This window comes from Colossoma macropomum, unplaced genomic scaffold (assembly GCF_904425465.1).
Source record: "Colossoma macropomum unplaced genomic scaffold, Colossoma_macropomum, whole genome shotgun sequence".
Taxonomy (NCBI): Eukaryota; Metazoa; Chordata; class Actinopteri; order Characiformes; family Serrasalmidae; genus Colossoma; species Colossoma macropomum.
The window spans coordinates 29,845,880-29,967,775 of NW_023494793.1; the positions used below are offsets into that span (position 1 = coordinate 29,845,880).

Here is a 121,896-nt window from a genome sequence, read left to right on the forward strand (position 1 = left end):
CACTGCGTGTGAACTGCTCACACTAAAACCAACATTACAATCAGACGAAGCGTTAGAGGAACCTGAATAACTTTACTGAAAACCAGCATAGAGCTGTAAATCTATTAGACTAATGATGCATACCAATCACACTGCTCTGTTGGCCCTGGGTGAAGCAATATATATTTTGTCCAGATTGAATGTATTGATGCTACTTCAAATCTGTCGAGTTATTACACAGAACTGCCTCATATAAACCTTATATGGTGTGTTTATTTTCAATCCCCGAAACCGAACAAAAGGCAATTTAAATGTGTTAAGTCTACGATGAGTCTGGAATTACGGATTGACCATAACTAGGTGTTCTTTTTTCCTGTTTTGTGATTTCCGTGAAAAATGGCAAACAAGACCCTCAGATGAGCCTGTGATAGTTTTACACTTTTTTGAACATTCATTTTTTTGTTTTTGATACTGGACTGAAGTCGTTGCACCCCTACTAGGCACTTCCCATGGGTATGTCATGCAAGGATTCCCCTCATGGGCTTACAGATTGAAAGAAAAGAGATTTTAATACTGCTGTAGTTTGGTCAAAGTTGAAACCAGTTGGTCTCTATAATAGATTATCACAGTAGTGATCTCTGCTGAACTGCATTCGCAGAAGCCGACAATTAAAGCCATTTTGTTTGTCACTCTTGATTATGACTGCACTTCTTAGCAAATGAACAATGTAGCAAAAAACAGTTTTCCATGTAGTGGTGTGTAGTGGTTTCTTTCGCTCATAAGTAAAAGCCTCTTAGGTGGGATAACTCTAACCCACTTGCTGAAAATAAAAGACGAAACTAAATAGCCAATTAAATGAATGTGGCGGGCATCCTGCCATCAGCCTTTGTGGTATAACAATCAATCGGATTGACTGGTTTGTTTCCAGTACTGTTGTGCAGTAAAGTTACTAGTATTCATAGAAGGTGGCCTGGAGTGGATTCTTCTGTAATTACACACCATGTGTTTCTACCCATGTCTATATTCTCCTTGTTTACTGGGAGCACAGAACCAAAAGTTCTGTAATTGCTTAAGGCATCCACTGCTGTCAGAATCCCCAGACACGTTCTGCGGAGATGTATCCAGGATAGAAAGAGATGATTTCATATGGATAGCTTGACACAAGAAAACAGAGAGAAACTGTAAAATAAGGAGAATTGATGTAAGCTTATTAAGACTGTGAAACTGTGCATAATCTAATTGACAGAACAAGATTAATGTGCTACCATGAAAATAGATTACCTACTACAAAATGATCTTTGCTTCATTGTCATCTGATTTTAGAAAATACCATTAAAGATCATCTCAAAATGAAACAGTCCTTGAAATAAAATTGATTAGGTTCACTTTTCTAAACAGTGGCAGTGTTTCAGTCCAGTTTGCAACATATGAAATGCAATGTTACAAAATGTTTTGTAAAGCCTTAATTAGGTTAAGTGTTGCATCACCATGTAAGTATGTAGTAGAATAGCTGATTTAGTATTTGCAGTGGTTTTCTGACCTATAAAAACAGCTAAATTAACTTCAACCTTGAGCACTTTCATTGTCAGGGTTAAAGCTGAATAAGGCCGAATTCTCCAAAGCATGCATTATTACCTCTCAATATAATGGGGCTGCCATGTTTTCAAGAAATGCACCAGCAGTTTTTTGTTACCATAGAGACACTAGGACCTGTCGCCAAAGCATACGTACTTCAAGTGTATGCAAACTACGGGGTGCCGGACGACACTTGTCGTCTATTGCTTTTCACCCAAAGTATAAATTAGACTTAATAGCATGGTAAGTTTTTCCATGACCATAAAATTACAGCACAGAATGAAAGGTACGTCCAGTATCAGTCCTTGTAGTCTCCTCTTGTGATGTTTGGGTATGTTAAACGAATTTTTGGCAACAATTTATAATTAAAAGATTACATATTTTTTTTACTTTTATGTAATTGTAAATCTTTTTGAAGCATGATTTCATTAGACTGACCCTTGGACAGCATTATTTCTGTCCCTCTTATCATACTGTCGTAAACCAATACCATGACACCTCCTAAAAGAGAGTATTAAGATAAAAGGACTGATGGAACAAGAGAGGGATTGTTGTCACAAGTGGGCAAATCTCTTAATCGTATTGCATCAAGTTGTGTAATATTCTAATATGTGCCTGAATGGATTATGCCTCAGCTCTTTTTTCTGTGCTGCTTTCACCCTTTTACAGTTTGTTGTTGAAGTCGCATTAGCACTTTGGTCAGTGTATTCAGAGAAAATATTTCACTTTAACTGGAGAAAGTGGTGCTGTTGATAATTCACAGAAGTTATCTTCTTTAGAGACTGCTAAGATAACAACTGCATCGTAGGCTGAAATGGCAAAGTTTAACACCAAAATGTACACGTGTACATACAAACCTAAACATCAGCATGAGAATAACATAATTTGAATACTTGAGTATTTGTTTGTGCTGGCGTTAGCTTCTCTATTTAGGATTCAGAAGCTAGACTTAACGACAGTACATTTAATCAGTAAAGGCCGTTAAGCCCATTTCACACCAGATGTGACACGGCACGCGTAGTAATTCGGAACCACTCTGCAACGCTTGTCATTTCAGACCAGACCAAACGAGACACAAACGCGCCGCGAGTTCAAAGCGGTTGCTGTTTGTCTTGCGTTTTAATGTATTACGAATGTATTGCCCATTTATTGCTTAAATAAATGTTATATAGCTCTTTAAAGAGGTCAGCAATAAAAACTTGCTGCTGGAGCTGTTGCTAACTTCCTCACCATGAGATGTGTGAAGAGGGAAAGATGCATTAACCTACTCAAGGGATTATCACCTTGTCAAAGAGTTAAAACTACATTTGTTGGATTGTTTATTAGCCTAGATTGTATGTTATAGCAAAAAAACTGCACTCCTTTACTGTGTCTGCCTAGAAATTTCTAGCATGCTGCTGTGTATTTTTGTGCTTCACGTGCTTTACCACTGTGGTGTCACATGATGCACAACTGGTGTAAAATATTAAAATAAATAATTTACAGCAGGTTTAGATGGATGTAGTCATAAATTCATGGCAGGCATCCACGTCACCTTGTCTCCGAGTGTTCTGAACACCGCAGCCTTTGAAGCTTGGAAAATGCTGTTCTAGCCAGCTCTAGTTATCCTTGTGTTTTATGTGAATCATTGAGTCTAAAATTTGTGTGGAGGGAACTGATCAAAAATGAGCTAGATCACACAGACCAATATAATTGCTAAGTCTGGGAAGCTCCACCTCCAAAGTAGTTGTCTCTCAGAGGTAAGGATGCTGCCGGGGAAGCCTGCATTTCTCAGCTCTTACGTTGCTGAAAGCCGTCCCATTTTGCAGGATCTTCTAAATGCAGCCTAGAAATGTGTCCTTCATTTGTGAGAAATTGAAGGATGCAGCCGGTGTATCCTTTGAGACCTTCAGTCACCCACAATCCTTCACACATTAGTTTGAAAAATGGCAGAAACAGCCACGAGTGGCAGGGTGCTGCAGCACCAGAGTTTGTAATGAAATGTATCGAAGTGTACATTTTAGTGTTAAAATTTGTAAATTTAGATTTCAATATGTGGCATTGCTTATGTCAGGAAGCCATGACATATCTCAGGCCGTCTCGTTTGTGCTTGAGTGAGCACTGAAGCAAAGCCTTCATATACCAGTGCTAGGAAGGTCTCTCCTACCTTGTCTGCAGGCTTCACTGTGAGACATGTCCAGCGTTTTAGGACTATGTTGGTTTCTGAAGTTTGAGTTTAAGAAATTTGATCATTCAGAATTGTCATTTGACTATTTTGAGTTGACAGTGGACAGTCTTATCAGCCCATAAAACAGAAATTAAACAAAATTATCTGAGTCTTTTTAATTTTTTGGCCATATAAAATTACATCAGCTTTATGATCAATTTTTTGGTGCTGAGATTTTTGTAGTATTTTCAGACCCTAGATTCAAGGGAATACCTTCCAGCTGCCAGCACAGGTTTAGTCAGAGTGCTATAGAAATGTGTGATATAAGCATTACACATCGTGGCTTACAAATTAGATTTCATACAGCAATGTGGATTTCCCTTGTGGGCAATAGGCAAGGAGAAAAGTGGAAGACTTTTAATTTGTCTGGATTGGGACCAGGCCCAGCAGGGTTAAGTGAGATAAATTCATGTCTGTGTTATTCTTTGAGTCTAGATCTGAGAAATGAGTTATCAGACTAATGCAAGCTAACACACAAGCTATAATACAACAATGCAATTTCAGGCATGGGCATTTCAGGCAAATGTGATATTAGGCTTGGGCGGTATCTATTTTTTCATGTCATCCTACTTACCTGTCTTTTGACCTGGGTTTATGGTATATGATAGGATTTATGGGAGAAAAAAAAACATAAAAGCTGAGCTGCTGGTGATAAAAGACACTTATGACACTTTTTGCCATCTCGTCTAACATTATTTCAATGAAAAAAAGTAGTTTACTTTACATGGTTACCAAATAAGTGAACACACTAATGCACGATTTTAAAGCCATCATTCAGTAAATGTCAAAGCATCTAACATTGGATGAACAGTGCTGCTAACTAGGAGAGATGAGCTGGTTAGCATTAGCTTCAATCACATGCTAACTGCTCTGCCCACCACAGAACGTGTTTGTTTCTGGCTAAATAAAAGAACAGACATAAGTTTAGATGATAAAAGATGTTGATTAAAATCTGGGAGAGTGAAGTCAAGTGACTGTTGAAGGGACAGAAAGTGGTGTTTGAATCTGTAGCGTGCCACCCACCACAATACAGGTTTGATCCTGAAAACTGGTTCTCTGTTGACAACACAAATTCAGATGATAAAAATGAAATCGAACCTTTTCTATGGAGTTTGGGAGTATGTAACACCTATATAGAGGATTGCGCGAAGTTGAGTGACTAGTGTTGGAGAGAAGGCTGAAATCGAATGTGTTCTGTGGTGTGTGCAGAGAGTATATGGTTCTGATATGTGTAGCTCTTTGCTGTGGCTAAGCTGCTGTCATGCTCCTCAGTTTTCCTGAGGTTTTTCCTTTTTCTGTTAGCACCGCCTGTCAGTGAGCTCCCACACCACCAATCAGTGAGCCCTCTAAAATATAAATGTGTAGAATGTGTTCGTTTATCTGTTCAGTGATGTAGTAGAAATTTGATACATAATAATTTTACAATTTCATTAATTTTTAAATATAGTCATCATTTTTACATACTGTGGTATGCCATCATACAGCCCAACTCTGTGATATTCAGACTTTTAAGCCATTGTTAAAAAAAAATAAGCATGTCCTCTCTAAAAGAAGTATACATAAGTAAAAAAAAGATCCACATAGGACGCTTACCACAAACAGGATGTGTCACGCAGATGACACTCAGTATAATACTTTTACTGCACTGTAGAAAACTCACACCACATATCCATAGTAGATGGATATGTGGTTTGAAATTAAAGCCGGAAAAAGGCTAAGGTAAGCAGACAAATGCTAATTGTCTGTTTTCACTTCAGCTAATGTTAATAACCTGGTGACGTTGTATTTTACCTTTTAACTCAAACAGTGAATTTATAAAAAGGAAGGTAACTGATACGAAACATGATAAATTCACATGATGAGTAGACTGTCAGAGTAAAGTTAGTTGCCAGACTAATGATCATAGGTAACCTTTTGCATAGTGACATATGCACTGGAGGGTGGTCAGTCTGCAATCTGTTATTTTGTTTTTTGCCATCATTGTTAGAAAATGCTGCCTGGAGAGATACACATGAAGTAAAAGTGTGTGTCTCTCAGATGAAACTTTTTTTATCACTGTTTCCTTGAAGTATCTAGAAACAGTAATAAAAACTGTAGTTACAGTGAAGCTGTGCGTCATCTGTACCTTGTACCTTCTCCACCATCCGCATCATACATTCCTATGGATTGCTGTTGGGTAATAATCATTATGGTGACTATATTTACTAAAGAAGCACTTAAGAAGGGCCTAAAGACAGAAACATCTGTTATTCCTTAGTTTGATTTCTTTTCTCACCATGAACCGAGCGCTAGTTTTATGTTTGTAACATCAGTAGTTTACCCCAACAAAAGCCTTGGGTTTTTTCATGTACATTATGGAACTGGAATCAATAATTTGGAGTGGGTTGCTTTGGGTTTAGAATATTTATTTATGTGAGTTCCAGTTAATGTAGCCATAATTTGTTTAATTTGTTTAGAATAGACTTAATTAAACTGGGATTGACCTCATTATTCAGGCTTACAGGTGAAATGTAGAATGATAGGGAAAAAAATACTAAGAAGATGTGTAACAGTGGCCCTGCTGTACTTTGTTTTTTCCTAAGAAATGCACTTTGGTGCTCTTGACCTTGTAGACAGAAGCAGTTTGAAGATTGTAGAAGTATGCAGTGCATTTTTAAAGCAAGACTTTGACAACAGAAAAATGTCAAGGACTTTAAAGTAGTGTTTTATGTCTCTGAGTATGAAGTACAGTTTGACCCGTGTTTCTGATAATCACAATGGACATACTTTACGTTGTAGTGAACTTCACAGCAAGAAAGTGAAGTTTACCACTTTTGGGGTTAATGCTTGTTAAAGCATTCAACCTGAACCTTTCAGTGTAGAAATATAGTCGTACGTCCATATAGTCATGTGTCCTTAATCATATTAATACTAATGCATATTAAATGGTTCTGCTTTGGATGGATGTGTTGTATAGCAGCTGTTATTTTATGGACTAGATACCTTCTTTGGAATTCTAAACTGGTCCTGTATTTGCTGTGTGTGCATGCATGCATGCATGTGAGTGTACCGTAAGTGTTTTCAGGGAAAAGTGTGTGCTTACATAAAGGGCACATAGAGTCTTTGTTTGTGAGTAAAGAAGTTAAGTGTTGCAGTAGTCTGCTGTAGTTCCTGTGTGTGCAGCTATTTGTTTTTAGAGTCTAATTTTGAGTGAAACGTCTCAGGTTGCCGTTGGCCCTGCAGTTAGAAATGCCTCAAATGCTGAGTCAATCATGCCCTGTTTATGCTAATGCTTCTGAGAGCCTTGTTCTGGTATTCCTGACCTATGTGAGTGAGAACATAGTATTGAAACAAACCTGTTAGGGTGCTGTGATCGCTGAATAGATACCAAATGAAATGGGCAAATTGTGGCTTCCGTGAGTACCAGTGGGCAGCTGTCTGTTGCCTGTGTTTATCTGTGTTTGTTTGTGTTTATGTGATGCTGGCCCTGTGTGCTGAACAGATGTAAAGTCATGGGTCATAACCTTTAATCAGTCCAGTATGGCTCTGCACTGCATGCTTTCCAGGGAAAAGAATCTGAATTGCATTTAGGTAAACGTATAATGAAGCTGTAATTAAATTATTCTTACCCTCCCTTCATATGGCTTCATTCTAGTTCAGATAAAATATCTTAAAGCCTCCTCCTCTTGTTCCAGATCACAGGGATTGTTTTATCTTGAGTTCATGAGGAGTGGGGAAGAAAAGCATTGTATTTTATCAGAGTGGTGCCTTAAGTGCAAACTTTGATGTGTACATCTTTATTAACGTCATAATTAGGGGTGGGCAGTATAGCGGTATTTAATATTATATTGATAAATTATATTACATCACTATGCTTTTCTGAAAATAACATGGATGTCATTATGTACTTAAAGAACACTGACAAACTGCATGTTTCATTACAAGGAGTGCATAATTAGTCAACTGGTTTTAAATATTTCTCAGTAATGCCAATCCATGTAAATGTAGATCCAATTTCTACATATTGTAAGTCCTTATGTATCAGCGTCTGCATTATAAAATGTTGATTTCCAGCATTGACCACAATTCTGTGATATTTTGTGGTGATTGTTAGCCTATCGCCCGCCCTTTTGTATAAACACTGAATGTCAAACAGCCTCTACTTAGCCCTGATTGGGCAACATTGGGCTATTGTCTAAAACATTTTGTTTGTTTATTGGTTTGTCATAATTATTTGTATATGTTGTATATGTATAATTATATATTGTATATGAGCGTGCAGTTTTAGGATTGTTGTAGCAACACACGTTTGTATGGACACTAAATAATGTCCCAGTAATATGATATGAAATCATATAGAGACATAAATTGTATTACACTTTTTTTTTCCTTCAGAATTGGTGGTCCAGATAGTGGAAGATTGTGGTAATGCAGAATTCATCATCAGGTTTGATGCGATACTGTGGTGTTGTGATTCATTACATTTTTGATACGGCATTTTTTTTATTTGAAAACGTGCTTCATTAATACATTAATGAAAAAAAGAGCTGATGGTAAATAAAGAGTTTACATAAAATAAACTTACAAAAATTATTACAGGACATTGGCTGATGGAGAACAGTTGGTCTTCCAAGCCAGTGAATTTCATTATATTTAGTCATGCTTTGCATTGTCGCGCGCTGCGTTTTTTTTGTTTTGTTTGTTTGTTTTGTTTTAATTCCAGATAGCGTCAGCATGGTGGCAGGTACTTCGCTTTCTACATCTGTTGTTTTGCTTGCTCTGCATATCAAGCATGATGTTTTAAGTTATATCAAACCTATAGTGGAGAAGCTGAAGAAAGATTAAAAAATCACTTGTCTAATTTTCTTCGTAGAAACTGTGAAATACAACTGACATTTTAACTGTGAATTTGAACTGAGTTTCACTGCTTTTGAACATGCCTGTGATTAGTTACCATTTAATCTTTGTTTTTGTTTTGTTTTTTTTAGGACAATGTTTTACCATTTTTCTCTTTTAAATGAAGACCATTTTTGACCATTTTTGGACAAATATTTGGTGGGCAGAACTTTGATGCACCTCTAGTTTCATTTTTTGAGTTTATTGAGCCCATTAACATTATAGAGTCTCGTTTTTTGAGACTTTAGAGTGGCACAGTGAATCCAATGAGACTTGTTTCTTAGCAGCATATAAACATTTAACAAAAGCTGTGCTGTGTAGTGCCCCAGCCTAACACTTTAGCCCTGAGATGCGTCAGCCCCAAGCTAACACACTATTCTGAGCTAGCACGCAAGTCACACTACAGTGATACAGTACAATATTTTATGTTACAGAACAATACGTTGTTTTGTTACACCCCTAGAAATTTGGCACATAGAAATTAACATATATGGTCCTGGAATAATACAGTTTTGGGTGGAGCTATAATGCACAGCAAGAAAAACAACATATTTGAAGTGTCTGAACTTGCAGTGCTTGGAAAGCGAGTAACTGGTTTGTATTGCTGTCCAGAGAAGATGACGGAGTATCGTGATGGTTTGTGTAAGTGTGTGTTAGTTAAGACCCATGGTTACTCTTTTGTCAGGTCAGGATAACAATCTGGACTTTGATACTTCCTCATTGTCTGTCTGTAACAACGGCAGAATGAGGAAGAGAAGACAAACTCATCCTTCATTGTTTGTCTTTCTCACACTCTTTCATTTTTTTTCCAGTGCCCCTATCCTGGCGGCTCAGGTAGCACGGAGTGATCCTAGTTGGCGTCTACTAAAAAACAAGACATTGAAAGAGATGATGCCAATATAAGATAATGTGCCAATATAAGATGTATGTGAGAGTACAAGTTTTTAGCAAAGCTGTTCTCTCTATTTTTAACAGTTTAAAGAGTTTTTTGCTTAAGAATGTTGAGCTGTTTTCAAAAAAGACTTCAAATGAATGAATGTCTGTGAGAAGAATGTAAAGGATGTGGGCACCAGCTAAGAGTTAATACTAGGTCAAGCTAAAATAAACCTTTGTTCAGGGTTGTCTATTCAGAAAGCCTAGTGGGTAAAGGTCACTGCTTAGACAGGATATGAAAAAGCTGCTACATTTATACTCCATTGTTGTTTAGACTATATAAATCCACATGGGGTTTGACATAATAGCCAGAGGCAACTGTCCAAATGTGTAGTTTTAAAAAAAATCTCAATAGTTAAATGGACATCGAACGTAAATAAGACATAAATAGTAAAGTAATAACTGATGTTATTGCAGCTAAAATTACGCATGTAAACTCACTAAAACAACTCGTCCTGTACGTGAAAAGCAACTGTGAATGAACCTTCGTTGGAAGGTTGATCCGACGATGCTCAGATCAGGAATGTTGACGAGTGCTGTTATCATAAGAGTTTTTCCAAAGTTAACTTTCTTTTGTAACTCTGGTGATCATATGCAGCAAACATTACATTTACAACATGAATGAGTGATAAAGTAGAGATAGGAATAAGTAATAAAGTAGAGAGAGGCATAAGTAATCAACTAACAGAGTTCTTCTTGCATAACCACAAACTGCTTAAAATACTACTCCAGATCTGCAAATTGATTTGTGTTCTGGTGTCGTTAGAGATTGCTTGGCTACTTTTCGTTTCAGCCTAAATTCTCTTAGGTTTTGTCACCTAATATGATTAAGAACTAGCAGTGACTGTGCCATGAGACTGACATGCAAACCAGAGAAAAATGACACAACATTAGTTATGTTGAAGTGTAGATTGTATATCTTCAAGCTAGTTATCCCTAGTTGTGCATTTGTATCTGAATTCCACAGGCACTGGAAAGGCAATGGAAGTGACTTTTTGTGTGTGTGTCAGTCCCTGACACAATTAGTTTAGTCAGTTTATTGCCTTTGCTCTTCAGGTTTCTATCCTTCTCATTATAAAACACTTTACCCGTTAACAACATACTTACACACACATTTTCAGTTTGTTTCTGACATGCTGAACAGTCTGATTAGTGCAGAGGGACATTGGGACAGGAGGTGGGTGACTGGTGGTCTGGAGTAAGAGGACAGTCTAAGCCTTCAGCAAAGGCACTTTTAGCCCGTTTTGTGAGAAAAGCTGTGGTTCCATCTCACAGAACTGAAAACATTTCTCTTTCTGAGAGCACCAGGCATCACACCATCTACTTTGATCATTTACTTTGAACAAATCAGCTAATTGCTAGAAGATGGTGAAACCATGTTTACTGTTGTTGGTCAAGCCTTTGTCTCACAGTCATGGCAGACATCATGAATCAGATAAACTCCCTTCCATTCCACAATGACATCGTGGTGGATCCAGGTGTCCTTGTGACGTTTAGGCTGGAAACGTGGCTGTGCAGATACAGAGATGGGCAGTAACCTTGCCCAAGCAGAGAGCAGATAAAGTAGACAAATGGTGGCCTTGTTTAATCGCACAGAAGATACCGTTCAGATGAAATGACCTTGCCCTACACACATCACAAACGCACAGGCATGAAGCATAATTCCCTGATAAATTTATTCAGTTTAGATGTCTACACTCCTTCCAAAGGTTTCCAGCGTGGCACAGAGTTAGTTAGCCAAGATTTTAGATAGATAGGTACAGGCACAATAGATAGGCAGTAAGAAAGAACCTTTAATAATTTAAAAAGAAATTTCAGACTTTGAGTAGCAGCAGTACATGACTGTACAACATGTACAGTCTTCAGAAAGTATAACAGCAAGGCCAGTTCTTATGTTTGTTACATGCTAAAAACATTTGGGTTTTAGGTCAAAAGATAAATTTGGATAATAATAGATCAGATGTCCAGTTTTTCTTTCCTGGTATTTGCATCTAGAAGTGTTAAACAACTTGGCACCTTATGATTGAACCCACCCATGTTTCAAGTGAGCAAAAATACATTGACTGACAGATGCTTCTTGTTTCTTGTCTCTCTGTTAGATTGAGTATTTAAACGATTAATAGCTCTGAATGTCTACTCTTGGTTTAAGCCCTGGGTTTGCCTGTGAAGACTGCATTTGTAGTAAAAAGGATAAACATGAAGACCAGAGAGCTGTCTATGGAAAAAAGTAAGCTGTGTTAAAGCTGAGAAAAGAGGGAAAATCGATCAGAACTATTACAGATCAGAGCCATACAACAATTTGAAATGTCATGAAAATGACATTTCAACAGCTGCTGTACTAACAACCAGACATCAAACCGGTCGGCCAAGTAAAACAGAGGTTGATGACGTAGCGTGAGAGCTGTGAAAAAAAAAAAACCAAAAAAAAACAATAACAGTCAGTGACATCACCTACAGTCTTAACAGGACGTGAATGTAATCCACCGTTGAAAGAAGACTTCAAGGGCAGAAATATAGAGGCCATACCACAAAATGATAATTACTCATCAGCACCAAGAATCAGAAGCCAGATTGGAATTTCCCAAAGAAATACGGAGATGAGCCACAGAAGTTCTGTGGAGTTTTATGGACTGATGAGGCCAAGATGATCCTCTGCCACAGTGATGGAAAGGCTTAAGTGTGGAGAAAGAAAGCATCTGCTTGTGATCCAAAACATACAAGCTTATCATTCAAACACAGTGGAGGTCGTGTCATGGTTTGGTTTTGCATGGCTGCTTCTGCAATGGGCTTACTAGTCTTTATTGACGATGTAGTTTATGATTGTAGAAGCAAATGAATTCAGAAGTCTGCAGAAATGTTCTGTCTGCCACTTTTTACAGAAAAATGCTTCAAATCTAATCAGGGTGATCTTCGTCATGCATGACCCGAAACACACTGCCAACACAACAAAGGTCATCATCGGGGGAAAAATTGGAAGGTTTTAGACTGGCTGAGTTAGTCATCTGACTTGAACTTGACTGAGCATGCATTTTGCCTCCTGAACAGGAAACTGAAGAGAGAATCCCCCGACCACCCCTGACCCCAATACAAACAACAACAGAAAGAAGCTGCTGTAAAAGCCTAGAAAAACATCGGAAAAGAAGACTGCAACAGCTTGGTGGTCAGTGGGTCACTGGTTTGATGCAATATTGTAAGCAAGGGACATGAAACCAAATATAATGTTATCGACTTTACAACTATCTGTTCCTGTATTTTTGCTAACCTGAGAATTTGGGGGTCGGCCACCAAAGATGCCATGGTCTTAGTTGAACACATCTAGATGTAAATATCAGGAAAATAAAAGCTGAAATTCTGAAAAGGAAATAGACGCAAAAAAAATGCAAATCAAAAAGACATAGCTGGTGTTTTCAGACCAATGCACTGGTCACCCCAGAGTCCAGACCTCAACATTGTTGGATGTGTTTGGGATTACTTGGATCACGAGAATCAGAACTTTGAAGATGTAAAAGCAAGTCTTTAGACAAGTATGGAAGCTGTAATAAAGGCAAAATGTGGACACACTAAATACTGAAAAATGTGATATGTGTAGTTGTTGAGGCGTCTGTGTAATTTTCTGTTAAACTTTTGTTTTCTGCTTATTTTTTTCCTGACACTGAAAAATAAACAATTCGTACTTAATGGCAATTGTTGACTGGAAAATAAATTAATGAAGGGTTGCCTCTGACTTTTGCACAATGCTGTATGTTATGTTCTAAGTTAGATAATACACAGTAACACTATTGTAACTAAAACAGTACTACTTAGGCCTTGACTGGATTTATTATCAGCAGAATTCCTACAGATTCTGCAGAATATCGCCCAAATTCATAATTTATTTCCGTAACATTTTAATAAAACGCACTTATCTAACATGAAAAGCACCATTCATTAGAAAAACAAGGGCTAATTGACAAACAAAAAAAAAAGACTGCTGGGAATCTGCTTAATTAAAACTATTTGATGCTATTTCTTTTTCGACAGTCTAAGAATATTAGCCAATATTATCGACTATTGGAATTTTCAGCTGCTTATAGTCAGTATTGGTATCTGTGTGACTAAGTTTTCATATTGGTTGAGTGAAGTTGTTAACCAGATTGCCTGTGTAATACAGCTCAGCACTATTCAGTCTGAAAGAGGTCAGAATTTGCAGCTCGGCCACTTTATGAACACTCTATCTTGCTGCTCTTAAATGGCCTTGTTTTTGTTTTTCTCCAATCTCTGTACTTGCCCACCCCTCTTTGACTTAAGTTAATCTTGTCTCTTAGTTAGTTAAGGGTTAAACCCACTGGCACACTACAGGGCAGGGCCACAATGCCTTTTATGGGTCTCAGAAGCCATAGAGAGAGATAAAGTGGGGAGGAAAGCTGGAGAGGGAACAGCAGCATGTGACAGAGTGGTGAGGAGAGTCTGAGAGAGGGAGAGAAAGGGAGGATGTGGGGACATTAGGATTGATTGCTTGTAACAGGAAAAGAAGGAGTATGAGAAAAACAGAGGGAATGTAGTGGAAAAGTAGAGATCTGGTTTTTATAACCAAAAAATTTGTCCCGAAGGAGACCTTGTTTAACCACATAAGATGTTCTTTTAAATGTTTGTTAAACAGCTTTTATTTTTGTAGTACTAAGATCACTGGGAACATTTAGAAAATTTGTTTATTTTGGGGTTTTGAGAAAATACAAAAGTCTGTTTCACTGTTTGTAAGTGGCTCACACCAAGACACGCCATAAAATAATGTATGAGCAGAGAGTGGCCGTAAAAGTGTGTGCAGTTCATTATTGTTGAGCTGCAGCAGTTTGAAGTGTGGCGTGTAATTAATCATGCCTGCAGCCTTGCACTCAGTGTGCTTGTGTGTTTTTGTGTGTGTTGGAGAGAGAGTTTGAATGTGTGTGTGTGTGTGTGTGTGTGTGTGTGTGTGTGTGTGTGTGTGTGTGTGTGTGTGTGAGTGAGAGAGAGAAAGAAAACGAGGCTGTGGTCCCCAATTGTGGTTTCCTTGCTGACGCTTGCATGACGTGTGCACTTGTCTATTTCTCTTTGTTTCTTCCAGTCTTTCTCTCACTCATGTGCGACCTAGCAACATCAGAAATAACTGGGGCCCTCATATTCAGCATTTCTGACCATTAAAACATGAGTACCGTGACAAAAGATGTCAGCAAAATTACATCTCAGATATTTTTTTCTGCCAGCTGTCCATTGCATTGTGTAAACATATAATACAAATTGTTCAAAATTACTTAAAATTAATTTCCACATAAAATATTTGTTTGGCCTTGTGCAGCCAAAACAGTCATCATTCATTTTTGTTCTGAAACACTTTTTATAACTTCAGTGTGAACTGGCGGGGTTAAACTGTCATAAGCAGATACTTATTATTGCGCTGTTTTAAATTAACTTGCAAAAACAGTTATTGAGTTATTCAAAATGCACTGTTTTTTATACTTTAACAATTTTAACATACAATATAATACTGTTTTATTTTTAGAAAGACACTTTTACGTGTCCTACATCATTTTACATTAAATAGGTAATATTGATGATGTTTTTACCTTCTTTTTTGGAGATGTGAAATGTTGTTCTGACAGTATGTAAAGTTTCAATCATGCAGGGCAAAAATGGCCCTTTAAAGAAATTACTTCTTGCCCTGACGCAAAGAAATGCGCACAACCCATCAGACCCTTGTTCACCACATCCCTTTTGTCCAATCGTAGCCACAGTATTACTGAGCAGTGCATTGTGGGTGATAGAGGAGTGAGTTCAAGATGACCTATTCTGCAACAAAGATAAACACGCACACATAGAGGCCCTTTTTAATCTCTACTTGCACACTCCCAGTGCACTTTGTGCTGTCGACAGTGCACTCAAAGCATTTAAGTACAAACGTTGAGAGACTGACACACAGAGAAAGAGAGTGAGTGAATATCAGTTTTGTAATCCTCTACTCACCATTGTCAGTGTTTATTTTAACTACTTCATTCCTGTCTAGCTATGAGACACACATGCACGCGCTAACGCGGTTTTCCAGATGCACAGTGAGGTTAGGCTTTGACTGAACTGCACTACCAATGGGGATTTCCAGTTTGAAATCTGGGTTAGGGTTAGCAAATAAAATCTTAAAAGTGCAATAAAAATCAAACACCATATGATTTTTGCTTGTTCTCTCATACCTCTCATAATTTCAGCACTATCAGAAAAAAGAAAGTTTCAGTTTATTGAGATTGGCAGCAGCAAATTGGTATAACTTAAGGATGCACCAATTTGGGAATTGCAGTGTGATGCCTATTTCTGTTGGTCTTCATTTAAATTTCTGCCAATTTTGAAATGTAATTTATTTGTGGAGGGTTTACAAATGCAGTAAAATTAATAGAATGCATATGTGTGTGTGTGTGTGTGTGTGTGTGTGTGTGTGTGTGTATGTATGTATATACACATACATATATACATACATAAAATGTCTTTTAAATACGTTGTCAAATATCGGTTCTGATATCATGCATCCCTCGTTCTTTTACTTGATTATCATTATTCATGTCGATGATAATATAAGCGTTATAGATTATATTTGCTGACTGTTTGTATGTATGACTGCTGTATATACGTTATGTTCATACATTGACTGTCTTAGTGTCTTCAACTGCAATTCCTTGCATACCCAAGTTATGATTACATGGCAGCAGCACACCTCAGTTATTTATTACAGACACTCATAACAAGGCAGCTGGCTACTTCAGCAAGCTCTAAAAGGGAAAAATGCTTTTAAATCTTATTCACGTTGATATGAAACCAGTGTTTGTTCTCCAGGGCTTTCAGTGAAGGCCTTAAAGGCCAGGATTGTACATGACTCGTGCTACAAGAGAGGCTATGACAGAACAGTAGCTCCTTGACTGAAATATAGCAACAAGTATATTTGGCTTCTTTGTATTATAAATTTGTCCAGCCCTAGCTGGGTTTTTTCTACTTGGACTGTTCCTGTCATTTAAAGGGCATGTGGTTTACATTTTTCTTGTATTTTAATTTTCCTTGATGTCCACTGTATGGTTTTATATGACCATTTCCAACCTTTTTATCACTCAGAAATAAACAGGCTACTATTGTTAAAGTGCCTTTAAGGTATATGTTGCCTGATATATGTAAACAGTCTCCAACGGGCTGCCTAATACTGTGCTGAAAGCTGAAACACTACTTATAGGTTCAGCATGGATTGACTGGGCTAAACTGTTGTAGGCTGAATTGGCTGATATAAATTAATTGGTTTTCGTGACATCACAAAAACAAGGCCTTCCAAATGAGCTGTTTTTGCAGCTTAGTTTCTATATATGGACTGTGCCAACTTGTAGAGTGAATGTTATGTTTAAAAGCATTAACAGTGTTTACACACTGTCAATCTATTATTTAAAAAAGAAAAGAAAAGAAAAAAGGAAAACTCCATGATATGAGCCTTTATAGAGGAATTGCTATATATGCCTTAATTCTCACTGGTTTACTAAGAGAAAAGTCTTCTGAACAGCTTTTATGATGGAGAGTGCTCCTGTACACAGTGCCTGCGTTCATGAGACAAATCAATTTGTACAATTCTTTCCTGCAGAATGCTGATCTTTGCTGACTTATAATCTGTAGCAGTTTGAAAATGCCTTTCTCTCACCATCTCAGTCACAGATGATGGAAAAGAATGTGGGAAAATATCATTTTGGATAGTGTTCACTTGCTTATTTGCACCTTGGAATTCCCCCCTTACCGGATTTGTAGTCGTCCATCAGCAGTTTTAGTAATGTGCTAAGAGATGTGCATGAAATTATGATATGCATGACTGCTGTACAGTTATTATTCTTGTTTTTCCTGCTTTTATTTCTCTTATCTCTTATGTATGTTCCTCCCTTTCTGTCACTCTCTCTCTTGTTCTTGCTTGCTCTTCTTTCAGGCTGGCTCTCTCCCTCCTTTCTCCTTATGGGCATACCTCTTCACCCCATATCAATGTCCCCCACACCCCCTCTATTTCTTTTCACTGTTTTCTCTCGCTGTCTCAGTCACTTCACCCTGGTCGTTATAAGAGTGGGTGGAGGGTTGGTGGGGTTGTTATGGCGATGAGGAGGTCTTCCTTGTATTTTGTTGTCATGGCAACTTCAGGCACTTGATATCCCTCACACGTGAGGCTGAAGCACCTCATCTACGATATCCATGTGCACACTCGTGCAGCGAGAGAATCTCTCATGTACACATTAGTGTTTATTTCATAGATCCAAAAATCTACACCTCACCCAAATAAGACTTATGACTTCCTTACCTTAGCCTAGCATCACCCCGACTAATGAAGAAAAAAAATCATATTTGAACTAAAGGCAGTCAAGTTCTGAATAGTCTGAAACGTCTTCACTCTCTAAATTTCCCTAGAGGATTCATTCCTACCTTTCACTAAATTGCCTGGGCTACTGAGGTGAGAGAATAGGGACCGTTAGGATTGTGCATGTGAATGCACACACACGCGCGCACACACACACACAGTGGTGGATTATATGGTAATCCCAAGGGATGCATCGATATGGCAATGGTGGGCCAATGCTGATATCTGATTTTCTTAAAGTACGTATGTGTCTATGCAGATGCATAAATATCTACAAAATATAGAAATTGGGTGTACATCTACTAGGATTAGCACTACAGAGAAATACAACACATTTCTGTAGGGTAACAAATTCAGTAAAATTAATAAAATGCATATATTTTAGCAATGTAGCCCAGCATTGCCTAAACAGCAGCTCTTCCAGACTACAAGAAATACATTGTTCAAATATTCGTTTGATGTATCGGTCAAATCTAAACATCTGTCCCAGTTTTTAAAGGAATTAATACCAATCCAAATAGCAGTGTGATTCCATTATCATTATGCATTACGAAAAAAAAAGGTTGGTAGGTTTCAAATCAAGATTTTAAAAATATATTTTATAACATGGCTCTCTATTTTCTTGCTAAAATACTTCAGAAAACACATCTTAAGGCAAAATGAATGAGGAGTAGGTTTTGGGTACTTCCTGGCAAGCCTGAACATTCCACGGGACAAATTTTTGGCAGTATGTGTAGTATAGTAGTATAGTACTATGTGGTTTTTGGTATCATGAAAGTCAAGTTATGCTATATTTGCAGTGTCACCCACCCATACTGATGTACATACAAAAATCATACATGCAACTTGTCCATTTTTGGCAGAATTCTCTGTTGTGTTGAATGTGTCATTCGCATGAATTGTGTCGATTTGAAGAGTTTTTCCATTTTGGGAAAGTGGGGTTGTCTGCCTCCAGCAGATTATTTTAAGGGAGAATCCCTCAGCTCCTCCAACACAGAACAACAGTAGTGCACGATTGTTATTCAGCAAATCCCAGATATGGTATTTTATTTTTATGGGCCAATCAGAACTAAGATAACAGTTAAAAAGATCCTTAAAAGGTGAGCCATTTTTTGCACAGGTTTTGGTTTCGTCGAATGGGGGACAAAAAAAAATCGTATGTGAAAATTATCATTATTGGCAACTAGAACAACCAACTTCTTTAGATTTCGTCTGAAATTGACTTTGGTGATTTCTGTGGACTGTTGTAAGCGCTATGACATGGGATCGGCGCATGACGCACCACGCACCAGAATTTCCTTATATGACTACATTTTTTTCCTAGGAGCGATGCTGCCGGACCCTGCTATAGGGGGTTTCTGAACTTGTCACCTTTTTCACTGCTCACGAGGTTTCATGTCTTATAATATAGATACATGCCACTTCATGTGTTCACTCACTTGAAGTAGGAAGTGCTCTCTCGTTTTTTTTTGTTTGTTTTTTCCAGCGTTTTTGTTCTTTTTGTGATTTTTAGGTTACTGATCTCATTCTTGTTTTTTATCAAACTGATGAAAAGGTTTAATGCACGATGTAAGATCTTAGTTGTTCATTACCACAATTCTCCCACAAGATCAGCAGCACTTTGCGTGAGTGTGTGCGCTGTTGGTTAAATGTGCACTGCTGAAGTCCACTTTCACACCATGGAGTTAATGGGTTCTTACAGCATGGTGAGAAAGAGAATTTAATGAAAGGAGGAATGGACAGAGAGAGAACCCCAAGGCAGTGATTCTACCACAGTCATGTCAATGCGTCTAACTCTGTGTGTGTGTTTGAGAGAGAGAGAGAGAGAGAATGCTCTGTCTCTTACACGCACACACACACACGCACACACACACACACACACACACACTTAAAGCTGCTGCAGTCTCTGGGTTAGACCTTTTGACTGACCTCAGAGGCAGTACACCCACATAGTAACCACAGGGACAAGGGGAAGATAGTTTGTTTACATTTACATGTACCAAGAAGAGAATGTGAACCTTGATTAACTAACTGTGTCTCTCTCTCTCTCTCTCTCTCTCTCTCTCTCTCTCTCTCTCTCTCTCTCTCTCTCTCCAGCCCCTCCCCCCAGCAGATTTAACCGGAGAGTGTCGGGTGAGCTGTTTTTGACGTCATTGCACTAATCATGTGGTTTAGAAAGTGTGTGTGAGACGGAGAGATGCGGTCTGCCTCTCTGTCTGTCATTTCCCCCCCTAGGGTGTGTATCTCAGTAATTATGCACCCCCTTCCTGTGTGCTCGCTAATTCGGACCCCCTAATGTGTGTTACACTAAAAGTATTTTCTTAATTTGACACTTCAATTGTCTTTCCCAGCATGGGGAAGTTTTAATGTTCTGTTTTGTAAAGTTACTTAATAATGGCTTCCTATGAGGAACGATAATTTCCATGTTTGAAAGCTTTGTTAAATGAGATAAGAATCATAATCTGATTTAACAAATGACTGTAAATGATGCATTAATAAATAGCCTACATGTATGTTTATGGTCTGTGATAGTGCATTCCATTATACTAACCCAGACCTCAAAATGTGTGCTATAAAGAGCAAATCTACTCCACCCACTGCTAATGGTCCAGCAGGGACAAACCCACCCCCCTACATTCTGAGACATGTGCCAAGGCGTCATGGGAATGAGCGAATTGAGGCGGGGTGGTTAGGCCAAGGGCTCAGGAGAGCTGAGATGCAGTCATGAACTCCTTTAGAGCTGTCAGTTACTCAGTTAGCCTAAACCCAATTAGTCAATTAAAATTTATCTACTTGATGAAACAGTAGTTTGCGTTATGATAATGCATATAATGTTGCATAACCGTATGTTTTACAGTTTATATGCTTTTTTTTACGTCCAAAATGTAAGTTAATTTGGACTTTTTGAAAGGGAAGTGCATAGGAATGTAAGCAATTTACAGATTAACGAACAAATAAACAATTGTTTGATCAATGCTATCAGTTAGAAAAAGTAAATTTAATTTTATTTCATTTCCAGTAAACTGAGGATAAGTTGAGGAATGTTTGTAGAGGAAAGTCTATGCATGAGGGCGCAATATGCAGTTGGTTCCGCTAAGTAGGCTTACTAAAAAATAAATAAAAATAGTTTTCGAGAGGTCGATTGTTACAAACTACAACAATGTACCACATTGAAAACAATCATCCGAAGCCTGACAACTGTTTCGTCGATGTTCTCTGTCTGAGAAATTCATGGCAGTGTGAGTCCATTTTAATTGCTTTTTTTTCTTTTTAAAACTCCTTTATAATTGAGTTATTACAATAATCAGAACTGCACAGTTACTTAGCGGTAGTGACAGCTCTAAAGTCCTTTTTTACTATGTCTTCCTCAGATAAACTCTGCTGACAGTGTCTTAACTTTTAATGGTAGTATTCATCTCCCAGTTTGTGCAGAGCCTTTAAATCCTGATGATGATGAGGAAGACTCTGAGCCAAGAGTCGTTCATCCAAAAACAGACGAACAGAGATGCAGGTTACAGGAGGCCTGCAAAGACATACTACTGTTTAAAGCTCTTGACCAGGTACACACACATTCTCTCGCTTCCTCTCTCTCTCTCGCACACAGACACTCACACACACTCTCTGATCCTCATAGTCTCTCTCACCCTGTGGTTTTAACAGGAGCAGTTTTCACAAGTGCTGGACGCCATGTTTGAAGTGATTGTGCAGCCCCAAGAACACGTAATCAAGCAGGGAGATGACGGGGATAATTTCTACGTCATTGAGAGGTAAGTGTGTGTGTGTGTGTGTGTGTTTGCATACATGTGGGGCTGTCCCCAGAAATGCCATTTGAATTTTTTAAATAATATTTGAGTAAGATTAACATAGCCTTTGCAAACATCTCTTATTACATCTCATCATCTATTACATCTCTGCCACAAATGAAAACATAAACTTTGTTCCCAGCACTTACCGCTTGTGAACAAATCTGCTGGAAGCTTACACCATAGGTGGAGTTAATGGTAGCAGATGAAAGGGCTAGTTGTAACAGTAGTCCTGCAGATGTGATCTTGTAACTAGAACACTCATCTGGGGACAACTTGTAAAACCTTTGATGCAGGATTGCAGCAAAATCTGCCACAAACAGGGGTTCTGCCCTTCTAAAAACCCACTCCTAAATTCTTCCAGGTTGCGCTCTTTTACTGTACAAAACAATAACACTACCAAAACAATCTAACAAGCCAAAGAGACTAGCTAGCAAAACGCTATCATTAGCTAACAGAACTAGTTTTCACTCACAAGAGGTAATGTTTATATATATTTTTAAGTGCATGTGATGTGTTCTCCAAACACACATCTTGCTTAATTGGAGACTTGCCAGATATTCAGGATGTTCTGTTGCTATTGGAGACTTTTCAGCCTTACATCCAGGCTTGTTGTATGTTGGACAGTGTTGACAAGTGCTCTGTTGCCTTCACAAGGCATTGTATTGGTTTCGAAATTTCACACTCAGTTTGTTCCCTCCCTAATAAGTCTACATTCACACGTCCACATTAGGCTATATTTTTCATGATTGCCCCCAGACGTTCTCACTTAGATCATTTCTGGCCCCGCTGAGACTAGTGACAGTCACTAAAAAGTCTAGTACGTCAACCAACACAATTAATTCTGTGTTAACTGAGGAGCTTTAAATGTTTTTAGTGTACATATTTGTAGTGTATATGATGTAGGTCTATATATAATATATTTTGTGATAAAAAACACCCAGGATGGAGAAAAGTTATTTTCATGGTATGTAAAGTCTTTAAGTGAATCCTGAGAAATCTACCCAATATCAGACCACAGATGAGGTTGCTATGGGGATATGAGATGGCCAACGGCATATTCTACTTGAACCTGTTTAACTACATTAAAAAAGGTTATATCCCCTGCTCTCTCCTTGTTAGTTTGGTTTGGTTCTGTTTAAAATCGACCTGAAATCAAAATTGACCTTTTTTTTTCTTTTCTTTTTTTTTAAACCTCTTCAGTTCATGCCCCTAGTCATGTTAAGCGAAAACCATGATATAGCATTTAAACGGCAAAACTCTTAATTTAATACAGTCCATATATGTTTTTATTTTGCCCATCTTTGAAACGTTTTCTGATTTTTGGCTGTTTCCACGGGACAAACTGGCAGGGGATAAATATTAACCAGTGAGATGTTTCACCTCCCCCTTCACCACCCCCCATGTATCTTCAAGCAAAAACGCTCAGCCAGCTCAGAGACCCTCCCTGATGCCGTATTTTACTTCAACGTGCGCCACGTTAGTCAAGGAAAATGCATTATGATTTCCAGTTCATATTGGAACATTCAAGCTCCATTCGTATGTTCAAATGGAGCTTGAATGTTGGATCATTTGAAAAATATGCGGTAGCCTGGAGTTCTTAAGTCTATGCAGTTTAATTCATTAAGATGTATCTGTGAGCTTCTGCCAGCTGGCAGTGTGTGGGAGCAGTTTGTTCAGGCACCAACATGCAGCGAAATGCTAATTAACACACCTCCAACAATACAAGCAAACGTCTTTCACCTGTACCTTCCATTGAATTTCTAGAGCAGAACCCATCTGTGTTGAACTGGTGCTTGTCAGATGTTCAGGATGTTCTGTTGCTACTGACAAGTTTGTCATATGTGTAAACAAACTTCAGTTGGACAAAATGTGTTGTGACAGCGCTATTGTTTGTGTTGCAGGGGAGTGTATGATATTGTGGTGCAGAAGGACGGCGTAGGCTGCTGTGTTGGTCAATATGATAATAAGGGCAGCTTTGGAGAACTGGCGCTCATGTACAACACACCCCGTGCTGCTACCATCATCGCTAAGCAGGAGGGAGCTCTGTGGGGACTGGTGAGTGTCTGTATGTACATGCGTGAGTATTTATTAATGCACACTTCATTTAGTCATGCTTTTTGTGTGTGAGTGAGAGAACCCTGCTTGCTGTTTTAAGCTACAGCACCACCAAGTGGCTAGTAAAACTCTGACTACTACATAGAAACTCCATTCATGAGTGTATCCTAGAATAGCAGACTGAACACAGGCACTGTTAATGAGCTTAGCTGGCGAACAGGCTCAAAGCCACAGGGGAGATAAAAAGAGTTTTTTCTGAAAAAATCCTTCACACAAATATCTAACAATGGAAGAAAGCTAGTGAAGCAGGTCATTTGTAGGTTAGCTTGAACAGAACCATGTTCAGCACCTATCACATTTTTGAGTGACTTGTTTAAAATCTTCAGTTTCTTCAGCATCCCAGATAATCTAATGATAAATCAAAGCTGCAAGGCCAAATTAAATTAATAAAACAGTGTATAATATGTGTATAATAAATGGCTTGTGTGTGTGTCTTGCAGGACCGAGCAACATTCCGTAGGCTCATAGTGAAGAACAACGCGAAGAAGAGGAGGATGTACGAGAGCTTCATCGAGTCTGTTCCACTGCTCAAATCTCTGGAGGTGAGAGAGGGAGAGAATTGGAGTGCATATTGGTTTGGATGAAAAGCACATTAGTAAGTGCTGTGCCTCATGAAAATGAGTTTGATCATTTGTGCTTGGTTTGAACATTCTTTATTGTCCTCTGAGACAATGCTTGCTTTCACAGTCTTATTTCTTTAATTTCCAGTCAAAATGGCCATTAAGTACAAGGTATTCATTTTTCCAAAGATCTTGCTGATGAAGTTAGGTGCAGGATAATCCATTTGCATAAGAAATGGGAAAGTGAAAGGAAATAAAAGAAAAAAAAAACAGGAGTTTTCAAATGAGTTCAAGAATGGTTAAAAGATAGCTTCTAAGCTTCTAAGGCTGAACTTTTGGGGTATGGAAAATATTTCTTTGAAAAACTGAAAGCAAGTCTCCAGGAAAGAATGGAAGCTGTAATAAAGGCAAAGGGTGGATACACTAAATACTGAAAAAATATTATGTTTGTGTTGAGGCAGACGTTCTGATAAATATGTTTTATACTTTTTTCCCTGATGCAGAAAAATGAATAACTTGTGCTTAATAGCTGTTTTGACTGGAAATTAAATAAATGAAGGGTGGTCTCTGACTTTTGCACCATATTATAAGAAATTACATATCCATATAAACGTCCCATATATAGAGCAGGCGAGACTGCAAGTGTCCCCCACCTACAAACACTCACATGTACAGCTGTGTAGATAAATGCAGTACATTTAAAAGTAATTAGCTAGATTAGAATGGGTTTATCCTGTACATGCTATGCTGCATGTGTTTGATATGACCTTTCTTATGGGACCACCGGTGGTTCCAAAATGCACTTCGTCTTGACTTCTATCCAGTCAAATAGGTGGGTAATGTAATTTTAAACCCTTATAATAAAAGAAGTTGAACTCTATAAACTGGATCCTAGATGGTGTCTCTTCAGTGATCTGCTCTGTAAAAATTCTTTTTATAAAAAAAAATACAAAGAGCGTCTAAGATTTTTGGCTTTCAGCAGTAAATTGTAAGCATATAGCAATATGTGTATGATCATAAAACACATGTTCTGTTAATTTGAGGGGAGCATTTACCAAAAATAAATAAATAAATAAATAAAAATTAAATAAAAGTACATTCATTTTATGCAGTTACTGAATAATTTGCCTTACGATTTGGGCATGTACATTCAGATGGAAAAAACAAAATATACCCTGGAGAATAAGAGGTTAAAGGCTACAGCTGTACATGATGATAACTAAAAACAATAGGCCTCATTCAACAGCCGTTCTTAAGAAGAAAATTCTTCTTAAGCCACTTACGCAGTTTTCGTGAAGATTCTGACATTCACCAATGTTTACTTATTTGGGATTTGTTCTTAGGTAAGAACAGAATTTACACACCCTCAAAAGCACAAAGGTGTAAACAATTCTGCGATTTAAGAACACATCATGAATCTGACGCAGACTTTTTCTTAGGGTCTTTCTCAAGAACAAATTTAAGAAAAAAGATATTGGTGAATGAGGCCCAATGTTTGCTAAGTTTCCTACCATATATGGCAAGGTTTGCTTCAGCCTGTTCTGCTGGTGACCCTCTTGTGTAACCTAGGCTGAAGTTAATTACTTACTGCCACTAGTTAATCTACACCAGTCTGTCTTAAGAGGCTTGAAGCCATTTGACCATATGGCACCACTGACTAGGCACATTCGACTTTGAAAGTCACGTAACCATAACCAAAAAAACTAATAGAAAATAATAATGACTCATACAGATGGCAGGTAACACCTATGATCTAATGTAATTAATGTATAATCATATAAATGGTTTAATCAATTCTGTCTGATCAGGCATTGTTTATTACTGTATGTGTTCTACACACAGACATTATACTGAATGTGCTATATTTGCTAGTATCCTGCTGTGTCTCTTACTCTTTTCCCTCCACTGTCTTTTCCTTATTAGCTGTCTGAAAGGATGAAGATTGTTGATGTTTTGGGAGTTAAGACTTTCCAGGATGGAGAGAGAATCATCATGCAGGTGAGATAAGAGCATGAATATGCATGCAAGCTTCAGCACAAACAAGCAACTGTGATAACCTTAGAAGAGCTTTGTGTATTGATATATTGCTTAGAGAACACGATAATATAACTTACTGATATTGTATTGTAGGGACTGTATAATAGAACAATAAATTTAAGGGTTTTTTAAATAAGAGTTGGATATACTATATAGACACTGTCAAGGTTTCAGAATGTAGCATTAACTTGTGCATGTGTATGGAAACTGAACTTCAAAAACATCCTGTTTAAAATTCATGGTGGTTGTGGATCAGAACAGAGGTCATTTACACTGATCTGTCTTAAAAGCAGAGCAACAAAAACAGCCTTCTTAATTCTAAGGGCTGAAGAGAGGTTGGAAAATGATAATGTTAAAAAAGAATTATGACTTTTTGGTACATAAAACCACACAAATGTTATGAGTGGACTTTGAGGAAAGAACCAAAGTACAAGTAAACTGCAAACTGTGGCCCCTTGAAGTGTTAGTAGTGGTGGATGTAGTCTTGTTATAAGAGTTTTATAGAGGAAAGTTCTGAGTTATGATGTGTTACTAATGAGGATGATCATGTTGCCAGGGCGATATGGCAGACTGCTTTTACGTCGTGGAGTCTGGGGAGGTGAAGATCATGATGAAGAGCAAAGTGAGTTCCTTTTTATCTTTTTTCATTTTTTTTTTCTCTTCATTATTAAGGAAGCGTAAATGTAACACCTTAAAGCCCCCAAACAACTTAATGATATTTTATTTGCCGAACCTTTAATGATCATTGAGGTTTTAATGAGATGGAACAGAGGAATAGTGTGTGTAAATATAGAATAATGTTGACACACGTTCCACTTCCTCTGTCTTTCTCTCTCTCGCTCTCTCTCTCTCTCTCTCTCAGACGAAAGCAGACAGGCAGGATAATGCAGAGGTAGAAATCACTCGCTGCACCAGAGGACAGTACTTTGGAGAGCTCGCTCTTGTCACCAATAAACCACGGGCTGCCTCAGCTTACGCCATCGGGGATGTCAAGTGCTTGGGTATGTGTGTGCGCGCTTCGTAGCGCTTTAATCGACCAGAAATGTTCTGAACCCGAATATAGGCAGAAAACTTCTGACCCAACCCACAAAAACAACCTGTAACCCAATAAAAGACTGTCTGAACCGACTATAGCAGGGGTGTCAAACTCAGTCACTAAAAGGGCCATATTAAAAATCACAACAAATCAGTGGGCCAGAGAACCCTATTTTTTATTTCATTGTTAATTACCATTTTGCTGTAAACCGAACTGACCATTGTTTATTTAAAAATACGCAAAAACTTTTGCAGTAAAATATAGGCACTTGTAGTAGACCTTGAAATATTATATGACTACTTGATATATTCAAAATTTAAATGTCCTCAGTAGCTTGGTTTTTTAAGCGTGCCTGTTTGCTTGAAATGGACACCTGGCATATTTTCTTTGCTGCAAGTTTATTAATATTTTAATTTCTAAGCTGCTGAGCAAACGTTAAGTGTTTATATAGGCTGAACTTCAGCTGGTGTGTTTGGTGATACGACTGGCATGGAACTGTGTAGAATTGTGTAGAACTGAGGTGTTACGCTGAATATACGCTGTCCCTTAGATTGTTGTTGGGGTAGGAGAGTCAGAGTGCACACTATATTGCAGTGCATGCTGGGGACTGTAGTGCAGTGCACTGTGAAACGAGCCAATATTTACAGAAAATTAAAATACTTTTGCAGGCTGGATAGGATTGTGTTGTGGGCTTGATCTGGCCTGTGGGCCTTAGGTATGACACATGAGGACTATAGCCTGAAAAAAAATTGTCTTACACTGACTGTCATCTGACAAAAGTTCTGTTTGAACCTGACTGTAGTATGGTAAATTTTTATTTTTTTACTTTCAAACCATATCAAAAACTTTAGTCTGCATAAACTTTACATTCACATGCTGGCCTCTTTGGCCTCTGTGGCAAATCACCGTGACTCGAGCGAGCTGAAATAAAATTGTTGACTAAAAGTAGAGAGGAAGAATTAAGTAAGGAAAGAAAAAAAAATGACAATATTAATATGACATGGTTGTGTTTGTTTTACAGTGATTGATGTGCAGGCGTTTGAGCGGTTGCTGGGCCCGTGTAAAGAGATCATGAAGAGGAACATCGCTCACTATGAGGAGCAGCTAGTGGCTCTGTTTGGCTCCAGCATGGATCTGAGAGACTGAGAGAGAGACTGGTCGTGCCTTACACACAAATACGAACACACACAAGAACACACAGAAAAACACATAATCAAACACACACTTTATATACACACACAACATTTTGTAGGCACACACTCCTTTTTATGCTCAACTTATTCCAGAAGAGAGAATTTTCTTTTTTCTCTCTGTTCTCACTCCATCTCTTTCTGTCTGACACACACACACACACACACACACATGCACACATATACACACACACACACACACACACACACACACACACACTCAGATATGCACGCCCGCAGTCAAAACATCAGCTTTTCGGTATGAAATAGAAGCATTACCCTTTTTACGGCTCTGACCCTGAACCAGTCTGACAAGGACGGACAGATACACATACACACGCTTACTCACACACAACATATACACAAAACAACAAATAAACCCAGCCAAGGACCCATCCCTTCCCATGGACACAAAAAAAAAGAGGATTTCGGTGGACTAAAAAAAAAGAGAAAGGTTGGGGAAAACAAAAAGCCTAAAGTAAAATCTAAAATTAAAATGCAAAAAAAAGAAGAAAAAGTTTTAGAAGCATTTTATGACAGTGCAGAGCTTTGATTAACACTTATTTAATGAAATAAGACTTGTTTCCTTTCCTGCTGTTGGTGCATTGAGTTAGTGCTGGTGGTATCCACGGTGACCGATGTTGGGTCCTCGTTTTGCTCACACAAACTCCACATGTTGTATTGATTAATGTATTATTATTATTACTATTATTACTATATATGGATTATTTTTGTTTTACTTTGACTCCATTGGAAGTCTCTCTATTGGAGGATGTGAGAAAGAATCTAGTGCTTATTTCTTCTCTTGGTCATTCTGGATGAGTTGTCCCGAAGATTAAATAAAGCAAACATTTTGGTAACGTTCTGATTCTTAACTTGGTCTGCATCTCTTATATTTGAAGAGGATGAAGTGAAACAGAGGGTCCATTACATAGTATTTTCATACAGAATTGCTTCTTACTCCATCACATTGTACCAATTGAGCTGAGAGGGCATGTAATGCACAGTCTTTTACACCTGTGACTAGTCAGATTGTAATGCCGACTCATGCATTTTATAAAAGGTTTTCGGAACAGACGTTCACTGTATGTACTCACATGTATTGAAGTAGTGTTCATTTTGGATTTGAAATGAGTTCATTGATGGTTTAACTTAAGACTTCATTGGAATTACCTAGTTTTCTGTATTAATTGGTCATAAAAATATCTTCATTTAAGTCACAAATATAGACAAATGCAAAGTGCTAAAGCTAATAACACACAAACAGTTTCTTTCATGTCTTTATCGTGCACACCAAATATTCAAAGTGCTGGTGGGAAAAGTAAGTAAACCCTTGAATTTAATAACTGGGCGAAACTCTTTTGGCAGTAATAATCTCAAGCCTTACAGAATTGTTCTTTGGATATCTGGTGTAGATGGCTCTTGAGGTAATTCCACATTGGTATAAGGTGATTTATTTATTTAGTATTCTGTAGTAGATTGACTGTGATGTTTAGGGTCATTGTCCTGCTGCATCATCCTACTGAGCTTCAGCTGGCAGGCAGCCACTTTGACATAATCCTGTAGGATATCTTGATAAACTTGGGAATTAATTTTTGGATTATGGCAATCTGTCCAGACCCAAAAACAGCAAAGAAGCTCCAAATCATGATGCTCCCTCCACCATCCTTCACTGCTGGGATGATATCATGTTGTTATGCAGTGCCCTTTTTTGTGTTATTAGTTTAAACAGATTGTGTTTGTTCTTTATTGTAACTTGAAGACCAGATTATATTTTAAGATCACTTCATACATTCTAAACAGTTTGCATACTTTCCTTGCCACTAAATATGGAAACTAAGCTGCAAAAGTCTTATGAATTCCTTGTTTTTGTGATGTCACAAAACTCCTATAGCAGTTTAGCCTGTTTAGGTAGCATACAGTTGCTCTCAAAATGAATCAACCCCCTCTGAGACCATAAGGATTTACCAATTCAAGCTTTTTTGAAGACCCAAAACATTTTAAATGATCTGTGTCAGCTGAATGACCTACTTAAATTGATAGTGAAAATGTGCAGTCATATTTTTGAGTAAAAGGACTTGTTTTTTTTCTTAATACAGCCATGTCATAATTATTCAACCCCTATTCACTATTGCTGTTTTAAATCACTGCTGGTTTGTAGGCTACAAAACTGTGCTACAACACAATTAAGCCTTTAATTTGCTTCAGCTGTGATGCATATATAACTCCCACCTATGCATGTGTTCAAGCTCAGCAGCAAACATGGACAAAAGCTGGAAAAAAAAGTTCTCATTGCACCAAAAAGGCAATAGCTACAACACGACATCCCCGACATTTATGGTTCCAAGAGACGTAATTGGAAGTATCATACATAAGTGTAGAACTCATGGTACAGCAAACCTACCTGGGTGTGAAAGAAACAGCAAAATTTCACCTAAAGGACATTTGAACAACTGAGGGGAAAAAAAACATTCTACTGCTGGAGATTTGCAGTATGACCTGATGAATACAGGTACAAAAGTATCAGTGTACTCGATAAGAAGTGCACAACAAAAGCAAGGACTTCACGCCCGGAAACCTCGCTGGATTCCACTCTTGACTAAAAAGCACATAAAAAGTCGACTTGAGTAAGAAGGAATTTGGACAGGCCTGTGGAATTCTGGGAGACAGCTTTATGGAGTGATGAAGCTAAATTAGAACTGTTTGGATCCATGGATCAGTGGCACTTGTTAAAAAAAGATTTTGAAAGATATAACACATTGTCCATCAACTGGAAGAACCATTTCTCCATGCAAAGTACGCTTTAAGCATGCAAATAGTTCTTTGAGTGTTTATGGTTCAATATAGAACCATTGTCTTTAATACAGAACCATCTTTAAGAGTGCATGTCTCATGTAAAAACAGCAGGGCTTATGACAGAAAGAACACCATGCAAATTTGCGAACATTTTTATTTGTAAGGTGACTGCAGAGAAGGAAAAGACTTGCATAATTACCTACATGATTACATGTGTGATGTCATGGTGGTCCTGGATGCTCTTTGGAATTCTGTGGAAGGTGGGCCTACACTCTTAAAAAAGATGGTTCCTCAATGGTTCTTCAGTCCTATATGGAACCATGAACAGTCAAAGAACCCTTTGAATGACTGAAGGGTTCTTTAGATTGATGGAGTATGTACTGTATCTTTTTGAAATGTGTTCTTCTATTGTTATGATGTCAGGCGTGTCACAATAGAAGAACCCTTTTCAAAAGGTTTTTTTTTCTTTACTAAAGAACCCTTGTAGAACCATCTTTTTAAAGAATGTACATTATATTTCTTCTTTATTTTCTCTTCTGAGATTATACCGACACCTTCAAGCTCAGCTGGTAGCAAAGCTTCGAAAGAGTTGAAAAATGCATCTTGTATAAATGCAGAACTATTTCCTTAAAACAGTGATTTCATGTTTGGTTTCACTTACTGGTTTTTAAATTAGCATTGTGCATTGTAAAAAAAAATCATTCATACTAGTAAAAAAAATCGTTCTATTGAAATGAATTGGGACAAGACATGAATTTTCACTAGTGTGAACTGAAATCGTACATGCCAGATTATTATTCCAACTAATAAAAGTTCATTTTTGAGTTCTTTTTATAGCATTAATGTCATTTTAATTTGAATTTCTGATATCAAGAAAATATGAAAATTATGAAATTAAAATCTAGAACGCCTGTCCCTAAATATACACAGTGCTGGAATAATTTGATTCTTATCCGTGAAAATTTCATTGAGAAAATTCAGCCGTTCCTCTGTGAACCGAAGGATGAATCGCCTCCCGTCCGCTAGAGGGCGACCTACGGAAGCGAGACTGCTGGGTAAAGACCGAAGGCGACGGCTGCTGTTCATTCATTGAAAGCTGTCAATGGGACTGTGGAGGCTGATAAACACTGAAAACTGAAGTGAAATTATGCATTTAAGTCATATTCAGGATTTATGCAACATATATTTGTTTTGGCTGCACTCTGTGACTGTTTTCCGCCGCTGAGAGGAAGAAAATAAGGATGAAAATGTGGGTAAACAGAATCACATACAGACAAAGTTAGTAAGTCACAGACCGAATACCCGACCTGTGCACAGTGAGGCTGATGGAGTAACGCTGATCTTAATGTTATGCTAAACTGTGATTAATTCCTCAGCTGTTCAGCTGGTTGATGTGTTGAGTTTTGATTATGAGAAGCTGTAACTGCCTGACAAATTCGCATGACTGCTAGCTAACTAGCTAACCTGCAGCTCTCGTTTTGAAACGAGGCTGAAGTCAGATGACTGGAATTTTTCCGTTCCACCTTAAATGGTGCAGCAGTTACATTCTGGCGCCTCACAATTTAAGGTGGAACGGGAAAATTCGAACAGGAACCGCTATCAGCCTCCTCCTTTAGAGTGAATTCGCCGAGAACAGAAGCGTTGAGTCCAGTATTACCGTGTATACCTCAGTGTAGTAGCCAGTGCACTGATGGTGAGAGAGGTTTAAAGCTAAATGTTACTGCTTGCGTTAGCAGAGTCCATAATTACCTTATTAGGAAATGGAGAGTAAAACCTCCACCCAGGCTGTTTGCAGACAGCGCCGTCTGGCGGTCATGTTTCCAAATTGCTGAGACCGTTAGTTCATCCCTAACGAAGAGTTAAAGCAACAAACAGTCAAAAGGTTGGACACCTGATTCGTTGTATGTTTCTCCTAAAAACATTCTGATCTACTGTCTTCTGCGAAAGTGCTTGAAAAGTTGTTTATTAATATTTTTATGAAAGATAATTCCTTACAATAATTATCAGCATTGGACTGGTGTTTAGAATTGGCTGATATTCCAAGCCGTATTTGATCACATATTTATTGTACTCCAGAAGAGCACAATGTTTAGGTGACGCAGGGCTGCTGCATTAAAACATCTGCATTTTATTTGTTATATTTCTTTGTAGTGCTTATCCGAGTAGTTGTAGTCTTAATATCGGATCATTTGTGCCAGTAAATGTTCTTGGCCTATTTCCCAAACCAACATTAAGGCTAAGCATAGACTTAAAAGAATGCTAATTCACCATTGTCACTGCAGTTTAGTCCAAGACTAGGCTTAAACCACATCAGAGAAACCGGTCCTAAGCTTAAATGTCTTCACTCTTGCCCAGCTCAGTTTGTTCATACTAGAGGCTGCTCGTGTGCATGTCACCGATGTTCTTATTGGTGTGGTGGATGAAGCTTCACCCCTCTAATACTTTCTCACCACACTCTTCACCACTTGTGAGATCATTTGCTGCTAAAAAAAAGTCTTAAGTGAGAACTGCAGATCCCGTACCAGACTATCATTGTTTTAATCTAAGCTATTTTAGGAAATTAGAAATGCTTGATCTGATCTCAGATCAGTAGGGAAGTAAGATTTACACCATCTCTTAGTGCTCATATCTCGTTTCCTGATTCTCTTCTGGGTGTGAGAGTGGAACACGTTCAGTACTGTTGGTGTCTGTCTGTGTGTGTCCGCGCATCACAGTAGGTAAGACCAGGTGTTTATTCTCTGTTTAATGGTTGCACTCAATTTTAATGCTTTTACATTTTTGTGAGATTCATCTTTAATTGATGAATTTGGCTTGTTACAAAATGTAACATGGCACTGGAACAGACTGTATGTATTCCACGTTCAAACACATACAATGGGCTGATTATCATTGCACCACACAAAACCAGTCTGGACTTTAAAACAGAAGTGGAACGTGTGTGTTGTGAAGTTTTAGTCATGTTATTTTTTATTTTCTTGATTAACTGTGTTAATCTAGGAGTGATACAATGATCAGCTGCTTTGTCATTTAATTACATGCAACTATTTAAAGGGGAGGTCTGCTTTCCGTTTTCAAAATTAGAGCAGCAGGATGTAAACAAAGTTATTCAGAGTGTTTTGATGTGAAATATTCTAGAGAAATTTTCAGAGTCAGAACTGTTTGCAGTGGTGGTGATAGGAACCAGACGTCTGAAGAGCTCTAAAAGCTACGTAACAGAAAGCTGGTACGTGAAATGGTTATGAACACGCTGCCTGATGGCTGACACATTGCTTTATGATAGTTTTGAGAAGATTTTGGCCTAAAACCTATGTTTAAAATACATACATAGTGGAGTGGTACATGTAGGTGTTCTAAAGCAAAGTAGCTCCCAAAGAAAACTTATTTTTTCAGATTTATGACTATTTTACCATTATAAGCATGACGTAAAAACTCAGAAATCATGTGAAGGTTCACGGGTTGTATAGTTAAATTTCCCTTGCAGATGTCATGACCCCTGGTTTGTGTCATATATAAAAAAGTAAGAAGACACACGTAGGTTAACTGGCCATTTTATATAGTAAATAAAGCTATAGCGCTATATTTATGTTGTAGACATTGCGACTCCTGGGGTCTGTCTCACAACAAATTCTTGCTGTTCTGTTTTACTGTCATAAATGCACTACACATGACGCATTTAGATAGTATGAATTATAAAAAAAGAAAAGAAAGCTGCTCATATTTCAGTTGGGCTCATTGTCATAAATGTGCCTAAGGATTAATCGTAGCTAGAGTATCTCACTTCGCTGGGCTGACCCATGAGGTTACGAAAACATTTAGGAGCATAATGTTTGCAAGATTTCTTATTCTTAAGAAGTTATTTGAAGAATAACAGTTTTTATAACTTCGTTCTTAAGAATGAAGTTAAAAAACAATTCGCATTTAAGAAGTTTTTCTTTCTTAAGACACTTTGTGAATCCGGCCTCAGGTTCCTATTACTACTGTTCACTCGTTTTCTCTACAGAGTACCAGTTAACGTACAATTTTGAAAAAATGGTGGAATTCCCCTTAATTACAAATGTCTTTACACTTTTTAAAATTGTTTTCCACTTAAAATATATATATATAAAAAAAAAAGATTCTATGGAAATTTGATGGGATTTCAGACACCATTATCATGCAGCTCTCCGCGTATCATCCAGTGTGCTGCAAGTGCTCAGCTGGGAAAGTTTTTTATTGACTTTTATGGTCATTTTGGTGGTGAAAAAAAAGAAATTCAGTCCGGGTCAGAAAAGCAAGAGATACTGTGAGCTACATGCATTAAACAAGTATTCAGTTTTGGACGTGTAGCCTAGCCACACTGCACAACAGCAGCAAACTTCACAGTGACATGGCTGATCTTTCAAATACTGGTCTGTGTGCTGTGTCGTCAGCTCTGTGGTCAGGAGCTGTTAAACTGTGTAAGAAGCGCCTCGAACTATCAGAAGAAGACTTGCTTCATACCCTGACCTTCTGTGGTCTCCATGATCATGAAAAAGGAACACAAAGTTACAGCAGATCAGTTTACAAAAGCAGGTCATGCAAAAAGGTGTTTTCCTCAGTACTTCAGAAGATGTTATTGTAGTTATTTAATAGATGTTTTCACTTCACATTTAGTCATATGCAGAATTTGGTTGCTCCTGGTCAAATTACATGTATTGTTGTTTTTCTAGGGGAACATATGTACACATCCCCTACAGAGAACACACTTCTGCACACATTTGCTGTTTTTATTTATATATTTTTTGTGGCTTGCACAAAATGTATCACACACTTAATGTTTTTTTTTGTCAGTGTCTTAAGTTCAGCAGATAAATAGAAATTGTGCAATAAAATGTGCAGAAAAGTGTCATATTTAAGTGTGTTCTCTGTAGAGGATGTTTATTTATTTTCACTTAGAAAATCAACAAAACATAATTTGACCAAGGTGTCCAAACTTTTGCATACGACTGTACGTTGATAGGATATTCTGTTGTTGTATGTTGGTGTTGGAGCAGTCCAGTAGTGTTACAGCATGAGGTTCAGTCTGTCCTGCATTACTGCATGTCTTATGCAACACTTTTCCAAAGCATGGTTGCCTCACTCACCTGCTCAGAATGAGTCTTGATTTGAGAAAGCTGCAGAGTGCCTTGTGACACTCGCTGTTGAGACGAATAGCATTTCTAACAGAACTCTGGCAGCAATGTTTCCTAACAGTGTGGAACCCCACCAGTGCAGTCCAACACTGTAGTCTCCTAATCACTAAGAGGTGTACCTTACAGGTGTAATGAGTCATTCTTTTTCTCAAAGTATGATTTAGAATAGCATTGATCGTAAAAGAGCGGAACATTTGAATTTCTGCATTGGTTAAAAGTCAGTGCTCACAGTTTCACAGTTCTGAAAAGCCTGCGCTCCGTATATGAACGATCTGTACATAACACTGATACACAAGGTTGTGAAGTTGGCTAAAAGTGCCGCTGTTCAACTGTGCCAGATAGATGTCTTGCTTTCATTTAGATTGCATGAATTTGCAGAGGTGACGATGAAGAATGGAGCAGGATGTGCTGCACTGAACCCAAACGAAGCTCTCTATTTGGAAAAACACACGGAGCGCAGGCTATACTGAACTTGAACTCAGAAAACACAGCAGCTCAGGGCCTCAGTGCCTCTGTAGCACAGCCACAGTATCATTACTGTGAGAGACTGTAAATATTTTCCATTCTCTGAAATATGTAGGCCTTTTTTTTTATTTTTTTTACACAACCCGCCATATTATCTCACGGGCCCCAGGTTGAGAATCATAGTAGACACTGCAGATGTTTTCTATGTTTTTTTGATCATCTCATATTTTTATACCCGATATTTTTACTTTCAGTGCGTTATAATATTTCTTAAAGAAGCTTGAATCTCTGAATCAAATTGCTAAATCTAATCGCAGTTTAGTGTATCAAATTGAATTAAATCATTCTTTATTTTCATTTTCAAAAAATGCTTTTGAATCGAGTCGAAAATCAAACAATTTTGTATCAGATCTTTTTACTGTCAGTTCAATATTTACACTCCTCCTATTTCCTATGTTGGAAAATCCGGGGTACTATGCAAAACATTATTATAGTGATGAAAGTTTCTCATCGTGTAAACTAAGGTAACCCGTTACTGCTGCCCATCACTCTGAACTAGCAGTAACGTCCCATGAATGCATTATGGGTATTCCGTGAGTGCTGTCGCTTGTACATTACCTGTTGTGGGCATTGTGGGATTGTAAGAGTTCACTAATAGTGTGCTGTGTAGTAGACTTGGGCATTTTCATGCTATTTTCATTACAGTGTCAACAATCTTGACCAGCTGTATTATTTTAGCATTATTAATATGTTATTGAACTGTTAAACAGCAGCTTTGCCATTTAATTGATATTATAATTGAATAGAGTCCAGATTCAGACAGGCGCTCTCAAGCAGATATACTCTCAGCCCCAGTGATGTCATGTGCATGTGCACTCTCTGCCACAGTGGCAGAAGTGGCCCAGAGGCATATTAACATCTGGCTGCTTCTGCTCAGCAAGTTGAAAGGAATCTTAAAACAGTATCATAATCTTAGTTTTCTTTTTCTGTCTCAGTAATCATACCACTTAATCCATTTACCATACAGAACATGGCTAGAGAATTCCATTTTATGTTTTGTTCATTAGTTTCAACTGTAGCCTGTTTACTTTTTCTGCTAATAAACCCGACATAATGTCTTATTATCGTGGTAGGTTTTGTTTTGTACGTTACCATATTATTTAATTCCATTATTATCAGTGTGATGAAGGTAAAATCTGTTCAGTGTACGCGGTTCGCTGTTTGCGTGCATTGACGTCATCAATAGGCTGGCGGTGCATGTCAAGCTGAAAGTGCATGTCTACAGCCAGACACAAGCATGTTTAACAGTGTGAAAGGAAGCTGTCTACAAGTCAATCAGCCATTATCAGTGTTCACTAAAAACAGCAAATACAGATGTGAGTGTTTAAGATGGGACGTGTTTACATAGTAATACTAACGTGTCATGTTAGGCTTTAACAGCAGTCACTGATTCTCATGGTCTTAATTTTCACTTTCACTCCGATAGGCCTCTAACAGTGGTCATCAGTTATTATTGATTAATTAAAATACAGCTGTCCAGTGACAGGCTCATTTTCTTTATTCATTATTCACTATTGTATATTCATTGTCCTTCTTTATTCTGTATTCATATTGCTATTGCTGTGTTATTGGTTTGCTATCTGGTGTTGGCCAGAGGACGGTGGGTTCAGCTTTTGAGTCTTGGTTCAGCTCAAGATTTCTTACTTTTGTTCTTAGGGAGTTTTTTCCTGCCAATGTAGCCCTTGTCTTGCTTATGTGGGGCCTGGACCCGCATTTTCTGCAAAGCTGTTCTGTGACAACACTTTTCATAAAAAGCACTATCCAAATAAATTTAAATTTAATTGAATTGAAAGAAGTGGTTCTCAGGCAGTGGAGAAAGTTTCTTTGAAAAATATACGAAAAGTATGCTCAAAGCATTTGATTGCAGTGACCGCTGTACTTTGTATGTCTTGCTGAAGTGACAATTATGATGATTAGCATTCATTATATTTATATTATGAAACATAATACCATCTACCAGGACATAGCCTAAGTTTCATTGAACTTTGACCCCTGTGTTGACTCCTGCCCGTGGCGTGTGTGCAGGTGTGACAGTGACACAAGTGCTCCAACCATCCGTATCGTCCCTCTCCACGAGCGCTGGGACCTGTTGGAAGCTTGCGCGGAGCTCCTGAACACACAGTGGCAGCGCAGCATGGGAGCAAGGCTGCACAGCCTCCGCCAGTCGAGTAACAACTACCCTGTGAATCTCCTCCTGCTAGAGGACGAGAAGCTGATTGGTCAAGCCCGCGTGTCGCGAGTGCTGGGCAGCAGGAGTCTGTTTGTGGAGTCTGTGGTGGTACAACCACAGTTGAGGGGGAAGGGGTACGGGCGGGCTCTGATGGAGGGTGTAGAACGTTACGCTCAAGGCAGGGGCTGCACCCGCCTCTGCCTCACCACCCATGACAAGCAGCACTTCTATGCCCACATGGGCTTCGTCCCGTCTCGGCCCGTCCAAAACGTGGGCACACTTGCCTCCTTAATGCCCGTGGAGCTACTGCACAAGTTCTGCAGGACACCCGAGAACGAGGGAGCTGGACAGAGGGAGAAAAAAAGGAGAGATGAGGCTGGCACAACACCTAAAGTTCCTCCTCCACCTCCTGCCCCTCCTCTTCCACCTCCTCCTCCACTCGTCCCACCTCTTCTGTCAAAATCTCCCTCGTTTCCTGCCTCAAGTCCCCACCTGTCCTCTTCTCTTTCTCCTTCCCTTTTTTCACCTCCTCCACCTCCTCTCTCTTGTCCTCTCCCTCTCTCCTCTCCTCCTTCTGTTTCCCCACCTGTTCTGCCTCCTGCTCCTCCTCCCCCCACCTCCTCATGGACCCCCGTTGATCAGACGTTGGAGCAGACACCATACACGGATATCCGAGGACTGCCCGTCTTCTGGATGCACAAGGACATCTGATACGGTCATTACCCCAGCCCAAAGATTAAACGTCTCTCAAGTTTTGAACTCTTTCATGTCTCAGGGTATTTTTTCATAGGAGCCAAAATGGACTTCTTTAATTTATCTGTACAGATTCAATCAGAACACTGAAACAACCTGAATGTGCCTTAAAAACAAACAAAAAATATTTTCAGATATTTTATTCAAACACTTTGGATTTACTGTAATCATGTTGACTCTGAATCACATATCACTGCGGCTGTTTGCCTAATTTTTGTTTTAATTAAAATAGTACTAACTGTTCTCGTGTGTCTTGTCGTAGAGTCTTCGTTTCTTTTCACTTCCTATCTGTTTAAAGGGATGAGGGGGTGGAAAATGGCATGTGAAAAAAAAAAAAAACATACATAAACGTACATAAAACCTCAACAGTGTTAAAAGTGGACCTAATGGGGGAAAAATAAAATTTAAGATAAATGTAAGATATGGCCACCCCTTCCAGAAAAAACACAGAAATAAACATGAATAAACACATGGTTTTTGCAAACTTCATATGTTAGAAAATGTGATCCCATGTGAAAACATTCATATGGAAAACACGTGATCACTTGTTTTTGCACACTTCACATGTGAATTATATGTGACTTTTCTGTAAGGGTTTAAAGGATGAGGCTGGAATCCTGGGTGCTCCCTAAACACAGACTGTTTTTGTTACTGTACTTTTAAGGCTGATATATGTAAATGACCTCTTCTGATTGGCTGCCATGTATTGTGCCTCATTCCAAAGCAGTCCAGTCTAAAACACTCCTTATAATTTTAGTGTGAACAGGCGGGGCTAAATTACTGTAGAATTAAAAGGTAAATGTATCAGTATGTAATGAATTGGTTCTCATGACATCATAAAAAGTTCAAAAAACGGCTGATGATCAGTTTAGTTTCAATATGTGGCCTGAATGGACTGTGGAGTGAACTTTTCACTCACACTATATGTCACAGTATGTTGTTTTTTTTTTTGTTTGTTTTTTTTTCAGACATCTGATCATTTGGAAGAGACAAAAAAGAACCAGTAGTGCTACATTTAAAAAAAATACCATCAAAAAATGTTTTTATTCAATATTTTGATGCACTAAATCCAGTTAAATAGGACAGTAATAATTGCTGTCTTTATAATGAAATATGTAGTTTGTCAGTGTTCTAAAAGTAAAGTATATAAACAAAAATAAACGTTTTTAGAAATAAATTAAGTCAGTGGTACTGATCCTCACATAGAGACAAATCACTGTATCATTTTACACTGATATTAATTTGGTTGGATGTTTAAATAAAGCCCTGTCCAGGGTGTTTCCTGCTTTCTGCCCGATGACCTCTGGGATAGGCTCCAGCAGCCCCTGTGACCAAGAGAGATAAGCAGCTTAGATAATGTGTGTGTGTGTGTGTGCGTGCGTGCGTGCGTGCGTGCGTGTGTGTGTTTTAATAAAAACATTAAATTCAAATGCACAGTAATCAACTGACTTGCAAGAGAAAAATCGTGTAGCCTTTGTTGAGCACTTTAAAGGTTTAAATTGAGTAAAAGTACAAATATTTCACTTCACTAATACTTGAGCAAAGTACAAATCCTCCAATAATACCTAAATATAGATATAAATACAATTACTCAAGTGATTGTGCCCTGACTTCCAGCTAGATCACGCATTTTACTTTGAATTCAAAGCTGATTTCTTATCTGAGACTATATTAATGCTTTTTCTAGTAATATTATATTACAGTGATGCTGTAATGACTCATGTTCTGAACATTACATTCTGAAATATTTTGAATGAATTTCAACACAGTGAATATTAAACTTTGTCATATTTTAATTAAGTGGCTACTTACTGAGTGCTTTCAATTCAGAAGTAATCATGTCCATACTTTACTCCCTGTGAAGGCTCTGCCCTCCTCACTGAAAACTTGGAAGTGTTACAAGGCACTGATTTACTATGTGCCCCATTTATTTTCTGTTGTTGCAGAATTGATGACACCTTTAAGTAAACAATTGTTTACTTAATTATCATGTTAATGTGATTTGTACTATAAGAGTAATTTATATATATGAGTTATTAACTCAGTAGAAAAGTTAATAAATTCCTAGGTGAACTCACAATGTTTTTCCTGTGGGTAATAAAACTGCAAAGAATTGAAAAAAGTAAAGAAAAAAGTGTTCTTTGATTGGTTCATCAGTGATGTCTGTTTAGGACTGCCCTCATAACAAGCCTTTGGAAAGGTGCTACAAGATTCCTACAGTAAGAAACCCATTAAAGATGTTTCATTTATGGCATTTGGACTAGTGTGTAGTTCTCCTGTAAAGTTGTCATTGCAGAGATACAAAGTTTTCTTCCGACAGCAGCGATATGATGAATATCTAAAAAACTACTTTAAACGTGCATTTTGTCTGTACTTTTTGCTATAAGACATGAAATTGAAACTTTGCTTGTCCTGCAGGAGGAGCCATCATGTTTTTGGGGTCAATCACCCTCCTGACCTTCAGCATGTTTCTCAGCAGCCCTGTTGCAGGGCTGGGGTCAGTTGGGGGGCAGGGTTTCTCAGTGGTGTGGAACATGCCTACTGCAAGATGCGAGCGGCGTTTTGGCGTCTCACTGCCCCTACAGCAGTACGGCATCATGCACAACCCGGGACAGAGGTTTTTGGGTGAGAACATCAGCCTGTTTTATGAACGGCGTCTCGGCCTGTACCCCTACATCAACCGGCAGGGCGAGCAAGTGAATGGTGGAATCCCTCAGCTGGGCTTTTTGGAGGCTCACTTGTTGGTCAGTAAAGGACAGCTACAGGTCCTTATGAGGAGGAACTTCAGTGGACTGGCTGTGTTAGACTGGGAGGCGTGGCGACCTATGTGGAGCAGAAACTTTGGACACAAACGGGTCTATCGCAGGCTGTCTAAAGAGTTGGTGTGGCTAAAATATCCAGAGATGTCAGAGAGGAAAGTGACTTCAGTGGCCCGCATGGAATTTGAGCAAGCAGCAAAAGATTTTATGGAGGAAACGCTGCGGCTTGGCCTCCGTGAGTGCCCCAAGGGATTATGGGGGTTCTACGGTTTCCCCAGTTGCTATAACGATCATGGGGCAAAGCATGAGGGGTACACAGGGCAGTGCAAACCTGGAACTGAGTCGAAGAATGACAGACTGAAGTTTCTATGGCAATATTCCACTGCCTTGTACCCGAGTGTGTATGTGCGGCGCGTGTTGGCAGGAAACCCCAACACACGCCTGATGGTGAGACACCGCATACTTGAGGCACTACGAGTGGCATCCCAGCATGCACCTGGTTCTCCGCCACCTCCTGTTATGCCCTACGCAAGAGTGGCCTTCATACGAACTCTGAAGTTTCTAAAAAAGGTAACCACTCACGCTGTTCTGCACACAGTCTTGAAGAAATGTGATCCAATATGTTTATTTAATTCTAGTCAAAACAGCTGTTAAGTATAAGTAAGTTCTTAATTTTTCTGGAGATATTTCTGAGAAGATATAGGATATATTTCCATAAGAAATGGAAAGTCAAGCCAGTGCTGGTATCAAACGGAAAAGAAAAAGTGGCATCGTACCATTTCTAATTTTAGACCAAAAGGATCCAAGAAGACAATAGCTGTACTTTAGGAATTCAGAAACCCTTGAGAAGTGCTTTAGGAGATTTTGGACTACCTCAAGTTGGTGCTTTTGCTTCTCTTGGGGTCATTATGTAACTGAAGTGTGTGTTTTTTTGTGTGTGTCACTGCAGACGGACCTGGATTTCACAATTGGAGAAAGTGCTGCTTTAGGTGCTGCTGGAGTGGTGCTGTGGGGCAATCTGGCTTTCGCCAAATCCAAGGTAAGAGAGAGACCCCTCTACCAAATTCATTCAAAGTCAGAGTAAAAACACATTTCATACTTTTCACTGACTTTAGACTAAAGTTCTTTTGCCTTGACCCTGTAACTTAATTATGTTTATTTTGCTAAAAGAAATGATTGAGCATTCTATTTCGTCACTACCCAAACAATCATAACACAACCGAAACTTAACCAAATGCTTGAGTATTGATTGTTTCTGTAATGATAATTTTAACTAATTTTTTCTTCTGCATTCTGTTTTTTTTATTTTGTAATGTTCAACAATGGCAACATAGTACAGTATAAACTAATATAAAACAGTTTGGTTTCTTACACCCTTTTCCTTAAAGACCCGTGCTTGTCTCTCTACTCCACTCAGAGCAATATAATAAAACAGTGATAATAAACATAAGTACAAAAACAGATGGTAGATAAATAAGGTACCTTGGTGGATAGAAAATAAAATTGACAAAACTTGCAAAATTACATACACATATATATATATATATATACATACATACATACACATACATACACAGTACCAAACCCTATTAATAATAATGTTAGTAATTAACTCCATTATAGTATCATTAATACACCATTTGTACATCAGTCACATTATTTTTATTATTATTCTTTTATTTATCTGTTCATTCATCTTCTTTTTTTAAATAGTCATCCTGAAGGGACCTAAGTCAATCTTGCCTCAACCCTCAAATTATATCCCTGACACCAGGGCGGTAGCTGGAGCATCGCATAGGAATCATATGATGTATTATAAAGAAAGAGGTCAGATGTCTCTCACTCAAATGTTTGTAAACCTTCAAAGTATGTTATAAAAGGTAACCAAGTGTCAAAAAACTTATCTTTTGAGCCTCTTATTGTGAACTTAATCTTTTCCATTTGAATGTGAGCCATAACTTCATTGATCCATCTGTTATGTGTGGGAGGGGTAGACCCCTTCCAGTTCAAAAGAATTAGGCGTCTCGCTAGCAGGGTGGAGAAGGCAATAACATGACACTTGTCTTTAGTTAGAGATGATCCTTCAGGTCGTGTGCCAAATAAAGCCAGTAGGGGATGTGGTTTAATTACGACATTGTAGATGTCATTAAAAGACTTAAATATACTCCTCCAGAACTCCTCCAGTCTAGGGCACGACCAAAACATATGGGCTAAGGTGGCTGGCGTATGTTTCCATCTATTACATGCCGAGCTGATATTAGGAAATATTTTAGCCAATTTGAAATTAGTGAAATGGAGCCTGTGGAGTATTTTAAATTGTATCAACCCGTGTCTTGCACAAGGGGATGATGAATGCACCTGGTGAAGAATGCCCTCCCATTCAGCATCTGAAAAATCTATAGCCAAATCCTGCTGCCACGCAACCCTAAGATGCTCTAACATCTGAGGATTTATAGAGCTAAGAGTAAAATATATATGGGAGATAGTGCCACGTTTATTTGGATTTAAGCTCAACAATGTATCAACTATTGACAATGGAGGTAAACTAGGGAAGGAGCTAAATGCTTTTTGAGTAAAGCTCCTTATTTGAAGATACCTGAAAAAGTGGCTTCTCGGTAGCTTAAATCTTTGCGAAAGTTCGGCGAAAGATAGGAATAAGTTATCTGAAAACAAATCTTTTAAGCTTCTAATTCCATTCTTGTACCACATGCGAAAAGCTGAGTCAGAATAGGAAGGTAGGAACAAGTAGTTTGACACAATAGGACTCAAAACTGAAACCGATTGTAACCCAAAGTGTTTCCGGAATTGGGACCAAATTTTTAAGGTATGGGTGACTACAGGATTAAGGAAACGAAGAGAAGTACCTCCAGTTGTGGGGAGAGAAGAGCATACCAGAGAGCTTAAAGAAAATTGGCTGCAAGACCTCTCTGCCCGCACCCACATTGGAATATAAGGGGAGACATCCAAAAAGCTATCTTTTGAATATTGCATGACCAGTAGTGAAATAAGAAATTTGGCAGTGCCATCCCACCCTGCCGCCTTGGCCTCTGTAAAAAGGTTTTCTTAATACGGCAACCTTTATTCCCCCACAGGAATGCAGTAACCAATTTATCTACATTGTTAAAGAAACTTTTTCTAATAAAAACAGGGATATTGGAAAATAAGTATAGAAAACGGGGTAGAATTGTCATTTTAACTAAATTAACTCGCCCTACTAAAGAGAGTGGTAGTGCGGACCATCTAATAAAATCTTTCTTGGTACGATCATAGAGGGGGACAAAGTTAGAGTCAAAGAGAGCATCGAGGGAGCGTGCGACTGTTATGCCCAGATATTTAAATCCTCTGTACTTTAGCTTAAAAGGCACGATAGAAGAGGGTAATACATTAGTTAGTGAGTTGATAGGGAAATACTCGCTTTTTTGTAAGTTTAGTTTGTAGCCAGAGAATTTCCCAAAGTTCTCCAAGATAGAGAGAATATGGGGGACTGATGACAGGGGATTTGAGACATAAAGAAGGAGGTCGTCAGCGTACAGCGAGACCTTGTACTCAATATCCTTACGGCGAATACCTTTGAAGTCAGAACATTGTCGCAGAGCCACGGCCAATGGTTCTATAGCTATAGTGAACAACAAAGCAGATAGGGGGCATCCTTGCCTCATGCCTCGTTCTAAGTGGATATACTGCGAACAGAAGTTGTTAGTACATACAGATGCTACCGGGGACGTATATAACAATTTGATCCAAGAAATAAACTTAGGAGGGAAACCAAACTTTTCAAGAGTAAGGAAGAGATAAGGCCATTCCACTCTATCAAAAGCCTTTTCCGCGTCTAAAGAAACTATTATTTCTTGCGCTTCCAAAGGAGATTCTGTATAAATTACATTAAATAAGCGCCTCAAATTACTGAAAGAGTTGCGTCCCCGTATAAAGCCCGTTTGATCCATCCAGATAATTGAGGGTAAAACGATTTCAAGTCTCAATGCAATAATTTTAACTAATTTTGAGCGGAACTCAGAAACACTAGCCAATACATGAGTAGAAAACGTGGCTTTGAACAGTTGTTGAGATGTAAAATCATACTTTTTTTCATGGAAACACAGAAAAGTTTTCTTAATTGCAGAAAATATGTGTTCCAGTAGTGACAGTTCTTAATGTTACAGACTGATTTTCAGACTTTGGGACACATTCACTGCGAAATAATGGAATCTAACTGCTCACCATGTGGCCATGAGGGACAGGGATGCAGTCTCACGTCCTGCTCTAAAATGCAGGGGTGTGGCTAAAATAAGGCTCTGCCTATGGACTAAAACATTTCAGTAGTGACATGAAAATGTGGGACAGCATTTTTCAGTAACGTTTTTTTTATTTAAAAATTAAACTCATGATAAATGTAAATCTTTCAACTTCAGTTTAAAAGAAATTTTAAAAATCTTTTGTTAAACAACATTGAAAAACAAAAAAAGGTAAATAATTATTTTTACAAGTTGAAATTGGGGGATTAGGGTTTTGGACAGACACCTCCCAACACAACATATCCTATAAATTATTATTTTGTATATATTTAGCTTATTACCATCTCAACTAATGTATTTAAAGTAGATCATAACATAACATAAGCCTTGTAAATATCTGAAGTTTAAATACTTAATTTACTTAACTAACTTATTAATATGTATTTAATACTTTATTTAATACTTAAAGTCTTAATAATTGTTATTTTAAATAGTTTTTTCTGCAGGACTACAGTTTGAATGAATTCGGTAGAGCTCTCTGTATGTGTCCGAAAATACCAAACGTTTTTGATTTTGCAGGTTTTTTTTTCTGGGAGGCAGTTTAGGATGAAATACATTGAAACACACACAGCACTTATGAACCTTTTACTATATAGGTCATACACAGGTATTCACACTCATCATTTTATATACAAAACGGTGGACAAATTAAAGTCCTGAATAAAGTATCATGGGCCACCACAAACCACTAGAACAGCTTCAGTGTTCCTTGGTACTGTCTCTGGAACTGAGGGATGAAATAACCGGAGGTCCAAACTCTCCTATAGATGTTCAGCTGGATTGAGATTAGTGACTGTGAAGGCCACAGCATATGATTTGCATCATTTACATACTCACCATTCAGTGACCCCTAATGCTCTGTAAATGGGGGTACTGTCATCCTGAAAGAGACCACTGCCATCAGCATAAAAATGTGTCATGGGATAAAGGTGATCTGTCAGAAAACTTTGTATTGATTTGCAGTGACCTCTAATGGCGCTTTTCCACCGATGGTGTGGCTTAACTCAACTCAACTCGACTCAACTCTGCTCGACTCTACTTACTTTTGGTACCAGCTACTTCATTTTTCACTGCACTTTACCCTCTCAGTGTAGCTGGTCATCATAGTGACGCCACATGAAACTGCCATGACGAGAAGAGAAAAACAGGAGGGTTTAAAAAATACTACATCAGAATTCAGACGACAAGACGATTCTGGTTCCTCAAAGGTGATGCAAGAGGGCACACTAACCTGGTAGCTAATGTTAGCATATGTGTTTAGGGTGATAGTGATGATTCTCTCCGACCAATCAGCAGTCTGCATTTTTTTCAAGTCACCTTTTGGTATCAGCTTAGCTCACTTAGAACCTCAATAGAGATGATACCAAAATTGGTACCAGGGGAAACCAAAAAAAGGCAAGTAGAGCTGAGTCGAGCTGAGGCGGTACCATGCGTCAGAAAAAGTGGCCTAAGTGGAAAAGTTGACACCCTTCTCTCAATTGAAGTTGCTATTGAGTTCATTAATACCAAGCACCAAACCACAAACCACTAGAACAGCTTCAGTGTTCCTTGGCACTGTCTCTGGTCTCTGGAACCGAGGGATGAAATAACTAAGGGGAAAAGTTGACACCCTTCACTCAGTTGAAGTTGCTATTGAGTTCATTAATACCAAAACCAAATAAATAACGCAGCAGCGCAACAGCCTCTGCAGTGACCTGACTGTTATCTACCATCACAACAAACAGTGAAGTCTGCACACCATCAGTGCTACTTTCGGTTCCAATGAAATGATGTCCAGCCGCACTGAACAGTGTTTTGCTCACTCACCCACACTAATTACTGTAAAGCCTATGCATAGTTATTCACACAATGTGTATGTGCATATGTGCAAATGTCACAATGTGTTTCACCCTAAATGGCCCCCCATATCTCTCTCTCTCTGTCTGTTACTCTCTTATTCTCTCTGTCTCTCTCTCTTCAGCGTCAATGTCTTCTTCTCAGGGACTATATAAACTCGGTTTTAGGGAAGTACGTGGATGCTCTGCGTCGGGGTGTGTCGCGCTGCAGTGAGAATGTGTGCCAAGCTAACGGTCGATGCGTTAGACGCGACCCTCACTCCGATCACCTGATCCCACAGCTGGACACCACGAGTGAATTTGACCCTGACTTAAGGTCAGCATTCAAATGTGTGTGTTATGAAGGGTGGAGCGGAGAGCACTGCGAGAAGACCACCACACACCTGAGTGAGGAGCAAGAAACAGCTGACCGGAATCACCAACAAACTCCAGCTGTTACTGTGATATAATATGATTGTTCATGATATTATACAGTGGCATGCAAAAGTTTGGGCACCCCGTTCAAAGTTTCTGTTACTGTGAAAAGCTAAGTGAGAAAAAGATGACCTGACTTCCAAAAGACATGAAGTTAAAGACACATTTCTTCAACATTTTAAGCAAGATTACTTTTTTATTTCCATCTTATACAGTTTCAAAATAACAAAAAAGAAAAAGGGCACAAAGCAAAAGTTTGGGCACAATGCATGGTCAGTACTTAAGTAACACCCTCTTCGGCAAGTATCACAGCTTGTAAATGCTTTTTGTACCCAGCTGAGAGTCTTTCAGTTCTTGTTTGGGGGATTTTCAGCAATTCTTCCTTGCAAAAGTCTTATAGTTCTGTGAGATTCTTGGGCTGTCTTGCATGCGCGGCTCTTTTTGAAATCTGTCAACATATTTTCGATGATGTTTAGGTCGGGTGGACTGTGAGGGCCATAGCAAAACCTTCAGCTTGAGGTAGTCTATTGTGGATGTTGAGGTGTGTTTAGGATCATTATCCTGTTGCCATCCTTTTTTCACCTTCAGCTTATTTACAGATGGTGTGATGTTTGCTTCCAGAATTTGCTAGTATTTTCCCCGTGCCACTGACTGATCCACCCCCGTAGAGAAGTGCTCCCTTAATGTAATTCTGCACCTTTTTTCTCCAAACATACCTTTGCTCATGGCAGCCAAAACGTTCATCTTAACTTCATCAGTCGGCAGGACTTGTTTCGAAATGCATAAGGCTTTTTTAGATAGTTCCTTTGCAAAGTTCTAATGCTGAATTTGGTGGTAAAGACACAGAAAAGATTTTCTTCTGATGACTCTTCCATGAGGGTCATATTTGTGCAGGTGTCTCTGCACAGTAGAACAGTGCACCACCACTCCAGAGTCTGCTAAATCTTCATTTTCATTTGAATTTCTCTGTGATCACACAAGCAGTTCTCTCGGAAAGTTTTCTTGGACTTCCAGACCTCAACTTGACCTCCACCATTCACGTTATTTGTCATTTCTTAATTACATTATGAACTGAGGAAACAGCTACCTAAAAATGATTTGCTATCCTCTTATAGCCTTCTCCTGCCTTGTGGGCATCAGTCTTTTTAATTTTAAGAGTGTTGGGCAGCTGCTGAGAAGAGCCCATGGCTGCTGATTGTTGGGACAAGGTTTGAGGAGTCACCTGGCCTTTCCTAACAATGATTGTGAATAAGCTATAGCCCTAGCAAGCTAATGAAATGGTAAAAGTTCTCAAAAGTATCAAATCTCATAAAGTGCCCAAACTTTTCCTGGTGCTCCTTTCCTTTTCAGTCTAAAATTGTACAAAACAAAAGTTAATGCACTAATCTTGCGTAAAAGGTTAAAAAGAATGTTTTATCTTTATGCCATTTGGAGATCAGTTCATCTTCTACTCACTTACCTATTCACAGTAACAGAAATTTTGACCAGGGAGACCCAAATTTTTGTTTGTCGCTGGACGTTATTATTAATCAAACTGATCACCTTTTAATAAATCATTTAGAGCATGAATATTTGTTTATCATTCTTTATTTATGCAAATCACTGGTTCGGTTCAAACACAGCATGGTCCTTATGTACATGTTTCATAAAATGTAGTCATTGAATAGGCAGTTAAGACCCCCCAGATGTATTTTACTCCACCTGCAGTGGGGTTCAAAAGTCTGAGACCACACTGAAAACCTGGGAATAAGCAAATAAACATTTTACTGGATACAAATTCTGAAATTCCTGTTAAAGTTTCAGAACATATAATAACTTTTTACTCAGATTGTTTTGCTAATTAGAAATGAATGTAAAATAGAGGCATTTTCACTAGTGGTCTCAGACTTTTGGACCCCATTGTATTTTTTACTGATATTAAAAACCTCTAATTTTCATCAGCTACCCTGCTCAGATTTTAAGAGGCACCTTAAAATTGCTTGCAGTTGAAAGTACAAGTTAACATGGCCAAAAAACATACCAAACAGCATAAACAATAGTAAAAATGCAAATGTAATATAAACAGACTAGCATATATAGGATAAAATGGTATATATACACTCACAGGGCACTTTATTAGGAACGCCTCTACACCTACTCATGCAACTATTAAATCAGCCAATCATGTGGCAGCAGTGCAGTGTATAAAACCATGCAGATACAGGCCAGCAGCTTCTGGTAACATTCACATTAGCCATCAGAATGGGGAAAATGTGATCTCAGTGATTTTGACCGTGGTGTGATTGTTGGCGCCGGACAGGCTGGTCTGAGTATTTCTATAACCGCTGATCACCTGGGATTTTCATGCACAACAGTCTTTAGAATTTCCTCAGTATGGGGCACTAAAGAAATAAACATCCAGTGGGCAGCAATTCTGTGGATGCCTTGTTGATGAGAGAGGTCAAAGGAGATTGGCTAAACTGGTTCAAGCTGACAGAAAATCTATGGTAAGTCAGATAACCACTCTATACAATTGTGGTGAGCCGAAAAGCATCTCAGAATGCACAACGTGTGAAGCCTTGAGGCATACGGGCTACAACAGCAGAAGAGCATGTTGGGTTCCACTCCTGTCAGCCAGGAACAGAAAGCTGAGGCTGTAGTGGGCACTGGCTCACCCAAACTGGAACAACAGCCTGGTCTGATGAATCTCAATTTCTGCTGAGGCAACCCAGATGGCAGGGTCAGAATTTGGTGCCAACAGCATGAATCCATGGACCCAACCTGCCTTGTGTCAACAGTCCAGGCTGGTGGAGGTGGTGTAATGGTGTAATACCAATCTATCATCGCCTGAATGCACAGCCTATTTGAGTATTGTAGCTGACCATGTGCAGCCCTTCATGACCACAATTAGACTTTCTTCTAATGGCTACTTCCAGCATGATAATGCACCATGTCACAAAGCAGAAGTCGTCTCAAACTGGTTTAATGAACGTGACAATGAGTTCAGTGTTCATCAGTGGCCAGTCACCATTCTGAACCCAACAGAACACCTTTGGCATGTGGTAAAACAGAAGATTCGCAGCATGAAAGTACACCTGAAAAATCTGAAAAATTAGGAATTGCATGATGCTGTCATGTCAACATAGACCAGAATCCCAATGAACGTTTCCAAAGGAAAGGAATGTTTCCAACATCTTGTGGAACACATGCTACAAAGGACGGAGGCTGTTTTGAGAGCAAATGGAGGCCCTACCCTGTATGAGTGTATTGATCCTAATAAAGGGCTCAGTGAGTGTAGCTGTATCATTCAAGGCCTGAGGAAATGCACAAATATCAGGCTTTATAAGCAAACCATACAGTTCATAGAAAGTGTTGCTGGTTTTATTTGATGAATTCCACAGATTTTTCAAAGTGTCTGTATAATTGGATCATTGAGGTGAAAATAAAGTCATTCAGAGTGGTTTGGTGTGAAATGGCTCATTGTAGAGAAATGTATCATCTCTAGATTTCTTTACAGTGGTGGTCATAGGGAACCAGGGGTCACAGTGCCTACCACGCAAACATAGACATTTTATTTACTACCCAAACTCACCAGTGAACACAAGTCTTCTGGGTTTTTATATGTAAAGTTGATAATGGCAAAACAGTTATAAATCTGGATATTGTTTTGTCTTGCATGTACCTCATGAATGTCATGAAGACATTTTTGGCCAAAATCTCTCAAATTCGAAAAAAACACCATTATAAAGTGATGTCTCAGGCATCAGGCAACACTGACCATTTTGTGTAAAAACAAGAAAGAACAATTCTGACTCTATATTTTCCAAGAATGAAGCATCTCACATCAAACCACTCTGAATGACTCTGTTTACATCTTAATGATTTAATAATGCAGAATTTAAAAAAGAAAAATCAGGGGAATTCTCCTTTAAAAGAATATAGTCATAGTCATAGCTCACTAATAGGTATTAGTGGAGCAAGTAAAACTAACCCTGCTCTAGCCCATCAGTGTAACTCATGGGCTAGAGCAGGGTTAGTTTTACTTGCTCCACTAATACCTCCTGCCTGGCATCTATAAAGCTCAGTTTTGCTGCATAGAGGTCAGTTGTTCCACATCACATAACAGTGGCCCTCAATACATCAATTTTTGTGACAGAGGCAAAGTTTTCTAAATAAGAAGGACCCTTTTATATGAGATAATAAGCTCAAACTTGGTAACGTTAGTCCACATTCTAAACCAAAAACCGAAATCAGGTCAGCAAAATTCATCTCTTAATTCCAGCTGCTTGATAAAAAACGGATCTTTTTGGCCAGATTTTAATTGAGGATATGTAACACATATGTAAACATGCATTTCATTACTAATGCATCGGTAAGCTTGATTTATAGTGTCACATTATTTTATGTTATAGAATATAAGTAATTCTATTTTTGAATTACCCTGTCACCGTTGTGAATCTGGCCACCTGTAGTCCGTCAACTTCTGCTTTAAAGACACAAAATCACATCTTTTCTCCAGTATGATTAAGTAATTCTACACGCAACAGTGTAGTCAGTGGGCATTCCTTGTTGCAGACATGTTTCTGCGCAGAGCCTGGAGCTCCTGAAGGAGGAGCGAGAGTTCCTCAGCTGTTTCCTCCCTGTGCCGCACCACCTCTGATAGGCTGGTTAGGGCTCTGCTCTGCTGAACTAGAAGAGTCACACAAACAAACATACAGATATTATTAACTTGCACTGGACTCAACTGTTAAACCACATCAGCTATTGAGTTACTCTGACAGCTTATATCCAACTACAACCACTAGAGTTGCTCATCTGTTAGGGCTGTGAGTGTTTGAATCCAATCTGACAGTATTTTCTGTTATATCCAGCTGTAGTGATAGTGTAGGGTGTATATAGTTGTATACTAAAGTTTGGGTGTCCCTGGTCAAATTACATGTCTTGTTGAAGTGAAAATAAGTCAAAACATCATTGACAAAGAAAACACATTTCAATACACAATTGCTGTTTATTTGCTGAATTTAACATTGAAAAAAAAAAACACAAAATGTAGCCTGTGTAAAAGTGAGGGCACATTTTATATTTTAGGTTTTATTTTTTTCCAAGAAGTTAAATAGAGCAAATAAATAGAATTTTCCATATTTAAGTTTGTTCCCAGTACAGGATGTGTTAATTTATTTTCAATTAGAAAATAGGTGGTGAGTGGTCACAGTGTTTAAAAACTCCAGCAGCACTGCTGCATCTGGTCCACTCTTACCAGCAGAACACATACTAACACACCACCACCATGTCACTTGCTCTGTGGTGGTTCTGTGGGGATCCTGACCATTGAAGAACAGTGAAAGGGGTGTAATAAAGTATGCAGATGGACTACAGTCTGTAATTGGAGAATAACAAAGTGAACCATATATATATATATATGTTAATTGGAGCTGATAAAATGGACAATGAGTGTAGAAATAAGTAGGTGTACTTAATGAAGTGTCTGGTTGATGCATGTGTGTGTGTGTGTGTGTGTGTGTGTATATATATATATATATATATATGATTATGATGAATGGACCAATAGAAGTGCTGACCTCTTTAAATTAACTTGCATTAAAAGTTAGTAACATGTTTGCCTTCTCCTGTAAAGTTACCATTTAGTGCCAGATAGTTCTTGTATCCATATAGAAAGACTGAATGGAATTAATTCTTAGGCCTAATTCTTAATTATGTGTGTAATATGGATTAATATTGTAAGTGAATTAATATGTAACACAGGTGTAAAAATGTAGTAAAGCAAAGAAAGCTCATCATTACAGGGCTGTAAACAGATTAAATTAAAGAATAAACAACGAGGAAGAAAAACGATGACGATTATAAAATGGGACATTATCTCACCTAAGAAGCTGAAGATGAGGATAAGAGTGAGGAGGATGAGAATTACAGTTGCACACACCATAGAGTAGCGCCGCCTAGAGGGCGCACACACACTGCTGAGCTGATTCCAATGAGATCTTTTTTTTTGATGCCCTGTTTGAAAGACAACCGGTCTCTCCAGCATCTGAAGAGTTCCATTAGTGGATGGAGGTCGTGGACGGGGTGGTCTGACACCTGAAATAAGATAAACCATAAACAATATATTGTGATTTGTTGTGTGTGAGAGTGTTAGATTTACCATTTCCAGAGGTCTCCTGCTTGAGCTAATCAGTCCTTTATTAAATTAAACCAGGTGTGTTTTTTTTTTTGTTTTTTTTTCATCACTGAGTCAGGAGAAAAAACGCACAAAAATGTGATGTGTGTATGTTGCTGTGAGTCACCCTGTAAAGCACCCTGTAAAGCATGAAATAATAATTTAAAAGTTAGAGGTGTCAGGTCAGATTTTGTTGGAGTTTTTTATAATGCACGTCATATGTCTTTGCATATTAATGTCACACATAAAGAAGAATTAGGATCATTAGGATCTCGATCCCAAGCATTACTAAGTTGTGTCCACGACCTAATTATCTTGTTTCCGTGCCTTACTAAGTCGTGGACACGCATTATTTTATTTATATGCAGAGTCATCAGGAGGGTTCCATAGAATTCTCTTTCAACACACTAGCAAACATACTCGCATCTGCTTGTTGGGGATAACAGACAAAATGTTCTTTTGCACACTGTGTGTAGTTACACATTTCCACCAGAGAGGTCTCCAAATCCCTAAATCACACATAGTGCAGCTTTAACAAACCCATGCAATGACTGGAGTACACCAAGACCAGGAATCAAACCTATGTTCTTCTAACTGTATTCTTCTAAGATATGAATAACATTTTTAAAAACAAAACGTTTATTAAGTTTTACTGTATTTACATCTATTTAAGTTTATTCCATAGTGTTTTGTACTGGCAAAACATTTGCTGCCAAGATGAACACTTTCCTCATCTGCACAGTTCTGTATAAATAACATGCCATATGAAAACCTCATTACTCAAAAAAAATATATATATCATGTGAAAACACCAGCTATTCTTCCCACTACATTGTATGAATATGTCATTATATAGATAGATAGATAATTCAGTAGTTGATTGTTGATCATTGTGATCACTGATACACTTACACACGCACATGCTGTCCAGTACCTTTGCTGTGCTGCTCTGTGTGTGTGCGGTGCAGGTCACTGATAGAGTCCACAGAGTGCAGTTCAATCTCAGTCAGGTCTTTATCACTGATGTGCACAAACGCTGGAGAAGGAGACGGAGACGACTTCACCATCACTCCTGTTCAGAGTGAGAATGAGTGTATGTGAGCACATTAGAACAAAAGAGAGAAGCTTGACATTTAACCTCCATTAATATGAGGAATAACCAGCTATAATCCAGATGTGAATTTTTTTTTAGATAAAATCCCTCTACTTTTTTGTTACAACATCAAATGATTGCTCTCTCTTGTGTCCACTGAGTGAAGAACAAAGAGCTAAATATATAAATTAACTCTTATCATTCAGCCTTTCCAACTTTAGCTAGAGTGTGGCATTACCCAAGAGAAAAAAAAAAAAACTTTTTCATATCACATTAAAAAAATCATTGCACCCCTTATTTTTCAGATTTTTTGCTGGTGCATTTTGGTGGTTCCAATTTGCTCATAAACCTAAGAAAAAGAAAATCACAATACATAGTATGTATCATAAAAAATATTAAAGTATCATGGTGTTATTTTGTTGCCATATCACCCACTCTTACTTTACAAAGTGACATTTCATGACATTTTATTTGTCGTCCAACAAATAGACACTTTAGAGCTGTCATACATCGTGAGTCATTCAAGTTCTCAACTTCTCTATGAAGTACAGAGGTAAAACTGAGCCAGACACAGCATGTCTGTTCTGAAATGCTTCATGAATATGGATCCATATATCATCCATATAACACTCAGTATACTGTGAGAAGCTCTGGGCCTGTTTGTCCTGCAGGAACTTCACATACAATAGGCCTACCACTCAAAGGTGGTACTACTCACCCACTTTTGGCAAAAATATAATATCAAGAAATTCACAATACACGTCACAATATTTATTTTTTGAGAGATCTAATCAGTCGGAGCTGAGAGAAAAAGAACCAGTAGTGCTACATTAAAAAAAAATAAAAAAACTGAATCCAATGATTTTTATTCAATATTTGGCTCACTGTGTTGCACTAAATCCAGTTAAACAGGATTCATTTTGCTCTCTTTATAATGAAACATGCAGGTGGTTAGTGTTCTACAAGTACTGATGATATACTCAGGCCTATTTGGAATGAATGAAAAACATGCTTTTCATTTAATGTTAGTACTGTAGTAATTTAGAATACTTTATTTTTAGAAAAAAAAAGGATCATAACATAAAGGCAGATACTCTAATGAGAAAGTACTAGATAATAATTACAATACTTTACCATTGCTAAAATACGGTAATGAATTTTTTTCAACTTCTTTTTAAATATAGTACTAGAAATACTGAACAGAACCTCTAAAGTGGCTGTTGGTTTCTGGGTTAAAATATGTAAATATATATTGTGTAAGTCACTGAACAAAGTGTTGTGATCAATTCAGGTATTAATGACTTAATCGATTCTATTAAACTCTATCAAACCATATTTTATCTCACCTTGGGAGTGCATCTTCATCAGTCTGTTGGACTGGTGGAGAGGTGGGGCATTTAATCCTGTTCAGAAAACTCCATAAAAACCCCCAAAGAAATGAACATTTTCTAGGAAAGCTTCAAGCTACCGTCAGGATGGTAGCCACATTAAAACTCAGCGAGTACAGAGGTTTTTGTGTTGTATCTACAGTAGAGAAAACAGTATAGGCTGTAATACGTTTGTAGTGTAGAGCATGAAGCAGTTTAGCCCTGTTTGCTTGGCCCCAGCCTGTACAGCCCAAAATTCCCGGACCCAAAATAGCTCCAGCCAAGTGGAGGCAGAGACGGATATTAATAGATTCTGGGCCAAACGGTGATTCAATTAGAATGGACAACCAACAGATACCCAATAGTTTAGTGGTGTCTGGACAGTAGGGTACAATGTGCTTTTTAAGGGATTTACAACTCAACATACTAATCTAAGTCTAAAACTGTGTAAAAAAACAATAATATAAACTCACTTAAACACACCCCAGCATGAAGTCTCTGCTTCAAGCAGTCATGGTTAAAATGAAGCACACAATCACAAAACCAAATGCTTCTTGTTGGTGGCTTTACAGTAAATCAGTGATTTAAGATCCTTATGTTAACTGAGTGGCATTACTTTTACTTGAAGATGATTTACTATAATAAGCCTGTGTGCATTTGTGAAGTCCTGTTGGTTTTCATGGAGGTCATGTCAGTTTCTTTTCTTTCAATGACACCCACAAAATCTACTTGAGTGATTACGGCTCCCCCTTGTGGAGAATACTCACTGTGCTTCAGTCCACACCTGGCTATTTCTACACAAACACACTGGCCTGCTGTACAATATTCTCCACTAATAAAAATACCCAACCACCTTTTACATCACTGCAATCGAATATGTAATTTCAGTAACACTTTATTTTGATGGTCCACTACAGATGTTCTGTAGATGCTCAGTCTGTCTTTAACTAACATTCAACTAAATATCTCGTAATGCAGCTGAACCTGAAGTTGAGTGTGATAGATTCCATTAAATCTAACCCTAAACCTAACCTTAACTTCAAGCCTAAAACCACACCTACTCCTAAACCTAATTGTTGATAATCAATAAGTAGCACCTGAAAGTTAATCCTTTGGACAATCAATCAATCAATTAAGAATCTGTAGATCATCTGTGGGGGACCATCAAAATAAAGTGAGCCATAATTTCATAATTATAAAAATATCAGGTATTGAGCCGAGCCTATATGCTGTGAGTCTAACTCAATCCAAAATACCATTTTAGTCTCACACATTAACATGCATTACTGTATGAAGAGACTGCAAAGCCACTCTGATTAAACAAATAAAACACTTTATTTTCAGTAAATAATAAAGAAGTAATGTTATATTATATTAGACAGTCTGATTCAACAATTACATACTTTATTTTGTACTAAAGTTGGCTTGATAAAGCAGTTGTAGATCGCTGTTAACTGAGATCCTAGGACTGGTTGAAGGTAATGAGTTGACTTTACTTAAAATAAAGTACTTAAAGTTAAAGGGGATATTTTAGTTTGGCTGTCTAAACTTTAATGTTGAAAATGCTATAAATGATTAAATTGTTTAAATTAAGATGTTATACATTATTAAACTGACTGGAGGAATGTTGATGGCTGTGATGGCTATGCTCCGTTAAGGGCTACTGTGCTGTGTTAGAGGCTGTTTTGCTCTGAGAGCAGTAATAATTAAGGTTATTAGGCTGTGGAGTATTAATAATTAAGGATCATATAATGTGTGGTATTAATGGTTAAGGATTATTTGGCTAAGGGGGTTGTAATGGTTAATTAGGGTCAATTAGCTGTGGTTAAAGGTTATTTGGCTGTGGCTATGAATGCTGTTTAAAGTTTAAAATGCTGTTTAAAGTTTAGAGTTGTAGATGATGGTTAAACTGATGTGGGGTGATGCTGTAGTGTGTAAAAGCTGTTTTTAGAGCTGCAGATATTTGTTAAAGTATAATAAAAAGAAGCCCATTAAGTCACCATAATAGCACATATAAAAGCATAGTGAGACCATCATTGTGTTGCTTGTTGTCACACCCTCTGAAACAAATCAAGAAAAAGGAAAAAAACAGATAAACGGCAATACATTATTTATTGTTTTATTTTGTGTTGGGTCGTGGGGTTAGTTAGAGTGGGTTTGTGACTAGAGATGACACTTCCTGCTGTCCTGCTATTTATCATTTGCTTTTTCTGTTGGTTTTAATGATGAACATTTCTTGTAGCAGAAATCATGGACTTTCCAGTTTCTGCTTCTTTTCCAAGATGCTATGTTTGGTGTCAGAAGTGGGATAGTTCCCCAGCGGAAAGTGGAATGGCACTTTGAAGAACTTCAAGGTGGACAGGGAACAGTGTGGCGAGGCTCAGCAAAAGAAAAGCCATAGAAGCAACACGGCAACCAGAACGGCATCACGCGGTGGAGGAATATGCGTGCCACGCAGTCCCTGAGCCAGTGGCTGGCGGCATCCAGCTAGAGCAAGGATGGAGCAGAGCTCAACCTCAGCATATAAGTGTTGCAGTGAGCAGCACAGTGTTGCGTGGTAGAGGAGCGTGTACCCCTTAAATGAGGGCCAGCAGCCAAGCAACTGGTATGCTGGTGCTGGAGGAAGAGGGGACACCACACCAGACCTAAGCTGGTGGAGTCCTGCCACACTCGGGAGGAGCTGCGGCGGCAAGGACAGGGCCCTGAGTGAGGATGGTGCTTGTGCTGGCTGGGACTCCAATCATCCCAGGGTCTTGGGTTGGTGTGTAGGCCGAGACAGCGGCGGCCTGTGGCTCTGGTTTTGGGAGAGGAGCTTTAGGGGCACAAAATGCAAAGTGTGTTCAACTGTGTTGAATTATCTCATGTTAGAAGTGACTTATACTAGTAAAACCTGCCATCCTGCCATTAAAATGAACTGAGAAAAAACATCATTTTGCTTATAATAACTGAATTCTTACAATTCAGTCAGTTGATTTCCATTTACTCGTTTAAACTGAATTTCTGAACCGATTTAAGAAATCATGGTAAAAAAGTATCTATTGTATTATTCTCATTCTAATGAAACACACAGGGGAGTAGGTTTATCATGTCTTCCGTTGATTGGACGAATACTGTGTGCAGAGCCCCGTACGTTAAGAAGCAAAGTGACTACATTTCCCAAGATTCCGCGCATTTCACGCTCCTCTTGTTGGCTTGTTTTGCAGCGGCAGCAGAATTATGGGAGCGGAGTCCAAACAGGCTCAGACTGGAGCAGCGAGTGAGTTTTAGCGGAGCTGCAGGATCTGAAAGTGAACCGAGGCTGAAATGCTGGCTCGAGTTTTCGTTAACGGCCGCTACGGGCTCAGTAACCGAGTCTCGAGTGGAGCTGCACGGCTTGGTGTAGCGGGACAGCCGGAGCGGAGCTCCACCACGGAGGCAAGTTACAGAACTGGGAGTGTGACCAAAAACGTGGTTCACAAATTTCTCAAGACTTTTTTGCAGCATGAAAATAATAATTAAAGCTGAAGTCTTAAAGATAATTATAATGCGGCGCTTTGGTGCTTGTTAGTTACAGCGGCAGTGTTGATTGAGGACAGTTGCTGCTTCGGGCTGGGACGGTTCATTTACTCCGTATTCCAGCAGCAGCAGCGGGGTGTGTGTGTGTGTGTGCGCGGCGAGCTCGTCATGCTATCCTTGTGAGGACTACATGTCCTTACAATGATAAGACAAGGTGAATGTTTGTTTAAGTGAGGACGTTTTGCTGGTCCGCGTGTTGTTTACACCACAAATAACATTGTTTGGAAAAAACTAACAAAGCAAAAAACTGCCTTTTGGACACTGAGGTTAGGTTCAGGTGTAGGTGTGGTATTATTTAGATATACAGTAAAGAAAAATCAATAATCAGTGCAACTCCTCGCCAGTGATGCAAGACAAACGTGTGTGGAGTTTCTCATTCAAACCCATTTGACTCGCGCGCTCCATCTGCTTCCCAGGGGACAGTTAATTAAGAGCACGAGAGCGACCATGCGGACAGTACACGGTCTCTCCCTCCCTCTCTCTCTCTATCCCACTCTTTTTCTCTCTCTCTCTGCCTGCTTGCCTCTCTCTCTCTCTCTCTCTCTCTCTCTCTCTCTCTCTCTCTCTCTCTCTCTCTCTGCCTGCTTGCTTCTCTCTCTCTCTCTCTTTCTCTCTCTCTCTCCCTCCCTCCCTCTCTCTCTCTGCCTGCGTGCTCATGTTACTCTGTCTACCTCTTTTTTTCTCTCTCCTCTCCTTCTCTCTTCTCTGTCTGTCTTTCCCTCTTGCACACACATACACACTCTCTCCCTCACTGTCCCTCACATACTTACAGGTGTGTAGTTAGGGATGCATGACAATGCCAGAATCATATTGGTAAATGCTTAAAAAAAATTCAGCATGATTTTTCACATTTTGATTTCATAGATATCTCAGACCAATATTTGATTATGTTTATTGTTCTCCAGAAGAGCAGAATATTTAGGCGATACTGGTCTACTGCGCTGAAATTGCTGCATTTTATTTATTTTGCTGCATTTATGGCTCTATAAGTAAATGTTATATTTCCATAATTCTATCCCAGGTGGGTTTAGTCCCAATTGCTTCTTTTTTTAAAGGCTTATGTGTCCACAGTTGTGAAAGACATTGTGACATTGAGATATCACAAAGCAAAACCGTGAGTGTGCATCGCAAAGATGTGAAAATACATTCTGTTAATTATGCTGTCTAATGTAATGGCATTGTTTGAATGAATTTAGCAATCAGCACCAGTTAACACCAGTCAGCACCTCACTCCAGCACTCCTTCTGCCTCCCAGTTTTAGTGTTGTTGAGAGTAAATTGTGCAACGACATGATTATAGAAATTTTTTCATTAGAATTTTATTCAGAGTATTGCAGGAATACAGAATCGCGCCGAACATATTGTCATATTTATACACGCACACCATGCATAGGCACACTATGTATAAACCTTGATCATTTAGCTAAATTGTGCAAAATTATCAGTTGTTCCAGGAACAAGGCTGGTAAGACATGCCTCAGGGCAGTGAAGCGCAGTTGTCCTGTACTCTGCTTTTGTGTGCGTGTGTTATGTAATGATTGTAGCTTTCTCTCCAATGACTTCTGTAAGCTCAGCCTGACCGCTTGCATGGCTTTCATGTTGTTCTGTAAAGAGTAAACCTGGGGTAAAGAGTTAATAACCTAACAGGGTTGTTGAGATTGAGGTGACTGTACACAGGCTGATAAACCAGTAAGAGCCAGGTCCAGAGCCCAAAGGTCAGTTTCCAATTTGCAGAGCACAGTAAGCTGCTTCAGTGGCTCCTCATAATGGGAAAGAAAGTCCCAGAGAACATAGTGTAAAATGTCTGCTACTAAAATTCAGTTTTATATTAAATATCCAGCAAAATTTGAATAAAAATAAATAAATAAATAAATATCTTACTTAAAACTGCTAATCAGACCTATCTGAGAACTGTCTGGTTGTGGTCCTAATATTCTGTTGAGTGTGGTTAATTGATATCATGCAGTCTGACTTCCAGCCTGCTACGCCACTGAAGTTGAACTAAGCACAGTTGCATGAGCAAAGAGAATGAGCGAACCGTGCTAGTTGATCTGATTGTGTGTATCTGTATGAGGCTTAGTGTGTAGCATTAGCCTGAGTGTTAACATTTTTATTGATGCAACTTAATGAATTACTTACTGCCACATAAAAGTGGAAAGAAATGCCACCAATAGACCTTTTGAAGTTGTGTCAGAGTTTAAGCTGGTGTTCTCTATGGCCTTGTTTTACACCGGACATTAAAATGTGTCCTGTAGCTGAATGTTGTCCATGTACGTGTTTAAAAGACGTCTTTTTGATCAGAATCTGTTCAGGTCTAGCTGTCCTGATCCTTTATATATTTATATATTTATTATATATTAATACATTTTTGTCATTTTTCAGTTTTTGGCATAATTTGAAAATTCTTGTTGGCCTTTATATTGTGTGCAAACTTCATAATGAATGGACCAAAATAACTTGGAAAGTGGTTCTATTGATATCTATTATATATACAGTTTTCTCATTCATTTTAGAATCACCTATATATATATATTATGTGTATACATACATACATACATACGTGTGTGTGTGTGTGTGTGTGTGTGGAGAGAGAGAGAGAGAGATTTCTAGCTTTCTGCTCACTATTTGACTAGCATGTTAATGATTATATATATTTATCTGCCAGATTGGTTTTATATGGAGTCCATACTTGGGAAGCATATTCTTACATTTTACCATTATTATAGATTATTAAATATGAGGAGTGATATGTTGTATCTCTGTTTTTCTCTGTACAGGCGTCTCTGAAGCGGACCCCTCTCTATGACTTCCACAGAGCTCAGGGGGGGAAGATGGTGGAGTTTGCTGGATGGAGCATGCCTGTTCAGTACAAGGACAGCCACATCACCTCCCACCTGCACACTCGCCAGCACTGCTCTATCTTCGATGTCAGCCACATGCTGCAGGTGCATGTGTATGACTGGATGACTTTGTGTTGGTTTTAGTGATTTTTAGAGTTAGAGGTCTGCGCAGGTATGAAATTGAAGCCTGAACCCGACCCATGCCCATGGATTTCTCTCATCATCCATGGCTGTGACCGTGACTGTGACTGATGTTTTCTTGAACTTCATTCACGATTTCATTCAGGGGTGCATCATCCAACTCTAAAACTCCTTAGCTGTTTTAAATGCAGTTGGCATTACAAGAGAGAGAGCATGAGAGAGAGTGAGACTACACAAAAAAATCACTCATTAGGAAACAAACCTGAGCCCATTCCAATCCTGATGTTGTGAGTGAAAAATAGGACATTATATTTTGTCAGATCCCTGACCTCTACTACACGTTCTGGAAAACCTGGAAAATTATAGACTTTTCCAGTCATGGAAAACACTTTGAAATTTGAAATGATGAAAATATTAGGGAAGTCCTGGAAACTTGGGTCCTCTAATTCTCCAGGGTATATTTTAGTTTGTCCTTCTGAATTTATATAACCAAATCGTAATGCAAATTATTCAGTAACTTGTACATTTTTTATTTTATATATTTTTTTTTTGTAAAAGTTCCCCTCAAATTAACAGAAAATGTGTTTTATGATCATACACATATTGCAATTTACTGCTGAAAGCCAAAAATCCTAGATGACCTTTGTATTATTTTATAAAAATAATTTGTACAGAGCAGATCACTGAAGAGAGGCCATCTGTTTATAGTTTATAGCCCAGATTTGTGGAAAAATGGGTTGACTTTCAGTAGACAAAAAAAATTGTGAGTTCAGCTTCTTCTATTATAAGGGTTTAAAATTACATTACCAATCTATTTGACTGGAAAGAAGACAGTTACAGCTCTCATATGACACCCACCTTTTGAATGTAGCTTATGAAATATGAAAGTTATGAAGAATATGACGAAGTGCGTTTTGGAACCACCAGTGGTCTCAAGGAGTTGAAGAGGTTAAGACATGGCATGTTTTAGCATATTCTGGAAAATGTTGATGTGTGTGTTTATTAAATGTCTTATTGTTTCCAGACCAAAGTCTATGGAAAGGACAGAGTAAAATTTATTGAATCTTTAATTGTTGGAGACGTCGCAGAACTGAAGGACAACCAGGTGACTCACGCTCTCTTTTATTTTGATTAAAGAATTATCCATATTTAAACAAAAAAAAATGTCAGAAATAAAATTAATGTAATCATTATGAAGTTTGAAAACATTTCAGTTTTTTTAGCTCCCAGAAAACATAAGTGCAGGTTCAGTCAATGCATTTTTAATTAATGGGTTTACCTGGGTTTACATTTTCATTGAAAATCAAATCAAATTGTAACTGTCAACATTTGTTTGTGTGTGTGTGTGTGTGTGTGTGTGTGTGTGTGTGTGTGTTTGTGTGTGTGTGTGTGTGTAGGGCACTCTCTCACTGTTCACCAACACTAAAGGCGGAATCATGGATGACCTGATTGTGACTAAAACAGATCAGGAGTATCTGTACGTGGTGTCCAACGCTGGCTGTGCAGACAAAGACTCCGCCCACATGCAGGTGAGGGACACATAAGTAGAGTTTCCTCAAACACTTACAAACATACATCAACAGAGGAATGGACAAATCCTACTCTGCAGTTTGTTCTTTTAAGGGTAAATTACATGTAAATTACCTGTTACCCACAGCCAGTTCATATATATCTCTGATATCTGCCATGATATCAAAATCATTGTTGGATGAGTATTAGTTGTAATCTAGCCATCATCTAATTTATGGAAAACTTAAAAAATATACTCATCAGTTGTACTAGGTTTTTGATGCTCTGGTTGGTTAGTTTTCTGGCTCGCTAGCTAGTTGTGACTTGTGATAGCATCCTATTTAATATCGGTAAAGGATGTCTTCAGAAAATTCATTGTGATGTTATATTTTGCCATATTGGACAAACCCTACCTTAATGTACATTGAACACGATTTTATTCCAAGTCATTTTTGAATGATTTCTGCTTGTTTAGGCATCATGAAATGTTCACACAATGTAAATGGCAGATTTCACATGTTGGATAACTTAATTTCCTTTGCTTTTTTAAATAAATAGTTTGAAGCAATATGTAAACATAGTTAAAGTTTCAAAATGTTAGTTAACATTCAATACCCAGTCAACACAGTCCATATGTGAAAAATAAGCTACGAAAACAGACCGTTTTGAATAAATTGTTTCTGTGATGTCACAAGAACCAACTCATTTACATATATTCACCTATTCAGCCTACAGCTGTTTAGTCCTGCCCATATTCACACACACACACACACACACCATCTAAACCGCTTATCCTTCTGGGTCACGGTGGGGTGCTGGAGCCTATCCCAGCTTCTAGCCCATTCCATCGGGCGGAAGGCAGGATACACCCTGGACAGGTCGCCAGTCCATCGCAGGGCAGACAGACAGACAGACATACACATTCACACCTAGGGGCAATTTAGCATGTCCAGTTGGCCTGACTGCACGTTTTTGGACTGTGGGAGGAAACTGGAGTACCCGAAGGAAACCTACGCAGACACAGGGAGAACATGCAAACTCCACACACAGGGGACCCTGGTGGCCCAGCCGGGAATCGAACCCAGGCCCTTCTTGCTGTGAGGCGACAGCGCTACCCACCATACAGGACAGCCAATCAAAATGGAGGTCATTTATCTCGTATCCGTCTTAAACAAAAACCGCCTATTTAATTTACAGGGATAAAATGAGGTTGAGAAATAGTCAGGTAAAAATAAATTATGACCATTTTTGGAATATAAAACCAAGCAAATGTTATAAATGGACCTTAAGGAAAAATATAAGAAAAATGCATGATATGGGCTATTTAAAACATTTTAATATGACCGTATGTACAGCATACATTACATTATGATGACAACACCGTGGTTAATGTTGACATTGAATTGACAATCAAATTTAGTAGATTTAGGATCAACAGATTATACATATACATTATTATAATAAGTTGTTGTATAACACCTTTCTCAAACCAAAGTCATTTTACAACAGCAGCGGACACACAAGAAAAAAAAAAACGCTTGGTCAGTAGGGGCAGACTCCTCGGTCAGCAGGGGAACGTTCCAAAAGCATGCTCACAAACAATACAAAACAGGTAGGCCAATGTGAAGTGGCAGCCAGGTGTGCACAGCGCACTCCCACCAGAAGCGCAGATCACACTTTTCACTCAAATCCTCTTTTACTTCCAGCCAAAATTTGATCATAAACTGGTGGGCTTGACAGTTGATAGTCTGTCTGCTTTGTTGGGTAGTTGACTTTGTTTGCTTGTTTGTTTGTTTGAAGGCCAAGCTGCAGGAGTTTAAAGCTGCAGGTCATGATGTTGATTTGGAGTATATGGAGGAGAGTTTGATTGCTCTGCAGGGTAAGGCTAACTGTTGCCTATGCATGTGGGGGACTTTGGGTTAACATAAGAAAAATAGAGACAGAGAATAGTACGGAAACCTGTGTGAAGTCATGTTTGTATTAAATTAGAGAGATTGCATTACCTGTGTGAAAGTGTGCTGCCTCTGTTCATATCTTTTGCTATGTTTTCTAACTCTTCTGTGTTTGTTCTTGTCTATATTTGGCATGTTTGTGCATGTTTCACTCACATCTGTGTGTACGCGAGTAGGTCCGTCGATGGCTCAAGTGCTGCAGGAGGGAGTGTGTGATGATCTCAGTAAGCTGACGTTTATGACCAGTGTTTTGACCCCAGTGTTTGGCGTCCAGGGCTGTAGGGTCACTCGCTGTGGATACACTGGCGAGGATGGTGTTGAGGTGTGTTGGTGCAAAATTACATACAATTTTAGGATAAGAGGATGGTGTTTTTGAAAGAAACCATCCTAAATGTCAAAAACATGATAGATTCAGTCTGGCATTGTATAGCAACTCGGTAATAAATGATTTGTGTCTATGGGTATAACACATGAGTCAAAACACGCATGACATTTGGCTTTGTATGTTGACTGTTTCTATTTATTGATAGAACTACTATGTATGTAGTCATATTGGACATAAAAAATCTGCCCCTGTATGTATTTTTGTACTCAAATAAATAACATTACATGGCCCTGTAAAATAACATTTATATAGTTTGCCCCTTACCCCAAATGTACTTGATCAGCTAACATGATCGAGTATATTGTCTGATGTTTGCTTCTTTGGTTTTGCACTGGGGCTATGAGGCTAACATAGCTAACAAGTAATAGATGCTTATACCCCACCAGTTAGCATTGTGCAAACTGCATTTCTGAATCATCATACACTTATTTCAAACCACATGAAATTAAGTAATCATAAACAAACTTGCTTATGTCGTTTCTAACCTTATGACAGTATATCATACAGTGTCAGGAACATGTGCAAGTCTTATTTAAAATTAATTAACAACTTGACATGGTTTGGACTTGAGGGCGTAGCTGTAGTGAAGACTTAGAAGCTAGGCCCCTCCAGAATGTTGATCATTAATCATTAAAATATTACAAAAAAAATAAGGTGACTTTGAGTTCTTGCATCTTCATGCATGCTGACAAAGCTTGATCTTAGATCATCACAAATTTTTAGCAGATGCTTCACCATGGAAACATTTACACTGATGCATGCTGCTATCGGTTAAGCAAAAAAGAACAGGGCAACATTTTTTTAACACCAGTTTGTAAACACAACATTATCTTCCCTTACTGTTTCTCCTGATGGTGACAGTTTAGCTGTGCTAGTTTCTACAGCAGTGGTCAACAACCTCATTCTGGAGATCTCCTTTTCTTGCAGTTTAGTTCCTGCATCTAACATGCTTAGAACTAGATTCTGCAGGAGGGCAGATCTCTAGGACCAGGGTTGGTCACCACTGTTCTACAGGCTGCTTACCTAGCTAGTGAGTGGTTGTAGTTGGCCTTGGTAAAATAAACAGTTTAATACTGTGAAAAAATGCCAAGAACACTGCAGTCTTCTACCATGCACGCTGGACATCTACTGTCAGTTGTTAAAGTAGCCTAACTAGGCAGCTAAATGTGAGATAACCGTGTGTTGTGTTTAATACTCACCTTTTCCCCTGCAGTTATGGTAATTGGTGGGTAATTTTATCTCTAATGAAGTAGTCATACTTGCTTGCTAGCTGCCCCTCAACTTGTAAACAGCCACACCTAAAATGAGTCAGACTGTACCAGTGGTTTGGATGTAGTATCAAATCAGTTTGGATGATGTTAATTGTCAGGGTATAAGCTTCCATTACTTCTTGGCTACAATGCAAAACTAAAGATGCATACTTTGGACACCAAACCTGTCTTGGCTGATTAACCACATTTGGCCTAAGTGGAAAATTGTGTAAATGAGTTTTAATGAACTCTTCTTGTGCTGTGTGTGTGTGTGTGTGTGTGTGTGTGTGTGTGTGTGTGTGTGTGTGTGTGTGTGTCCTGTTTCTGTCAGATCTCGGTTCCACGTGAGAGTGTGGTTACGTTGACAGAGAGGCTGCTGGTCAACAGTGAGGTGAAACTGGCCGGCCTTGGTGCCAGAGACAGCCTCAGGCTGGAGGCAGGGCTCTGTCTCTATGGCAACGACATAGATGAGACCACAACACCTGTGGAAGCAAGTCTTGTCTGGACTATAGGTGCATACTTATTCTTCCTCATGTATTTCTGAATAAGCATGTGTGTGAGTATATGTGTTTGGATGTCTCTGTTTTGGACTCTGCATGACTTATAATTGCGTTTTGTATACAATATTTTGTGCATGCTTGTAGGTAAACGGCGTCGGCAGGCGAGAGATTTCCCTGGAGCTGATGTTATTGTTCCACAGATCAAAGCCAAGACTCAGAGAAAGAGGGTGGGACTAATCTCAAGCGGCCCTCCTGTCAGACAGCACACCCCCATACTTAGCCCTGATGGCAGAATTATAGGTAACACACATAAGCATACACTATATGTGGACACCTGACTATAACACCCATATGAGCTTGTTGGACATCCCATTCCTACACCATGGGTGTTAATATAAAGTCCTCCTCCTCACTCTGTGGCTATAACAGCTTCCACTCTTCTGGGCTTTCCACAAGATTGTGGAGTGTGTCTGTGTGAATTTGTGCCCATTCAGTCAAAAAAGCATTCATAAGATCAGGCAGTGATGTTCGACGATAGTTGTAATGCAGTCAACGTTGCAGTTCATCCCAAAGGTGTTCAGTGGGGTTAAGGTCAGGGCTCTTTGCAGGCCACTGGAATTCCTCCACACCATGTCTTTATGGACCTCATTTTGTGCACAGGGGTACAGTCATGCTGGAACAGGAAAGGGTCTTCCTCAAAATGTTGCCATGAAGTTGGAAGCATATTGTCTAAAATGTCTTTGTATGCTGTAGTATTAACACGATCCTTCTTTGGAGCTAGGGGGTCGAGCCCAAAACCCTGAAAAACAGCCCCAGACCATTATCCCTTCGAAATCCTTACAGCTATGTATTCTGGTATGTAGTGTTCTCCTGGCATCTGCCAAACCCAGATTGTGATTCGTCACTACAAAAACACGTTCACTGCTCCTGAGTCCAGTGGCAGCGTGCTTTACACCACTCCAGCTGACACTTGGCATTGCACATAGTGATCGTAGGCTTCTGTGGAAGCCTATGATGGTGCCTTGCAGTCACTGAGCTCTTCACTACAACCCATTCTACTGCCAGTATTTGGCTATAGGCTTATGGGTGTGGCTGAAACTCCTGAACTGAATAATTAGGAGGGGTGTCCACATACTTTTGGCTGTGTAATACCCCGAATTTACAGCAGGCACTTATTTCAAAGCAATGTTGCATAATTGATGTTGAAGTCAGCGCATCTGTTATTTCAATCACAGCATTGTTAATATTAATAGGCTTTCAATTGTACGAAAAAGCCTGTAAAGAATACAGTTGTATATTGTCAGTCTGTGGCAGCTGAAACTATATTTCTTTTATTTTCTGCAGTATTTCTTAGTTTAACAGAATAATTTAAGCTCAATGGGAGGACCATCCAATAGGAATATACCTTATCTCTTCTCCTATTGAACAAGAGATCTTGCAGAAATACCCCTCTAGGCCTCATGAGACTGAACTTGTAAACCTGACTGTGCTAAATGTATGATTTGCTACACCATTGCTTGAGGTATTGCAAGCTTTCTTTAGAATATCTAAACATGATATAGAACTAGAATCTTTAAAATGAAGTAGCCATAGCGTGTAAGAACGATTTACAGATTTAGCTGGACAGGCTACAGATCCGTGAGTTATTCAGTTGCTTTTAGAGCTTTGGCTTTGTGCATTATTTCATCTGTCTTATTCAGATTCTCATTTCTCTCTCCTTTTCAGGTGAGGTCACGAGTGGATGCCCCTCCCCTTGCCTTAAGCAGAATGTTGCCATGGGTTATGTGGAGACAAGCTTTAGTAAAGTGGGAACACCCATTCAGGTGGAGGTTAGAAAGAAGATGATACCTGCTGTGGTCAGCAAGATGCCGTTTGTGCCCACAAACTATTACACTGGACGCTAGAGCTCATCCTTGTCTATCATAAGGAAAGGCACTAGACATGAAGTTGGTCAGTGATTGACTTCAGACAGATCTGATAATGTCTAGCACTTAAGGTCAAAACTACTGAATTTCAGATTTTAAAAATAATTTACGCTTTGAGATTGAAGGAAAAGGACATACAAGGACTTTTTACATCCAAATGCACAGTTACACTGCATCTTGGGAGTGGCAGTATCCATCACTATTCTGTGTTCGCAAACAGAAACACAGATTCAAACATGCTGAATATGTATTTTTCTCAGTATCTTTTAGTCATTTTTTAACTCTAATTTTATAGTTAGATAATAATAATAATTTCCAGCCATTTTGACTGGAAATTAAATAAATTAAGGGTGGTCTCTGACTTTTGTACAGCACTGTAAACTTGTACAACCAAAAACTAATGTTGCAGTACATTCCTGTTTAACTTAAGTGCGTATCTCTGTGTGAATGAAACATCTGTTTGGAAGGACACACTGTATTTAACCCATGTTTTCATACAGTGATCAGTACTGCTATCCAGGGACCAACCACTGACTGACCACTGACTTTATTTATACCTAATGAGAGCGTTAGTTTATTCTCAGAACTTGGTGATTAATAATAACCAGAACATTTGCTAAATACACTGACAGTAATGTGAGTACATATAACGTAGGTTCCTGTAACCATGTGCCTTGGTTTGCATAATTGTAAGATAAACCTACAGTAAACGGTTAACAGTATTTGTTTATTTTTGGATTAGTACCTTCATCTCTTGACTTGGCATCTATTACAGTTTTAACTTTGCCAAATCTCTCTTTCTTTTGGTGCGAATGGTGCACTTTGGAGTGGTGCTTTTTATATGCACTGGTCCAGCACATTTCTGTATGTTTACACTATTTCCCGTATTTTTTTTGCATATCCTGTGTTATCCTAAGCAGTGAAGCCAAACAAGGGGGCCAAAATCTAAAGTAAAACTGTAGAAACTTTTGTACTACTGTATTGTCATGATGACTCTTAGCTTAGGTATATTTTAGGATATTGATAACATAGTAAATAATATTATGAGAATAAGATGAATAACTTTGTATTTAACATTATCAATAAACTGTTGTCATTAGTGATGTTGTGTTTAATGGTGTTTCATTTAACACTATTTTAAGATTGGAACCTGTTGGTTCAAATCTTTGTCTTTGAAAACTTCAAAATAGACAACATGATTGATTAAACATCAGTAAATAAATGTACTTACACACCATCATCGTCGTTATGATCACATGATCTGATGAATCAAAAACTGAGTAAAAGGGCACTCAGTAAGACCTCTGTGGATTGAAATATATTGCCATTTCTGGTGGTTACAACACTGGAATTCTCGAGAAGGCAGATACCAGATTGTGTGCAATACCTGTGTTGGCAGACATCACAACCAGAGAGCTGACCTTAAAAAGCAGGAACTCTGCTCTTGCTTGCTTCCTTCTAGTTAAACCTCTGTTCATCCTTCTTCAGCTGTCACACAACTAGGGCTGCACAATACATTGTTTGCTAATTGTTATTGCAATACTGGCCTTTGCAATGCTGATAGCGACATATGCTGCAATATGCACAAAAAACATGAGTGTCCTGACCAGATCACTGAAGTTTGAAGTTTTAATGAATGAAAGGATTCACATTTTCAGACAAATGTAAATAATATTAATCAAATTAATGCAGGCTGGTCTTTAACTATCTATGTGTGTTTTTAGTATGCTGCATATACATGTAACGGTATAGTCACAACATGGTACTTTGTCCATATTGCGCAGCCCTACAGACAACCACCCCATCTGGATTAGTACACATTGTGGAAGCTATGGTTAACAGGATTCACTGAAAATGAGGAAATGAAGCTATTTTAGATTAATATGTATTGGCATTAACAAAAATGTGTGTCTTTTTTTATCTTCATAATAGGTCTTTTTTCTTTATTTCTATTCTTTCTCCCTGAACTCAATTTATAAAGTTTGTGTGTATAAAAGTTTTTTTGTACCCAACATCTATGTTTTCCAACCTCTCTTTATCCCTAAGAATTAAACAAGTTATTATTGTTACTGTGCCTGTAAGACTGACCTCTGTTCTGATTGGCTGCCCTATACATAATCATTCAAAAAGCAGTCCGGAAACCTGGTTGGAACCCTCCTCATAACTTCACTGTGAATGAGCGGCACTAAACTGCTGCAGGCTAAATATGTGGATATATGTAAATACATTGGTTTTGGTGACCTAAAAACAATGAATTCAGAACAGGCTGTTTTTCCAGCTTAGTTCCCATAAATGCACTGTATTGATATATAATATACATATATATGTATATATATATATATATATATATATATATATATATATATATATATATATATATATATATATTATTTAAAAAAAGATTTTATGAAAGTTAGGTTTTCCATAATATGGGTCTTTAACATGGCAGTAAGCCTCCCCTAGTGAAGTGTACTGTTACATGCTGCATAGGCAGGAATCTCAATAGGCCTGCAGTATTGGGTTACATTGGGACCAGCTAATATAGAACAGCCATCAGGTAGAAGTTAGGAAGAAGGTGGCACTATATATATACATAATGGTCAGCAAGATGTCACTTGAAGTAAGTTAACACATTCTACAGGAAACAAAAATGGCAGTGTTCTACAAATTTTAGTAATTGTGCATTAAAATGTGAAGAAATGTGTTCTGTGTAGAGGAAGCATAACTTGTTTACACTTAGAAAATCTACAAAACATGTAATTTAACTGGGGTGCCCAAACTTTTGCATATGACTGTATATGTATATAGTGTGATGTTCAGGAGAAACTTGGCAGGGCCCAGCTTCCCGAGGATCATTTAACTGATACAAAGAGTGTTCAGTGTGATGCTCACTATACCATGTAAGAGTCATCTTTGTGCTAGATCAGGCGTGCACAACTCTGGTCCTGGAGGGCCGGTGTCTAGCACAGTTTGGTGATTTACATGCTCAAACACCTGATTACACTCATCTGTTAATTGCCAGGTTTAGTGGGTGTGCTTACCAAACTGTGCTGGACATCGGCCCTCCAGGACCAGAGTTGGCACCCCCTTGCTAGACACTTGTGGGAAACACAGCCCAGCTCAGTTCACAGTGGTGCTGATAGGACCCTATCTGAAGCAGTTAATGCTCCTAAAGTGCTCCCTCAGGGAAAGCTTTCACAGGAAATGTGTTGTGGATACGTTACCTGATGCCTATGACATGTTTTACAGTAGCTTTATGATGCATTTTTGTTTTGAAACATTTTTAAATACATACAGACAAGGCAAAATAGTACCCAAAGAAAATTTTTTTTTCAGATTTAATGCTATTTTACCACTATTAACACAACATATACCATTTCAGGAGTTGTTAATTGTATAGCAAAAACAGAATGACAAAATCAGTAAGTTTGTCTAAAAACATTACACCATTACTTAAAGCTACTGAATGGGTCCTTAAAGTTGACTACAGCAAGAAAAGAAATTCCTATTAAAGTTAACTAAAGCGAGAGAAATCATGCTCTCTAAAATAACCCTTTTAATTTCACACAGACATACAGTATCTTAGTACTGGTTGTGTTTTGGTCCGTCTTCTGGGTTAAAATATGGTCACGTGTGCAGTTTTGCCTCCACTCCTCTTTAAAAGGCATTCATAAAAAGTGTGTTTCGAAAACCTGGGAAAAGAACTCAGATAGCATCTGTTATTTATAGTTTTCTTGAAGTACGATCATAAAAATGACAGCAGCGTTGTTCATCGTGACAAACTCGTCCACATAAACTATAACTTGTTTCCAGACTACGTCATGATCCAAACATTTCCAAACAGCTGATGGCTGCTCGGAATTCTGGGAACCGTAGTTTATGGTCGCTGCCTGCCTTCGCTGAGACACATTAAAGAGAAAAGGCGAAAACTACATTACCCATAAACGTTCATGAGAGGTGGAGCGTGCCGGGTCTGAGAGCGGCTATCGAGGAGAAGATGGTGGAATCTGCAGTTACAACGTGCACGATACTCCGTCCCAAACATTTCGAAAAATATCTACCATCTCAACCTGGCATTAGATATCGGTTACCCGGAGACAAACACAGATAATACACCCTAAAGAGAAGCACTCAGTCCGGCGCTGTTTGTTGTCGGGGGGCGAACACGGAGATTAATGGTGCCACAACGTGGAGCTGAAGTGAAGACCAAGTTGCAAGATTAACCTGATTTAGTTTGCGAGTTGTCCACCATTTCACACATTTAGGGACGGATTTCTCGGGTGTGAAGGTTTAAAGTCCGTTGACTGTTGGTCGACACTTGTTTTTGTTCAATCTTTGAGGCTCGCGGTTTGTGTTGGCGCCATAAAAGGGGCTCCTGCTGGGTTTGCCGGCCAGCTAGCCTTAGCTTCTTCGGGATCAACCGACTGACAACATGCCACGGAGCAAAAAGGGGAAACGTGGTGGCAGTTCAGGCAAGGGTAAGTTTACCTGCTGGAAGCGTTAGACTGCCAGTGTACAGTCAAACCTGTCTTCACAGTGACACTAGCTAAGAAATGAATGACGTTCGATGGTTTTTAATAAGAAAATGTACATTTTGGGGAAACTACAAGCGCTGTTTACGTTGTTGAATCCATTGCAACGGCTGTCAGCTAATTACTTGAGCACTTAACGTTATACAGCTGCTAAAGGGGTTACATTTCACGGTGGTACTAAAATAATATTCATTACATCTGTTTCTTTCCCGTTCACGTTTAAGTTTAAAGAGACGAGATAACTTGTAACAGCTGTCAGTGCGCTATGCAGGGTAAAACACATGCTATTCAAAATATTTTTAGAAGCCCCAAACTGAAATACAACCCAGGCCTTGGTCAGGTGACTTGGTAATGTTAGAAATCGTTAGAAAAAAAAGAAATTGTGGTTAATTTTTATTGCAGGCCTACGTGTTAACTTTACTGGAGTCTGATAATGGGACTGTATGCTCGAGAATTAAGGTTTTTGATTTAGGATTTAAGGATTTAATTTATTGTAAGTTATACATTAGAATTTGTACTTGCATTGTATCTCGGATATGTAAAATAAAAAAAAAACTCACAAGCGCACACAATGCTATAAATCAATAAATAATTCTCGTTTATGTATAAAAATCTTACTCTGTTGTAACTGTTTTGAAGTGTATTTGCAGATGTCTCAATCTTTAAATAGTGCTTGCTTCAACTCTTTTTGTCTGCTTATGGTTTTTCATTTCTGAGAATGTCGCTGATAATAAATTTATGATTGCAAAAAACTTATAAATGTAAAACTCTACGTGGCCAGGTGGGACAAAGCTGGCTTTAAAGTTGTTGAAGCCAGGACCAAAGACTGTATTTATGCAGTAAATGCTGACACAGAACAAGGACAAATATTGGCCAATGGATGTCAGTGAACTGATATATCCTTTGAGCTCCAGTCAGACTTACTTATTTTCATTTAAAGGTGCCATAGAATGCATTTATTCAGTATTTTAAATTGTTCTCTGTTGTCTGCATAGGAAGTATGTGACACTGGTCGGGATGAAAAATGCACCAGTGTAGTTTTACATGCCCATTTCCAAACCTGTGATTTGGCCCTAGAAGGAAATAAGCTGTTTTCCCTTTTTTGGTCAGCTTATGAATAATTCGATGAGCTCCGCTGGTGGCTCACACAGAAGCAACATGTCGAAATAGAAACAGGCAGGAAAATAAAATGAACCTCAGTGTAAATGAGCTAGGTCGTCATACTATTTAGTTGGCTATGCTAGTTACTTGGAGCTTGCTAGTAACTAAAATTACCTAAACTAGCTACTGGCTTGTTAGTTGTTAGTCCACTTCGAAATTTTAATTTAAGATTATCTGGCTTCACTTGCAGTATGGCTAGATAATTATAGGTTGCGTTTGGGGTCGTGATGCTAATAAAGTTGCAGCTGCACCTCTCTTCAGTGTCAAATGCCGAGCAAAGCCTTCTCGAAATTGTCCAATTTTTGAGAAATTGTCCGGAGTGAAATGTGCAGAGTGAACTAACAACTTTGAATTAAAATTATCTGGGATCCTGTTAAAGATGTGGGAGCTGAATTTGGCTTCCAGTTCACCAGATTGTTTTGCGAATTTTCTGTTCCATCTTAAATGGTGCCACTGTGACATTCTGTCACCTGTACAAGCTGTAGCATTTAAGGTGGATTGGAACATTCGTTTAAGAAGCTGGTGAATAGGAAACCAAATTCAGTTTCGTTTAAAAATGAACATCACCCAACATTGACCGTTTAGTTCCTTGGGAAGAATATGAAAAGTGCCGACATCCCCTCACAACCTGGAACGCTGTATTTCTGCTCATAGTTTGCAATTTTCATTGCTGATGCGCCATTGTCCTTTTTTTTTTGTTCTTCATGATACCTGTTGGGCTAAAATGTGGGCTGGTGTATGTAAATTTTGGGGACATAAATATTAATGAATGAAGACTTATGTACCAGTTTAGGTTTTTGGAACTGACCTGTTTTACCGTGCTGTTTTGCAAATACGGGATTTGTATTTGAAGGAGGAGACAACAGTGTTTGAGGTTAACGGTATGTCTGTTCCATATGCCAAACTTTTATTCCACAATGCCAATGTAAATACAGTTTTCCATTCTATGGCACCTTTAAGAGTCACTATTGGTTTACTGTGACATCAGTAGTGCCTGTTACATGCACAGTTATCACGCCCCTCTTGGTGCTGTGCAGGACTTATACAACCGCTGGCTCCAATTTGACAAGCAGCCACGTGGCTTTTCCTGCAAATTGCAAGCTCCTCTTACTGTGTTTCTGACTGGATTGCATTCTTGATTCTTGTTCAATTCTGGAATTTCTAAAGAATGTGTAAAGAGAATAAAACACGCTTTTTTGTCTGTCTAGAGGTGCCAGGAATATAGAATAGATTATAATAGATTGTATATATTAATTCATATAGAATACTATTTGTTCCTAAACCACATTAAGCCTTCTGTATGGTTCTTTCAGCTGTGCTCTTCTGTTAAGTCCTTTTCAGCTTAGGAGCTGCCTTATTTAATTTGAGAAAACACAATTTCATAATTACACAACATAGCCTCTCTCTATTCTTTCAGCATAGAAATCAGTAAAATTTGCTGTTATTCTAATCTGGGGACTGTTGTATGACTTGTAAGTAAATGCTAACGATCACAGTAATGGGTGTCTGTTCTGTGACAGTTGGAGGCGTTTGGTAACTGATCATGGGTTGTCGGATTATTAAGGCACAAAAATGTCATCGCTAGGTTTTACCATGGAAGACCCTCCTGTCCTGGGGCTTTCAGTCATGTGACTATTTTCTTTTCTCTGATTGCCTTATAATAGGCTCGCTTCGACAAGAAGTGCTTCAGTTGCAGCTGTCAGCCAAGACTGCACTGTCACGTCCAGGTAGCGTGACCTCCAATGTATGGATTTCATCATGACTTAGTGCTTTCATTCACACCTTCTCTGCCAAAGTGCACATTAATGCATTTTAACCTAAACCAGCCATCTATCCGCTCGTATTCCTCTTCCTCATGCTCGTCTGTGAATATTTACTGTTGCCTGGCTGCCTAATCTGGCTTAAGATGGCTTCTCATCATCACACAGTGTCTGCTGGAAATATTTAATTTGTGCCCAAACCAAATGAATACAGATTCCCCCCAGACTTCTCTTAAAGATGTATTATTGTATTGATGCAGATCAGATGTATGAATGTGAACGTTATTGCAGAACCATGCAGTACTGCCTTTGTCTTATGAGAGAAACTTCAGAGTGCTGCTGTAGGCACTGGATGAGTGATCAGTAGATGGCAGCTGCATCGTCTAGACTGTTCTGCCTGATCCAGGCTGTTATATCAGATCTAATAAAGGAGAAATATTTGTTACAGCATTGAATGTTTTTACTTTGGGCTCCTGTCCTGGATCATTAGTAGGGGGAGTATCTCTGACCTCCCAAAGATTTGATTATGATTTAGGGCATGGAATATCAGATTTCTCCAGTGTTTGAGTCGACTCCTTTGCTATAATTAAAATTTTTTTTTTAAATGCACTGAACACAGGAAAGTGACAGGAGGGACTGTTTACAGTTGTGAAATATATAAATGTAATATATAGATTGCAGGTAGTATAGTATAGTGGGTAACACCACTGTAGACCTAGGGGCTTGATTCCCTGCCCAGGCATGAACACTATGCTATACCAATAAGAGTCCTTTGGCAAGACTCATAATATTACATTTGTAACATGATTAAGAAATGCAAGTCACTCTAGATAAGCGCATCTGCCAAAGGCCATAAATGTAAATGTAAATATAGACAATTAAAACTCTTTCTTAGTTTCAAAATAGCCTAAAAATGTATCAAAAAGTCTGTGCATTTTTTTAGATATTATTCTGATTAATTATAGTACTATAACATTGTAAAGTCTGTGCAGCTGAATTGTTGCCTTCAAATCAATGCATTTTTAAACCCCTAGTCATTAGTTGCCAAATCTTAATGTGGAGAGCTTTCTTACAGGGCTGATTTCCAAGACAGGCGTTAAGTCTAGCCATGAACTATATTTTTCTCCATTCAGAATGATTGGAGTCCAGAACTAGGCTTAATCCCTGTCTGGGAAATCGACCAATCAAGTTTAGATTCAAGTCCATTCTTTCACGTTTAATCCAGCTAATCAGTGTCTTTACAGAAAGACTTCGATTAGCTGTATCAGGTGTGCTGGATGAGATACATGATGACATATTTCCTGGATTAACTCTGTGCATGGTCCACACCGTGTAAACATTGTGTCTAATTCTAATGACATCACTGCCCAACTGTTCCAGTCTTAACCCTGTCATGCCATTCACTGTACACTAACCCCACTGGAGCTTCCCAGCTCATCCCTGCTGAACCTCAGAATGTGAGCTTGTAATGAGCTTCAGCCTTCAAAGCTTGATGGATGTGGTTTTGGACCTTTGAATGTTTTTTTATTATCACAAAATGAATGTCTACCAGAATAGTTAGTAAATAAATTTAATTTTCTGAGCCTTTAGTTAGTCTTCTGTCCTCATATCAGACTGAAGTAGTGTCCCAGTGAGTTTGGACCCTTTGTAACCATGGAAACTGTTCTAGAGGTTTAAGACTGATCACAATCTATATCAGATAAACGCTTGATGAAAAGCTTTCTCAGCTGTGCTGCTCATGCTCACAGTTTCATTATGCTGCTGTTTCATGTTTATCTCTTCTGTTGTGAGTAGAAAGGCCTCCTGTGGTGAACAGTTTGTCCATTGTGTGTGTGGTGCTTCAAATAGGGGAGGCAAGGTTGAACTTTGCCCCAAATCGGAGCCCTGTGCCTGGTCAGAGAAAGAGGTTAAGAATGCTCAAGGGTGAAGAGGGGTCCAACAGCGTGTGTGTGCACTTGTAATTGTGTAATGTGTTCAGTACGGTATCGAAAAATCGATAAAGGGAAAGTTGAAAACAGTATACCGAAATGTAAACCATCACACAGTCTCTCGATCGCTGCCTTTAGTGGTAACCACAAAACATGAAACAGTAACATAAAGTTAAACTGATTTTGTAGCTACAGCAATGAAAGATAAGGCTTTTTTGTTTAAGCTTTTATTTTCTGGCAGAGATCAAACTTTGAATCTGTGTGAGAGCAGATTACAGTGGTGAAGCATTTGTTTAATTAAAAACATGAATGAAAATGGTTTTGGCTCAGATAATGGCAGGTTATATAATGCCAGCTAGCTCATTTGCTGATAATCTCTCAGGCACAAATAAAGAGAGTTTGGTTTGTATTTGAGAGCTGTAGTAAGCCAAGTTAGACTCTCTAATTTCGATTGCTTTGACAGATCACTTGATATCAGTGTTACCGCCCAACTCAAAAGAAACATAAAAGTACAAAAATCTTTATCGAAATGACCATTAGTGTTCTTTATTTGACAGTCATTAGTACATTTGCAGGACCCTGTAGCTAAAAGCATAAACACATGGTACCTTTTATGCTTAGTGTCAGGCTTAACATAGATTTTCACAATTTTACTGTTTTTGTGCTTTTATGATATGCTGATAATTTAATTTTGGCTGATTGAAAATGGAGGCATGCTATATAAGGTTTTATATGAGGCAGTTTGGATTTCTGTATTGCTTATTTATTATTGTGTGTATTTTTATAAGATCATGGTTTTGCATAAAACACAGGCTGCAATTAATTTTTTAAAAATAAAAATGATCTATTTACTGTTTACTAGTGTGTATATGTGTGTGTGTGTGTGTGTGTATATATTATATATATATATATCATGTATAGGTAGTACATGGTTAGAGCTATATAGGCCATTCTTGGGGTCTCACATGCAGCATTGGGATGAGCAAATTGTGTGGATGGTACTGTTTGTTTTTTGAAAGCTGCACAAAATATCATTTGGTATCACAGGAGTTTACAATATGCAAATTAGGCCCCTAAGCAATTGCACAATTGCAGTGGAGTTTTTATGAGTGTGCTGTGAGCATCATGACCAGTCACTGTACTTTGTAGGGATACACCGAAATGACCGCCGCTGAAATTTGTCAGCCCGAAATGGTGCTCACAGTTTGGGCAGAAAGAGAAAAATGACCTAAAATGTAGACGGGGGAAAAAACAAAGATTAAATTTGCCTACAACAAAATTTTGAAGACTTAACACAAATAATTTTAATGGTAATGAAAATGAGAAATGCTGATTAAAAACACCATTTATCCCCTTCGCTGTTCTGCGCTGAACAGCACAGACACGCTCAAAGAAAGGAAAGTCCCTGCTAGCCAATGTCATCTGTAGTCACAGTTTTTGAAATGAAGAAAAATTTCCGAATGACAATATAAGCCAAATAAAGTATAACAAAAAAGGAATTCATTGCCGCAGATGACCAGCTGTTCTGTTGTCAAGGATGTTTGATATAGTTGCTGTAGTCTACATACTGTAAGAATTCTATAGAGTTTATTTTTATGTAAATCATTTTATTTACAGTCAACTTTTTGGGGTTGTGGTTTTCAGCCGAGTGTGTCCTGAATTTCACTTTCAGCCATTTCAGTGCGTCACTAGTATTTTGTCAATATCAGACAGTTCTAATACAAAAGTTATTTACTGGCACACTGATGTGGTTTTGTAATTATAAGCAAAATTCAGCAAATGAGTTGATCTAGTTTTGTCATTATAAGCTAAACTGAGTGCTGTATGGTTGATAAAGCAGTGGTTAGAAGAAAGATTGTCTAGGTGACATTTTGTTGCGTGTGAGAGAGCGGCGATGGCAGTGAATGGAGTTTGTCAGACAGAGGGCTTGTATGAATGTTACTGCTTGTTCAGAACTTTCTAATGTGTTCAGGATTAAGGTGAGGGGGTCATCGTGTGTGTGCTGAGCTATTGTGTCAGGGGTTAGCTGGTTCATACGAGTTTGTGACCTTAAAGAGAAATGTGAAATATAAACCTGTGATGCTGATTGTTTCTCTATCTCTGTATATCAGTTGTTACTGTAGACGAGTGGATTGTTCACATCTATTGATCGCATTATGTCAGTGACATTTAGTGTTTCGACTGAATGACAGTTGTACAGTGAACTCACAGAACTGCTAAGTAGAGGGTAACAGGTACATTATGCCAGCAGCTTAACTGCACATTGGCAGTGCATGTGATTGTGGCATATAGGGGCATGTATGTATAGCATGGGGACAGAATAGCCTGTGTTCTGTTTACAGTGAGGTACTGATGTGTTTTCTCATGTAGGGTTGTCACGATTATTCAGGGAATAACTGAAAAATACTTTTTCAATGAATCTGCAGTATGTATTTTGATGAGGCATGTTTTACATTTTCTCCTGGCCTCTGTTACACTAAGAAACAGAAACATGCATCCAAAAACATTCAAATCATGTGTGAAATGTTAAGCACTGATTAAGTTTTGTTAGACCTATATTAAATTGAAAATGATCCAAAACATATGAGATGTTATTTTATAAAATACATTTATTTATTTTGTAAATAAACGCTTTGATGAACCGATTTGATACCTGCAAAAACATTAGGACAGGAGCATGTTTACCACTGTTACATCACCTTTCCTTTCAAGAATACTTCATCAGTCATTTGGAAACTGAAGACACTGATTGATCCTTTTTTGAAAGTGGAATTCTTTCGCCATTTTCCATTACACAAGACTTTAGGGCCTTTATTGTTGTATTTCGTGCCTCATAATGTGCCATATTTTCAATAAGAGACAGGTCTGAATCTGAACTGCAGTTAGGCCAGTCTAGCACCCACACTCTCTGATTGCATTCTGTATTTATACTACATTTATTCTTCTTTGGCTTAGACACAACATCCATTATTTCTATTTCTTATTTATCATTGACAGTATACGATTACATCAGCCTAGTGCCCAGGTCCCAGTGCCTAGTACGGTCTTAACTTGCATTTATGTTTGCAGCAACATTGTTTATTGACAACGGTTTGTGAAAGTATTCCAGAGCCCTGTGTGTACAGACTGATTTTCAATGCAGTGCTGTCTTAGGAATTAAAGGTCACAGGCATTCATTTGTAGTTTTGGCCTTGACTTTTATCTCAGAGATTACTGAGGATTCCCTGAAGCTTTTATTATTATGCACTGTAGAGGGTGAAATACCTAAAATCCTTGCAGTTGTTCATTGAGGAACATTGTTCTTAAACTGTTGGATTATTTTCTGACACTTTTTTGGCACAGTGGCGAGCCGCAAACCGTCCTTGTTTATGATGAACTAAACCTTTCCTGGATATCCTTTTATACTCAAGCATAATTGTTTCACTCGTTTAAGACGTGTTTTGAACATTTCACAGTGTTTCTAGTTTTAAATTGCTCTGCCCCGACTTTGTTTTCGACTGAGTTGCAGGCATCAGGTTCAGAATAAGCGTATATTTACAAAAAACATTGAAGTTGATACGGTAAAACTTTACATATCTTGTCTACTGGTTTTGTTTAAATATAGATCAAAGTGGATTTACAAGTTGTTTTTTATTTGCGTATTACGTATTACTTTCCCAACCTTTTTAGAATTGAAATTTGAATCTTTGAAACCTGTGATTTGTTATTGTTAGGTCCGTTTTTTTTTATTGTCCCTTTTTAGAAGCTCTGTTCCTTGAGTAATGTGGCAACATAATTTGGATTAACTCAATTAGTAATAATGACAACCCTACTCTCATGTCATTTCATGTCATCTCTTCATGTCATTTGTGCTTTTCCACTTTTCCCCTTATTAACCCCCTTTTTATCTTGGCGTAATCTGAATTTTGTTCTCTTCTTTCTCAGGAAAGAATGGAGGGAGAGGCGAATCTGGAGCCAGTGATGATGATCTGGCATCCGATGTACTCAGTCACTACAGCAGTGCCAGTGAGAGTGCCTCAGTGCTGGATGAGGGAACAGGTGCTCAGACACAAATACACCCGCAGTAGTACCGTTTAGTGTTGATTTTTCTACACCAGCACCTGATTCATAACACACTCAAGCCAATCGATTGAATTAGTTGTGTAGGAGTTGAGAAAGAACTGAACTGTGCAGTACTAATTAGTAATAGTAGTGATAAGTGCTCTAATCCTGTGCCCTGCTGAACAGGTGAGGTAGTGGATGAACAGACTGCTCAGGAGGAAACAGAAGACAAACTGAAGCAATGTATTGACAACCTGATGGATAAGAGGTGACACATACTCACTAAGCCACTATGAGTGCTTTAAAAAAAAAAAAAAGAAAACCACACGTGTTGAGACAAGTTTTATTAGCATCCATGCAGCTGTTAATCCTCAGTAAAGTACACTGTCTCTGTCATTAGTGCTAAGGTGCGTCTGGCGGCATTGGAGAGTTTGCGCTCTGCCTTCTCGTCCAGAGTTCTGTATGACTTCCTGCTGGAGAGGCGCCTCACCATCAGCGACTGCCTGGAGCGGAGCTTGAAGAAAGGTGGGGACTAGAAACGAGTTGCTAAGCTACCAGTTAATTCTGCAATAAAATCACTTCATTCTTGTTGTATGCATAATGTGACATTCTGGACTGATGTCTTTTTTGGCATATTTCTTCTTAGTGACCCTTTTATAGTGTATTTAACATTGGTTTGGTCACTTGATTGACCTATCTCATGATTTGGCTGTTATAATTGTATGCACTAGTGTTTTACATATTACGTTTTGTTGGTTTTCTAAGCAAAAACAAGTTACACATTCTCTACAGAGAACAAACTTAATAACATTTACAGCACATTTTAGTGTATAACTCATTTACAGTTTATTTGCTGAAATTGCCATATTGGAAAATAATATTAAAAAATATGCTGTAACATTTGCACAGGCACGTAACGTTTTTTCACAGTATGATAAATTCAGCTAATAATTTGTAATGTGCATTTAAAATATGTAGAAGTGTGTTCTCTTTAGAGGATGTGTTAACTTTAACAAAACTTTTGCAGATGACAGCACTTTAATATTCTGCAGCAGGCGTGTGATGTACACTCTGAAGCAATGTCTTTTGGTCTTTTTGTGGAGTGCTTTTATATGACATGACCATTTTATAGTGTCATAAATACATGTTTTTTGATATTGCTCTAAAGTACATGCATTGACCTGCTCCTTTCTCCTAGTTTTGAATGTGCTTTTTCTGTTAGTGCTGTTTTAACCAGAAGCATTACGGCATAACGTTATAATGCCTATTTATGACAGTGCCGTAAGTTCTACGCCAAAAACACAAGACAAGTTGGACCTGGATAAAATATGCCTAGATGGCTTTGGATTGAGATTGAGATATCCCTTCATTTAAAGGTGCAATATACAGTTCTGGAGAACGATTGTTGTTTGAATAGAAAAAGAAATACACCCCTCCCTTCAGAAGCTCTGCCCCCCTTAAATTCTTGGCATTGCCAAGGGGAACAACACTTGGCTGGCAAACTGTTTTTTAAGATCTTTGTGGCCATAAAGCACTTCACAAACATTGTATAGACAAATACCATGATATAACTTTAGCGCAAACAGGGACCTAGCAAGTAATGTAACTAACGTTAGCTAGATTGTGAGTTAGTGAACTGTTGCTATGGTTGCTGCTGTGAAGCTCACCAGTTGCCATCACAAACATTTGCAAAAAGGACAAAACTATACTGGCCTATTGGTTCAGTGAAACAGCAAAAATAAGTTAATGTTGCCCACCTGGCAAGCACAAACAACCTCATCATACATTTTCATGCCTGTCTGCTCTTTTTCGCCAGCTTCTTGTTTGAATTTTTCCATTCTACCTTAAATGATGCAGCAGTTAGGCTACCTTCAGGTGCCTCGTCTTCTTGTTCAAATTTTCCCGTTCCACCTTAATTTACACCAGATTTTTTTCTTAGCAGGCACACAGAACAGAGAGCTACCAGATAGTGAGGAGATATTTGCTGAACTTAAGTGTATTGAATTGAAATTGTATGCTTTGCCTTTAAGTATTTTTTCATTTCTTTGGTTTCTCTGCAGGTGGAGGGGAGGAGCAGGCTGCAGCGGCTACACTTTTTGCTCTCCTGTGTGTACAGCTAGGAGGTGGAGTTGAGGGGGAGGAGGGCTTTAAGATGCTCCGCCCCATTCTCAGCTCTATACTGATTGACAGCTGTGCCAGCCTGTCAGCTCGTCAGCGTGTGAGTAGCGTCCCAAAACTTTAAACTGGTGACCTTTTGGCAAATCATTTTTTATGATATTTTTTTACACTATATTCCCCCCTAACCCTAAATATACTCAACTTACCATGATGACATATATTATTACCATGTATCATGACAATAAGCAAATTTGAATAATCAGTAAAGCAGGGCAGAACAGTCCATAAATATTATTTTTGTACTTTTTAAAACTGAGTATATTACAGCAATTTTCAGTATAAATGTTCATGCATCATAAATCATAAATTCAACTTCTTAATTTCATAGTTGGTAACGATAATTATCAATAAATCGATAAATGGTCCCGACCATGTTGCTTAATCTGTAGAAATGAAGAAAAGTGTTACATAGCTAAAAATAATAATTCATAGCCATCCTGAAGCTGTGGTTGTAGCTGCCAGTGCAAACTAAAGAATCGTGTCTTGGCCTTTTAAGTATGTTTGGAGTAAGAGGAAAACTGTGTACGTTTGATGTTTTTGTTAAACTGTTATGTGAAGTATCCTTTCTCATACGTTTATTTAATGCTTTAAATTCTTAACTAAAACAAAGAAAAACTGTCTGGGCTCTGATTTACGCAGACATATTTTTTTTGTTGCCTTTTCTCCTACTCTAGTGTGCCCGTGCGTTGGGCTTGTGCTGCTATGTATCTGCGTCAGACGATATTGACGTAAGTATTAATCTCAGCACAGGCTCATCTCTTGTAGAGAGATTATGTAGTAGTTGTAAAAGACACTTCTGTGAAAATAAAAATAATAAAAACAACTCTTCTCTTCCCTTCTCATCTCTCAGGACTTGTTGAAGTGCATGGGGCATTTGGAGAGTGTGTTTGTGGGTGCATATCCACTGGGTGATGGTAGCTTACCCTCTGTTAAAGCTGGCACTCCTGCACTCCACAGCGCCGCCCTACAGGCCTGGGCTCTGCTCTGCACCTTGTGCCCAGCATCTCGCATCGAAAGCATGGTCAACTAGTGAGTTTCACAAAGAAATCCACATGGCAACAATTTAAACACATACCATACAGACACAACAGGGCTTTCAGCCCTACCACCTTCAAAATGAAGCCAAACAAATCTCTCTTTCTCTGTCTGTCTCTCTCTCTCACTATCCGTCACTGTTCCCCTCTCTCTCTCTCTCTCCCTCCTTTCCTCCCTCCCTCCTTACCTCCCTCCCTCCTTCCCTTCCTCCCTCCCTCCAGTCATTTGCCACGGCTGCAGGCCTGTTTAGATAGCAGTGAGGTGAACTTCCGGATTGCTGTGGGAGAGACTATCGCTCTACTGTATGAACTGGGACGAGACCTTGACCAGGTAAGCCTCACAGTGTCATCTTGGTCGGATTACATGTTGATTTTCTAAGTGAGTGTAAGTACATGTCCTATGAAGAATAGGGTTGGGTAGTATAACTGTATTCCACAGTTTTTAAAAAAAATTAATAGATATTTGATGACAGTATTTCAAAATTGACATTTCGAAAATCTATTTCATATCTGAAGTGCTTATTTGGCCCATTAAACGCCTCACCCCACCATAGTAATACCATCTACCATGGTAAAATTTGAAGACTGTTTGAAGATATTAAATATTATACTGCCCAGCCCCACTACAGGGAACATCATTGAGTGCATTTTAATACGCAGCAATTTACTGTTTATTTCAATTTAACACATTGCTTTGTGGCGCGCTCCAAGCTTACAGCACGTTTTATTTGTACTGTGTTTGCTTGTTTGTAGGAGTTTGAGTATGAGGATTGTGACGCGCTGTGTGAGAGTCTGAAGGGTTTAGCTACAGATGGCAATAAACATCGGGCCAAAAACGACCGCCGGAAACAGCGCTCCATTTTCCGTGAGGTCCTGCATTACATTGAGGTGAGACAAAACCCAAGACTTTGTGGCAGTTGACTTTCTCACAGCATGTGTGTTCTGCTGACAAGAAAAGCCATATACAGTACTGTAATTCCCTTTTTTCTCTCTCGTCTATGCAGAATGACGAGTTCTCTGAAGAGAAAATTCGTTTTGGGGTTGAGGTGATCTACATTGATGGCTGGATGCGTCGCCGGATTTATGATGCCTTTAAAGAAGTGCTTGAGTCTGGAGTCAGCCACCACCTACAGGTGAGGGGGACTGATTGCAACCCTTTTAAACTCAGATCTCTGTTTAAAAGGCCCATAATGCGTAGTGTGTACAATATATCAAAAGCACTGATGTATGAAACATCTTCAGGTCAGTATCAAGCCCTTTGTGAACTGAGTCAGGTGTATTGGAGATGCCAATGAATGAATGGGACTTGAGGGTTGATTTCAGTTCTTAAATGTCATAAATTGTTGGCCATTTTATTTAAAGATTATGTGATTGTGTGTCTCTCTTTCTTTCCTCTCATTGTAGTTTAACCCACTGCTGAGAGATATTTTTGGACTTGGAGCTCCTCTCATTCTGGACTCTTCTGTCAAAGCCGTCAAGATCTCCCGCACAGAGAGGGTAACCGTTCACCTTCACAAGTATCACTAAAATACATGACTGAGCCGGGGACCAAAATGGATCCTTACTCCCGCTTTAGTTTTGTGCTGAAAATGGTGAACTATTTTGTTCAGCGATAAAGATGACACATGAATTAGTAAACAAATTTGGACATTTTCTCATTATTAGCCTGCGTCAGTGTTCGCCAGTGACATGAACAAACCAACATGAGTTACTTGAGTGAAGCTGAAGTTGGCTTTTTATTTGTAGCCATAGACATTAGAAAATCATTTTGAAAAGTGCAGGAGACGTGGACCAGGAAAAAGTACAAAACTTTACTAGGCTGCACCTTTAATTCTTGGTCCATGACTGCAGTATAGTTAACCCTCCTGTTATTCTTCAATTGTTAACATATTTTATACTACACCAATTAAAACTTCCGGAAAGTTTTGGTGGAAATTCTGTTTTCCTTTCCCCGATGTTGTGTGAACTACAAGTGATTCTTGCACTACTACAGGTTTGGTCATGTTAAGTTAGAGCCCTAAAGCAGATGGAAGTTTTTTTTTTTTTAAGACTATAAAAGTGCATGTTATAGTGACCTTAATATCATCCAAAACAAATCTATCTAAAATGTTGAGATTTCTAATGATTTATACAGCTAAAACAGCCTGGGGTCAAACCGACCCCAAAGGACATTAATGCATTCAAAATGTGTACAGGACATTGAAAACACATAATCATGTTCACTTTATGTTTACCCAGTTGTCCCCATTAAACTAGGAAATTTAATACAAAGCAACAAAATTTGTCAATCATTTATTTAGAGATGTTAAAGGTTGAATGGGATCAAATGGTCCCCAAAAATAATAGGAGGGTTAAGTGTTTTTGATTAACAGCAGGCGGTAAATTAGAGATACACTAAAATGAAAACTGTTGGCCAAAACCGAAATTCAGCCACACCAGGCTGAAAATAGAAATAAACTGACAGATAAAAAGTTTGCATGAAATAAGCTTACTACAATTATTACAGTATACAGTCTACTGTATGTGCCATGAAATCCTTTGCCCTCGGCAACAGAGAACAGTTCATCATCAAAGGCGTTGAATTCTATTAATTTTTTGTTATACTTCGTCATTTGTCATTAGTGAATTTCAGAAACTGTGGAGTTTTCTTTCAGCTGTTGGTGTTTTGCTATGTTCTGCGAGCATGATGTGTATTCAGGTGATACAAAACCAGTAGAAAGTTCTTGGGCTTGTCTTCCCTCTTGATAATCAAGACAATGTCCCTGTGAGGAGTTCCTGAAACTGTGAAGAGTTCCACTCAGCTGACATTTTCTTTCAGCTGCTGCAAAGGAGAAAAACGCATTTTTAATCACTATTCCTTTTTAAAATTCTTTGTAATGTGATATAGTTGTTTCATTTTTTTCAGAATTTTTTGATGGCCTAAATTTTAATGCATCCCTACAGTAAACATGTTAGTGTTTGTTTTTAATGGTGCAGAACTACTGTTTTTTACAGTATTTTGCCACAGAGTCTGTTAAGTTTTATTTCCAGTGGCCACTGTAATTTTAGCTTATGTTTCTTTATCTGTTGCTTAGCAACGAAACGTGCATTGCTTGTAGGTATACATTTAGCTGATTTGGTGATCTATGGTGTTCACTATAAATTCCGAGTGCACTTTGGGAATAGTGTAGTGCCCTTAAAATGGAATTACATTTTATGAATCGGACACTAAGAGAAAAGTCATTTTGATCGTAGCCGTAGAGTATTTCAGAGCATTCATCACGTCAAGAGCTGAAAAAAAACTTTTTTCAGAATATTGGTTGTTGTTTCATTGTAGATATTTGGTGATTTGTGTTTTTCACCTTTCGTTGCAGCATCTTTTCAATTCTGCTGCCTTCAAAGCTCGGACGAAACTACGGAACAAAGTGAGGGACAAACGAGCGGACGTGATGTGATGAAGCTTTGGAATGATGACGCTGGAGAGGATGAAGAGATGCAGAGAGAGGAACACTACACCCCTCCTATCAGCTCACTTGAAATGACAAAACAGCGACTGCCAAACCAGGGACATGACAATGCAAAGTGTGTGTGTGTGTGTGTGTGTGTGCGCGCATCAGGACGAGTGAGTGTGTGTATGGTGTGTATGGTGTGTATGGTGTGTCTCAGTTTTATTTAACATTACTGAATGAAATAACAGAAAGCCTAAAATGACACATGCAATAGGCAGCATTTTCCCTTAAAATTTAATAAGGAAAAAAAAGAAAAAGATAAAGTACTGTTACTATGATGTTGATGTTGATGTGCAGTGATGGTTCTTGGCGGCCTCCATGAATTTGCCTTGTGGCCAGTTGGAGTCTTGTAACTTCAGCTGACAAGCAAACAGGAAAATGCTACATATTGCTAGTTTAAACAAACAACTTAATATTGTACCTTTGTAATGACCTCTCGTATGGCTGTATTCAGCTTTTCTGTTAAAATGTATTTTACTTTCTAATTTATTGAGAGTTTTGGGAAAACAGAAGAGCCTTTTTAACATTTAAAACATATGAGCTGTATACAAATCTACAGAGTGGGAAACGGCCAAGGAAACCCTTTCTAGTTTTCTATGTATGTTTTATACACAGACTGGCCGTGCATCTCCAATCTAATCGTGAACATTTATAGGATAACGATCATATTAAAGTCTCCTCTCACTGCCAGCAAATCATTTCTTTCTTTCGTCCAGATGCTGACATCTGGCTTTGTGTGATTTGACTGGACCAGCCTGAATGGATGTTTTAAAATCCTTTGTTAAATTATACACATTTGTCAAACCAGTTGTGTGCTGGCGGAGAGTCTCAGATGCTCTGTTCAGTAGTACTAAGTTTTTAAAGGGATATTTCAGCCTTTTTCAGTCTAATTTTTATCTTCCACATCTGTATCATATGGTCAGTTACCACAGACGTTTGGATGCATCCCTGAACAGACACAGAAATCCTACAACAGAAAACCCCTCGACTCAAAACTCATTTATAATAGAAGCCAATGGGCATTTGCTTCAGCATCTGAGTATATTTTGAGTCAACTGGTTTTTATTCTTTTCCTATGTACAGGGAAATACATCTAAATTGTTGTCTGTGATAATCGACCCGTATGATATGGATGCAGCAGATGGAGTATTCCTTTAAAACACATTGGGCCCTGTTCCTCATTGAGGAACGTTCCTTTCTTTTATTAGAGCTGATCTGCTAACGGTCTGGTTAGGAGAGAGAGCCATTTGCATGGTGCAGCTGCTATATACCCCTTTTCTGTCAAGGAAAGTTTTGAAATCAGAACAGAAAGCCCAGATATGCATTTTCTCAAAAATAAAGGGACAAATAGTTTTACAATTAACCTTTTTACTATTTTCCTAAGATAGATAGAGAGTAGGTAATTAAATGAATAATTACATTAAGGCCAAAATGTTGAATTGTCCTTCAAGTGTATGAGACATAAATGCTTCTGCACCCAAAGGGTAAACCTAATGCAATGAATTATGGCTAATAAAATGTTGAAAATGTGAGATGTTTGTTTCTTCACTTTGTGCAGACACTACAAGAAAAGTACACATTATGCCAAGAAAGTGATTTTTAATAAGTAGCAATTTAGTGGTTCAGTTACATAATAAATGATTTTCACGGTTTGTAATTACAGAATTTATGAAAAAATGTACTACCGTTTTTACCATTAATCACTCTTGAGAACGTCTGTGTTGCACATCTTTCCTTGTTTTTCTTGTTGAAACACATCAGACTCAGGGATTTATAACGGGTGTGTTAGATCAGAGAATGCGTTAAAATGAGTATACTATATAGTATGACTTAAGCATTGTCTACGATCCAAACTTTATGTGCTTTTTGTGTGCAGAAGTAAGATGCATACTTAAAAAAGGCATAATTTAAGAATCTGTGACGTAGGCACGCTTGAAAATATAGTATGCATACTGTGCATTTATGAGTATGTATATTACAGTATGCTTGCTTGACAAAATGTTATGCATGATGTGTGCAAGTGGCTACAACGGTGGTATGACGTATTTGCGTAATGCATGTTGGGTATTGTAGTGAGAAAACAAATGGAAACACAAAAAAGGGGACACAATTGTGAGTTCTGTCAGGTCGATGAGGCTGAGGGATGCAGTGCTGTGCTACAGAAAAAAGACATAACATGGCAATTAACGTAAGTGCTAGTTTTAGGCCAGAATTGCGATTTAATGAGAGGAACAACTTTTCTGGGATAGTGCCGATTCAGTTCTCACAAAAAAAAAAAGAGAAATAAAGTCTAAATTCTGTTACGTTTGAATTTATTTCTTAACACAAAGCATTCAATTTTTCCTTGCAAAATGTAGTTTTTACGTGTAAAAGTTTAATGTTGACATGTTTAAATTCGATTCATTTTTTTTTACTAATATTAATAACATTTCCCTTTGTTATTTCTGATGGCAAGTAAATTCCATCAAAAAGCCGAAGCGGATTTGCGCTGTGGTGCCGTGTGTAAATGTGGCTGTAGTTGTAGTTCCAGTTCACACCGGGAGGTGGCAGCACCAGCAGCTTCAGTTCAGTTTTCCTTATCAGCCAAAGAACAGTTGGAGCCGGAGAGCCAGAATGCCGAAACGAGAAATAAAAGAAGAAAAGCCGAAACTCTTTAAAATCAGGAGAGCAGGAGAGTCTAAGAAGTTCGGAGTAGCAGCGTCGACCCTGAAGGAGCTGATCAGGAAAGGATGTGGGCTGTTTCAGGTGCGGTGGATTTTACAGTGTGTTCTGTTCGCTGATAGGAGCCGTAATTACTCGGTAATGTCGACTCTGTCTGCAGGCGTCTCCGTCGAAGGCGCAGTGCTGTCTGTACGAGGACGGGACTCTGATAACGGAAGAGTATTTCCTACACGTTCCTGAAAACACAGAGGTGGTTCTGCTTTCTGCTGGGCAGAGCTGGAGCGGCTGTGAGTAACTTTTCTGACAACAAACATCAGTTAAAAAAATCTACATATTAAATGTGAAGTAATTTCACCCAAAACACGTAGTTCTAGCTTTAAACCAGAGATGTGTGGAGTAGATTAAACCCTGTACTCGAGTAAAAGTAACAGTATTGGTACTTCGGTTAAATGACTAAAGTAAAAGTAAAAGTATTTTTTCCAAAAAAAAACAACTTGAGGAGGAAGTAAAAAGCATCAAGACACAGAATTCATCAAGCACTGAGTGCTCTGAACTACTGTATAGAAACTCGGACTGCAAAAAAAACTAACACTTTGATTATTCATGTTAATTGACTTATAATCGATTAATTAATTTAACTCATTGTAGCCCGTAAATGTGAAATGAGCTGTAACAATAAAACGTTTGGCGATGTTCTGACGATCTGAGCTGCTGTTCACCAAGAGCTAAATTACCACCACAGAGAAAAACCGTGGTGCTCTGTTTAAGCCTGTCCATCATTTTGAGCTACAGTAAATAATCAGCAACAGCTAAAAAATAAGTGATATAATAATAAATATGTAGATTAACAAAGCAGCTTTTCATGCTGCGGTGTCATTTTAATGCGCTAGTTAAAAGTAATGTTGTACTTCCATGGAAAGCGTGTTGTATGTTACACTTCATTTTAAGAAAACGCTCCCAGAATTTACTACTTTTGTAAACTTCGAGCCATAATTGTTCTTTTTCTCTGGTACCACAGTGTAAGTGAATTGCTGCCCTCTTCAGGTTAAGTCGTTAACACACTCCAGTTTGGAGGCTACTTTGAAAATAATCAACAACAGAAATATTTGTCAGTTTATTGATGATGTCCAATAACTGTTTCAGCCCTAACAGAGACTATAAGGTCTAAACTGAATCTGTTCTTCTTCTTTTGATGCTTTCTTGGTCTAAAATCAAATGATAAACCTCAGCAGTCAAAGAGGCGTCCAGTCACAGAGCAGTACAGCTGCTGTTGCTGTTATAACATGATACAGTTAAACACAGTGAAAGGAATTCATTACTCAGAGTGAATAGTTTGTGAAGAAGTAAGAATATTAGTGTTTGAAAATACTCAAGAAAATCCACTAAAAGTTTACATGAGCACGTGTAACTGAGTAAGTGTATCTCTGCTTTCGTTCTACAGCTGTGGTTTATGACCTTGGCCAGGTGCTGTGTTTGGACAGACATGCAGACGAGCTCATCAGTGCAGCCAAGAACCTGCTGCAGGACGATGATGAAGAGCTTCCTGCTAAAAGAAGAAAACTCCTGGGGGATCTCTTGTGTAATCTGAAAGACAACGCAGATCTGGAGGACAGAGCAGATGATGAGGAATGGTTTGAAGGTAATAACAGTTGTGAGTGAAAGTAGGGTGGGCAGTATTACAGTATCTGTTTAAGTAGATCTAATGTGGCACAGTACGTGAAATGTTGTATAAAGATTTCTATTTTATAGAATATATTTTTTTCATAGTATTTCAAATGTGGCTCTTCTGGTGCATTTTATCTGTTTTATCTTTTTAAACCTCATACAAGACAAATATTTTGTGTCGTGAAAATGTCTTCATTTATCATGTTGTATTTTTGCGTCTTATCACCCACCATTAAATGAACTATAACCACAGTAATTAGCTGAAGGGAATAGAAGCCTAAAACTAAAGTAAAAGGAAATCTCAGATCTCAGATTCCCTAATTGCAGTGGAGCTTCTTAAAACATCCAGCATCTGTTAGGAACTGAAGTTTGTTGCAAAGGGCAAGATGTATAAGAAGTATTTTCAGCAATGTTCATATTTTCAATATTCAGATGCCAATATGAATATTCAAATCTGAATCTGAGTATCAGTGGGCCTCATTCACCAACCTTTCTCAAGGTGAAATTTCTTCCTACAACCCACTTATGCCATTTTCAGGAAGGTTCTGACCTTTACCAGTGTTTTCTTATTTGGAATTTCTTCTTAGGTATAAACAGGATAAAAACACTCAACAGCACAAAGGTGTGAACAGTTCTGCAGTTTAGGAACACGTCATGAATGTAGTATAGACCTTTTCTTTGGACCTTTCTCATGAACAGTTTTAAGAAAAAGCTTAGGACGATATTGGTGAATAAGGCCCAATATCATTGTGGTTTTGGCATTAACACCATGCATATTAATACCGTGATTTTGACAGGAGGCTTTATGTTTTCTTATTAGCCAGTCACAAACTATTTTTTTTTGCAGATGGCAAAACGCAATTCTCAGGCCAGTGCAAAGAAATAAACTTCTTTGTTGACCTGTTTGAATAATAAATAATTTGTCTAGTTAACATTTGGGGAAATGAACCTTCACCAGCTGTAACAAAAGGAAAAACTCATTAAAAGAAGCTTTATCTGTAGCTCTGGCTTTTTTTTTTACTTTCTTTACTTCTCTTAGTTTATTGTTATAGTTTTTTACTGAAACATAATAACAATAATGTTAGTTTCTGAAAGGATTATTAATATATGTTTACTCTCGAGTGAATAACTATCTTAAATATCCATTTCCAGGGATTGACACAAGGTTTAAGACCAAGTCGGCATATATGAAATACAACTGTGAACAAAGGATACGGGGGTACCTGAAAGAGGTAGGAACTGTGCTCCATTTTCTGTTCCATTTATTATTTCACAGGTTATATATATACACACATACATATACATACTGTATGTACAAAGGTATGGGACACACCTCTCAATCATTGAATTCAGGTATTTCATTCAGTCTTATTGCCACAGGTGTATAAAATCAAGCAACGAGCCATGCAGTCTGCCTTTACAAACATTTGTGAAAGAATGGGTTTTTCTAAAGAGCTGACTGAATCCGAGCATGGTGCTGTAATAGGATGCCACCATTGTAACAAGTCAGGTTGCGAAATTTCTTCCCTCCTAGAAATTCCATGATGAACTGTGAGTGGTATTACTGAAAAGTGGAATGTGATGATGTAAAGTACTCCTTTACATATCACAATATAATGACTGGTTGTAAACACTTACCTGTACTTACTTGAAGACGGATTATCCCTGCTTTGAGGAGCAAAGAAAACTGAACAGGTTCACCTGTGATTTACGTACCTGGGTGAGTCCATCCTCTGTAGAAGAGGAGGGAAGGACAAAACCTGTAAGAAAAGGAAATTGTTTAATAAGTGTACACTGTATTGTGAATATGCGTTAATGACATCATAAATGTAACTGTGAAGAATAAGTGAAGAACATGAATTATTTACTGTTGAATGTAAATATATTTAAATAGCTGAAGCGCTTGTTTTAACCCGGGCCAGTAATGGTATATTCTAGGGGATGAGCACCCCTAATATAAGCAGCATTACTGGGGGGTATGGAAGAGAGATCCCTTCTTTCAGCTTGGTGGAAGATTGAAGTTGATACGAGTAGAAGACCTATATGACTTTGCAGTCATTGGTCTGTTGCATAGCTGTAGAGACTATTTTCGTTTTCGTTTCCGTTTGTTATGTGTGCGCGTGTAAATATGTAAATAATCCTGAGTATTGGTGTGTAAATAAAGGTGACGGGGAGAAGAACTCTTGGACCAGCTGTATTTTATTCCAGTTACTTGGACCACTTGCCCGACGCTACCCGTAAGGCGTGTCCCCTGCCACAGCACACTGCCAGGTCCAGGGACGCACTTTATCACATGGAAGCATTTAGGAACCACAGCAACTCAGTTACAGAGTGGGGTCGCCGAGTGCTGAGGCGCATAGTGCATAAAAGTCACCAGCACTCTGCTGACTCAATGACCGAGTTCCAAACCTTCCCTGGCGTTAACATCAGGACAAAAACTGTGCACTGGTAGCTTCATGGCATGGGTTTCCTTGGCCGAGCAGCAGCATGCAAGCCTTACATCACCAAGCACAATGCCAAGTGTTGGATGGAGTGGTATAAAGCACGCCGCCACTGGACTCTGGAGCAGTGGAAATGTATTCTGTGGAGTGACAAATCACGCTTTTCTATCTGGAGTCTGGGTTTGGTGAATGCCAGGAGAACCGTTACCTGCCTGACTGCATTGTGCCAACTGTAAAGTTTGGTGGAGGAGGGATAATGATATGGGGTTGTTTTTCAGGGGTTGGCCTAGGTCCCTTAGTTCCAGTGAAGTGAAATCTTTATGCTTCAGCAGACCAAGACATTTTGGACAATTGTACGCCTCCAACTTTGTGGGAATATTTTGGGGAAAACCCTTCTGTTCCAGCATGACTGTGTCCCAGTACACAGAGCAAGGTTCATAAAGACATGGCTGGGTGTGTTTGGTGTGGAAGAACCTGACTGACGTCCAACATCTGTGTCTGACCTCACAAATATTCTTCTGGGTGAATGGGCAAAAAATTCCCACAGACACACTCTTGTAGAAAGCTTCCCAGGAGAGTGGAAGCTGTTAAAGCTGCAAAGTGGAGAACAACTCCATATTAATACCTATGGATGTAGAATGGGATGTCATAAAAGCTCCTGTAGGTGTCCCAATACTTTTGTCCGTCCGTGTGTGTGTATGTGTATGTATAGGTCTATATATATATATTTGTGTGTTTTCTCTACTGTAAAGTATGAACATAATTACATAATGTCAATACCGTGTTCCTTACAGTAAACAATACAAAAGCAAAACTCTATTGTTTGGTACTGCATGCTCAGAAAACAGTAACCAGTCACTACTATGAAGCACTGCAAATTTTCCAATTACTCACATTTGTATTTACTGTGGAAAGTTGGGCAGATCTGTAGTATATGACGTAGATTTAATCTGATTTCTGTGCATTTCTCTGCAGGTGGATGGTCATGCTCAGACTATTCAGAGTGTTAGGGCGAAAGGTGAATATAAGAAGGTGGTGATGAGCTTGGCAGAAAAGCTGAAATCTGAGCGTTATAATGGTAATTACTTTGACAGGACAGAGAAGGAGCTACATCGACTCTGCACTAATGAAGGCTGGTTCTCTTGTCAGGTATCTTAGCTAAACAAATGACTTTTAGATGCCTTATAGAAATAAAAATATGATTTTTTGTCTGTTAAGGCAGTAGTATGTACTTCTCAAGAGATATCAGACTATATTTAAACCTTCCAGTCTTTTAGAGTTTTGTTGTATTGACAGGGTGCTTTTGATCAAGAGAAGTGTGGGTCTCTGCATTCAATAAATCCATACGGCAACCGTGAGAGCAGAATACTCTTCAGCACCTGGAATCTGGACCACAGGTGAGTGGAGAGCCATACAACCCAGACTAATCATTATAAAACCAATTACTACGTTTTTCAGGTGACGGTGTTTTTAGAGTAGGAGTGCTTTTACAGGATCAGATTCAGATTTACTGACTGGAACAGATCCTAATTCGTACTGCTTATCTCAGAATCTTCATGAACGCAGGCCCTGATCACATTTCTTAGGGTAATCATACTAGATGCCTTGTTTATTTATGGTAATAAAACTCCTCTGTTTCAGAATTGAGAAGAAGAGAACAATCATACCGACTCTTGTTGAAGCACTTCATGCTAAAAAGAGCAGCGACATAAACCTGGACTATTTCTACAAACTGCTGTTCACTCGAGAAAACCTCAAACTGGTTCACATTGTCTGCCACAAAAAAGGGGCTCATGACCTAACATGTGATTCACGCCAAGTGTACAAACGGGCTAAGAAGACTCAGAGGTGACATGGGTAATAATCGCCTCATGGATTCCATAGATTAGTCTGGGGAAAGTGGTTATTTTCTGCCAACTGGGAACACGTAGCATTTACAAGAACAAAAACGGGTCTATACAGGTCTTTTTATATTGTATTTTTTATAAAATATGAATTATTTTTTCATAATGACTTGTAATTGTTTACTTTTTATACCTTTTATATTTTTTTAATGTGGACTTTACTAGTGGTCCCCTTTGATTTTGTGTACACTGATCAGTGACTGAACTATTAAATTCAATTTCTTATGCACCCTCAGATTCTGTTGAGTAACTTTTGTCAACTTTAAACTGATCCCGCTAATGAAATTCTTCTACATAAGGAATTCAGAATATAATCTCTACATGTTTGTTTAATTTTATGAACTGGTTTGCTTTTTATAGAGAGCCAAGTTTGTTTTTGTGCATTTACTTAAAGCTAAATGCAATTTCCTGAATGACAACTGATACTTGATGTTTTCACCCTCTCAGCCCTGAGCTAAGTATTCAAAATAATAAGCGGCACAAGATTTAGCCAAAAAAGGCTCATCACTTGCAATAAGTTACATTAATACGGAGCCCTCAAATCATGCTCTTTACTTTAAACCATAACAATAATTCCACACGTTTGAACTCTGTAAATGTTTATTTTGTCTGGATGGAGTTACTGTAGCTTTGCCAAAAATGTGTATTTGCAAAGTGTAAATAGAATAATACAGCAATTGTTTAACATTTAAATATGACCATCTTACAAAGTATTTGTTAGCAAAAGTAGCACTTTTCATTTTAATACAAAAATATACAAATATCTGTAGTCATACACCAAACCTAGCTAAATGTTTTGTGTCTTACAATTTATACAGACATGCCAATATAAAATAAATTAATGTTAAGCCTTTGAATATAAAGTTAGTGCAAATGTTTCATTAAACAAAACTATACAAATGATCTCAATTGCAGATTTCCAATATAATTAATGCTGGTAATATGATCAACCTTTACAAGTCTTACTATATACATCAAAACCTTTGAGAGGCTAACAGATAAAAAGGTGTCATTAGGCCAAACAAATCCAAGCAATAAACCATCTGCATTATATTGTCCATTACATAAAAGAGGCATCAGGCCTCCATGACAAGTGTTCATCCTTTTCTTATTTAGCTTTTCAATCAAAAATGCACCATGTGAAACAGAAACAATAAAAAAAAAAAAGAACATCTCACTTTGGATTAAAAAACAAACAAACCCTCATGTATTCATTATTGTTTTAAGTTTCAACACTAGCAGTTGTCTGACTGAGGCACTTTCTGTAAAAATGTGTAAAAACAACCTCCTGTCCATGTTAAAACCTGTATGTCTTCACAGAACGCATAAAAAAATTAATTGCAGAGTGTAAAATTGCTGGACTGTGTAAAACTCCTCCAGCAAGTTTCCCTTGTCACACAGCTGTCTGTCTGCACAAACACAGATCACATGATGTGATAACAGTTGATATATTTGCCTTGTTTGCCCAAAACTACTCACGTTAGCAATAAATGTCCTTAAAAATATACATTTACTTCTTTTACAAAAGACAGTGGAACGAGGCGTTGAGTTTTCTAATCTGCTTTTGCAATGTCATGTATTTCCAACACGTTCACTGTCAAGGCCTTGAGTCACTTTTTGTTAGTAAACTGCTAGAACTGCAGATACACTGATTTGTTAAAAGACTTTGGATAAAAACTGGGGAAAAAAAAATTCTAATTTCATTATGAGTACTTCCCTGAAATAACCTTATCTGAAGTCATTTTTGTAGTCTCAGTTCTGGTACAACTGAGCTCACACAGAAGTATCTCATAGAAATAGCAGAGCGCTATAAAGAGGAACTTTTTCCCAGGCTGTGTTAGTGAATATATAAACCCAATATAAAACCCTTAAAAATATTCTTTGAAGTCTTGCCAGTGAGATTTTACCTCTCCGGTGTTCTTTTGAAATCTTTTTCTCTGTGCCACAGGATTCTGCCATCTAATGGCCTAGTAGAACACTGTTTTTAAGAAAACATTGGTACAGTGGATGCATCAGAGTTTTGCTCAGCCACTGTGTTTGTTTGTTATGTCTGCTCCTCGTCACTGTCCTCTTTGGCGTAGTAATGACGTCTCCTGTACTCTCGTCTGCTCATGCCCTCTGTGGCTGTGGCTCTGCGTGAGAAGTCCTGCAAAAATATAAAAGCATGTTTGGACACATTAATCAAATCTGTCACCAACTACATGGGTTTATAAAGCTCCATCTGGCTAGTGGTCTCTATTAAGTCACTTTTTAAAGCTGAACTATGTAAGTTTCAGGGATTTGGAGACGTCTCTGGTGGAAATGTGTGACTAAAGGTCGAATAATAATAATAATAATAATAATAATATAATAATATATTACTGGGGCTGTTGCACGATAAAGCTCGATTACTCAACTAACAAGAGTAAAATGTACTCTCTCAGTGAATCAGGAATGTGTAGGTTGCAATTTGAATGAGAATACATCACATTTTACATGATTATATTAGTTTCTCTTACAGAAAGAAGCAAAGCCTGATGGACAACCACTAAAACTGTATTTTAGCATTTCATTTATTTTTCAGATTGCCAGTATAATTAATGCTGGTAATATGATCAACCTTTACAAGTCTTCCTATATACATCAAAACCTTTGAGAGGTTAACAGATCAAAAGGGGACAAGTGTCATTAGGCCAAAAAATCCAAACAATAAACCATCTGCATTATATTATCCATTACATAAAAGAGGCATCAGGCCTCAAAAAAGTAAAATGTACCTTCTCAGTGAATCAGGAATGAGTAGTTCGCAATTTGAATGGGAATAAATCATATTTTACATGATTATATTAGTCTTTCTTACAGAAAGAGGCAAAGCCTGATGAACAAACACAAACTGTATTTTAGCATTTCATCTATTTCTATTTTTCTTGTTCCAGTTTTCTGGAATCTCTACAAGGACATTAATAATATGTAACTGTTAAGTCATTTTTTATTGTTCTTTGGCTTCAAAAATAGACAAGATATAATTAATCGTCAAAATAATCGGTACTGAATTCCTGATTTAATGTTAATGGATAGCGACAGCCCTACACTTGTACAATTAACAATGCATATTCTACACTAATTTTTGTGTGCAAATAAAAACAGTTTCTACCTGAACTGAATCCAGATTCCCAAAGAATTGCTCCACGGGAAAAATGTGGTTACTGTCCTCATCGAAGAAAACACTGAGGTCCGTCTGCTCGGCGGCTCCGCTCACCGCCGTGTCCTCCATCTTCATCTTCCCCGCTGCAGGGTTTGGTTTACCCGCACTGTTCTCCTTCCCTCGCCGCTCTTTAGGCGCCATCAGTCCGGTCTGAGTTTTTACACTTTCGCTCAAATTCCCAGTTAATTTCTCTTCCGCTCCTCCGCCGTGAAGTGGTCTCTTGGGGAGCCGTTTTCTCTCCCCGCTTTCTCCGGCCATCTGCTGCCTTCTGCCTTCGCTTCCAGCGGCGGCCCGTAACCCGCGCAGCGCTCTCCTCTTTACGCAGTGCTGCTGCGGAGGGCAGATACCAGCAGGGGGTTAAAGAGTTAAACAGTGTGCATCGGGTTAAAGAGAGCGTGTTTACAGTGTGCTAGAGCTGATAAGACCCCGACGGGCGGAAACTGTGGGGAAGGAGGAGGAGGCACAGACGGAGGGCTTTGGCTCTGACACTAACCTCGCTTGAACTTTTCACACGGAGCCGGTTTAAAGACACGGTGTACTCTTCTTCTTCTCTCCGGTTCCCGTAACCCTACACAAGAAAACAGAACAGATCTTTTACATAACTAATATACCAGGACTTCACTGGTGTCCCTTCAACCGCTCAAAACACCGTAAACCAACAGCATAAATCCAATGTTTTGGTTAGCTAGGTTAGCTAGCTAGTTAGTTGACGTACGTTAGTTACGTAGCCGCGGCTAACTACATGATCTCCGTTACAGCTGGTTGACATTAAAAGCAACACAAAGCTTACCCGCTGATCCACATAGGTTAGCTAAATCTCCTACTTGCTCTCGTAAAACACCGCAAAAAAACCAAAGACGCCAAACACGACACACATAACAGGAGAAAACAGTGTGACTGATTACCTAGTAAAATTACGCTATTTACCAAAACAGAAGCTAAACCAAGGACAAAGAATTAGACTGTTTGTTTCCAGCCATCTCGCGACAGCGACGTCTTCGCAAACTAAACTAATCATGTTAAAAGTTGTAAGTAAATTTCAAGTTTGAATTGCGTTAAATTACCTGTTTAGTCCTCATCTGAGAGAAGCCGTGTTGACCGTGAGCGGCTCCGTTTCTCTCCGGCTGGTTGGGTTCTGCTACCAGGCGCCGCCAAAGCTGAAGCCCCGCCCAAACACGAAATGACGCAGAAACAGTCTGGAGGGGCTTTTCACCTTTAGATGGGTGACACCAGACGTTCACCTTCCGGTCCGATACCAAGTAATACAAGGCTAACGCCTCAATATCGATACTTTTAAAAGTCTTCTTGTATATAAAAAAGGACTTCATAAAGACATAAAATATGTATTAAAAGTTTGTAGTGAAAAACCAGTAAATGTGGACAAACCTAAAACCTACATATGCGTTAATGTTAAAGGGGAACTCCAACAAATTTTCAAAATGTATGCATAATTAAATAGTTAAGACGTCAATAAAATAGTTCAGAGTGGTTTGGTGGGAAATGCTCCGTTCTAGAGAAACTTACAGAGTCAGACTTGTTTACAGTGGTTATAATAGGAACCAGACGTCTGAGGAGATTAAAATGCCTCTAAAAGCTCCTGCACAGAAAGTTATTACATGAAATGCTTATGAATACACATCCTGATGTCTAAGACACTGTTTTAATGTAGTTTTGTGATAAAAGTTTGGTCTGAAACATCTTTTTATCAGTGTATTTTAATCCATTCAGGGTGGAGGGCAAAATAGTCCCCAAAGGAAACATAATTTTTTCCGATTGACCATTATTGTACTTTCATAAACATGACATAAAAACTCAGAAGACACATGTAGGTTCACTGGTGGTTTTGGATAATAAATGAAATGGCTATATATGCATTGAAGACATCAGAACTCCTGGTTCCTCTCACCACCACTGTAAGAAATCTGCGTCGGTAAGCTTCTCTGCAAATTAATCATTTCACATCAAACCACTCTCAATGACTTTGTTTACATCTCAACCACTGGATTATACAGAAATTTTGAAAAATCGGTGGAATTACCCTTTAATTAAATAAACTCATATAAACTGAAAACGCAGAAGCAAAAATGCTCCATATCCTACAGCATCAAAGCCACATTTTGTTTTATAAAAAGATCCAGTTTTTGTAGAGGAGTTTCAGTCCATTTTAACTGGAATTTCTGCATAATTAACTTGCTAACTAAGTCCTCATAACTGAGATGCTTTCAGTTTTAGCCTTTATACTTAAGAACTAAGAACATTTTAGGTTTAAGGGGAAATGTGAGGCTGAGTTTTGTTTCAATCTTTTATTGTCTATTTATAATCCTCGTTTAATTTTAATCTAAGGAATATTTGAGGAATGTGTCTATTTAAGTAATTTCACTTTATTTTCCATATTTTAGAAATGTTTAACCTTTTAATGGAAATGGAAATGTAAAACTGCTCTCCTAGGGTCAACACTGTAACTAGTAATGAAAGCAGCAGCAGTCTATGGGGTGAAGAAAAGGAGAATCACCCTTTTAAGAAAAATTTGCTCTGCATAAACTTCACCAATGTGATTATGTGTTTTTCTATATGACTCAGTATATCAACTGTTTCCTATATACTTAGAAATCTGCAAGGATATTTTTCCACACCCCAAAAGAAGTTACATTTTCTGCTTCCCATAATTCAAGTAATCCCAAACAATGAAGTCTGGACTCTGGGGTGGACAGTCCATTGTTTTGAGAACACCAGCGGCACAAGACCTCTCGCAAGAATTGCATAACATTTGGCAGCACCACGTCAGGTCTTCAGCTAGCTATAAGAAGGAGTAGTATTGAAATTCAAAGTGTGACCTCTGCCAGAAAATAAAAGCTTAAAAATCTTTTAGGATTATTGTTCATGATTTTTTTTTGTTTTGTTTTGTTTTTTCCAAATCAGAACTTTGGATACACTGTAAAAAAAAAAAAAGTCCTAATTTTTCAGAATATAACAGTTCAGTTCAGTTTTTTTGATTGTATACAAAACTCTATACAATTACAGACAATATCTGTAAATTAACAACTCATCTGTTATTTTAAGGATTACACCAATAATAACAAATTACATTTATTTCTTATTTAAATCTGTAATTAAATATGTAGCACATTGTATGAAGGTTTATGCCCATATTAATGAGTTAATGTTTTTACTTTGTATCCTGCCTTCCGCCCAATGACAGCTGGGATAGGCTCCAGCACCCCACCGCGACCCAGAAGGATAAGCGGTTTAGATGATGTATGTATGTATGTTTTTACTTTGTACTTTTAAGGTAAATCTTATTAGTTTTATATTTTTGTGTACTTTTACATAAAAACTCTGTAATTCTGAATACAAATTTAGCAAAGTTTTTCTATGACATCAAACATAATGCATAGTCTTTTTTAAAGAGTACAAAGCTACACAGCTCTCAAAGTTGCAACTTTCAGGCATGTTATGGCTCTGGCCACACCCAGTTAGTGATGTCACAGTGAGTAAAAGCACATACATGTCAATGAATCTGACAAAAGTGAAATACATAAAGGCAAAGTCAGGAAAATGAGGCACTGTAATAGTCCAGGCAGGAAGTAGAAGCAAGAATGACAAGCTTTAAGTCCTTTAGAGCAGCAACATGCATGAAAGCTTCAACCTCAAAAAAGCAGTGAAGCAGGAACTTTTTGCCATATGATTTAGTGTGGACTTACTATCAGTTCCTGCTTGTTGTTGGGTAGAGGCTGATTACCAATGAGTATATTGCTGAAAGAACAACAACCATTGCACAAAAAAAGTTAGGAGTGGGTTAATATTTATTCATTCTAATGTATCTTACAAATAATTTCTATTCATTGTGTTACATTAAACTGGAGTAGGCCCTTATCTGCTGTTCAGTAAACTGAAAATGACAATGATATGATTTCCACATTCTGGAAAATGTGAGTAAAAAATATTATTGATACTTTTGTTTTTTTGTTTAAACCCCAAAAGGAATTTAATTTTTAATGTGAAATTTAAAGTGAGTGGTAAGTAGATTCCTCTCCTCACAAATATTCCTGGACACAAATAAAAGCATTATTATGTAAACCCTTAATGCCTATCTGAAGTACTTAACAGTGTTATTTCTGAACATTTTTTGTTAATTACATATTGTTCTTACCAAAAAAATAGATTTTTCCACTTCAGCAAGCATTTTACTGGTTAACTATAAATTTACCAACTTCTGAACTTAGCTCCCCTAAAGGCTTAAATGATATCACACACTCTTTATCATGTTATTTCATCACTATCAAACGAAAAAGTATTTCTAAGCTACATGAAAGTAAGGTGGGCTATGGAAGTGTTCTGACAAGTTGTACTACCTTATCAAAATGTTCTATCATAGCGCATATTTACAGGTATACCTGTAAACAGAACATCTAGGTAGGACATTTCAATAGCCTACAACTCTGTATCAAAAATGCTACCAGTGTTAGAACTACAAAGTTGAATTTAGCTTCTTTTTCGCAGCTTCTTGTCCGAAATTTCCTGTTCCACTTTAAATGGTCCAGCATTTGTGCTTAGCTGTCACAAACATTAGCGAATGAGACAAAACAGTGATGACCTATTGGTTCTGTTAAACAGCAAAAATAAGTTAACTTCAATTTGAATTCATTTAAATTAATTTAACTAAAGTTAACTTAAGGTGACTAAATGACAGCTGTCAAGCAGAAAGACAGCAACCTGCTCATATCAAGCCTTTCTATTCTGAAGTCAGCTTCTTTTTCGCCAGCTGCTTGATCGAATTTTCCCATTTCACCTTAAATGGCGCAGCAGTTAACAGCCTTATTAATCATGCAAACAGGGTTCACATGCTAATAAATGCTGGATGTACTAATAAATTACACTGCAGTTCTACAGGGAATTCCTGCTTCACCTGTTTTTTTTGGCCTGGTACTCCTACTTGCTTAAGCTTCTTTTACTTCTTGAGACATTACTTCACTGAAGTTACAACACTTTTACCTCAGGATGTTTATAAGGCTACACTACACGCCTCTGCTCAGTGCATTTCCCTTTTGGTGGTCTTATTACTAACTCTGTAGTTTAGTTAATGTAAATTAGTAGCCAACTGCCTCCATTAACATTGTTACATTTTCTGTTGCATGAGTGATCTTGCTCTTCCAGATGTACAGCCTCAGTGAAATATGCAAGTGCTGCACCTCAGTGACTGTGAATAGTGAGCTGTAACTGTATATTAGATAAAGAGGAAAAGGAAGAACAGGAGGAAGGCTTAAAAACAACAACCAGAAATGCCTCTGTTCACACTGCTCCATAAGCCTAACTGAAAACAAAAAATGTAATGTGTCTGCTTCACAGACCTCAACCATTCTGTAATATTTACAAATTCCTCTTCTATATTTTTCACAGTCTCCATCTTTCTGTGAGTCCTGATCAAGTCTTTGGGGATCAGTGGAAAACCAAAGGAGCACACAGTGGACCCATGGTAAGCATTTTAGCCACTGCTGTTTCAGATAGCGATTACATTAATTTTGCCAAGAAATGATGCATTTTGTGTCTTAACTGCCAGTCCCCCCCCACACACACCAAACCACAACAGCAGCAACAAAACAAATCAATAAACTTTGTCACAAGTTTGCTTTAGACACACTGGATGTTCTCCAGGACTTCCAGAAACAGTAGCCTTCTTATGTGCATATTTCATTGTGATGAGGTTTTGACAAATGTTTTAAAGTATTTTTGGTATTTACTTTCACAAACCATGGTCTCAGAATGGCCCACACAAGGGCCATTTCAGTCTGCACTCGCTCAGCTCTGCTCAGATGAAAGAAATAGCAGAAATCACAATTTTGCCTGAAAGCTGGTTACAAAAAAATTGTATCAATTGTCAAACAGCTGAATGTGAAGCTTATTTTCTGCATTTAAAAAAATCTATTCTTCAAATCAATGAAGATTTTCAAAGGCTTACTGGATCAAACTTAAACTTGTAGTGAAAACAATGAAAAAAAGCAAAGTCTCCAAGTCCTGATGGGCTCACTTTAGTATTTCTTTCTGCATTTCTGATTGATTTTGGAACAGCCTACATTCTTAATGCTACAGGAATATATAAACAATGGTGAAATGATATCCGCAGTGATACAAGGCTTAATTTCACTGATCCCAAAACCTGCCAAGACCATACCCTTAACTGACAATTGGAGACCCATTAACTTGTTAAAAGTTGACTACAAGTTAATGGCAGCTGTGTATGCTAAAAGACTGAAGTACGGCCTAAATTAAATCATAAGGGAAACACAAACAGGGTTCATTAAGGGAAGGCATACAGGCTGTAATATATACCTGGTTGTAGACCTTATAGATTATATGGACGAAACTGTCCATATAAAGGAGAGGTCAATTAGATTATCCTTGTTTAATTCTGGGGACCATTATTTCTTTATCATATATCATAACCTCTTTGGCTATTAATATGTCTAACTTGCATAGTAATTTTGGACCGTATCCAAACTTGTCTAGAGTGCTACGTCATTCCCTTTGGCTGATTTCCAGTACCTCATCTCAAAACACTCCCCTTATTTCCAACCGATAAAAAAATAACAGTTCACTGACGTCCTGCTGAGGCCAAGGTCATAATATTAAAAATTGTTTTATGATGCCCTGTTAAGGACAAAGTTAGATTATTCATATATTCAAACAGTTGTTTTTACTCAGATATTCAAACTGTTCATCACTCTGTTTTACAGCGTGCACAGAGAGTTCACCACTGTGAGGTCACAGAAACCTACTTTACAGAAGGCACAGAGAATTCGTCCCCTTGGATTCTAAGACATTATCACAACTGAGTTATTCACATATATTGTATTCTGTGACAACTTGTATGTATTTTTGGACTCTTTATCTAGAAAACAACAAGTTCCTATCTCCAAAGTCAAACTCTAACTTAGTTCTATAAGGTTCTATTTGCGAGCCAATCAGCATTTTGAATACACACAAGAGGACCAATCAGGTTCTGCTTCTTTGTCATGTTGCCACTCTGCTCAGGAAAAGTTTATAAAACTTTCTGAAACATGGAAACATGTGGCTGAAACTCTGCCTGTCTCCTTGCAGTTCTTTAAAAAGTTGTATTGTCTTAAATTGTATAAATATTAAGCCTTAAAGGTAATTAAATAGTAGATGTTTGAATTGATGGGGTCTTAATTACAACATAAACATTAATTTCATTCATTTATCTGTCTTTTCTCTGTCTTCTTTATTCCAAAATAAGACATTCTGTGCATTGGAGACAACATTTCTGAATTTCAAAAACAAAACCTAATGCTGCCTTTAGACTGACCTGCTACACTTACTTGCTGGGACAGTTTATTACAGTAGCTGGTTGCTGTCTGACCTAAAGGAAACAAATGGTCCTACCTAAAATTGACCTCTGCACCATATTTAGCTCTGACCTTTACACTTAATCTGTAATGCTTTTTCGACTAAGAAAAAGATAATTTGTCCTAAAACAAGAAATGAATGTCATGAAAAATAAATAATAAAATAAATGTCCTAAAATTGTCATAGAAAGCATTAGACTGAACATTCTGATACATGTAGACACTCTGTTACAACTTTGTTTTAAAACAAATTATGAGTTAACTGTTTGTGTTTGCTGAAAATCATCAATTCTTTTCAGGTTTTACCAGAAAGAACCTTATAATTCCAAGCAGAAACTGAGTTCTTAGTATTAGAAGGTTCTATCTGCATTTGACCTGTTCCAAAAAACACATTTACAATTATGATAGGATTTTGATATTGTACATTTAGAATAAATTAGGGAGTCTGTCATTTTCATATATGAAAGAATCTTGTTCCACGTATCAGTTTTTTATTTGGAATGCAAATTCTTGGAATGCAAATGTTATTTGGAATGCAAAATCTTTGAAGCTCAGTGTCTCAAAACTGCTCAGAATGCAGATAGAAGAATTCCAAGGGGACGAACTGAAGGAGATACAGAAAGATTCTGAAGAAGATACAGAAAAATATCACCACCTTTGTCTTTCATGTCTACAATGTAAACAGCCTTTATTAATTTACGATCCAGAACTACCAGTGAACTTTCTGAAGTTTGTATATATGTAATGTTGATATTGATTAAAACCTTAGCTAAACTCAAAACTACTGTAAAATGTCATCAGGCAGTGCGTTTTTAAACATATTTCGTAATAACTTCCTGCAAGGTACCTGGTATTACACACTTCAGATGTCTAAATTCCTAAAACTGTTACCATTCTTATTAACAATATTGGCTTTTCTTCAGTTTCTTTAGAATGGCACATTTCACATCACTTTTATTGACTTTACATCTTAGTGATTGAATTATGCAGAGCCTCTGAAATTCCCTTATAGGCAGTGGCAGCCAAAGCTGTAAGAGTGAAACATAACTGTAAAAAAATCCCTGTGAAAAAAAAAAAAAAAAAACAGCAAAATGTAATCTGGTCTGGCAACCATGTATTGAGACACAGTTGGCGGACTACTCCCTGTAAATGACAGAAAGAAAAGACAACATGGGATTTGCATCCAGCAAGTATAGGAAAATAAAATGTAAAATCAATGACAATATTCTCTTGAACTTACTATTAAGGGACAAAGCTATAAACAAACTACATAATCTTAAACAAAACAAATACTGATCCGTACCTGTTCACAGTTGAAGAACTCAATTTAATATGTTGGACTGGGGCGCACATGAAATAAATAAAAAAACATAATGGCACATCTGTCCATTTTAAACAACAATAAAAAACTCAACGGTAAATTATCTGTTTAAACAACAAATAGTCAGCAACTGCTCATAAATATACAATTAGATTATTACTAGCTCACAAAGGCAAAGCTTGAATATTTAGCAGAACAAATTTATCATAATTATTAACTAAAAAAGTAAAGTTTCTCTCAGCTCAGAGCGTGACACACCCTATGAGGAAGGAAGATGAGAGCATATATGTGAAGATGGAAGAAACAGTGCCAAACATATTGATGTTACATTATCACTGTAACTGAGCTTGACGGATCTGCTGATAGCAAACACATCTCCTGTTATCAGGGTCAACCCTTAAAAGTGGTGCCTTTTCTGTCCCTGAAGTAAAATCATCTAATGTTTTGTGTAAAAACATAGCATGATTTATTCCAAGGACACTTATTGAAGTTGAACTGATATTTATCTGAGCAGTGACATCTGAGCATATTTCAGTTTTGGTATTACCAGATCTCAGTGCTGCATTCAACATGGCTGATTATTAGATACTGCTTGACTGGAAAAATGGGTGGGACTTTCTGGCAGTGTGCTAAATTGGTTCAAATCATATTGACAAGATAGGGACTACTTTGTGTCAAATGGTAGCAAACAAAAATCACATGTGGACTTCCTCAAGGGTCCATTCTCAGGCCTCTTCTATTCAACATCTACATGCCCCCCCTTGTTCAGGTTAGGGAATATTATAACATCTCTTACCATAATTACACGGATGATGCCCAACTATACCTGTTACCATGTGACTACAGTTCCCTATATTCATTGACTAATTGCATTGAAGAAATTAATGAGCGAATGTGCCAGATTTTTCTTACAACTGAACACAGAAAAAAAATTAAATAATTATTTTTGGATTCATATGAACAGTTTGAATCCATAACACTATAAACTACAAATCAAGACAGAAATCTTAGTGTAGATATGAACATTTCAAAACCACATAAAAAGAAATTCAAAATCAGCCTATGAACACCTCACACCAAAATATTGCAAGAATCAATGGATTTCTATCTAAATGAGATCAAGAAAACTTGTTCATGCATTTATTTTCAGCAGGCTACACTATTTTGGTGTCTTCACAGGTCTTAAAAAATACCAGACGGCTGTAGCTCATTCAGAATGTTGCTGCCAGAGTTTTCACTAACACCATAAGAGTGGAGCACATTATACCTGTCCTTAATTCACTGGATTGGCTTCCTGTGTGTCAATGAAAAGCTTTCAAAATCATATTTGTCTATAAAGTACTAAATGGTCCTAAATAGATCTCTGATTCACTTACACATTACAAGGCATCCAGACCCCTCAGGTCATCTGGGACAGTTTTACTCTGTGTTCCCAGAAAAAGACCAAGCAAGGTAAAGCAGGTTTTAGTTCCTATGTTCCCCACCTGTGGAACAGCTTCCTGAGTATGTGAGAACTGCTAAAAGTGTTAGCTTATTTAAGTCAATAATAATGTTAAAACATTATAGTTTACTGCAGCCTTTGAATAGCAAAGTAATGTTTTAATTATAATGTTTTTCTGTATCTGTTGTTTTCTCTTTGTGTTTTTAAATGTAATTTTAATGTCTGTTTTTGTGCCTCTGTAGAGCACTTTGAATTGCTCTGTTTGAAAGGTGATTTATAAATAAACTAGCTTGCTAAAGTGTAGTTTCTGTTAGAACCTTATGGATCATAATGTGTTTTTGTGTGGTGTGTCTTCTCCTGTATTGATAACAGTACTGTGAGAGGGGGAGAAGCAGTAAGCCACCACCAGGGGGAGCCACCTATTAAAAGCACACGCCTAGGACAAAGTGCGGTGCATTGCTGAGCCTGTGTAAGAGTTTGAATGCTATTGTATGGCTTATTTGGTGCTTTGTGACTTGTTATTAGGATTTTCAGAGTTATAGCTCTTGTATATAATCTCTTATTGGGGAGAGAGGGTTATTTTTGTTTGTCTTTGTTTTCTCCTGGTTTGCTTTATTTAGAAAGTTAGTTTAGTATTACGTTTGTATTTGCTTTTCTTCTGTTTGTTAGGTAAATTAATTTTACCTAAATGTAAGTTTAGCCTTGTTTTGTTTGTTATTTTTCCCTTTCTCCCCTACTGTTTCCTAAGAAGATACATCTGGCCTAAGGCCATGAACTCTAAATATAATAATATTTCAATATTAATAAAATCAATTAAATATCAATATCAATATCAATAAAATAAAAATAATTTGTGATTCTTGCAAAACTAATTGTATGTGTGGGGAACTGGGAGGTCAAGGATGTGTCTTTTTTATGTTGCAGCCTGACCTGGACTGGATTGTAACAGTTTCATACTGCTTTTAAAAGGTTTATTTAAAAGTTTTGTTGTTGTTTTTTTTACATAAACACAAATATATAACACAAACAAAGAGTGCACAATGCTGGTGTCCGGCACAGGTGATTTTCCTGCTCAAACACTTGATTCAACTCCTCTCTTAATTGCCAGGCTTAGGAGATTTGTTTAAATAGGAAAACTAAAAAAACTGTGGTGGATGCCAGCCCTCCAGGACAGAAGTTGTGCGTGCATCCCTCATATAAACACCCCTCATATAAACACCCCTATATATATATATATATATATAATATATATATATATATATATATATATATATATATATTCTCATGCTGTAAGAATAAACCCAACATTCTACAGCAGGAGTGCCCAGTCCTGGTTCTGGAATTCTCCACCTTAGAAGTCTACCTGCTCCTATATTCCGATGTCCCTGAACGCCTTACTTACCTGCAGTTTGGAGCTAAATTCTAAAGAGTGGTAGATGTCTAGTAACAGGGTTGGGTACCCCAGCTCTATAATATCAGCTCCATGAGTTGCATCACATTTGGTGGTGCTGTTTTAGTACATTAAGCCATGTTATGTCTTTTCTTTATAAAGGGTTTAAACAGGAAGAAAAAAGGTCAGTGTCAAAATTATTACTTTCTCTGTGGGTCACAGGTTCATCCTTTCAGCAGTAGAGAGTATTTATGACCTGTAGTAAGTCAGTAATGTTTGGGGTTCCTTGGTCATTGTTTTAGTACATTAAAGGCATTTTAAGGCCTTTTCACATTAAGCGTTTTAGAATGTCTGTAGTTTGGTGTGAAATGCTCTGTTCTAGAGAAACTTCGAGTCAGAATTGTTCACAGTGGTGGTTAATGTCTCTAAAAGCCACATCACAGCAAATTTTACATGAAATAGTTATGGACACGCTGCCTGATGGCTGACGCATTGTTTTGGGAGACGTCTTTGTACTGAAACATAGCTTATTTTTTAGATTAATTCATGGTTAGTGGTTTATGTAATGTGCTACGTACAGGATTGGGATATAATGGATCCTGAATGCATTACTTTTTACCTATTTTTACTGAACATGTTACTGAACACATTTAGGTGTGTTCACTGTGTTACTGAACACAGTGTATTCAGTGTATTCAGTATTCAGCCACCGCTACTTCTTCAAAGTAGTTATTAAACTTGCCTTGTGTTAGTACTATGAATATACTGAATCATCTCACTGAGTGCTTTTTTCACACTGAAAAGAGAGGAGTGCTGGTAGGCTGAGCTTCTTTGAGGTGGGCTGAGCTCATTTTGGGTGGGGGTTGGTTACAAGATGACACAACCTCCTACTTTTCACGAGCTGAAAAAGTTCAAACGAGAGCAAGGAGGCAGCCAATGATGTTGAGCTGACAAGGCCAGCTGGAGAGAAAGAGAAGTGAAAGAGCGAAGGCATGGACGTGACCAGGGCAGCAGTGGTCCTGAGCCGCAGAGCGCCTTAACTGCGTCAAAATGCGCTAGGACGATCTTTATTTCCAAAGGGATACACACGACATATGGCACGCGCTCCTACATTTTTCATGAGGCCAGTGCTTTCAGAGTCCGAGTGGCTCGTGCGGCACCAGGAGCGGGCTGCCTGCTCGATATGGATAATCTGTTCCGTCGTAGAAGACTCTTAAAGACCCTGCTCAGCCTGACCCTAGTGTTTGGCACTTTGGTGACCATCCAAAAGTTCAAAGTGGCGGACAGTGGCGTGAAGGAACTGCGGTGGAAGCCCCGGGACAAGTCGTGGAAGAGTGCGCCAAATGCAAACGCCTCGAGCTCGTGGGACGGGGAGGTTTCTGCGGTCACGCGGAGGCCCTTGGCCACCTGGAGCGTGGAGGCTGCGAACTGCAGCGTGGGAACTCCGCGCGCGCTTGGCAAGGAATGGCTACGCAAGCTCGAGCCTCGCTTCCAGCAGTTCGTGCTCCACAGGCACTGCCGTTATTTCCCCATGCTGCTCAACCACCCGGAGAAATGCGGCGCCGACGTGGACGTGCTGCTCGTGGTCAAGTCCGTGATCGAGGAGCATGAGCGGCGCGAGGCCGTGCGCAAGACGTGGGGCGCGGAGCGCACGGTGCGCGGCAAGCGCGTCAAGACGCTCTTCCTGCTGGGCAGTCCAGCCACGGGCAAGGACACCAATAACCTCCAGAAGCTGCTGGAGTACGAGGACAGGATCTACGGGGACATCCTGCAGTGGGACTTCATGGACACGTTCTTCAACCTCACGCTCAAGGAGGTCAACTTCCTGAGGTGGTTCCACATCTACTGCGCGCACGTTCCCTTCGTCTTCAAAGGGGACGACGACGTGTTCGTCAACACCGAGAACCTGGTGGATCTCATTGGGTTCCGGACGGAGGAGGGCCGAGCGCACGAGCTGTTCGTCGGGGACACCATCTCCAAAGCCATCCCCATCAGGAACAAACAGAGCAAGTACTACATCCCCAAGGAGATGTTCGACAAGCCCTACCCGCCCTACGTAGGGGGAGGGGGGTTCCTCATGTCCGCGTCGGTCGCGCGCAGGCTCTTCGTGGCGTCCGAGAGGCTCGAGCTCTTCCCCATAGACGACGTGTTCCTCGGCATGTGTCTGCAGAGGCTGGGCAAAGCGCCCGAGTCTCACCCAGGCTTTAAAACGTTCGGTATAGTGAAGCGCAGAGTGAGCTCCATGAACAGCGAGCCCTGCTTCTACCGCCAGCTCATCGTGGTGCACAAGCTGAGCGCGCGCGACCTGCTGAAGATGTGGAGCGTGGTGCAGGACCACAAGCTCACGTGCGCCAAGAAGTACAGCCTATAGCACAAACAGTCCGCTCACTGTGCGCTTCACAGCTTCAAACTGTGTGTGTGTGTGTGTGTGTGTGTGTGTCCTGAGAGAGAGAGAGAGAGAGAGAGAGAGAGAGAGAGAGAGAGAGACGGAGCTCCACTTGGAGAGCTGGACACTGATGGCCTTGTTAAATTTTCAGTTCTGATGTTTGTTCACCTCCGTTCGCAACACGCAGCAATGATTTGTATTTCATAACACTTGCTCAAAAATATATTCTGGTATTACTGTAATACTACTGTTTTCAATATTATTTTTATTTATAATAATAAATTATTATTATTGTCATGTATTGCATAAGACCTACCAAAACAAATCACTGTATTATTGTTATTATTAAAATGATAAGAATTATAATAACATTTACCCTGTTTTCAGTAAATCTGTTAATATAATATTACATTATTACTATTATTACTGCTGTTTCATTAAAAATAAAATAATTTTGAAAACAGTAATAATAAAGTAATAGTAATATAATCTTTTTTGAGGGTTATAAAATCATCATCATTATTGTTGTTACGAATAATAATAATAATAATAATAATAATAAATGTTTCATTAAAAGTAAAACAATTTTGAAAATAGTAATAATAAAGTAATATAATCATTTTTGAGGGTTATAAAATATTATTATTATTATTATTATAGGAACACTACTACTACTACTACTACTAACAATTTATTACTGTCATTTCTTATTTTTAGTAGTAGTAATATTAAGTTAAATAATAATAAATTAAGCTTTGAGAATTTTTTCCTCTTTTATTTCTCATTAAATCTAAATACATTTCCAATTGGAATGATTTTGGTTTTCTCATACACTATAATAGACCTTTTATTTTCAGTGGTTGACTGACACTTCATCAACAGCTGAACATTATCACAGTATTCTCTATAGAGAATACAGACCCAGTCTGAACTCTATCAGTTACACTTGTGTATGTTACACAACAGATTAATGGAGCTCCTGATATGCAGTTTATTTAGAGCAGAAAGCCAAAGAAATGGGAGCACTATAGCTGAGAGCTGGAGGGACTGTATGATATGCACTCTGGCTGAAGAGTGAACTACATTTGCCAAAAAAAAGCCAAATTAAATCCTAAAAGCCACACTGTTTTCTTATGTGATGAGCCACGTTTAAGATGTTTAATAAAGACGAGGAGGACACACTGTACTCTCTGAGGTGATTCAATTCATGCAATCATGAAAACTGACTCATGCACATTTACTCTTTCAACCTTGGAGGAATCTATGATAGGAGACTTCATACTGAAAAGTTTTTCATTAAACTATATTATGTTAAAAACACAGATTTGCATACATGAATTTGTGTTAAATAGGCACTAAGAGTCTGCTTCAGGGTCCCCATAGCACACAGAAGAAATGACACAAGAATCACATAACACTAACTTTATTTACACACACAATAGCTACAGGCAGAAGTTCACCACTTGTACATTCACTGTGAACTTCCCCAAAATCAGATACAGTCATTATGAACAGCTTGAATCAGTTATCAGCTGGGTTAAGTAAAGAAAATCCAGTAACATATTACAGTAGTGCAACATTCCTAATGCTATACGATACCTAAATAAACCCTTTATGACAACTGACATAAACCTGTGTAGACATTTCAACAAGCGTCAGCTTTCATAACACTTACTGACAAAATCACACCAAAATTAATAAAAGCAGCTGTTCTGACAACTGGCACCTGTTGGAGTGAGTCTTTAAAAACGTTTATGTAGGTTAATGATAATTGTCATGTGTTATGTAGGTGTAATATAGAGTTACGAATGCTGCCCCTCAGCAAGGTGTTCACAAAATCCCAGTAAAGAAAAGTAAAGTTTGTTTGCTAAGAGATATAAAATAAGTCTTTGTCATAAATGTTGTGCTTAGTGTCTGTAGTCTGTGAGGTCAAGCAGATTCAGATCAGTCTCTTGCAGTTTACTTATGAAAAAAAAAATTACTGACTTTGCTTATAATTTGCACAAGTATGACCAAAAACTCTCATCTGGCAACACATCAGTGTTCCAGCATTTGGGGGAAAAGAATCTTAAAATTAATTTTTTTCTTAAATTTGGTATGTGTGTTTGTATTTACAGGTTTATTCATAAATGTACACATTTGTTTTATGACATTATGTTTGACTGTACTTCTCTGACAAATGAACACTGGTTAAAGTAAACAGATAAATACATTTTTAGTATGATCCCTGATTTGAAAAACCTACAAATACTGTTCTGTATCATAAAGAAATCCATGAGCAACTCTACTCTAAGAAAATAATCTTTCCATATATCATCTATATCTATCTATATGTATCAATGTTTCATAAATACTAAAACTAAATTTAAATACTACAATGATTTAAAGTACACATACATATATTTACACACACACACACACACACACGACTGAATGGGTTCTTACTCAGGGCTATACAATTGTTCAGTTCCGCTTGTGTATTTAAGGCTTTAGAGTGTAATGCATTGCCTTTTATTTGGATTTGTAATATTTAATTAAACACAAGGAGATTAAACATAGCATGGACACTATTTTACCTTTTAAGACTCTAAAATTACAACTGCTTGTCTAACACTGTATTTGTGGACTTCACAGGTTTTATATTTTGTCCATCTTTGCCAAGTGCAAATATAATTCCAAAATCTATAACCAATTCTGCAAGATCAAGCACTAATTTATACAGAACTGGGAACAGAACAGCCAGTGATTTGTGTTTTTTTTTAACCCTGTAGAAATGCAGCATATGCCATTTTCAGTAATAGAAATTTCTAATGTATGGCTTTGGTATCAAGGCTTCATGCAATTCTAGCACCAAACAAGCTTTGTTTATTGGCGGCATAGTATTTGGTCATTACCTGTTCATGTAGGTGCTCTATTACACTCACTTACATTGGGAAACATATATCTGTAGTACTGTCGTCTTAATTTCACCGATACAGAGGAGGCCAAATAACAGCTTAGCATATAACAAGTGAGTCTAAGGCTTTCCAAAGTCATGATGAGCAGTTCTCAAGTGCCAAAGCTGTGTACTGAGGCTGAGTCAAGTCATGAATTAGTCACTTGAGTCTACCTAAAACAAAGAGCCTCGCATATCGGAACGGTTCCTCCTGCATATTATAGATTGGAAGTGTGGCTGAGCTGGTTATGCATTTTATTTTTTCTTGATACGGCTGCAATATGCGCTCGCAGTCCTTATTATTGTTTCACTAATTCTAATTTCTGAGACAGAATTAAATACCATCCCTGCAGAATGTTTTGTCAGTTCACCCCATCACACCTATGTTGCATAATTACTTGCAGTCTTAGAAAACTGAAAGTGATTTTAGATTTCAACGTTGTGGGAGGATACAGTGGTTGCATAAAAATGCATTTTGCAATACTTTAAACAGTAAAAGCCAGTATCTGAGCCACTACTTCAACTCCACACCTTTGTAACTTACATAGTAGTTACAGTGGCATTTATAGTAATTACTACATAATGAGTCTTATGACTAATAATTGAATAAAATACTAAGCCTGCAGTTTGAGGGGTTAAACTTCTAGGGCCAGTTTTCCAGACAAAGATTAAGCCTAAATCTAGACCAAAAGAATGTCTGATAGCGTTGCACTACTGGCACTGCAATTTAATCTAAGACTAGGCGTAATCTATGTCTTGGAAACCAACCCAAATAAAGTTATTTATTTGTCTTTTTTTTTGGAAAATGTAAAGTTTGAAGCAAATGGCAGAATTTGTGAAGTCATAAAAGTTCAAACTTAAGTCCAGGCCCAACTATGTGTTTTTCCATTTGTAAAAGCGAGTCTCAAAGGCACCTGACCTGAGTTCACATCTCTGTGCCGTAAACACCCAGACAGTGATGACGTAGGTACAGATTCAGCAAATTCAAGGTGTTAGGGACTTATCAGCATGTTTACCTGTTTCTCACTTTCACTCTACCTA

At 38.3% G+C, this 121,896-nt stretch overlaps 9 protein-coding genes across 12 annotated transcripts in view; 7 read left to right on the forward strand and 2 right to left on the reverse strand.

Moving 5' to 3' along the window:
* Window positions 1-28,672, forward strand: part of prkar2aa (protein kinase, cAMP-dependent, regulatory, type II, alpha A) — a 31,045-nt gene extending 2,373 nt beyond the window's left edge. Inside the window, exons 2-10 of the mRNA XM_036579120.1 lie at window positions 20,034-20,069; window positions 21,360-21,496; window positions 21,597-21,703; window positions 23,644-23,797; window positions 24,298-24,399; window positions 26,341-26,415; window positions 27,011-27,076; window positions 27,317-27,455; window positions 28,512-28,672. Of these exons, the coding sequence (XP_036435013.1) occupies window positions 20,034-20,069; window positions 21,360-21,496; window positions 21,597-21,703; window positions 23,644-23,797; window positions 24,298-24,399; window positions 26,341-26,415; window positions 27,011-27,076; window positions 27,317-27,455; window positions 28,512-28,636 (941 nt within the window). The 3' untranslated portion in view covers window positions 28,637-28,672. The remainder of the gene's footprint in view (window positions 1-20,033; window positions 20,070-21,359; window positions 21,497-21,596; window positions 21,704-23,643; window positions 23,798-24,297; window positions 24,400-26,340; window positions 26,416-27,010; window positions 27,077-27,316; window positions 27,456-28,511) is intronic.
* Window positions 28,673-32,547: 3,875 nt separating this feature from the next.
* Window positions 32,548-40,282, forward strand: LOC118813669 (N-alpha-acetyltransferase 80). Its single transcript, XM_036579124.1, has 2 exons — window positions 32,548-32,725; window positions 39,177-40,282. The coding sequence occupies exons 1-2, from the start codon at window positions 32,718-32,720 to the stop codon at window positions 40,030-40,032; spliced, it is 864 nt and encodes a 287-aa protein (XP_036435017.1). The 5' UTR covers window positions 32,548-32,717; the 3' UTR covers window positions 40,033-40,282.
* hyal3 (hyaluronidase 3) lies at window positions 34,038-50,829 on the forward strand. Of its 2 annotated transcripts, none has more exons than XM_036579122.1 (4): window positions 34,038-34,193; window positions 42,493-43,403; window positions 43,783-43,872; window positions 49,086-50,829. In XM_036579122.1, the coding sequence occupies exons 2-4, from the start codon at window positions 42,504-42,506 to the stop codon at window positions 49,407-49,409; spliced, it is 1,314 nt and encodes a 437-aa protein (XP_036435015.1). In that variant the 5' UTR covers window positions 34,038-34,193; window positions 42,493-42,503; the 3' UTR covers window positions 49,410-50,829. The 2 variants fall into 2 exon arrangements, with proteins under 2 accessions (XP_036435015.1, XP_036435016.1); XM_036579123.1 differs by having other exon boundaries at window positions 34,145-34,189.
* Window positions 50,830-53,197: 2,368 nt separating this feature from the next.
* Window positions 53,198-58,243, reverse strand: si:dkey-20d21.12 (uncharacterized protein LOC556245 homolog). Its single transcript, XM_036579125.1, has 4 exons — window positions 57,968-58,243; window positions 56,463-56,600; window positions 55,237-55,449; window positions 53,198-54,042 (listed from the first exon to the last, which is right to left on the reverse strand). The coding sequence occupies exons 1-4, from the start codon at window positions 57,984-57,986 to the stop codon at window positions 53,906-53,908; spliced, it is 507 nt and encodes a 168-aa protein (XP_036435018.1). The 5' UTR covers window positions 57,987-58,243; the 3' UTR covers window positions 53,198-53,905.
* Window positions 58,244-61,178: 2,935 nt separating this feature from the next.
* Window positions 61,179-73,147, forward strand: amt (aminomethyltransferase). Its single transcript, XM_036579126.1, has 9 exons — window positions 61,179-61,402; window positions 64,320-64,487; window positions 65,548-65,628; window positions 65,921-66,052; window positions 67,833-67,911; window positions 68,161-68,306; window positions 69,951-70,131; window positions 70,264-70,419; window positions 71,845-73,147. Exons 1-9 carry the CDS (start codon window positions 61,292-61,294, stop codon window positions 72,021-72,023), a joined length of 1,233 nt encoding a protein of 410 aa, XP_036435019.1. The 5' UTR covers window positions 61,179-61,291; the 3' UTR covers window positions 72,024-73,147.
* Window positions 73,148-76,008: 2,861 nt separating this feature from the next.
* On the forward strand, window positions 76,009-93,698 carry ifrd2 (interferon-related developmental regulator 2). 2 transcript variants are annotated; one of them, XM_036579127.1, is made up of 13 exons: window positions 76,009-76,522; window positions 79,402-79,464; window positions 85,350-85,463; window positions 85,653-85,734; window positions 85,867-85,991; window positions 87,527-87,684; window positions 88,319-88,372; window positions 88,495-88,673; window positions 88,901-89,009; window positions 89,432-89,566; window positions 89,683-89,811; window positions 90,083-90,175; window positions 92,032-93,698. In XM_036579127.1, exons 1-13 carry the CDS (start codon window positions 76,477-76,479, stop codon window positions 92,110-92,112), a joined length of 1,368 nt encoding a protein of 455 aa, XP_036435020.1. In that variant the 5' UTR covers window positions 76,009-76,476; the 3' UTR covers window positions 92,113-93,698. The 2 variants fall into 2 exon arrangements, with proteins under 2 accessions (XP_036435020.1, XP_036435021.1); XM_036579128.1 differs by lacking the exon at window positions 79,402-79,464.
* A 1,028-nt stretch (window positions 93,699-94,726) lies between these two features.
* Window positions 94,727-101,072, forward strand: dffb (DNA fragmentation factor, beta polypeptide (caspase-activated DNase)). Its single transcript, XM_036579129.1, has 7 exons — window positions 94,727-94,911; window positions 94,988-95,114; window positions 96,269-96,466; window positions 97,645-97,724; window positions 99,909-100,082; window positions 100,230-100,330; window positions 100,575-101,072. Exons 1-7 carry the CDS (start codon window positions 94,780-94,782, stop codon window positions 100,783-100,785), a joined length of 1,023 nt encoding a protein of 340 aa, XP_036435022.1. The 5' UTR covers window positions 94,727-94,779; the 3' UTR covers window positions 100,786-101,072.
* Window positions 101,073-101,419: 347 nt separating this feature from the next.
* cunh1orf174 (chromosome unknown C1orf174 homolog) lies at window positions 101,420-105,184 on the reverse strand. Of its 2 annotated transcripts, none has more exons than XM_036579132.1 (4): window positions 105,086-105,184; window positions 104,515-104,589; window positions 103,971-104,348; window positions 101,420-102,983 (listed from the first exon to the last, which is right to left on the reverse strand). In XM_036579132.1, exons 1-4 carry the CDS (start codon window positions 105,098-105,100, stop codon window positions 102,882-102,884), a joined length of 570 nt encoding a protein of 189 aa, XP_036435025.1. In that variant the 5' UTR covers window positions 105,101-105,184; the 3' UTR covers window positions 101,420-102,881. The 2 variants fall into 2 exon arrangements, with proteins under 2 accessions (XP_036435025.1, XP_036435023.1); XM_036579130.1 differs by having other exon boundaries at window positions 103,971-104,351.
* Window positions 105,185-116,456: 11,272 nt separating this feature from the next.
* b3gnt7l (UDP-GlcNAc:betaGal beta-1,3-N-acetylglucosaminyltransferase 7, like) lies at window positions 116,457-118,300 on the forward strand. The gene has a single exon (XM_036578051.1). It carries the CDS (start codon window positions 116,718-116,720, stop codon window positions 117,903-117,905), a length of 1,188 nt encoding a protein of 395 aa, XP_036433944.1. The 5' UTR covers window positions 116,457-116,717; the 3' UTR covers window positions 117,906-118,300.
* Window positions 118,301-121,896: the final 3,596 nt, after the last annotated feature.

Coding starts and splice junctions, on each gene's coding strand:
- hyal3 (XM_036579122.1), top strand. CDS start 42,504: ATGTTTTTGGGGTCAATCACCCTCCTGACCTTCAGCATGTTTCTCAGC. Junction 43,404..43,782: donor CTCTGAAGTTTCTAAAAAAG/GTAACCACTCAC, acceptor GTGTCACTGCAG/ACGGACCTGGATTTCACAAT. Junction 43,873..49,085: donor TGGCTTTCGCCAAATCCAAG/GTAAGAGAGAGA, acceptor CTCTCTCTTCAG/CGTCAATGTCTTCTTCTCAG.
- si:dkey-20d21.12 (XM_036579125.1), bottom strand. Junction 55,450..56,462: donor CACAGAGCAGCACAGCAAAG/GTACTGGACAGC, acceptor ATCTTATTTCAG/GTGTCAGACCACCCCGTCCA. Junction 54,043..55,236: donor CCTCATCTTCAGCTTCTTAG/GTGAGATAATGT, acceptor TGACTCTTCTAG/TTCAGCAGAGCAGAGCCCTA.
- amt (XM_036579126.1), top strand. CDS start 61,292: ATGCTGGCTCGAGTTTTCGTTAACGGCCGCTACGGGCTCAGTAACCGA. Junction 61,403..64,319: donor AGCGGAGCTCCACCACGGAG/GCAAGTTACAGA, acceptor TTCTCTGTACAG/GCGTCTCTGAAGCGGACCCC. Junction 67,912..68,160: donor GAGTTTGATTGCTCTGCAGG/GTAAGGCTAACT, acceptor GTACGCGAGTAG/GTCCGTCGATGGCTCAAGTG.
- ifrd2 (XM_036579127.1), top strand. CDS start 76,477: ATGCCACGGAGCAAAAAGGGGAAACGTGGTGGCAGTTCAGGCAAGG. Junction 85,735..85,866: donor GACAACCTGATGGATAAGAG/GTGACACATACT, acceptor CTCTGTCATTAG/TGCTAAGGTGCGTCTGGCGG. Junction 88,674..88,900: donor ATCGAAAGCATGGTCAACTA/GTGAGTTTCACA, acceptor CCCTCCCTCCAG/TCATTTGCCACGGCTGCAGG.
- dffb (XM_036579129.1), top strand. CDS start 94,780: ATGCCGAAACGAGAAATAAAAGAAGAAAAGCCGAAACTCTTTAAAATC. Junction 96,467..97,644: donor TGATGAGGAATGGTTTGAAG/GTAATAACAGTT, acceptor ATCCATTTCCAG/GGATTGACACAAGGTTTAAG. Junction 100,331..100,574: donor ACCTGGAATCTGGACCACAG/GTGAGTGGAGAG, acceptor CCTCTGTTTCAG/AATTGAGAAGAAGAGAACAA.
- cunh1orf174 (XM_036579130.1), bottom strand. Junction 104,352..104,514: donor GTGTGAAAAGTTCAAGCGAG/GTTAGTGTCAGA, acceptor TGCCCTCCGCAG/CAGCACTGCGTAAAGAGGAG. Junction 102,984..103,970: donor GGAATCTGGATTCAGTTCAG/GTAGAAACTGTT, acceptor ATATTTTTGCAG/GACTTCTCACGCAGAGCCAC.
- b3gnt7l (XM_036578051.1), top strand. CDS start 116,718: ATGGATAATCTGTTCCGTCGTAGAAGACTCTTAAAGACCCTGCTCAGC.